General features: G+C 50.3%; 1 protein-coding gene and 1 pseudogene across 1 annotated transcript; both read left to right on the top strand.

Annotated features, from left to right (window-relative positions):
* The first annotated feature begins 13,176 nt into the window (after positions 1-13,176).
* On the top strand, positions 13,177-94,048 carry PAX2 (paired box 2). The gene is made up of 11 exons (XM_055425921.2): positions 13,177-13,375; positions 14,436-14,546; positions 17,984-18,152; positions 18,886-19,083; positions 45,756-45,841; positions 47,341-47,460; positions 71,783-71,958; positions 74,174-74,300; positions 88,762-88,863; positions 91,081-91,167; positions 91,663-94,048. The coding sequence occupies exons 1-11, from the start codon at positions 13,177-13,179 to the stop codon at positions 91,782-91,784; spliced, it is 1,497 nt and encodes a 498-aa protein (XP_055281896.2). The 3' UTR covers positions 91,785-94,048.
* Positions 94,049-111,279: 17,231 nt separating this feature from the next.
* On the top strand, positions 111,280-111,399 carry LOC129556041 (small nucleolar RNA SNORA70; annotated as a pseudogene).
* Positions 111,400-142,787: the final 31,388 nt, after the last annotated feature.

The following is a 142,787-nucleotide window of genomic DNA, read 5'->3' on the forward strand; positions in this document are numbered from 1 at the left end:
CGCCTTATGAAGTTCTAACTGGTTTTGTGTCAGGAAGATCTTTCTCGCTGCTACCCAGCCTGGCGTGACGGATTAAACATCAACTAGTTAAATAAAAATTAATATCAACTGCCTCCTAACTTCTAATGTCATGTTGTTTATAACTAATGAACTGATTAGGGGATAAACACATCACGGAGACATTCGGCTCTCCTGCTTGGGCTCCGCAGCCGCCCTGTGCCCACACCCCAGTATAGCCTCTGGCTGCCAGGCCAGAAAGAAGGCGGGGCTGGAGGGGCTGCCAGCTCCCCGGGGCTTGCTCCTCTGCCTATCTTTCTCTCTTTCTTTCCCTTCCTCTACACATTTCCTTTTCTCAGTCCCTCTTTTCCCCTTCTCTTTTCCTTTCTTCCTCCCTTGCATTCTTCTTTATCCTCTGCTTCTCTGCAAAGAATACTCCATCAGACTGACTCTGGGTTGCGTGTGTCTGTTTGCCTGTCTCTCTCTAATAGTCTGGGCCCCCAACTCCCCTTCTCTGTGGGAGTCCGTACCTCTCTCTTCCCTCTTCTCTACCCTCATTTGGATTCATTCCTCCCCAGCACAAAGTGTAATGATTAAAAGCACCCTTGTGACTGGGCTTCTGCCCCACGACAAAGTAGAAGTCTGCAACCTCGCCCTCAGCACTTTGTGAAATACTGACTCCCCCTCTCCAGTTATTTTTAGGGGAAAGGGCAGGGAGCTAGAATAAGTGAGGTTGTGTTTTCTGTTTCTCCTGTATTCAATCTGGAAGGAGACAGAGAAAATAAAAGTGATTTCTAAAACTTTCACCTTTCTCTTGTCCCAGAAGCAATCAATACAGGTTCAAGTGCTAAGTTTAATTTTCAAAGAAAGAAAAGCTACTCTTGTGTCCTTCCTCCAGGGGCTTCGAGCCCTCTCCACACACATCCACCCCCTTATACCCCTAGCCAGCCCTAGTCTGACAAGAGTGGCCTCCTGCAGGGCTCTTTTCCTAAAGATACTTAAAGCAAATCACAATTGTCATCATGACAACAATAAGGCAGGAAAGCAAGTAATCACAGACCTGGCCCTGGTGATTTTTTTTTCTCTAAGAAGCCACAACGTTTTAACTTGGTTTGCCCTGGACCGCAGGGTCTGACAAGACAATAACAACAGAAAAAGCTTTTAAAACCAATTTAGCACACGTGAAAATGTAATTCTAATGAAGAATCAATAGGCTGGCGGATCATTTTTCCTGGGACTCCTTGGAGAACCTGAGAGAGACTTTCAATCAATGGGGCGGGCAATGAGCAGGAGGTCCCTGAGAGACTGTGTGGGACAGGGGTGAGGCCTGGGAGACAAAGAGAAGGCTGGAGGGAGGCTAAGGTACAGGGCCTGCCCTTTGACTGGCATCACTTTGCGGGTCTCCAGAGTTCCCAAGGCTCCAAAAGTATCAGAGCCAAGAGCTAAGAAAACGCCTTCCTCCTCTTGGTCCCCCTGGTATGCGACAGGCTGCTTAGCACAATGGCTTCAGCTGCCTTCCCCTGGGCCTAGGCCCCAGTCCTGGCACTGCCCCAACCTTGGGCCCTGTGTTCAGGTAACTGTGACAAGCTGGCTCAGGTGCAGGCAGGGACACTAAGCTGTGTGTGTGAGTGTCCCCAGTTCAAAACACCTGATTCCCCACTGGGTACCTCCCTGCTTGTGTGTGTGTGTCTGTGTGTCTCTGTGTGTGTGTAATGCTGGGTCTCAGTTCCTGCTTCTGAAAACACAGGAATAAGAGCAATGAATATGTCTGTGGTCACACTTCACATTCTATCAATCACTTTCACCCAAGTTTCTCAAGAGAAATCTGGGAGAAGGGCAAGGATTATAATCGCTATTTTAGAAGTGGTAACAAAGGCACAAAGAGCCTTGCAGTGGAGGTGTGACTCAGCAGGTCATGGCCCGTGTGAGTGGGTGACAGAGTCTATGTGTGTGAACATCTCACTTGTGTGTAATGGAATAACAGCGTGAGCATGCACTGTGTGGGGGCGGGGGAGGAGAGAGACTAGGGTTTCATTTATACACATTGCTCTCCCATCCCTGTCCTTGGGAAGAGTGTTCTGTGTATAACAAACAGCAAAAACTTTTTTTTTTTTACTTCTAAGTTGCCATACGCTTATATTGGAAAATCATTGTTTGATTTTTTTAAAAAAGAAGAAGAAAAGAAACCCCAGAAAAGTCTGATGTTTTAAATCACACATTGGTGGTAAGATGGTAACTCTGCCATGATTTGCCTGAAAGAGTAGAGATTCATGGTCCCAGAGGATGGTTTTTTTAAAATTTAAGTTGGGGAGGGGAATTTCCTGGTGGTACCGTGGTTAGAACGCCAAGCTTTCATTGTCAAGGGCCCTGGTTCAAACCCTGGTCAAGGAACTAAGATCCCAAAACCTGTGCATGGCAAAAAAAATTTTTTTAAGTTGGGGAGCCATTATATGGGTTTTGCCTCTGGGTGCCTGTGCCTCTCCAGTCCTGAGCTGCACAATCTTTTTGAAGGAACTTCAGCTGAAGTATCTGGGACTCTCGCTAAACAGCATCCACTGCTAAGTAGGCCTTTCGGACCTGGGCCTTGGTCCTTGCTTTGGTGCCTTCTGCCTGGAGCCTGGAGGTGTTTGTGCAGGAGATGGGACCAGCCACAGACCTCTGCCTGCACACTGGGGCTCACCCAGCACTTACCTTGCCTGCTTCTCAGTGTTACTCAGCATGTGTAAGCAGAGGCTGCATGAGAGTGGGAGGCCCAGAGCAAGTGAGTGGGAGTGTGAAATGGGGCAGATGAGAAAAGGGTACCTGGGGGGTAAAAGCAGGAATAGTGGTGCTTGAGAAGTGTGTGAGTGTGTAAGAAGGAGGAGTATAAGAGGGTGTGTGGGGGCAAAATGGTGTAGAAGTTTGAGGGAGAACTTGTGACCAAGGTGAGAGGTGTAAATTCCAGGTTGGGAGAGCCGAGGTGGGACAAAGCTCAAGTGAGGCTTTGATCAGGGAGGGAAAGCATGAGTGTGCTTGGAGAGGTGTGAATCTGAGGGTCCAAGAAACTTGGAGTGAGAAGACCAGAATAATGCGCAAGGGGATGGTTCAGACGGGTGGGCCTCTGAGCACAGCCGGAGCCCTGGAGGGTTCTGGGCTTTCTTCCTTTCCTCTGAGCCTGCCTCATCTCCTGAAGGCAGGGAAGCCAGAACTTTTTTCTTTTATTCTGATTTTTTTTTTCTTTTAAAGGAAGAGTGGAAAGAAAATTTGGAGCAGGAGAGGCTTGTAAGGGATTTAGCGAGCAGTTCCACAATGTGTTGGCGACAGGGAGTGATTATGTCGCCCAAGAAAGTTGGGGTGCGTCTTGTAGAAACCTTGGAAACATGTACTGAGACTAAGGCGTGTGTGGCAGGCGGCGGAGCAAGAGCTGGTAGAGAAAGTGGCAGGGGGCGAGCGCTAAGCGTCGTGGAGAAGGGGAACGCACAAAGTTGGGGAGCGCATGAGAGTGAAGACGCCCCTGCGTGTAAGGCTGGCGGCTGACGGGAGCGAGTGACAGCGAAGAAGAGGGGGGTGGGGTGAGAGGGTGTGCCGGCGTCTAGGCTGGGGATTCGGTCTCTGGGTGCCTGCGGCGGCAGCGCGGCGGCGACTAGCCTGCGGCGGGCTCGGGGCCGGGGTGCGTGTGCGCGCGTGTGCGCGGGACGGAGAGCCTGGGGCTCCTGGGCGCGTGGCTGTGCCTCGGCGCGGCCGGCTGGGTGAGCGCGGGCGCGAGCGGAACGCACAGCCGAGGCGGCGGGCAGCCCAGGTTATCTGAGCCGCTCGGTCTTGGGTGACTGCGCCCAGATCTCAGGGCGGCGGCGGCAAAGGCGAGACGCGCTGTCGGGTCGCAGAGAAGCCGAGAAGCGAGACCCAGGCCCAGACGGCAGCGGCGGGGAGCAGAGCATGGAACAGCGCGCGGGCCGGGCAGGTAAGAGTGAGGAGGACCCTGAGGCGCCACAGGCAAGGGGGTGACTGAAACGCATGGGGGCGGCCAACTGAGGGACTCCACTTCTCTTTATTTCTGGTGCTTGCCGGGCGGCGGCGTGGCTGGGGACTGGGGCCCTGGGGCCTCTTTCCCACCGCTGAGGCCTCCTGCCTTCCGTCCCAGTGTCCTCTAAACCGACGAAAAACTTTCCACCCAGAAAACGTGAGTTTTACAACTTCTCTTGGTCTCTTTGCAGAATCTGGCCTTTGCTCTCTTGCTGTGCGTTTAGGACTTGGTCTTTCCGCTTTGCTTTCCTTCAGTGTAGAAATGTTTTACCGACTTCCCCCAAGTTGGGAGCACTGGGAAGGCCTTCGTTTCTAGTGGGGATGGAGTGTGGGTGCATGTGCTAATGGGTGGGGACAGGCTGTGTGCACAAGTCTCTGTGCACACGTGTGAGGGTCTTGTGTATTTTAGTATGAGCGGGAGTGTAAGCATTGGTGTAGACAATGTGTGTGGAGAGAAGGTTGCTCCCAAAATAAACAACTCCAGGGAGGCCTGGGACAAGAAGAGGGATGGCAGGCCCCAGGGGACCCGAGAAGGGAGGAGGATATGCAGCTGCTTACCCAAAGGGCTAAGGCAGTGGAAGGCTGTTCTCGCTCCCTCTTTTCCCTCCTCCAAGCCGGCAAACTCCACTCTGTCTGCCCACCAGGTTTCCGATGTAGCACAGGGGTGGGCAGCCAGGGACCCAAGTTTAGTTTCAGATTGTCAGGGAGGGAGAGGACTGGATCAGGTTTCCAAGAGTTTTTCAAATAATACCACAGAGGTCAAGGACTAACTCCAGACCTTTTTGCCTCACTCCTCTCCTTCTCCAAATCACCTTCTTCCTCTCCCTCCTCCCCACATCTACCAGCTCAGGCTCTAGTTCTTTCAACTGATTATCCACCCTCAGCACTGCCCTTCCTGTAGCTTCTTGGCCTACTCCCTCGGCTACCTCCATTCCCTCTTGGGGGCCTTGTCCTCACTGGGGGAACTTGGGCCCCCAGGAGTGTCAACTGGGGCTTCTTGGGCTTTTAGGGATCTGGGCCACCCCTCCGCACCAGAGGTTTAAGTAGGGAGATCAATAGCAAACAGTTGTAATGATCTAATTAATTATGGCAAAATTAAAAGCGAGTACAAAATCAATCTCTGATGGTGTTGAAGATGGAATTCAATTGAGAGCCCATCTGTGCACCCCCTCGACCGTATAAATATGCAGCCCAAGGACAGACCTAATGGCTGGGCCTTCCTGGGAACCTCTCTCTCCCTTTCTTCCCCTCCTGCACAGAGCTTCTCTCTCCCTCTGTTTGAATCTATTTATTTTGCCTCCTACCGCCTCCTGCCCCCACCCCTCCTTCCTACCCGGTCCTGTCTGCTCAGGCTCACGACACTCCCACTTTGCCATTTTCCCTCGTGGAAGGCGGCTCTCATTGCCTCGCAGGCCTGGGGTGTGTGGACCTGGCTCCCAGTCCCTGCAAGTCTCCCGGAAGACACAGCCCAACCCAATCCCCAGAGCCTCGGGAAGGAGAAGGCAGGGCGGTGGGGGCATCCTTGGGCATCTCTCCGGGCCCTCAAGTTTCCTGGCGTTGGGGATACTCCACAAGAGGCGAGGGCGCTTACCCAGGGCCGCCTGCGCCTACCTGCATCTGCCCGACGATCCGCTCTCCCGGCGCGGTCGGCCCGGCGGCCGGGGAAGACCAGCTGCGCACAGCACTCCAATTTTCCCTTCCCTCCTTTCCCCGCTTTGGCCGATGCGGGGATCACATTCCCGTCAGCCCAGCCGGGCCTTGGGGAAGGGTAGGGAGGAGTTGCGGAACAGGGCAGGAGGCAGGGCTGGGTCTGAACAAGGAAATGTTTCCCTTCCAAGGCGCCTTCACTCTTTTTTTTACTGCCCCCCTCCGGTCCCTTGGCCCTCCCCTCTTTTTTGAACACTTCTGGCCGAGGCACAGCACAGACCAGGACTCTGCGTCCCCTAGAGGACCCCGGGTCCCCTTTTAGACCCATATGGCTGGTACAAAACGACGCGCAGGAGCGAGCGTGCCTGGCGGACGCCCTGGCGCAACCGCCGCAGACGGGTTTGCGAAGAATGCGGGTTTCATTTAGTATCGCTGAGCCTGTCCGGAAACAGCGAAGACCACCAGGATAAAGCGAGGGAAGGGGTAACTGGAAAGAATCGGCTGTCAGGTCAATTGTGGTTTTTGGCCATCGACGCCTCTACTCTCAGAACCATAAAAATAAGCCCTTTATTTAATGACCTTCCTTTTACTCCACTGGCCTGACCCAGCAGGTTCTCTGCCTCCCTGTCGCTGGTCCCTTACCTCTCCCTCCTGCGGCTCTGGGCCCACGCTGAGTTCTCAGGGGTCTTTATGCCCCCCGAGACCCCTCCTACTCCCTAATCCTGCAGCCGGGCCCTCGGGGCCTGGGGGAGACACAGCCTGACGCCTCCCGCCCTCTTTTGCCAGGCCTCCTCACCCCGTTATTAATTGCTGTGTTGACCTGCAGGATTGATTGGCGGCCCCGCTGGAAGAGGCTGCGGAGGCCTTGGCCTCAGTGCAGCCTCGGCTGAGGGCAGAGAGGGGCGGGGGAGGTGCTGGGTATGGGTCCTGAGCGCCTATCTCAGCCCCGCCTGGGACACAGTTGTTTGCCTAGACACTCCACTCGCCTCACAGATCTTTCACACCCTCACAACATTCACAGGATCCCTTCACCAAGAGGCGTTCAGCCCTCAAGGAGACACATCAGAAATTCTCCATAGAATTGAAAGAGGCTTCCTCCCTCCATTAGTTTCTTCTCTAGTTCGTTATCCGCAGGTCTTAGACTTCCCGACCAGCCTGTTCAGAGATAGCCGGAGTGAACTACTGAGACCTGGGCTTTTTTTCTGTCCGAGATTTACTTTGCATCTCCCCCCATCCTCCCCGCCCCTCCTCCCAGGAACAGTTGCAGAAAGTTGAACAATCCTGGATGCAGGTAACCCTTAAAGTCTCAGACCAAAGCACTTTCTCTAGAAAGAGTCCGTGCCCCGACTCCAGAGGGATTCGGTTAAGCCCTTTTGTTTCAAGTTCGGTGGATGGACCGCTCTGGACCTCGCAGGATAGAGGGAGGAGGCTTGTGGCAGCCAGGGGTCGGGGTCTGACCCAAAGGCGAAGGGCCTCCCCTCTCCACCCCTCCCCCCTCCCCTAAACCTTGTCGCGCGCGCGCACACGCGCGTACACACACACACAAACACACGACCCCACAGACACAGAAACACCCCGCTGCCCGATTCCAGGCCACAGGCCCTCCGGCTTGGAAGCCAAGCGATAGTGAGCCCTCGGGACGTCCCAGCTCCAGGCTGGGGTGGGCAGAGGCGACAGGGGCAGACGACCCTCGGCCGGTCCCCAGAGAGACCCCTTTTCCTTGGTACTCTCCGTGTCTCATCAGCCCTTCTCTCCCCACCGTGGTACCCTCTCCCCTCCGCTCCGGTCCTTTGTCTCCGGCCACTTAGCGGCGCCGAGCAGCCTGGCCCCTGCCTGGGCGGCCCTGCCCCTGGCTTCCCTGCTTGGCTGGCGGGGCTCCCCCTGCCTTCCTTACCCGCTCTCGGCTCTGGCGCGTTCTCCGCCTGCTCCTCACGTCCGCACAGCTGCTGCAAGAGGAGGCAGGGAGGGCGGGCGCGCCGCGGACGGATCCGAGAGAGTGGATTTGGTGCTTGCTGCAACTCGGGGAAAACTCAGCCCGCCCCTCTTCAACTATTCCTCAGCGCCTCGGAGCCGCGCGCCCTCGCCCGCGTTTGGCCCCTTCCTTTCCTTGTACGTTGGCGGTGGCTATTTCACTTCCCTGGTCTGCCCAGCATCTGAAGTTGCGTTCCCCCTGCCCTGCACTCCGTTGCCTTTTGGCTTCCGGCATGCTACCTTCTGTCCCCTTCCTCCGCAGCCCCCTTCTTGGCGGTGGCGGTGGAGGGTGTCGCTGGGGACGTCCGAGGTCCGCCGGCACAATCGCCCTTCACCAGCCAGGTCAGGCTCAGGGCCTGGCTGAGAAGAGGGTTAATCATTACTCGCCACAGACCCTCAGCCTCACTGGGACTCTCTCCCCCTGGGGGAGGAAGTGAAAAGGGCAGATGGCCAGGTGGGCACCTCGGCTTGGCCCCAACTAGCCTCCTCGGCCCTTCCAGAGACACGTGCCTTCTCTGGTCCCTCAGCACCTTTCACATCCCTTTCTTTTCCTCCTTTCTCCCTTCTTCCACTCCTCCCCTTGGTCAGGCCTCTCCCCACCAGCTTATCTCTGCTCTGGCTTTGGCAGGTTAACTGCAGGTCCTGAGAGGAAAAACTTTCTTTGTTTGGAACCGAACTGGATGGGATTTCCTTACCCAAGTCTCCACCAGCAAGCCACTTCCTCCCAACCATTTTGCCCAAAGGGGACCACACCCGAGGCCACACTTAACTTGGGCTGTTGGCGGGGTGGGGGGTGGGGGTGGTATTTAAACTGATCCTCTAGCAGTTGCAGTGGGGAGAGGGGCGCAGGAAGAAGTGGGAATGGAAGAAAGGCAGGGGAAAAAAAGTAGAGTGATGAACATGGACAAGGGAGCATTGCGACAGTGGAAAGAAAAAAGTCTGAAAGGGAGGAACACAGAAAGGAAAGCAAGGAGGAATCCTCTTTACCTTTATAGGGTAGAAGTTGGATGAGAAACATCACCCCCTGCCCTACCTGAGTGCCTAAATCCCTCTCTTCCCTCTTTGTGAAAGGTTAAGTGTTCAGAAAGTTAGGCACTTATTCCTCATTCTACTGTAGACATGCTTGGTTTTTAAAATGCTTTCCTATTGGCTAGCTCCATGGAGAAGCAAGACAGGTGGAATTATCCCTATTTTACAGGCAAGAAAACTGAGGCTCAGAGAGGCAAAGGGACTGTGCACCTGGAAGCTATTGCTCTTCCCTGGGTGAGTGGCCCTTTAGCTGTGCAGAGGTCTAGAAGCAGAGGGGGAGGGCAGGCTGTGTCCTGGAGTACTAGAGCCTTGCTGGGCCTCTTGTGCCCCCCTCACCGCCTTCTAGCTTGTTCTCTGTTGGACAGAGAATTCATTACCTTACCTCCTACCCTATAGCCTTGCTGGCCCAGTTTCTCCTGGCTTGACAGTTTTTGTGTGTATGTTTTTTCCAGCTCCCCAGTCTGGTGGCCCACTGGCGGCAGCCACCTGGCAGGCCCGTGCCGCTAAGAGGCTGCTTTGGTGGCCAAGTGGCTTGCATTGTCGTTTCTCGTCAAAGGGACTGTGAAGGGCCGGCAGGTCGCTAGGACCTCTTGTGAGGCAAAGCAGGGTTAAAGGAGGAGGGGCCGGGGAGGATAAAGGCGCAGCACGTGCGCCCGGCCTCCTCAGGACCAACAGACAGAGCGGGCGGGGCCCGCCGGGAGTCAGGCCCCCCGGGCTTCACGCAGGGAGCCCAAATATTGGGAACAAAAGCGGGGAAAGAAGAGTGAGCGCAGGAGGGAGGGAGGGAGCAAGGGAGGGAGCGAGGAAGCAGAAATTAGGGGGTCTTAGATGAAAAAAAAAAGAAAGTAGCTTTAGGGGGAATGTGCCGTGGAGTGTGAAATTGCAGCCCATGGTGCTCCATATTGTACCAGAAGCTCTTCCAAAAAAAAAAAAAAACCATCCTCCAACGTGACCAGAGGGCTAGGAGGGGGGAGGGGCGGGGAGAGAAGCGGGAGGAGGAGGAGAAAGGGTCGGGCCAGAGCCGGTCAGGGCGAGCTGGAGTGGGGCCCGAGTGCGTGAGCCCGCCGCCTGCGATCTGGTCCCAGAGAGGAAGCGCCCCAGGGGCACCCCGGGACCCTGGGGGCCTGTGGGCCTTGGCTGTCCAAGACTTAGGTTGTCAGTCGAACTTTTTTTTTCTTTTCTAGTAATTTTTTTTTCTGGTGGTGGTGACTTCCAAAACTAGGGATAATTCTGAAAAGGAGCTTGGCTGTGGAGCTGATGCTCTGCTCCACCCTCCTCTCTTGCCTCCTCTGTTTTCGCTTTTCTTCCCTTTGGACTCTTTTTTCCCCCCTTGGTTCTAAACAGCTTTCCCCGCCTTGAACTTTAATGCATTTAATTTGGTCCTCACTGTGGGGAGCATTTCCTAGGGAGATACATTTAATTTCGGAATTTCTAATCCCCTCACTCAGAGCCCCAGCCCCGGCTCCCCTTGCCGCTCCCTGGGAGGTGGAAGGAGTGGAAGGAGGAAGGCTGGCCGAGGTGTCCAGGAGGGGCATGACTGAGATGCTCCCTGGGCCCCCACCAACCCCTCCCCTCAGAGGCCCAGGCACCTTCCCCAGCTGCTCCAGGTCAGGCATCCGGGCCCTGAATCAGGGCCCTGCCTGCAGAGGGTAGGCAGCCAAGCCTCAGCCTTTCTTCGCCAGGGCAGAAAGCACTGGGCCAGACTAGGGAATTCAGTCCAAGAAATTACATGGGAAACGTGAAAAGGAGCCGAAGGATCGTGTAGGGAGAGGGTGCAATTAGGGGTAGCGGACAGGGTTTTGAGCACTTCAGTTCAAGCACAGTCTGCCCAGAAATACATCTGGGAGCGCTGGATGCTAGTTGCGCTTGGCTTGGGACACATTTGCGTGTATATACTGTGGGGGAGGAGAGAGAAGCTCAATGGAGACCGTAGCCTCGCCGACACCTACACCCGGCAGAACAGGCAGGAGACAGCCAGAGAGCCAGGCGGCCAGTGCTCATCATCGAGGAAGGAGGCAAGGGCGGGGGCGCCAGGCGCCGGGCGAGCCTGGCAGGGAAGGGAGCAGAGAAGGTGAAGGAGCGGAGATCCACAAGGAAGATTTATTGGGCAGATCAGATGCACAGAGGCGGCTAATGAAGCAAATCCCGAGATGGGTATCAGAGCAACTCCCCAAAAGTTTATTTGCCTTTAAATTTCCGCAGGGAGGCGGGCGCCTTGTTTGAAGTGTAAATGCCCCTAGGATGGGGGGTGGAAGGGCCGCTTTGAAAACACCAGAGAGAAAAGGTTCATTTAGAGGCAGACGGGAAAAGCAACCAACCCTGACAGGTCGGAGCCCGGGTTGTGTTTGGGGTTGGGTTGTTTTCTTTCTTTTCCTCTTCTTTCCTCTTTCCTTTTTTTCCTTTCTGGCTTTTTTTCCCCCCCTCCTCTACTAAGACTATAGAAGAAGAAAGGGAAGAACAGGAAAGAGAACATCAGAGGGGGAGACCAGAGCCTCTGGAAAGAAATCTGTGCCAGCCCTTCAGCCTGGAGCCCTGGGAGAAGGCCGGGGCTTGACTAAAAGGGTTTCTAATCATCATAGAATATTGCTCTTTGATTTTCTAGGCCCTTGAATGGGCTGGAGCCAAAGAGGAAGCTGCCAGGGGCTGGCTTGGTGGGAGGGTGGATGTCCAGCTGGCATAGTGCAAGGAAAAGTGTCTCAGGAGCAGGGCGAGTGGGGTTCTGGAGTCTTAGAGTCTACCTGGGAACTGGACTGTCATGGAAGGGTCTTCACTTCTCACGGGGTACATGTCAAGTATAGGTGTGTGAGTGCAACTTCCAGCACACTTTGTGCACTGTCTTCTTCTTTATGAGAGAAGAAAATCCCTCTTCCTTGGTATGTAAAAAAAGCCTGTTATCTGCACCCAGACTTCTTCATAGTCTGTGTAACTTAAGGATATGTCTGGTTGATTGTCGAAAAATCTGAGTCTCTGTGCATAGAGGGGTGCTGTCCACTGTCCAGTTTTTCCAAGAGTTCAGACTCCCTAAGACAACTTCCTAGACCAACATAAGGAGACCTGGGGCAAAGGGCTCCTTTAGTATTGAGCTCCTTCTCAGTAAAGAAGACCCTTCCTCCATGTGGGGGCCCCCTCATCTCAATTGTGACTTAATTACCTCCCTGAAAGACGCCCGAGGCTGTACCAGCTAATATCACCCGAGAGTCCCTTGCTCCCAGGCCCGAGAGCCATTCCCTTCAGGCTGCCAGGAACGGTTTTCCTTTCTCGCTCCCCACACCAAGATAGTGCGTGTTCGTGGGGCTGTGAGGCCAAAGGAAACCCAGGAGCGCCATCTGCAGGTCTCGAGAGGAAGAGGCTGACCTTCCGGGCTGGACCCTGCGTCTTTCATCTCCCGCTCGAGGGAGCCAGCTGGGCCGCCCAAGGGAAGTGGGGCTGAGGGCTGGGAAGGAGGGGGCAGGTGGGGAGGGGACTTTTCCTTCCAGAAGTTACTCCGCAAGTGGATTAAACGAACTGGGCTCCGGAGGATCCAGGAAGGAGAGGAAATGCCAGGGTCCCGGCAGATCCGACCTCCTAAAGAGTGGGGAGCTTGAAACCCTGTCGGTCTGAACCTGGCCCGAACCGGCCCGAGGATGAAGGGAGCTCTGAAAACCCCCGTGCAAGAGGCCCTATAGGAGTTTCCTCCTACCTGAGTCGGAGCGGGGGATGAGGTGGGGCCGCTGCGTTCGGCCCCCAACCTAGCTGCAGCTTAGGTTCCGGACAGAGGGACAGCGGCGCGAGCCCGTGGCTCTTCTGCAGGCGCCAGGGTCAGCAGGCAGGGGCCAGAGTTGCCTCGAGTACCGGCTGCAAGAGCGCATCGCGGGCTTCCCAGAGACGCCCTTTCGCAGACCCAGGAAGGTGGGGGGTGCGGAGGGAGCGAAGGAGGGAGAGAGTTAAAACATCAGCTGAAGTGCCAAGATGATTTATGAGAGGAGGGAAAATATTTCATAAAGATCTCCCGGATATTCTGTAGTTAACCAGTTAGGAGACAAAGGGCTTCTCCTGCCTGGTGCGTGCGAGAGCCAACCTGAGCGAGCGAGCGAGGGAGCGAGTGCGGACGAGGGCTGCGGCGGCTGGGCCGGTATTGCCGGCAGGAGCAGGGCCGGGTCGAGCGCGCAGCGCCTCCTGCGCTGGCTCTGGATCCGCCGAGCTGGCAGCGGGCGGCGCTCAGCCTCGTTCACAGACTCTTCTCCCCAGCCGGGGAGAGCAAAGCGATCCTCGATCTCCCGCCTCCTCTGCCGCCAGCAACCGGTCGTTCTGCACTGTTTCCCCAAGCCCCCTCCCCGGCCACCCGAGGGTCCAGGAGCCAAGTCCCCGGGTTCTCGCACCATCCGTTGGGTCCCACTGAGGCAGGTGGGTCCCCGCTGGAGGTCTCCAGCTCGATTCTACACCGAGCATTCTGGACTGTCCAGACCCCTTTAGGCAAGGGGACGAGGGAAGCCTTGCACGCAACCGCGCGTGGGACGGGAGAGGAAAAATTGCCGGACACTTTGCCCCGGAATGAGAATTGGGGGTGTGTGGGTGGGGTGGTACCTCAGGAGGGACAGGCGAAAGGGAAGGACCAGAGAGAGGAAGGAAGAACCAGGAGGAACGGAAGGGAACTCAGCTGAGAGTAGCGGGGGGAACAGGACTAGGGATGCGGACCGAGCTGGGGGCTCCGTGGCTCATGCGGGCACTGGCCGGTGGATGGCAGGGCTGGGTGAGTTGGGACTTCGAGCCGGATTCGGAGCGTGGCGCGCTCTGCGGTCCTCTGTCGTTGCCTGAATATTCATTAGACTGGCCGTTCTTTATCCTTATCTAACGTTTATCTTATCGGCGAGTTTCGTTTCTCAGTGTAGTTTTAATCCCAGGCTCCCCTTCCCCCTCCCCCTCGCCCACTCCCCTCCCTCCCTCTTCCTTCGCCCGCTGCTCGCTCCCTCCCTCCTGTTTCCCCCCCTCCCCTGCCCTCCCCTCGCCGGCACCGGAGTGACAGGCGCGGGGCCCTCCTCGCCGAAGCTCCGGGCTCCGGCGCTGGCGAATCACAGAGTGGTGGAATCTATTGCCTTTGTCTGACAAGTCATCCATCTCCCAGCGCGGGGAGGGGGAGGGGGTCTGGAGGGGGCTTTGCAGCTTTTAGAGAGAGACACACCGGGAGCCCAGGCTCCAGTCTGCGGCCGAGTCTTCTCGCAAACGCAACCCACCTGGGGCCAGTCCGGTGCTGCCGGCGTCGTTCGGCTCCCTCCCTCCTCCCTCCCTCCCGGCCCTTCGGCCGCGGCGGCGCGCGCCAGCCTTTTCCGGGGGCGGGGGCCCGGCTCGCGCTCTCCCCTCCCGAAGGCGCTGGCTCGGACATCCCGAGGATTGCTACTTCTTTGCCAACTTCTTCAACTCACCGGCACTTGGAGCGGCCCGGCTCCCCGCCCGGCGCCCTCGGGCCGCCCCTACTCCTCGCCCACTCCCGACTGCCGCCTCTGGATGACCGGGTTCCAGGGGAGCTGAGCGAGCCGTCTCCCCGCCCAGCCTCAGCCCTGGCCGCAGCTGCCGCGCGCGCCATGCGCCCCCAGGTCCCCCCGGTCCTGCCTGCCGCCCCGGGGCCGTTCTGCTGACCGCCCAGCCGCGCGCCCCGACGGTGGGAAGTTGCGGCCGCTGCGGTTGCGAGCTCCGATCGGCCCGGGAGGAGTCCCCGCGGGGAGCGCAGCGCAGCGCCCCCCGCTCTCGAGCGCCGGGTCGCAGCCAGGCGCCCACTCACCCTCTCCCCCCCGTCCCTCCCTTTTCTCCTCAAGTCCTGAAGTTGAGTTTGAGAGGCGACACGGCGGCGGCGGCCGCGCTGCTCCCGCTCCTCTGCCTCCCCATGGATATGCACTGCAAAGCAGACCCCTTCTCCGCGATGCACCGTGAGTACCGGCGCCCGGCTCCTGTCCCAGTTTGGGGTTCCCCGTCCCACCCTACCCTGTCCTGTCTGTCCTGAGGCGGCTCTGGCCCCTTATGCTCAGGTCCCATCTTGGAGGCCACCCTGGCTTCTCCTGGTCCCCCCTTTTCGTTCTTCCTCTTTCTCCCATTTCTTGGTATAGCTAAAGACCCTTCTCTTCCTTCTGCTTTATGTCACTCATACTTCTCCTACTACCTGCCTTCCTACCTCCCGGGTGCCCATCCTTTCTTCCTTCCTTCCACCTGCTTCTTCTTAAATAGTGGATCCACAGCCCGTGACCCTGGCTCCAGCCACCGTTCCCCTGGCCACCCTCTTGCCTGGGGCTGGAAGACTAATGGGCAGGCAGTTTTTAGGGTTTTGTGTTATGTTTATTTTCTCTCTGTTTGCCTCCCCACCCTTCCTCCTCTCATCTGTACCTTTCTGGAACTTAGAGTGTGGTTGTCCAGGAGAAGACTCCGCACAGGCAGCCTCAGTGTCAGGACAGTCAAGCAGTAGAGCGTGGGGGTGGGGTGCCCCCTTCTGACCCTCAGCTCCCAGCTTCTCCTGGCCCTACCAGCCCAGGCAAGGCTTCATGTGGGCTGGTTTGAAATACTTTCCTCTTCTTTCTTGCCTTCCATCCTACTTCCCCTCTGGTGTCCTGGAGTTGGGAGTCAGATTGACCGGACGTGGTGTTCATCTTTCTCTGCCTTTCCTGGGGAGATGCTCTAAAAACAAAGAGGGGTTCTAAGGAGAAATCGAAGTCAGCGAGATATCACATAGAAAAGCCTTCCAGGCGGTCCCAAAGCTTTGCTCTGCTTCTAGTTCTAGAGGCTCCTTGCCAGTCTCCCACTCCCTGGTAAGGATGATCCAGGCAGTAACCTGGCCAGGGGATCAGAAAAGAGGGAGAAAAGGTGGTGGGAAGAACAAAAGGAAGGCAAATGCCAAAGCTGGGGAGAAAGGAGAGAGAAACCAAAACCAGGGCTAAGAAAGAAGAGCAAGAAAACAGGGGGGAAAAATGTTACAGGAAAAAAGAGAAGGGGAGAAAATAAATTTAAAATAGGAAAGGAGGACTATTTAAATTAAATTTGAATTTATCTAATTCTTGTCCTATGTCTTTAGCTTGGAAAACAATTCAGAGATTTTTTTTGTAGGCTTTTTCCCCCCAAAGGTAAATAGATTCTAAATAGAAAACTTCTCTGTAGATTAATAATCAAGGATGATTTGTAACTTTTCACAAGGAAACTTTTTAGCGCCGGCTTGGATCTGTGCTTTGGATAAGAGAGACCAGGAGAGAGGGAGAACTGCATTTTTCTCTAAGCATTTATTTAGCATATATATATATGTATATGCTTTAGAAAGTACTCCTGGGATAAAATATATTTCCCTAAATAATTTCCAAGCATACACAGGAAATCCGAGCCAGAGACCTCCGGCTACCGCCGGTTTGTGCGAGCCGAGCCTGAAATCCTGTCTCCTTTTCGGAGGGAGTGGAATCGGGTACCACACCGTCTTCGCCCAGCCAGCCGGCCTCCTAGCCCCGCTGCCTCTGCTCTTTCTCTCCTCTCTCGCCGATTCCGCTGGGGATCTGCGGAGTCCTGGCCGCTCACTGGGTACCAGTTTGAAGCCCAAAAGGGAGTAAGGCGAGTCGAAGGTGGTCGAAGGACGGCCGAGACCGCGGCGCGGGCTAGCCGGCCAGCAGCGGCAGCAGCCGGAGTCAGCGCCGGCGGCGGCGGTGGTGGCGCAGTCTAGGCCCGACTCAGCACCGGCCTTCGGCCCCAGCCCTGGACTCCCGCCGTACCCCCTTTCTTTCCCCACCCCTTAGATTGGGGTCGAGGGGCCGGGCCCGGAGCCCGGGGAGGCTGAATTATTCATCTTTAATCTGCCCGCAGCTGCCGCCTTTTCATAACGGTAACGCGAGTTCTCCCGGGGCCTAAATTATTGATGGTCGGCTTTGGAGGGAGGGGAGGGGTGAGGAGTGGGGCTAGAGGTAGGGAACCTAGCATGGGTGAGGGGTAGGATAAGAGGCTTCGGCCTCCCCGAGCCTGGAGATCGGAGGCCTCTCCCCAGAGGTTTAGCCGGCCCCTATTCTCGGTCCCCCCAGAAGGGGACCGGAGATCAGCGAGCCGGGTGCAGGTGTCCCCGCTTTCTCCGAAAGTCGCCAGAGGCTGGCAGGACAGGGCTGCAGGCTGTTGGTCCGGTCAGGTCGGACTCTGCCGCTAGAACTCTGTGCTTGGATTGCTCAGTAACTGCGACTGCGTGTTGATGGCTCTGGGTGCAGGATTTCTAGACTGCTGTGAGTCAGGGAGAATGGGGCGCCAGGCAGCGCCTTCCGGCCTGGCATCCGGCAACCACTATGGCTCCGAGGTTGGGCGCCTGCAGCAAGAGTCAGGTTGGAGACCCAGCACCCTCCTCTTGCCCAGGAGAGCAAACGCCCTTGCTGTCCCCTTTCCTGAGTGGCAGCAGAGGTCTAAAAGGTCAGAGGGATGCGAGCTGGCTGAGGCTAGTTGTACAGGGTGCCCTGTGAACCTTGAGCCCACCTAGGCGACCTGCACCATGCGTCCTGGGCGAGGCGGTGGGTCCCCAGCCTGGCGCAGCGCGGCAGGCGGATGAACCCAAGCAGTCTGCATTCTGTGGTTGCTAGCGGGCACCTCACCGCTCTCCACTGCCTCCCTGTCTCGGAGCGCAGCAGACTCTGGGCCCCTGCCTCTTCAGCCTAGGCCCTTCCCTCCTTCAGTTGGCTTTCTTTGAACTTTAAACACTAGTCAGGGGGGGAAATATGGCTCCCCAAATACCTAAAGATGGAAAACATGAAAGAAAAACTCTCCGTCCAAAAAAGAAAATCACAACAAAAACACGGGGAAAGATGTAGGAAGACTCCAATTCCAAATAAATACAAGGAAAGAGGTAGGGAGCAGAGGGGAGAATGTCAGGGACTTAGCTCCTCTCCTACCCAACACCCTGGAATCATCCACTTCCAAGCACGCTCAGACAACTCCCTCTCGCCTGCGGCTCAGGCGGGATTCCGCACCGTCCTCCGCCCCGGCCCTCTCTTGCCTACATTCTTTCCTGCCTGCATTAATTCCCACTTGGCTGCTTTTCTCCCCTTCTTCTCCCTTTCCCCCCTTTCGCCCCGCTGCCCATCCCTTCCTCACTTTCTCCCTGGCGTCGTACCGGTTTTCGAGTCGCGTGTCCTTTCCAAGCCGTACGCCCAGCCTCTGCACTTCCGCGTCTCTACAGCCCCGCGGCTCCCTGTCCCTAATCCCCTGCGCTGCGGTCGGCGTCCGACTTTCGCCCGCGAGCCCAGGAATATGCCCTTCCGCCCTTCCTGCTCCCTTCGCACATCCTGGGCCGCTCGCGGACCCTGACTAATGGCCGGTCCCTGCTGTGTGTGGGGTGTTGTGTCTTTTTCTTGTCTCTCCCCAGCAGGGCACGGGGGTGTGAACCAGCTCGGGGGGGTGTTTGTGAACGGCAGGCCCCTGCCCGACGTGGTGAGGCAGCGCATCGTGGAGCTGGCCCACCAGGGCGTGCGGCCCTGCGACATCTCCCGGCAGCTGCGGGTCAGCCACGGCTGTGTCAGCAAAATCCTGGGCAGGTGAGGGTCGCGGAGCCGCCCCTGGGAGATGCCCCGGTCTGCTTCGGGGTCTGGATAGCCCTAGGTCTCCAGCCGAGGGCTTGGCTAAAAGTGCAGGTCGCTAGCGGGCTTGGGAGATCCCTGACTGGGGCTATCTGGAGAGCGGCTCCTTTTGGCAAGGGCACGCAGGTGGTGACTGCGGCCCCAGAAGCTCCGGTCCAGCACGCTTGTCAGGCTCCAGCGTCCTCCCTGGGAGAGAGCTGGATTCCTGTCTTCAGAAATGGAAGGACAGCTCTTCTCTTTGGAAGGGAAGGTTGGAGAAATAGAGTGAAGGTAAAGATAGGTGCTCGGAGAAAAGAAGAATCAGCTTGAGAGGTGCAAGGTTAGTCCTGGTTCCCATAGGGGCCCTGTGCTCAGTGGGACTGGGCGGGAGGCCTCCAAGTGCTGTTCCTCCTGCTCTTCTCAAATGAAAGGCCAGGCTTCCACTCCCCAGTCGCCTATTTCAGCTGCTGTGCGTGCAGCCTTTGGTACGACCACCTTCCAGGGAGAGAGCGTCCTTGTTGTCCCTGCCCTCATCCTCTGATGTATCCCTGCCTTAGCCGAGTGGCTCTGGAAGCCCGCTCAGACACACTGGGTCTTTTCCCTCCGCACCACCGCCTCCGGCGGTAGAGTGGCTCAGCGTCTCCAGAGCCTGCAGCCCCCACCCTCTGCCACCGCCTGCTTCTCACTGACCCTGCTGGCTTTCCCCACGCAGATACTACGAGACCGGCAGCATCAAACCCGGAGTGATCGGCGGCTCCAAGCCAAAAGTGGCAACACCCAAAGTTGTGGACAAGATTGCTGAATACAAGCGACAGAACCCAACTATGTTTGCCTGGGAGATCCGGGACCGGCTTCTGGCGGAGGGCATCTGTGACAACGACACAGTGCCCAGCGTCTCTTCCATCAACAGGTGAGTAAGCCATGCTGGGCTGCAGGGTGGGGCTCCAGCTCCCAGCTCCGGCGCACCAGTTTCTCCCAGCTCCGGCTCCATTCTTTCTCCAGCCTCTGCCTGCCCTTGCTCCTAGACCCCCAGGTCCTTTGGGCAGGGAGAGGGGACCTGGGAGGCAGAGAGACAGACAGACAGACAGGGCTGTCTCCAGCTCAGGACTGGGTATTCCCTGCCAGGCTTCTCCCGCCGGCGTCCTGGAAATGAATCCAAGTGTTTGTGGTAATTAAGACTCCAAGATTACGCGCCTCGGTATCTAGAGACAATCACAGCCCACAGCCGAAGCCTTTAAAATGACCAGTGTCCTATTCATCGCCTCTAAACAGACTTTCCTTTCTAAAGGCATGCTCCCTTCCCCAAGGGCAGCCACCTGTCCTGGCTCCCCGCCTCCCCTCCCCCCACATCATCTCTGCTGACTCCTATAAAGGTGGCCTTCCTGGGAGCCCAGGCCTTGCTAGCCAGCTCCACACAAATTTCTGGCCTACTAGCACCAGTATCCAGACCTGTAGAGCAAACACCAATGACCAGCCAGCCGCTGGCAGGGAGCAGAGAAGCTAGACAAGGAGTGGGATTCCAAGTCAGGAGGGAGAACTCTGGACCCTGAGGCCTGTGTCCAGGCCTGAGGCTGCACTGATGACAAGTTCAGGCACAGGGTGACAACTCAGGCTGGAGTCAGCTCAACATACAGTAGCACAAGGTAGTCTCCCAATCTTCTAGCTACTGCAGTGTGCTTTCCAGGATACGTGCACCCTCCGCATATGTACCACCCCACCCAGGCCAGGGCATACATGTGGCAGGTATAGCACATAACAGGAGCACTTGGAGATGGGGACCCAGGATGGCTTTCCCACCACAGAACTGCGCAACCTGACATCAGCAGAGACCCTGTGCAAATTCCAGACAGCCTTGGCCAGCTTTTCAACCCCTGCCCCTTGCATTTTAAGGCAAATCCCCAAATGAGAAGAAGGCTGAGGGTTTCATACCTGTGTTTTCCTTTACACTGTTCATAGGGTCATTATCAGAGCAACTAATAATTCAGCTGGTGCCTTTTTCTGAAACTGGCATCACGTATCAAGGTTCTTTTTTTTTTTAATATTTTGCAAATGATGTGGAATTATCCCAAATCATTCTGAAAACAGCAGGTAAAATTAGCTGGTAGAATGTACCTTGGCTAAAGAAGATTCCCTCTGCCACACTCGTGCTGTAACGTACTGCGAGGCGACCCCAGAAATTATCCCACTGTGTGCCATCTGTATTAAAATGGTTATTCAGTTATGAACAGGGTAACATAATACTCATCAGCTAATTATACACCCTCCGAAAACCCTCCAGCTCCCGGGGCCTGGCTCAGCTAGGTACTGAGAGCATAGCGGTTTGACATTCAGACACCTTCCAAAGGAACTGGAGAAAGACTGGGCCCCCCTCCCCAACCGACACACACACCTGCATTGGGAGAGGAATGAGTCTTTTGCATTTAAAAGCCAGTGGAGGAGGCTGGGGAAGCTCTGGACCTGGGGCAGAAGTGGGAAGGGTACAAAGCAATGTCTCTTCTCAACCTCTAGGCTGGTTGCTGGTCTGGGGAGTGGGTTTGAACTGGGGTCTTGGGAGGAGAGAAGCCCTGCTGAGGAGCAGTGTTGCAGGGACTGGCTGCTGGTGTTCTGGAGCAATTTTTTGTGATAGTATTTGCAAGCCTTTGGAGGAGCCCAAGATATGTTTGGTTAAAGCAATACACTTTGCTTTTGGGGCATGAAAGATTGGGGCAGTCCATGCAGGTGTGGTGGCAGCACCCCTTGCCTAGCACCCCTTCTTCCCCCCTCTCCCTACTATATACCCCTCACTGGCTGAGATGTTTTGGGAAGCTGGCTTATGCAAAAGTTTGGGAATGCTCTCATCCTGAAAAGCCACGGAGAGAAGGGGACGGATGACCCCAGGACCAAGCTCCAGAGGCCTTGAGGTGAACTCACCAGAACTAGGAGAAAGTAGAAGAATGAGCTGCTAGTGGGATGAGAGTGGGAGAACGACCTCGGTTTAACAGCTCTGACAGCAGCAGAATTTGCTCAACACAGAGCGCGATCACCCGAGGGATACAGAGGCTACCTTTGGGTGTGTAACAATAGCCATCTGTGGGCAGGTGTTGCTGGAGATGGCAAGGGAGTGGGAAGAGAACGGGGAAGCCGCTGGCAGCATGGGCAGCCAGCCCTGGGTCTGCAGCGAGGCTTCCTGGCTGGCTTTGTCAACAAGGCTTGGTCAGAGTTTTCTTGATTTTGCTTTGTGATTTATATGTGGGAAAGAATTCTGGGGGCTTCCTGGTATGCTGCTGAATCGGGGCTGGGGGGATGCATCTGGGCCCAATGCCCTTAGCATTATGCCTCCAGATGCTTTGATCTGAAGGGGAAGGTTTATCTGAGATGCATTGCTTCACCCTAAAGGCTGCTAAAAGTGGGATTTCTGCTGGTACTGCTGATGCCAGGAACTTTGTGAATTCTCACGCTCTGTAGGAAGAACCTGGAGATGTTCTTCTGTGTAGAAAGTATGGTGTGTTGGGGACTGGGTGGTTCTCGAGTTTAGACCTTTACTGTGGGTGAGGTGCCACTTGTGTTGGGCACTTTATAATACTCACAATCAAAGATGTGTCTGTACTGGCTGTTGGCAAGAAAGAAAGTCCACACGTGCTTATCCACCTGAGCCAAATCGCAAGGGTTTTCATCTTCTCCTCCCTCAAACAGATGCTGTTGGTGCACTTGAAATATGCTATTATGGTTATATACTAAATTGCTTTTTCTGCTTTAAAAATAGTTTTGGCTTTTTCTGATCCTGTCATGATAAACGCTTGGACATCCAACCCCCCTTCTCCATTGGCAAATCCTCATAGCAGTACCTCTCTGAGCCAATGGAGTAGGTAAGGGAGGCCTCCCAATCTCACCCTCACTCCCAGAAACCGTCATCAAAAATCCGGAGACTGGACTGGATTGTTTAGCATGTGGAATTTATCTGAATGGCTCTCAATTTAGGGTTACTGGTCATCGAGTGTGGAGTTGCAGCTCTTCAGCTTGTGCTTAAACACTGCTGCTGCTGTATGTGTGTGTGTGGGGGGGAGTGTTTATAAACAGGTTACTTGAGACTGAAAGCTCATGTGGGAAATGGCCCAGAGTGGGGAGAAGATGGAGGGGGTCCCATCCTGCTAACAGTTACCTACCTAGTTAGGTCATTGAGCAATTGGCTAGGCAGGAAGGATTTTCCTGATTATGTGCCAATGTCTTCAGGTTTGGCCGTTGCTCTGGGAAGGGAATATAGTTCCTCTGAAGGCACAGACACAGACTCCAGCAAGAGTCAAGTGTTCCTGAAGATCCCTTGAGGGTACTGTCTTGGACTGAGCTGACAAGGAAGCCATCGATCTTTTAGCTTTCTTAGCCAGCGCTATACTATGTGTGACCAGGGCACTCCCAGCTCCTAGATCTTTCAAGTGGACCCTCCCAGAGTCAATTTCCCACCAATCACCTGCTACCCACACCCTTCCTTCACCTGTTTGGCTTATAAGTGAGCATATGTACTCTCCTAGCGGGGGCAACCCTGGCTTCAAGAAGGCACCAGCCCCAGGGCTGTTAAACGGTTCCATCTCGTGTCATCTGCAGGTCTTTGTCAGAATCTGGCACTGGGGTGACAGGTGGTCTAGCTGTTCATTCAGAGGTCTTTCCAAGGAAGCTGGGAGCCACTCATCCCAGCCAAGGGAATGCCGAAGACACGTTCGGGGCTGGGGTCTGTGTCTCTTTCTGAGACTCAGGTTCTAGAACATCGTATATTTGACTCTTGGACAAACCTGGTTTGGCACAAAGTTGGACCAGAGAGGCTGCATTGCCCACCACATTTCTGTACCTTTGCACTTGTTTGGTGGTCAGGGCTGTTGGTCTCGTGGCCAAGAGCCAAGGCAAGTAGGTAGGTTAAGAAGAAGACTTCTCCCCACAGAGGAATGGGAAAAATAAGGATAAAGGACTTGCTTTGTGTGCCCCTCGGTCTTCTGAATCAGGCCACCTCTAGTGGACAGATGTGCCAGTTTCTGTCAGAAGACCATTGCCCACCTGTCCTTCCCCAGAGAATGTCTCCTGCTTCTAATGAGGCTTCCCCTCATTAGAATAATGCATGAAATAGTCACGACTGCTGGAATTCTTATTTCTTTAAATGAGCTGGAGTTGTCCCTCTGAAAAGCCATCTTTGTTCACTTAGTTATTTTAGATGTCTTGGCCAGCAGTTGTATTGGTCTAACTGTTTCCCTGTGGGCAGGCTTCGAGTGGGAGGTCAGGCCACAAGATGGCTTTCAGGTGAGAGTGATGGCTGGCTGCCCTGAGTTCTTACCTCCACTGGCAACTCTAGGAAAGAGAGAGACAGGAGGGGTTGTCCGTAACAAAAGCTCCAGGTACATTTTGGAGGGTGATTTGAAGAAGAAACTAGAGGGGGGAACCCTAAATAAATAAAATGTGTCCCAACTATCCTGAGAACTCAATAAAACAATCACATCAAATATGAAGAGGCATAAATCTTGTGTCTGCACAGGTAACCTACTCAATTGCTTTTATTATCGCTCAGGCTGCCTCCATTTATTACCGTCCACAGTCTGGGCAAAGGAGCTTGCGTGGAGGGTGGTCTCCAGTGCAATCCTACACCCCGAGAGGCAACAATCAGCCCATACAGCCAGGGATTTCGATGGGAGCTCGGAAGGGCCCATCTGTCTGCATGAAAACCAATCAATAACTCTGTAACCAGAGCCCTTGTCACAGGGAAATGGACAACACAACAGTTCAATACAGGGGCCATGGGGGGAATTAACCAAGTGGAGATGGACCAGACAGGAGGAGCCCCTGGAGAAGGGAGACAGGGTGCCTTGTGAAGGGAATATTCGGGAGGGAGTGAGATGGAGCAATGGCTTTGTGTGCATATTGGAGGGAATTATTGTGCAAAGTAGACCCAGGGGACTGGAGGCACCACTGGAAGCTGGGGTGCTAGGGAACAGTTGGGAAGTGGGCTTGTTCCAGTATGTGGGACACTGTGGTTGTATATGTGATGGTGTGTTTGTGGACGAGAACGTTATGCTTGCATAGAAAGAATAGCGATAGTAACTGGTGTGGAAGATGAACCAACCTCCCCACTCCCCACCCTCCCCATCCTGCACTCTCTCCCTCTGAGTCCACAAAGGAGTGCCTTAAACCAGGAGCTTCATTTTCTGTCCCCGGCTCCCTAGATCTCCAATTCCAGCTGCTCTGAAACTTCACCTCTTAAAGTTCAGGTCCATTCTTAGCCCTTCCTTGTTGCTACCTGGAGTTGGAGTTCTTCTTTTAAGAGGAAACTGTATACTGGAAAGAATTCCTTTCTCACTTCCTGTTCGTAAGAATGTAGTATAGGGTGTGAACCCAGCCTGCCACTTCCCTGAATCCCTGTTGTTTCACCTCACCCGTCACTCCCTCCACCGGCCCTCCCCTAGGTCAGGTTCTCCAAGGGGGAGTTTCTTGCACTCATGCTGGGGAAACAGGTACAGGTACAGCCATGTCCAGCACCACTCATGCAGCCATGTGGGTGAGCCTGAGAAGAGAGAAGGGCCTTTGAAAGATCTGAGGGGTGTGGGACAGTGTCTCACCACCAGTGCCCAGTATCAGGTAAAATATTGAATGGGTTTAAAATTAAATCACTGTGGGCTTATCTGTCTACCACTGAACTACTGGGTTGAAATGTGTTTCTCCCGTTGAACAGGTTGTGGAAATGTTTTTCTCCCTGTTGCTTCAGTGCTCTGAGGGTGCAGCTTGAATACAGTCGTGAGGGTTTATGGGCAACAGAGGTTGATATCTTCAGGGTGTGTGGATTTGTGTGTGTGCCTACTTGTGTCTGTTCCTTGGTAAATGGGCTCTGAGGTCAAGAGCAGAAAACAGAGGAAGGCCCACACAATGTGGCCTGTAGTCGCAGACAGACTGGACACCGTGTCCCTGGGACCATCAGGCCAGTTGTTGATGTGGTCATTGGGTCACTGGGCAACAGTAATAGGGCCGAGTTGAGGATTCCTCATTCCATAATTTGGAAAACTGGGGCCAAGTTTTTCTTGAATTTTTATTTGTACTGTAGCACGCTATGTAGCCCTCAATACAAGGGCCTTTGCTCCATGATGCTCCTTTATGATAGAGAGCTGTGTGATCCACTGTCCATCTCCACTTTGACACTTGAGTCCCAGCCCTGTCGGCAGAACTAGTTAAGGACCAACTGCAAAAGCAGCTAAGAAGACGCCCTTCCTGGTGCGCCCCCTTCCTGCAGGGTTACGGTGCAGTGGCCCATCAGGGCCCACCATGCCCCCAGCAGGAAGCATGGCAGCAGCACTGGGACACGGTCATGGGCATAGCTTCCAAGTGCCAGGCCTCAGTTCCAGCCTCCAAACCCTGCCCCAGGAATCCAGGTGCCAGGGAAATAAGGAAGAAGCTGGGGCAGGGCGGGGCGGGGGAGGGCAGAAACATAGAGCTGGGAACCAGAAAGGGCTTGGACACCAAACCCCGCGGGGCAGGACGGCAGAGGCAGATGCTTGGGGTCTGGGTGCAGGGGAGCTATGGAGGGTGTGGGAAACCAGAGGAGGATGTCCTGGGACAGGAGAAGAAGAAGCAAGGTCCTGTGTAGGCCTGGGAGCTCTCTGCTAGGAGGAGAAGGCACGTAGGAGGGAGATGGGCGAGGCTGTGGAGCCAGGCTTCTCTGTGGCTCATCCTCAACAACCACAAAAAGAACTGGACTTTTGTGGGTTTTGAGTGATAATATGATAACAGTTTTTCATGAGAGAGAAACACAATTATTGGCATTCCAAAGAGGCTGGGGTCTACTGTGGGGCTATGTGGGAAGGAAAGCAGTGCCCTGAAGTCCAGACTGGTGAGAAACACGTTAGTGGAGCTGCCGTATGGCTGCAGAGGTCATGAGGACAGGTGCCTCCAGGACCCCACGGGGAAGGTCAGTGGGAGAGCCGAGGAGGCTGGGACAGAGGTGGTGATAGCCACAGAATCAGGAGCTGGATTGCACAGGCCCAGCTTAGAGGCGCTGAGATTTCACTTTTAAAAACTCTGTGTTGGTCAAATAAAATGCATCTCCGGGCCTGATTCAGTTCATGGGCCACTGGTCTGCAGCCCCTGGTCTGCGTAACTGGACATAACTTAACTCTTAGCTTCAGACCAGAGCTGTCATCTCAGGGTGGGTATCGGGGATGTGACATTTCCGGAGCCCCTGAGGAAGGGAACGAGTTCTAAGTCCCCATAGCTAGAGGAGGGGAGGGAGTGATGCACGTGGAAAGGGAAGGACAAAACTAAGAATGCGGAGGAAGAGTGAGGAAGGAGGTGATGAGGCTGAGAGGTGAAAGGCAGAGGCCTGGGACCTGGCTTTGCTGGGATGGGCTTGCCTGGAAACCGAACGTGTGAGAAGGTTGCAGGGAGCCAGAGTTCTGGGCGGCTGGTAGAGCAGGCTGCTGGGGAAGCCTCCAGGAGAGGCTCGGAAGGTTGTTAAGGAGAAAAGAGGAGGCCAGCCTGGGATGAGAAAGGTGGCGGAGCAAAGGATGTGGTGTGGGAGCTAGAGTCTTAAGACCTGGATCCCACGGTTGCCTGTACCAGGGAGCACACTGCAAGGCAGGCGTGCAGCGGCTGCGCGCTGCTGCAGTGCGGTCACTCCAGCCTGGTCCCTGGCAGAAGGGAGAGTGGGAGGGAGGCCAAGAGGAAGGAAGGGAGGGCCGGCTTCCTGGGTGTTCCAGGTTAGAGTCCCCTCCACCTGGGAGCCCTGGCCACTTGGCTCTGGACTCCTCCTCTGCCTGCTTTCAGCCCGTCACGAACTCCCCTGCAGTGAACCCCTCCCAAAGCCATCCAGGAACAGAGGAAGCCAAAGGACGAGCTGGGCGGTTCTTGGCAGCAGGAGGAGAAAGGGCTGTGAGACAAGCAGCAGGCTGCAAGGGGAGCTGTGCCCACTGTAGGCATAGTCAGTTGGCGAAATGGAGAGAAGGACTCGGGAGATTGGAGGAGAGCAGAAGGGAGAGCAGCAGGGGCCCCTGAGCGTGAACACATGGGAGCGAGCACTGGGGCAGCTGCCCCCGGGCCTCATGCTCCCTCATGGCCCCAGGGTCTCTGTTGGGTTGGTGAAGGAAGCCTAGGGTGACCAGGAGCCTGTGGGCAGCCCCCAGCCTGACAGGCCCCAGAGATGGTTAGGGAAGAGGCCCTCATTCTCCCCTGTATCCTGTGACCTTTCATTCCTAATTCTAGAGGACAAGATAGTGCCCGACTAGCATGTGGTAGCACAGAGTCGGGCACGACCGAAGCGACTTAGCAGCAGCAGCAGCAGCTGAGAGGTACTGAGAGGGGCTGGTGTGTCTGTGTTGGGGGTCTCCGTGTGGCTCTGTTTTGGAAAGAGCGGGTGGGCTTGTGGCATCTGGCCAAGTCTTGCATTCATGCCCTAGGAAGCTGTCTCAAAGATCCTGGCATCACCAGGAGCTCTTCAAAGGCTTTAGTTCCCCATCTTGTCCAGTGGGCAATGGCACACTGTTTTGCCTTTCAGAGGGTTTCCAGCTGAAGGCATTTTTGGGTTCCAAGACAAAAGTCTCCACCTTCACCAGGATGGCCCGCCTGTTTGGGATGTTTTCTGAAAATCATGGGGTTGATGAGATGGTCGGCATCGCAGTGGGTGGATGAGGGGGCCCTATCGGGTGCACGGAGGATCCCAACACAGTTTAGTCTGTGTGCAGGCACGTGTGCACTTGCTCTGCTAGAGGTGAGGGTGTGGAGCCGTGTGCGATGCGGGACTGGTGTGTGTGTGTGTGTGTGTGTGTGTGTGAGACACGCTACTGGGAATACTAGCAGCAGCTACTTGGTTGGTGTCTGCTGAGGTCCTCACAGGGAGTGTATATTTAGATAGGGACAAAGGTCAAGCTATTTATCTCCTTTTATCATCTGTGGAGTGGGTACATCCCCTCCCTCCCCGCATCCCTCATCCTCTCCTTTCTCTCTCTCTTCCTCAACATTACTCAGGTTAGCTGGTTTGAGTTAGGCAGCGAATCTCAGTAGACTCTAAGGGAAGAGTCAAGAGAATTTGATAAGATCAGGAAGGCCATCCTTCCTCTAGGGACCAAAAGAGGTTTCGTGTTCCCCACACTCTGCTCTGCCTCTCTTGAGGAGCTGACACACCAGGATAGTCGCCTTCCTGCAGACTGTGATTGGAAGAGCCAGAGAAAAGGAGATATCCCTGGGCTTGAGACTAGGGCTGCCCTTCCTGCTCACCGTGGGCCTGGGTAGGAAAGTCTAAGAGAGCCCGGATGAGGGAGAAAAGGGGCAGAAGAGAGATGGCTGAGACGGAGAGAAGTGAGAGCCAGAGCCTGGTTTTTGACTGAGTATGTGTGTTGGGAAGGGAGTGGGGGGAGTGTCTTTTTTTGGGGGTTGGGGGGGTGGGTAGAGACTCAGATCTTTTAGCCAGTCTGCTGGGCTGATCACTCAACTCACTGCAGAGGGTACAGCCCTCCTAGAAATTGTGTTCACGCTCATTCTCCTGCCCTCTGCCCCCCAAGTCCAGCACACGTATGCCTCTTTCCCTACCCTCATCTCCCTTTAACTTGGCTTTGAAGACACAGTAATTCCTGACCCCAGGGAGACAGCTTGGAGGGCAGTGCAGATTCCTCAAGAGATGGCTTCCCAGGTTGGATACAAAAAAAAGTTGAGAGAAATTCATTTCATGGCCAGTGGCTGCTTAAAAAAGGCGATTCCAGCATACGAATGTGATAAATGTTAACTGAGCATTAATCGCATTAAAGAGGGCCCTATAAACTTTTCATTTCTAATTAAATTCGTCCAGTGATGCTGCCCAAGCGAGTACTCTGGGCCTTTGTTTATGTGGAAAATTAAAATGCAAATACAATGGAATTTATTTCCAGGAGTGGAGTGATGGGCTGGTCCCTCTGGCTACTCGTCTCCTGGCCTGTCAAGCCAGGTTGCTGCTCCTTTGGAGGTTCTGTCACCCTTGGGACACATTCTGGTGTGAAGGGAGAGGCCAGAGTTCAAGGTCAAATAGAATTAGCAGTAGAGGGAAAGGTGTGGAAAGAATTGAAAAGGAGAAAAAGACAATAGATAGCCCAGAAATAGAGAGAGAGGCATTGTCCCCATTTCCCACCTTCCCCCTCCAACACCCACCTCTAGGAGGAGGGACCCCAGATGTTGCTTGTGAGTAATGTCCTGACAAGCCTCCCCTGCAGTTCAGGGAAGAAGGGCGGATATGGGAAGGAGAGTTTGGAGAAGCAGCCTTGCCAGCAGATGTGGGCTTGCTCCTCAAAGAACCAAGTGGTCATCAGCAGACAAGGGTCCAGGGCTTGGATTTCTCTCCAGCAGTTTGAGGGCTGGCTGCTGTCCACATAATGGTTCCACTGGGTTCTTCCTGCCAGTGCCAAGCGGCATTGACACAGGGCAGTGGAGCATAGAGGCTCTAACCGAGGACGCTGTGCACGCACGCCCGCACACATGCAGCCTTCTCGAACGTAGGGAGAGCTGATCACTCATGAGAATAAACAAATGTCCCTTGCAGGGAGTCCTTTAGTGCCCTGATCCCTCTGATAAAAGTGGTAACTCTAAATGCTATTCAATGGAACGACCTAAAGTTTCTATTTACCAAAACATAAATTAAGTCAAATAGAGAGAAAACCTGGGCAAGAAACATCATTTGGGTTTATCAGTAGAGACACTGAAAGATTGCTGTGCTGCACTATGGCTAAGGAAGTTGTAAATAGCATTAAAAAGTAGAGAGGGAAAGAAAATGGAGGTAAGAGAGATGATAAAAGGCAGAGCGCTAAATCACGAATGGGGACATGGACAAAGGCACAAACCAGATTTACGACAAACTTTGTGTAAGTCGATGGCTTGGACTGACAGTGCATAGACATACTATGTACACAGGCATGAGGTGTCTGGAGAGTGACTGAGGCTGGGTTGGTATGAAGGTGGATTGACCACAACATGAGCTCTCTGTGCGGATGCTGGGGCTGGTCCATCAGCCCTGCCGCATGGCAATCTGGTGCGGTAGGGTTCGGTAGACAGTCGAGGATACCGTCTTACGAGGTTTTTGAAGGTCTCTGAGCACACAAGTCTCTGGTGAGCTGGATCCACATTCTAATGGATCTCCAGGGCAGCAACCTATTCCCGGAACGGAGTCTGCTTGACTAGTTTCGTCGAATGGCTGCTACTCCGGTCCTCTTTAGTCTGTTTTAGTCTGGATTATTCTTTCCCTCTTTGTGTTCCCTTATGTCTCTTAGAAATGCATGAGCACTGGCTGACAAACAGGTTCATGACTGTGGCAACTCCCAAACATCTGGAGGAAAACTCAAACCTTCAGCCAATCATCTATAAACGTTATCAATATGATGCCAAATATCTGGGGATTTAGAGATGTTGGCATGATTGATTGAATTTCTTAGTTTTATCCAGACACAGCACCAACACCCATTTTCATTTCACTGGTGTTTCATTGCATTGGGAGGGAAATATTCTAGGAAACAAAATGTTACAGTTAGAAAGCATCTTTGATGTATTTGGGTCTCATGTCTGGCTTGAAGGGAGTCTGGATTTGGCTTGAAAGTCAAGTGGAGAGCTGGTGGTCAGGAACATTTAATATCTGAGCAAGCATGGCTGCTGGACACTTTCCCCAGAAAATTGCTTGGGAGGGCAAATTACTTTGTCCCAAATAAAGCTTAAGCTATCGATAGGCCTGGCTTCATAAGGGAACCCACTGCACCATCTTAGGGGCATATCGAGGTTCTTAAGATATGATCGAGCCTTCATTTGATCTTTCATTCATCCATTCCGAAAGTCTTTGCTAAACAAAGACTTACGTGCCAGACATAAACATGTGCGGTACAGAAACCACCAGAAAGTGGGCTCTGGGAAGTGATTGCCAGAGTTTGAATCTAGCTTCCCTTGTTGTTACGTTGTTCAGTTGCTAAGTCTTATCCAACTCTTTGCAACCCCATGGACTCTAGTGTGCCAGGCTTCCTGTCTTTCACTATCTCCCAGAGTTTGCTCAGACTCATGTCCATTGTGTTGATGATCTAGCTTCCCTACTCCTTGGCTCTAAGGTTGTGGGAATGTCCTCTCTGGACCTCAGTTTCCTTACTCTGATCTAGTATGGAAGGTAATCATGTAGCTATAGCTCTGTCATAGGTTCTTGTGAAGGTTGAATGCGTTATTCCACATAAACCTGCTTGGAATTGCACCTGGCAGATACCAAGTACTCAATAAACGTTAGTTATTATTACAGCAATAGTAATCATCAAGTTATGTGTCTGTCAGTGTACATGAGTTCTGGCTTGTGCATGCATAAACACTGAAATCTTTGAAATAAAAAAGCTTGAGGAGCCAAAAGGATATTCCGTGAACAGAATTGTGTATCATGAATGCCAGTGAGAATTATGGTTCACTGCAAGCCCAGCTGGATTTAAGAAGGGGACCTGCTCTGTGTACTTCCAGAAGAATAGAAACCCTTATGGCTGTTATCTGACCATTGAACAGAATTAGTCAGATAATTTCCCCCTTCATCCACTTAGTTTGAGAGCCCAGCCTGTCTGTGTGTGTGTGCGCGCATGTGTGCTCAATGACTGCTCCTTCTCTGGAACGAGCCTACGACTGCTTGAGGAGTTGAAGGTTGGCATTTTCTGGGCTTCATGGCATTTTCATGGGTTGTGGTGCTTTGCATTTTGTAGTTTTTTTAAAAGACGAAATAGTTATGGGGGGAAAATCTTTATTTGATGGGTTTGAAGGTTTCCTCTGATTCTTAAATGTCATAGAGGGGAGAGGCTGCTGCTGCTGCTAAGTCACTTCAGTCGTGTCCGACTCTGTGTGACCCCATAGACGGAAGCCCACCAGGTTCCCCCATCCCTGGGATTCTCCAGGCAAGAACACTGGAGTGGGTTGCCATTTCCTTCTCCAGTGTGTGAAAGTGAAAAGTGAAAGTGAAATCGCTCAGTCGTGTCCGACCTTTAGCGACCCCACGGACTGCAGCCTACCAGGCTCCTCCATCCATGGGATTTTCTAGACTAGAGTACTGGAGTGGCTTGCCATTGCCTTCAGAGGGGAGAGAACAGGGAGATAAATAGAAGGAGGAGGAGAAAAGAGGAGAGAAAATGAAGATAAGGTAAAGAATGAAGAAAGTGGAGAGGAAGAACTGAGCAAACATCTGACAAATTGAAACCAAATCTATCTCCTGCGGCCCTGCATACCTGGATATTCCAGGGAAGCATGGGAGGTTGATAATTATTGCAGTTATTACACCACTAAGGGGTAAAAGAATTTTTAAAAATCAGGAGAAAAAATTCACTTTGGGCTTAAAGTCCTCAGTGAAATGGCTCTGAGTAACTGGGCTCTATGACTTCTCCTACTTAATCTGTGCCCACGAGGAAAAATGAAAACTGACATTTCCTAAACTCATGATATAGTTTGGCTTGCTATCTTTATGGGAAAGCCTGTGGAATAAGTCTGAGTCCCCAAGTTCTCCCTGCCCCTCGGGCCTAGCTAGGTAAACAAGTCCAGCTCAGTGGACTTCTGTAAAATCCATACCAAATGCATTAATATTCACTCCTCTGATTCTTTTCTTGTCTCTTCCTTAGTTCCCAATTTGATGCTTAGTTTCCATTATTCATCACTGACACCTATTAGCTGTTAGTCCTGATCTTTAAAATTAGAAAGTAAATATCTTTAATGAGTTACTAATATTTTGACATGTAAATATTTTTCATCTTGAAAGAGCTCAATCATCCTTAAATTTCTTTTTTACAATTGCAAATGTATAAGGGCTACCATCTTTCTTTCTGCCTATTCATCACCTGGGTACAGCCCTCAGTATGGAGATGGGGAGTGGTGAACTCTTATCAACCCCTAACCGCTGCCACTCTCCGCAAGGACAGAAAGCCAAGTGCTTTCACACTGCAATTTTTGCACATACACACACACACCCCCCTTGACTTATCTTGGATTTTATTCACATTAACATATGTGGTTATACACATGATTAGGACAATATGTTCTCAGTAATAATAGTTAACAAGTGCTTACTACAGTAGGAACAGTTATAAGCATGTTGCATATATTAATTGATTTAAACCTCATAAATAACCCCATAGGGGCTTTCCTCGTGGCTCAGACTATAAAGAATCCGCCTGCAATGCAGGAGACCTCGGTTCAATCCCTGGGTTGGGAAGATCCCCTGGAGAAGGGAAGGACAACCCACTGCAGTATTCTTGCCTGGAGAATCCCATGAACAGAGGAGCCTGGTGGGCTACAGTCCATGAAGTTGCAAATAGTTGGACACAGCTGAGCAACTAATACTTTCACTTTCAAACAACCCCATAGGGCTTTATAGGATTGTCTATAGATAATGTAACTGGAGTCCAGAGAAGCTGAGTAACTAATTCAGGTCACATGCTAAGTACCACAACTAGGATTTGAACTCCTACAATACTGGCTCTAAAACCTATGTGCTTTTCCACTACCCCATACTTCGTATCAGCTTTGGATCAAAGGAAGTACAGGCATTTCTTGGGTAGCTGTGTAATTTTGCAGTCTCATACCCAGGGATGTATTTTTACTTCCACTTACAAGCTCAGAACAAAGACTCTGCACCTAATAGAAAGTCATGCCTAGTATGAATTTCTGTACTCCTCCCTGGTGTGTGTGTGTCCCTGTAAATATAAGCCACAGCTGAGCCACATCATCTGGGGATGCTGGGAAGGAAGAAGATGCTGATGGCCAGAGTCACAGAGTGCAGTGGACCGGGGATTCTCTGAACTAGAGTTCGTGTTGTTATTCCCATCGGGATTGGGGAGTTTAGTCCCATCCATCCTCCTCTAGTTCCACTAGGGATCTAGATTTTAGACAGGCATAGTGTTTGGCCCTGGGGTTTAACTCTCCAAATTAGACAGATATAGGGAGGATGGCACCAGAACCTGTGTCACCGTGGTAAGATCAGATCTGTTTCATTGAGCAGAGGCAGCATGCTTCCTAGAATAATAGAACTGTAGAAATGGTCATCAAGAAGAGACTTGTCCTGCATCTCTAGAATCCTCCTTCTGGAAAGGAGCAGGGCAAATGACCAAGCGAGAGTGAACTAAAAAAGCTAAAGGATAGGTCTTCTTACCCGCAGCTCCACCAAGAAAGTAATTACCGAATCATACTCCACCACCCAGATCCAACATTGTTACTCAACCCACATCACTAAGGAGACACCCATTAACCTAAGCTCTGAGACATACATTATGAAAGAGAAAGATGCTGATACGATCAACGAATGCAATAATTCAAAGCAGAAAGACAGACATTGCCACCAAACAATAATCAAATTCCTCCAACTCAGTGTTACACAAAGTGCAGTCACCTTAATACAATACCGCAAAACATCAAGTAACAAACCTTAAGCCAACTGCCAGAATGTGTCACCAATTCATGGTAACACACACAATTCAAGCACTCCATCCCACTGGCACGCCCATGCACAAAGGCTGCAATCATGTAGCCACCTGAGTGATAGTAAACACTGGTCGGGCACACACGGAGATGGAGCCAGCAGTGCAACACCCAGCCCTCCTGCACACCCAGCAGAGATCATTGCCACCGCCTCCCCAGACCCAGTGCTCTCTGGTCCACAGCACAGTGCAGCCTGCCAGACAGCAGCTGCACCCTCCCATCTCTCCAGCAGGTGGATGTGTCCAGACCATCACCTCCAATAAAGCCTCTGGGCTCTCGTTGCTAGTAAGAGAGTAAACTGTCCCCTGAGCCTGCTTCCCGAGACAGGACAAATCAGCGGTCTGCTGGTTGGGGTTTAATAAGAGTTGGCCATTACTGAAAATGACAGAGCTCCAGGGATGGAGGGCAAGTGGGGTGGCCTGGGAGGGGGCTCTCCAGGCTGGGTGCGGGAATTCCCCTTCCTCCACCAAGCCCTGCCTCCTGTGGCCATTCCAGAACCGAAGCCCTCTTGCTGGGTGTTCACTGAGTATCGATTCAGTCTGCAAGCAATTTTAATATTTCTTCAGGGACTTTCCAGCAACAGCACAAGTCATTAATTCACCCTCCCAAATTGCTTATTCAATAGCAGGAACATGGCTCCTGAATAAAGTCCCAGAATTTATGTGACTTGCACGAGTCAGGAGGTCAAACAACTGTTATGGAGCGAAGTTAAAAATCCAAATAAAATATTGACACTTTTTTGGGGAGGGGGAAGGGGGAGTAAAGGTATTTAAAATAGGTTTTTGCTGTAATGCCCCCAGGATAAAGAATGGAAGGAGACTGAAGACAAGTTGGAGTTTATAAAATCAATGGAATTTATTGCACATCTACTTGGCATTTAATAATTCTCTCATTTCCCCAGTCCCCCACCCCCACCCCATCCTGGCCATAGACAGAAAGATACACAGGTATACAAATGCACATTTATGCACATCAGTATCGGTGCACAGACCAATATAAAAACACAGTTGTGACGTGAGCATCTGAAACACCTTGGGAAGAGAACAGTGATGTGTGTGGAGTCATGTATGACTGTGGCTTACAGATTTGACAGAAAGGCATAACTGGGCAGAATTCATGAGGGGAGTTTTGATAAATATATCCAGTATTATAAATCCTGGATCAATGCATTAGAGCAGACATGAATATAAAGATACAATAATCATAGAAATAGTTTCTAGAAACTGACAAACACATTTGTATTCAGCATCGCCATGGAATTGTGTACATGATTGGTAAAGTAGACAGATAAGATAGATAGATATGAAGAATTTAGAATATCTATCCCTCCAACCTACCATTGTATTCATGTATAAAATACAGTGAAACCATAACCTCTTAACCTGAAATTGAGGCTAACACAGACAGGATGCTTATGAAATACCACCGTGGCACATGCACAGGAGAGGGTAGGTATGTTTAGAGTTACAGCTACCTTTGGTCTCTGTTTATTGTCTACCCATGCATTTGCACAATTGTCCAGATCATGGATTTGAAAAGACTGAAGGAAAAAAATTTGCTTATGCCCAAATAGCTAATAAAAAGAAATATTAATAATAGAAATTTCCAGAAAAGGTGATATGGTTCAGCCTGTAGACACTGGAGTCACAGACCCAAAGTCTGGCTCCAGTGCTATTAAGCACATGACCTTGGGCAAGGTGCTTAGCCTCTCTGTTGTCTCCTTAAGAAAATAGAAAACATCCCCATCTGATAGAGTTATAGTTAGGATTTGGATAAGAAAATGCATTTGTTATAATGCCTGTCATAGAATGAGTATGAAATAAATGATACTTATTGCTTTTACTATTTTTATATGCAACTCTTCTATCCAGGCCCAGTTTCTCGTAGATTTTACCATCTGTTCTTGATCTGACTGACTTATTCTACCTAGTGTTTAGCAACATGGGTTTTGGAGTCAGGCTCCCAAGTTCAAATATCCTGACTCTGGTCCTTAACAGCTGTGTGACCTTTGGCAAGTTACACAGCCTCTCTGAGCCTCAACTTCCATTTCTGCGGAACAGGATAAGAGTCTTCATAAGCAGTTGTGAAAAACAAAGAATCCATTTACTTAGCAGAGTGCCTTGGCACATAGCGAACATATATTAGTTCAATATGTCCCTTAAGATATGTTTGTTATTTTTAATAGTAATAACATTCACTTGCTATTCAACAAGTAGTTTTTAAGTACTTATACCATGCCAAGCACTGTTGCTAAGTGCGGGAAATACAATGGTGAGAAAAATAGGCGTCACATGTGACCTTACAGAGCTCAGAGTCCAGAGGAGGACTCACTGTGGATTGAGTAAGCAAAAAAACAGGTTTCAGCTCTGTGCTGGCCCCTACGTGAAAGAGGGGATCAGAGAGAAATAGGTTGGAAAACCAGAGCAGAGCCAGATTGGGAAACATTCTGAAGTCCAGGCTGAGGAATTTTAAATTTATCCTGTAGGTAATAGGAAGCAATCGTTGGGTTTAGCCTCATCACATTCTTTCAGGAGCAGGCACAGAGAGACCAATGTATTGTTTTTGAATATGGAGTAAGAAGGTGAGCAGTGGGAGGGGCCAGAGGCAGGCCAGGCAGCCGCTAGCAGGTCCCACCTTGGCTGCTGCTGCTGAAGACCTCTCCTCTCCAGGCTCCCTTCTGCTTGCCTATGGAAGGCTGGGAAGGATGGATAGGGACGTCTTGTCCCTGCAATGAGTCTACAGGGACCCCTTTCACCATCACATTAGGCAGTCTTGTAGCCGCTGGACTGTGTGGTGGACAGCTGGTAGACCCGAACTCTAGCCCAGGGCAGCCCTGACAGATGAGGGCATGGCTGGTGGTGAGAGGAGCTAGTCTGGTCACGCTCTGAGCTTGGCATGCACTGCAGACTGGTTTCCAAATGGTTAGTTAATCACATTGCCCCTTAATTTTTAAACCTATGCATATCTTGAAGTTAAATCAATCCATATGCTTACCATTCATCATATAAACCATCACTATTGTCCCCTTGGGCCAGCCCCATGGCCCATCTAGCCTGGTAAATTGTATCTGGCCTGGGCTCCCAGGGACACATGGTAGAAGGATTATCATCCTCGGTGCCAGTCTTAGGAAGCTAAACTGATACAGAAAGTATGCCTGGCATCTAAACAACCCACTGGGAACCCATCAGCCTGGGAAGGTACCAAAAACTATTTTGAAATTATATTTATTTGTGGCTTATTGTTTGTTTCCACAGAGGAACTGATAGCCTCTTGAGTTTTGTTTACCCTGTCAGATGGAGTCAGGATTAGCTGATGAGGGAGACGTGCATTGATAGAATATGAGTAAGAAACCTTCAACTCACTAAGATGTTCTCTCAGCTCTTTCAAGAATGGTTTCCTTACCCCTTGGCTTAAGCTAGGTTCCTCAAATATCAGAGAGTTTAAAAGTAATCTAGAGAATTTGCTTAAATACAGATTCCTGAGCCCACTCCCATCAGAAATTCTAAATGCATAAGGTTTGAAGGAGGTTCCAGGGATGTGCATGCTAACGTTAGAATCCCCAAGGGATTCTAATGCCAGTGACTCAAAGACGGTAGTTTGGGAACAACTTTCTGTAAGCATTTAGGTAGGACTGTCATCTCTTGGAGCTCAGTTACGACCTCTGAGAAGTAGCAAAAGAGTCAGAAACTCTTGACACATTTAGGGGAAACCTGTGTATTCTAATTATAACCTGCTGCAGCCAGAATGGAAGGGGCTGCCCTTAGGTTCCACTCATCAAGGGGCCATTCTCATGCACAGAACCCTGCCTGCCATATGGTCAGTTGTCCAAACTGAAACCCAAGGGGCATGTGAGTGCGTGTGGGCAAACAACTCTAAACTCTGCACCAAATGTAGAGGTGAGCCTAGGAAAAGAGAGTTCATGTGAAGGACTTCCGGGCTACCCATGGGGAGGGCTGGGTGGCTACTGTCTGCTTTTGGTGCCTGTGGGGAGGAGGGGTTGAATTTCAGTTCTTCAGTTCCTGGGATGTACAGAGCGGAGAATGTCAGTTCCTTAGAGTTCTCAGGAGTGGGGAGAGGTAGGAGCTAGTCTGGGGAAGGGCAAAATTTTTCTGAATAATCTATGAGATCTCAGTTGAGGTTCCTCCGTGAAAAGTCTCCAGCTGTTTTTGTAGCTCTAATTTGCCTCAGGGCAGAGCCAGGGACTCCTGCCTGCTGATGGCAGCTCTCAAAGGCCTGAGTTAAAGCAATTACCTGCATTCGTTGTGCAAAATACCCTTTTGCTGAAGCAAATATTTTGTCCTCTTGAATGATCCAGCCTGTAATACCCAGGCAGGTCAAAGTCACTGGCAGAGGTCCCTCCCACCATCATTTTCTTAATAATCAGTGGGGCCAGCTAGTCTGAAACATTCTCTACCTTGGAGTTCCTTTGATTTACTCAATCAGGAAAGACTGTCCCCATACCAGAGGTGAAACATTTTCTGCCAACCTCTAGAAATAGGCCACTGAAACTGATTTATATATGTACACAACACATGTATGTTAATACTTGACTTCTTGCCACAAAGACTCTTCCAGCAAATCAGCGCTATGACCAGGCCTTGGGCCAATCTGTGGTTCTACTAAGAAGTACTTCCAAAGTGGAGAAAGCAGTCTGTTCTAGGTGGCTGGGCAGGATTTTGTGGGGACATGCTTGGAGGTCCCATGTGTGTATCATGCTGTCAGCAGCTGGTTCCAGCCAGCGTTATACTCCCATTTTATAGAAAGGAGTGCTGAATCCCAGGGAGTCCCTTATCCTTTGTTTCTCACAACACAAGAGAACAAGAGAAGAGAACCACAGAATCCTGGAGTTTGGATTCTGGGCTTTGGGGTATCTCTTTTCTGGAGGCAGTATGGTTTCATGGATAAGGGTAGGGGCTTTGGGGTTAGTCTGCCGGAATTAAAACCCCAGATTTTCCATTTCTTAAATAGGTAACTTTAGGCAAGTTATAATATGCCTTATATGCAAAATGTGTTGTTGTGAGGATTAAATGAACTGTTTGTTTTAAGCACTTAGAACATTGGTTTTTGTTGTTTAGTCGCTCATTCGTGTCCGACTCTTTGTGACCACATGGACCGTAGCCTTCTAGCTTTCTCTGTCCATGGGATTTTCCAGGGAAGAATACTGGAGTGGGTCACCATTTCCTTATCCAGCGGAACTTCCCGACCCAGGGATTGAACCCACATCTCCTGCATTGGCAGGCAGGTTCTTTACCACTGAGCCACCTGGGTTTAGCTCATAGTAAATACTCAGTAAACAATAGGTTTTTATTACTGGCATCTCTGCTAAGGAAGCACTGCTCCCAGAAATCCTGAGCAGCCCAGCCCTGGAAATGCTGCCACCTGACTTCCTCCAAGGTGAGCTGTCTGAGGTCACCTCAATGCTAATAGGGCCTCTTCTTGTCTCCACCTCAGGGGGAGTTTTTGCACACCATTTATTATCATATAATATAATGCAATATAATATCATACATAACATAACATAATATGATGGGTAGGTTAACTTGGAAACCCTGAGGCGGACCGTGGATGGATGGATAGATGAATAGATACATTTGTACTAAGTATACATACATTATATCATTCTATTGATTTGTAAAAAGTTCCCGGTCTGCCTGGCTGTAATGAGATTTTTGAACTTTGCGTGGCGATCAATGAGAGGAATATTATTGGCCTGGAGAATTGATATACCTGCTCTCAGTGGCTTGTTCTGCTCCCAGGCTGCCCCGGCCCCCCAGGTGTACGATTCCAGCAGACACTTAACCTTTTTTACAGTGTCATCAGGCTAAAAGGAATCTAATAGTGACACAGGACTTGTGCTCAGCACTCTGCCACTATTGCTTTCCTGTCACAAATAATTTATAGCCTTCCATTTCCATCCCTGAGCCTGCACCCCAGCCCTGCCTCCCACATTCCCCCAGCTCCCAGGAATCAATAAGCTCACACAGACACAGTGGGACTTCAGGGTGCAAAGAGACGGACGGACAGACATAGGGAAGGGAGACAGAGAAGGGGCAGAGATAGACAGGAAGGGGAGAGAGAGAATGAAATGCAGAGGAAGGAGGAGGAAGACGAGGAAGAAAATCAGAACAGGAGTGAAGAATCCCCCCAGCGCTTTCTTAGAGTTGAGAGTGTCTTTCTTTGTTCATGAGTTTAACAAACTGTTAATGGGAGTCTCATTACCTGATTTCATGCTAACTCACAGAGGAGTTGAGATTGGGTTTTTTTATTTGGTTTGTTTTGGTTTTAAATTTGTTTATTTATTTAGGCTGTAACAGCAGGGTATGCAGGATCTTATTTCCCTGACCAGGGACTGAACCTGTGCTCCCAGCAGTGGAAGCAGAGTCCTAATCACTGGACCACCAGGGAAGTCCCCCTTCATGGGACTCTTTGGATCTCCAGCATGGCTGGGGGTGGAGACCTCCTGGGAATTTAACCAAAGAGGGAGTGACTTCACCTGCCTTGTCCTCCTTTACCCCAAAGCTCTACCACAACACCCTGGCACCTTTGGGTCCTGAGGGAACTGCTGCTCCTACTGTCTATGGATCCTTCCCAGTGGTGCCAGACAGGGCCCCCAGTCTGTCTTCCCAAGCGTCTCTGATGCATCTCTTGTCGGGTCAGGCTTGACACCTGCTGCTCCTGTTTCCTGTCTTCTCAGTGCACCTCCCAGGGTCCTGGAAGCAGCTGCGTTGACCAGGCTGGGGCAGATGGGCCTGAGTGGCCTCCTTGCCTGCACCTGGTTTAGCCCCTCCATAGAGAGCAGCACAGCCTGGGGGTCACCCACAGGAATAATAGTAGTAGTCACAGTTATAGTTAGCATTTACTGAGCCAAGCATCATACTAATCATTTTACATGAATTATCCTATTTAACCCCCACACCAGTCCTATGAGGTAGATAGTATTGTCTTTCTTTACAGATGAGAGAATGAGAACCACCAGGGATTCATTCCACGGACAATAAGTAACAGAACTAGGACTCAGTCTCAGGCAGACGGAGCCCACCCTCTCCTCCCCTTTGCTCTGCTCACAGCCTCATGAGTGTGAGATGCTGAGTACTTGCAGGCCCTGTGCTGAGCCAAGGCAAAGTTCAGGAGGTTCCCTGGAAGGTGGGGGAGAAAGAGCATCCCTGTGAAGGAAAGCGTGCCTGGTGGAGAAGTGGAGAGCAGGTACCCTGGCAGGGCAGGCTTTCTCTGCAAACAGGAAATGGCACCTCCCTGCCCCCGGTCAATGTGCTCAGAGCTCCTGACTATATCCTCCAAGGATGCGTGTGTGGGAACTTGACTTTCCAGGCCAACTTTGCCTGGATGGGGGCTACAGATGTGTTTGGCTGTCTTATGGGGCCAAGAATGAAAAAGAATTGAAGGAACAGGAGGAGAAACGGGGAAATAGTAGTGTCAGGCAGTCACGCAAAGCAACCTCTGTATCCATTTAACCCTTAGGGATATTCCCATGAGTCACTGGGTTGTGTGTGGGATGCAGGAGGGCGATGGATGGCCATCAGGTTTCACAGTCCTGGTTCTTAAATTCTGAGATCTAGCTTTGGGGACTGGTGAGTGTCCACCGCCTGGGGGGCATGGATGGACACCAAGAGCATTGGTAAGTCACCGCAGGCATCCTGCCCAGCTGCTCTCCTGTGCACCAGCAAGCCGCTGTCAGGAAGTAGTGATTTTCCATCACTTGCTGCCTCAGCTAAATCTGCAGCAGCGCCCCAGGGGTCAGAGGCTCTGGGTAACAAAGACAGCAGCTGCATGAGGCCACCCAGTTGTCTGTCTCACCCAGCCTCAGTCTGGGAGCTCCCTCTGTCCAGAGCTCATCAGCCCTCAAATCAGAGCCACTCACCGGCCCCCTGAGACCCCAGAAACTTTTTGCTGCAGTGAATTAGGAGCAGCTGCTCTGAGTTGCTCAGCCTCTAGACTTCTCCTGTAGACCAGACTACACTGCCCTTAGCGACTGCCAGGTCTTTCCCTTCGTGATCATGCTCCAAACCCAGAAACTCTGGGCCACATCACCACATGCCATTTCTCGCTGCCTCCTCCCTGTGGCCGCCATTCTGTTCTCTCCTTCTTCTGCCTTGTCTGGCGGTCATCCACATTCTCTCCGGCAACTTCAGCCTCTCCTTCTTCATCAGTTCTTTCTCCTTGGCCTACAAACATGTCCAGGTCCTTCCTGCCCTGAACAGGCTTCCCTCCACTCACTTGCCTTCTTCAGTTTCCACACATCTCTCTCCTTTTCTACAAACTTCTGAAGTAATGATCTATTTCACTGCCTTCCTCTCCTCCTGTTCACTCCCTAACCTCTTTCTGTCTGGCTTCTGCCTCAGTTGCTTTGTTGAGGCCACTCTCACAAGGTCATTAGTGGTCACCCCAAATCCCCAAATCTGTGCCTCTTCTTATTTCCAGTTCCCTTCAAACTTTATGTCACCATGGATGGTGTCATCATGGAAGCTGTGGGTTATGTTCTCTTTCTGGAAATGTTCTTCTCTGTTGACTTGGCTAACACTACCTGATCCTGGTTCTGCCATTTCCTGTACGACCAATTCTGAGCGCTGTGCAAGGTCAGGTTCTTTTCCCTAGCCTCTGTTAGGAGATGTCCTCCAGGATCTCCTCTTAGGCCTCTTATCCCAACCAACACACCCTTCTTTGACAGTCTCCTAAATCTGTATCTGCTGTGCTGTCTGGTGAACAGTCTTCCACCTGAGCACTCATCTGCCTCCTCAAATGATGCATGTCAAGGACCAGCCAGTCACCATGCTGTGTTCCTCTTCCTGAGAGCTGGACAAACCACCAGCCTTCCAGTCACACACCGCTGTGGTTTTAGAGCTGCAGACTAGTGGAGTCATGGTTGACTCCAGTTAGTTGCCAAATCCTGGCCCTTCTGCCTTCACTGTGTCTTGAAAATTCTTTCTTCTCTCTGTCTCTTGTTTTTTGGAGGGGGTGGCACCCTGAGTGGATTGTGGGATCTTAGTTCCTCAACCAGGGATTGAACCCAGGCCCTCAGCAGTGGAAGCACCGAGTCCTAACCACTGGACAATCAGGGAAAATTCCCTTTTCCCCTCCTTTCCTTCTCTTTTGTGAGACCAGCCCCTTACAGCCTTGTGCCTGTCTGTTGCTTTACCGCCATTGGTTTGTACCCGTCTCCTTTAGTTTAGAAATCACTCATGGCTTAAGACTCTGTAAACCTGGTTCCTATATACTGGGGGAAGTCTGACAATGTAATGAAAAGGACACATTTTAGAGACTGAATTCCACCTCTGCCCTAGCTGACAGTGTAATCTTCAGTAAGCTCCTTAACCTCTTTGAGTTTTGACAGTCTGCAAAATGAGGATAATAGCATTGCTTTGAAGATTGTCATGAGAATTAAAAATTTTATAGGTACAGTAATAAAGGCACATAGTAGACACTCAGTAAGTAGAAAAATCACTAGTGTCATCATTCCTTCCAACTTTTCAACCCTACTTCTTCCTCTTAGTCCCTTCCATCCCTCCAGTGTTCCTGGACAGGCATTACCCCCTCACCCCATGCTCCATCCCTTGCTTTTCTTTCACCCCCCTCCAGCATCTGCTTACAACATCCTCTTTCCTGCTTCTTTGTTCATGTTAAGAGCATGCTATTTTTTACTGGGTAAAGAGACCTTAGAGAGCCTGTCATCTATCCTCTTTACAACTGAAAAAACCGAGGCCTGGAAGGAGAATGATGAGGCCAAGGCTATGTGGCCAATTAATGGCAGAATTAAGACTTTAGACCTGAGGCCCAGTGACTTTTCCACTATCCTCTGTGCCTTTGGCTCGTGTGTGTGTGTGTATGTGTGTGTGTGTGTGTGTGTGTGTTTGTGTGTGTGTGTGTATTCAGCCTTACACTGCTTGGAGACTCTACATCAAATTCCAAATTCCACCTCCTCAATAACTTTTTTCCCATCCCCCTTCCTCTGCTCCACGCAAGGCAGGTGACTCCTGTCCTGCATCTTCCTGGTACTTACTGCCTGCTCCTTCCCTCGGGGTAACTTAGGTTTCTCAGGGTGTGACCTCCCGACCCAATTTCATTCCCAGTCCTGGGAGGCAGAGACCTTATCTTGGCCACCTGCGAGTGTTCCAGTCCATGCACAGCTTGTGACTCACCTGGATGGTTGAGATGAACTTGGCTCACACACCTCTCTGCGGGGAGGGGGCCTTGCCTTCAGAAAAGTGGCTTCCAAGGGCACCTGATGGACCAGTGGGTAGAGGGAAATGTTCCTCGAGGCTGGCCCTAGGGTTGGTCTCTTGCATTCCTGAGCCCTGGGCCCTTGGATCACTGACAGTCCTCAGCCCTGCAATGTTTGATCCAGAGCCCTCACCCCTACCCTTACCTGGAGTGCATGGGGAAGGTGCCAGTCTCTTCACCAAGTCTGGTAAAGAAGCTGAGATTCAAGTAAGGCCTCTGGGAAGGAGGCCAGTGTGCCAGCAAGCTGGGCAGCCAACAGGGCTTTGCAGGGTGTGAGAGCACTAAGTGGTTCAAGGAGTTGCTCAGGCCTGACAGAGGGACTGTGTGCTGTGTTGGAATCCTGGAGACAAAAGTGTTACTGTGACCCAGCCCTTCCCTGATGCCCTCTTTAGCTCAGGAAATGGGGAGATCTCCCTCCCTCCCTGGCTCTGGAGGACTGTGAAATAATCTCCAGAAGGGAAGGGTGGACAGCGAGTCACCAGGGCAGCCCCAACTCCCAGAAAAGGGAAGGATGCTGTGGTCTGCTCTCTCCACTACCCTGATCCTTGCTGCTGCTGCTGCTAAGTCGCTTCAGTCGTGTCCGACTCTGTGCGACCCCATCGACAGCAGCCCACCAGGCTCCCCGGTCCCTGGGATTCTCCAGGCAAGAATACTGGAGTTGCTACCAGAAGTCAAACGACAATTTGGTTGATACACGGCAGGACAGAATGCAGACTGCCTCGGCCCAGGGATGCACTGAACTTGGATCTGCAGAACCAACAGGAGGGCAAGCTCCTGCCTTGCAGCAGTCAGGGAGGGCAGGGGTGCAGAGAGCAGCTGAGGGAGGAGGGAGCTTGGGGGAGCCGCCTCCGTAGGGCTTGGCTGGAGGTGGCCAGGGCATCAGAGGGCATATGACGTGTGATTCTGTTGGTGATGCTGTTGCAGGATCATCCGGACCAAAGTTCAGCAGCCTTTCCACCCAACACCAGATGGAGCCGGGACCGGAGTGACTGCCCCTGGCCACACCATTGGTAAGAGAACTTAGGGAAGCGGGGATGCTGGGCCCCCTGAGAGCTGGGCAGTGCAGCTCCAGCCCTGGGGAATGCACACTGTCTGAGGTCCAAGGCCTGAGTTCTACCTGGGTTCCTAGAGGTGCAGGATCTGCCTGAGAGACCAGCTCACAAGGACCGTGCTCTGCCTCCTGCCCGCATTGCCTTGCCTTTATCAGTCTGTGCGTCTGTCTCTCTCCGTCCTTTTCCTCTAGCTTTCCTTCTCCTTCCCATCCTCCTCCTGCTCCATCTCTTGTTCTCTGTTTTTCTCTCTTGCAAATCTACTTACTTACTCCATTTTTGTTTTGTTAATTTTTAAGATTCTCCTCCTCTCTTCTCTCCTCCTCTGCCTTCTCTCCTCTTCCTTCCCCTTCTGCCTTTCCCTCTCCTCTCCTCCCTGTCCGGGTGGCCCTGGACCTCTTCCCCTGTCTGTCTCCCTCCCTCCTTATGGCCTGTCTCCTCTCAGTTCATCTCTCTTGATGTCTTTGTCTCTCTCTCTCTCATCTGCCGTAACTCTCTGCCCTCTCCAGCCCCCTCATTTATTGACCCTCCTCACAGCCTTGCAGAGACGTGACCAGTCCCACCAGATCACCTGCCAGCACCCCCTCCCTCCCTCCCACACATTGTCTTCCCTTTGACCCAAGGGCGCTCAGTGTTGCCGAAGCCATAGGTGAGATCTTGAAGGACTGGGATGTGGTTAAACTTCTCCTGCTGTCCCTCTTGGCAGCTGTGTCCTCTCTCTGGACCAGCAGAAAGTAGAAAGGGCTGGTCCCAGCCCTCTGGGAATTGGCAGGAGCCCTGTTTGCTATGCCTGGGTTACAGCGTGTGCCGGAGGGGAGGGTTGGATCGAGCTGTACCTAAGTTGATCACTGCCGAGGGAATGTGTTCACTACTCTGTGCCCTGAAGGGGAAATTAGGAACTTCTCAGGTGATTTCAAGACCAGAAGCACCAGGTGGGAGTGAAGAGCTTCATACCCCTGGGGAATATCAGGCCCATCCATGTGTCTCTAAGAGAATCAGAGAGATCTTAGAAAGCCACAGACTCTAAATCAGGATTGGGAAAGACTCTGCCCAGGAGACTAGAAACAACGGGTTGAGACTTGTTTAAATGGATTTGCCCAGCCCCAGGGATCCGGGGATGAGCTGTGCTCTATCAGGACCCCTGAACCACTTTCTAGGTTGAGTTCACTTTGCTGTTTCCATCCGTCCTCAAGAGTGGGTTCAACCTATAGTGAGTGACTGAAATCTCCAGGTCTGCAGAGAAGGCCTGGGTTGACTGGTCCCCTCTAAGTCCAGGGTGGACAGCAGTGAAAAGCCTGAATTGTAGGCAGCAACTCGTTCCCCCTTAAATCTCAGAGAAAGGAGACTAAGGGCTCCCCACCCTCCTCATTCCCTCTGCCTCTCTCTGCCCCCAGCCTTGGGGCTTTGGCCTGCGATCACAACCACTATCCTGATGGCATTTCCTCCTTCCTCCCATCCAGTTCCCAGTACGGCCTCCCCTCCTGTTTCCAGCGCCTCCAATGATCCAGTGGGATCCTACTCCATCAATGGGATCCTGGGGATCCCTCGCTCCAATGGCGAGAAGAGGAAACGTGATGAAGGTAGGGAGGAGGGAAGAGGCTTGGCTTCCCCTGTGCATGCTTTGTCCTTGGACTCAGAGCTCCGGTTTCGGCCCAGCTTCGCAGCTGCTTTGCTGTGAGATCACTTTTAGTAGCAAAGCCCAGGTCCCTCCACTACCCTGCTGGCTCCTGGAGAGAGGGAGGCAGGCTGCTGTTGGGGCCGTCAGCTTCACCATCTGCTCAGCAGCCCCAACTGCTTCACCTTCCACTGGGATTCACCCCAAACATCCCTGTGGGATGCCAGGAGGAAAAGCAGGAACCATGGACCATGGGAAGGTTTTAGAGGTTAGGGGACAGCTGGTTTCTGACCTGGGGATGAAAAGCTAAGCTGACTTGTCCTCCCCTGATCTCAACCCATCAGGAAACGGGGGAGTGATGTCACGTGCAGCTGACCCTACTGCCCTTTCTCTGTAACACGTTGACCCTGTGCCCATTCAAACCACTAGGGGAGCTGGGCATGGGCCCTCTCTGCTCTTTGCTATGGGAGAAGACACCGCCAAGGCTCCTCTCTGGCCCTTCCCCTCATTTCCTGTAATTCCTTGGGGGCAGCTAGCTGTTGGGCAGGGAGTTATAGAGTGAGAGGGATGAAGAGGAGGAGAAGCAGGGAAAGAAATCCAGAGGAGAGAGTGGTGGCGATGAGCTTGGGAGAAGGTGTTTTTCAAATGTTGTGACATTAAGGGTCCCTTGGTGACCATCTGGTTCTCTTTTGATGCATGAGGCCAGGGCGCAGGGCTGGCAGGCCCAGACAAAAGGGAGCACCAGTGTCTGGAGCCTGCTTCCTGCCCTGATCTTACCGTCCCTGCTGGGGAGGCAGTAACTTCCTGGTCTAGAGAGGGTGTACTTTTAAGGGTATCTCCCATGAAATAGAACCCTCTAAATATGAACATAGTGGGGGATCATATATCCCATTCATCCAGACAGTCCCAATTTACGCCTTTGTCTCTGCATCTTGGCCAGTCAGCATCTCCTTTTTCTCTCAAAAATATCCTATTTGGACAATAAATCTTGTGGTCATCCCAAGCACAGACAAGCCCTTGACTGGGACAGCTCTAGAGGGTCAGGAACAGAGAAAAGAGACAAAGCTGAGATTCCCTAGGCCCAGGTTGAGTGAGAAGAGAGTGTGAGAGCCCCGGACTCCAGCAGAAAGGGACAGCATGTAGGAGAGGCCTGGGTCTGGCAAGACAGTGATGACCCGGGTCTGGCCTCCTTCCAGAAGCCCTAATGGCCTCGTTTCACAGGAAAACAGCTTGTCTGGCTCTATTTCTCCTTCTTCCAAAATATCCAAACACATTTGGCTGCCACGGCCTTTGCCACTCACTAAATTTCATTGTGGTTGTTTTGGCAATAGCCACTGATGGGCAGGGGGCGGCTGTGTGAAAGGGCCTGCGTCTCAGTTCTCCCTGAGGGTTCCCCATATTCAGGCCTTCGCCAAGCTCCCCAGAACCCTGAGTAATCTGGAAGATTCTGCCTCAGACCCTAAGGATTTCTCCTTTAAACCCCTAGCTCTTGTGAGACAACCAGGGGGCTGGGGGAGGCCACAGGACCCTCTTTGGACTCCTCCCCACTGGTCTGAAGTTGGGGTCAAGCATGTCCACTGCTTCCTGGACTCCTGTGGGTCAAGGAAGGAGGCTGGAGATAGAGAAGCACTGGCCTGAGGCTGTGGCCACTGCAGGTCGGCAGAACAGAGTGCTCTCCTCTCTGAGCAATTGATCACATTCATTGTTTCAAGTCAATTCAATTCAGTGAACCTTTTCTGGGCATCACTCATAAGAAAGGCTTGGTGCTCTAGGTTCCCAGAGCAGAACAAGATGTGATTCTTGTCCTTAAGGAGCTTATAGTCTAGTGGGGCGTATAAAACACATGAGCCCAGAGAGCAGAAAGGTCCATCAGATATCTGTGTTGTGATGGCTGTCTGGGCTGCAGGCTATAGGAACTCAGAGAGAGGAAGGAGTGAACCCCTAGGAAGGGCTGCTCTCTGAGGAGGGGCCTAAGGGATGGACAAGGAGCTCGGTTCAAAGACAATGGTAGTTGAAATTCTATGGGACAGACTGAACCTTGTGGTCAAAGGTACTGTGCGGAAAAAACAGGGGTGTTTTGGCTCGGGTGAAAGGGCCTGAGGGGAAGTTGTGGAGGTAGGGCTAAGTGGATGGGTTGGGGGTTTAGGAGAGCAGGCCAAGATGGGACTTTTGCCTGCAGATATGAGAAGCCACCAAAAGTGTCTGATCAAAGGGCACAAGAGCAGGGCTGGGTTTGGGGAGGCACTTCTCCAGCATGGTGGTAGTGATGGCAGCAGGGAGACACTTCAGGAAGCAGTTGAATTCTAGGTGAGAGGTAATGGCAGTCTCTAAATTTACTCTTACTGCATAAATACTTACCCCGAGGCCTAGCTCAGTGGCAAGAAGGATCAGAGACCCTGCTTCTCTTTTGGGGAGGTGGGGAGGTTTTTTGCCTCGACTCACCCTTCCTTCTGACCAACCCCAGGCCAGATGGAGCTGTCCTTTCCCTCATGGAGGCCAGAACCTATGAGGAAAGTCAGTTCTCCCTTACCACCCTGTGCCAAAACACACACACACACACACACACTCACACACCACACCACACACACACCACACCACACATGATCCATGCACTTGATCCATTGGACCAGGTGGGAAGGGAGAGGACAGGAAAGGCAGACCCTCCACAGCCACCCCCTCCCCCAACTCCAGGCACCTCCAAGCAGCCAGGCCCAGTTTGCATTAGGGAGCAGCTCAGATGATTAAGAACAGGGGAGATAATTAAGTGTCAAGATGATGTAGCCCAACTCTGCAGTCAGGCCAAGGTAGCACAGCGGCTGGCAGGCCGGGCGCAGGAGGCAGCCTCAGGCATGGGCCGCACAGACACCCAGGTGTGTCCTTCAGCTCCCGGGCCGCCGGCACTGCAGGGGAAAAAGAGCGCTGACCCAGGGACCTGAGGGGGGCTGGGATGGGAACAAGGGTGCACATCAAGGCACTAGACCTTGAGGGAGTGGAGGGGCAGGTCTCCTACCGGAGGGCCCTGTGCCCCTGCCAGGCCAGCTTGATTTTGGCCCCACACATCAGGGGCATCTCCCTGGCAGTGTCAAAGCCCAGGGGCCAACTGTGAGCATCTCTGTCCTCAAGGAAGCCACTCCTGCTCCTGCCTATGGGTACAGTGCAGCCTATTCTTTAGCTCTAACAATGTTACGGTGGTGGGCATTAGCGAGGACAATCGCTGCGGCGTATGCTGGCATTATTGGAGACAATCTCAGCAGTAGTTATTGGTGTTCACAGTGATAATACCCAGAGCATTATTGGCATTGGCATTCAGAATATGGACAGCGTTATTAGTATTTGCAGCAATCAGATCTGTGGGGACATTAGTAAAGGACTGAGCAGCTGTGACTCTGGGGAAAAAGGAAACCAACAGTGACTGTGAACCTGCTTGAGATGCTCTCATGCCCTGGCCTTTGGAAGGATGGAAAAATCTCCAGACTTTTCCTTTGAGAAAGGTGCTAGTCAAGAAGCTTTGACCCTCCCCCTTCCCCCAAGAGTCCAGAAGATCCTGGAATGAGACAGGTAGACAGACCAGGGATAGATGGGGAAGTTATGTCATAAAGCACCTGGCAGACAGGCCGTCCATCAGTCTGAGAAGGTAGGTTGCCATTCATTACCCTCCTGAAATCTGTCCCTCTTCTTGGCTCTAATTATGGGTGGGTATGTTAGAGTCCTTTTTAGGGACACTACATCACTGAACGTTGCATGAGCTGGCTGATGTGACTGCAGGATAGGGACTCTTGTATTTTTTCAGGACCAAAGTCCTTTGCCTTCACCCAGTTGCTTTTGGCCATGGTTTAAAGCGTGGCCGTCCATCAGTGGTGTTGAAGCCCAGAACAATTACATAACTTGTCCAAAAATCCAAATGAAGTCATATGGTGTGAATCTTTAGATCTGTGCAAGGGGAGGTGTGTTGGTATCATCCTTTGATGCGTGGGATTGCAGGGGGCTGTGATTCTGCCTTCCATTAATTAGGTGCACAATGAATTGTGCAGTTGAGTGGTGCCAAAGCAGTGCAGTTGTAAGTTTGTAGGCAGGGCAGGTTGCATGGCTGCAAACAGCCAAGCCCTGTCACTGCCTTTGATCGCTCCCTTCTGCTTTGGCTAAAGCTGTAACTGTGAGAAGTGATTTCCTTAGTTTCCCTCCTTGAAGTCCCTCGTGTGTTGCTGGGGTTTGACTTGGAGCCGATGAGGGGATTATGATGTAGGAAGGAGCAGCTCCTGCCCCATCTAGGATCCCAGGCTTTAAGCAAGAGAAGGCTGCAAAGGCCCCCACGTAGAAGCAGGATTCGGTGGAGAGGCCAGAAGGCAGTCCCGGGCTGGGCTGGGCTGGGCTGGGCAATGTGACTCAGTGGGGAAGGGCTCTGGAGGGAGGCGCAGCTGGGTTTGCATTGTAGTGCCTTGGGCAAGCCTCTTAACCTTCATCAGCTCAGTCTTCTCCTCTATAAAATGGAGATAGTAACAGCACTGACTTCACAGGGACCATGGAGAGGACTACACGAGATCACGGACGTGGAGCTGAGCCAACTCCATCTTCGAAGATGGCTCACTGTGTGCTAGGGAGGAAGGCGTCCTTGGCAGTTTATGTTTCAAGGGGAAATGAAGTTGTGTCAGAAGGAAACTTTGTAGGTAGCAGCACCCTCATCTTGGTGCGGTTCCTTTTAAACAGAGCAGCCGAGGGAAGCTGATGCTGGATAAGCCAACCTGGATGGGACCAGGGCAGCCAAGGAAAGATGTCAGCCTCCCTGTGTAACCGGGAGGACCTCTGTCCATCTCTGTTTTCACATTTGCTCTGTGGCCTTCTGCTTGGGCCATGTGTCATCTCTTATGAGCCTCCAAAGGTGTTTCAGATGTGTGTAAATAAACCCAGGACCTCCTCTTCTCCAACGTGGAGTCTTCCCTCTCTCCATCCATTGCTGTGTATTTCTGCCCCCACATGCACATTTATTTATTTACCTTGGGAAATGTGTGCTTGATTTGTGGACACATAGGTGCTTTCTCGCATGGTTTATGCAAATATGGGTATTGTGTGTTTTCTACCTTTCTGATACCTCTAGGTGAAAGGGGACATGGAATGCCATGCATTGGGCAGGCACACAGTTTTCTGGGTAGTGCGTACAGGCAGAGAGATGATCAAATGTGAGCAGGTACACAATTGTGTCCCTGTCACCTGCGCCAGGGGGTGGGGAGAGTCCTGAGCCAGGCCTGGGTGTGCTCAGGCTGCCTGGTTTTGAGACACAGATGTGCATGTAGAGTTTTGCCCAAAGGCCCATGTCAGCATTACCCTGTTGGCAAAAGGATGGTCTGTCCTGGTCCTGCCTCCAGGAGGGCCCGGGCCCCACCACAAGGGAGACTGCGGCTGGGGACCCTCACAGAGGAGCCTGGTCTCCCAGTCTCTGGATTTACCTCTGGTCTTCGACCTGCCTGCCTTTCTCGATCTCTCAGTGTCTGTCTGTCTCTTATTTGCTCTAGTCGAGGTATACACTGATCCTGCCCACATTAGAGGAGGTGGAGGTTTGCATCTGGTCTGGACTTTAAGAGGTATGGGGGCCAGAGGGAACCTGGTGCGGGGGCCAGGGGAGAGAGCTGGGGAGGCGGTTAGAGACTCTTCAGTGAGTGGGTTCCTAAGGGTCAGAGGGCAGGCCAGGAGGAGGTAGCCCAGGCTTCCACTGGAAACCAAAGGCTAACAGAGTCTCTGGGCCTGGCTCACTTCCTCCTTGGGCCCTGCTGGATTGGGGGTCTGAGGCCCTGGTGGCCTGGAGGGTCAGGCCCTCAGTGGATGGGGGCACTTTTTCCAGCCCTTGGAAAAACAAAGAGCAGATCAGGTAGTAAAACAAAAGCAAAGGAGACCTGGAAGCACCTGACAGCCCTAATTCATCACGGCCCAAGTTTTTTCCTGTGTTCCCATTATATTTGTTTGTAAAAGTGGAAATCAATTTTGAAGGTAATTTTCTGGAAAGAATGGAAGGGAGGTGGGAGGGCCGGATAAGGCAGAGATGGTAAAAGGAAAAATTTAGGCCAGGCACAGCCCAGGGGCAGCTCTTGGCAAGGTGAAAGAAAATTGCATATTCAATCTCCATCCATGAATCTCCCTCACTGCTGCCCGCCTCCTGCTTGAAAACAATGAAGGCTTTTTCCCAACGCTGGGCAGGGCCTCGGTATCAGCCTCACTTTAACTTCAGGGTCATTAATTCCCTGATTATTGAAGGAGAAGAGAGGGTTGCAGCATCGTCAGTTCCAAAGGCACACCCCCCCATGTGATCAGGGCCTGGGTGGGGTGGGGTTGGGGGGGTAAGCCAGGGTGAGGTGAGGTGTTGTTTCAGAAGAACACAGGGGTGGGAGGGAGGAAGTGGGGAACCAACTGGACTGGGGGGGCAGGAAGCCAGGAGGAGGGGAGAAGAAGGCATTCATTACTGCATACCTCTGTTGTGTTGTTATTGCAAATTAAAAGTAGCATGTTCCACTCCGCAGCTATCTTTGGGGAGGGAGGGGCACTGAGGGAGGTGGGGGATCTTATCATTGCTTCTTCAGCAGACCAGCCATGGTGTCACTGTGTGAGGTGACATTTGAATTTACAATTCCGCTGAGAAAAGCCATTAATTCACAAATTAACATTTCTCCCTCTCCCTCTCTCTTTAACACTCTCTCCCTCTCTCACATGGATGTGCAAGCAATTGAAAAGACAAAGGAAATAGCCTTAAGGAAGAGACTTTACTGCTAGTCTGTCTGTGCTGAGATTGCTCCCCCTGCTTCCAGATAGATAAACCAATTACCTGAGCCGCTCTGCTCCTGGCCGCCCGCGATCACCTCCTTTTGTAGGCTGCCTCCATGGCTGGATTACCCTCGGTGTATCTCATTAATGTAAACCAGGCATGCCCTGGTCACCCGGCTCCCTTCCCCGCTGTCTTTCTGGAGGGGCAGTGGGAGGAGTGCTGGTGTCAGTAAAGGCAGGCAAGGAGGACCCCAGGAGAGAGGAGAGACTGCCCCTGGCCAGCTGCCAGGCTCTGGTTCTTTGGGTGTCCATGGCCTGGACCTGCAGTCCTGTTGAGGGGGTCAGCAGGTGAGTTCTCCGTGGCAGGTTTGCATGGGTGGACATTCAGAGGCAGAGGCAGGAGCCAATTCTCTGGGGCCCACAGGGCCGGTTCTCTCTGACCTTTTGGTCCAGAGGCTGGGGGCTGGCGAAAGCAGAGAGGGATCTGAGCGTTCCCTTCATGAAAAGATCTTAGGGATGTTTTGCTGAGTCCGCAGAGTGGGAGGGCCCAGAAGGCAAGGTGAGGTTGCACTATGTTGGGTAAACAAAAGGAGGTTGCACTGATTCCTTGACCTAAACTCGGTACTTGGGCACAGTTATGTCTTTTTGCCACGAAACCCTTAAAATCACAGCCAAACCCAGCCATCCAGCTCCTTCTTAGAGAAGACCCACCCGGGAGCATGGACCCAGGGGTTCTGGGCTCTCAGACCTCTGAAGTGAGCTTACATCATGGGCTGGGCGTGGCGGAGCCTTTTTTGTTTTTCCTGTCCTCCAGGCCCCGACCAGGCACTGCAGGAAGACAGTAGATTGGCAGAGGGAAGTCAAGCAGAGCTTGAGTTTCTGTAAGGAAAATGCTTCCGTGGATCATTGCTGGAATGATAGGATTTCACACACACTGCCTACTACCTAGCACAGGTCACAGACTCTGACCCCCCAGGAGCCAGGTCCTCTGAAAGTTCAGAAACCAGATCTCCATAGAGGGACTCATCCGTCCAGACAGGTACCTGACCTTACCTTGCGTGAACAAAGCTCAGCCTATGTTCATTTTCCAACAAATATTCAAAACCTGGCTGCTGTCCATCCAGCCCAAGATCGAATTAAGGTTCAAAGGTCAGCATTCACTAAGACACACACGCCCCCCAAAAAATCCACTTCTGAACACACATTCATTGTTATGATTATATCTTCCTAGTAACCTGGGAAATTAGACTGTTCATACCTGAGGGGGGAATTTTTCTATCTTAGTTGGATCGCATATTTTAGCTAAACTCTCAGGGTAATGTTGGCTACAAGCCTGTTGAACGCCAACCAGGTCATTATACAGAGGTAGGTTTAAAGGTTTTTATTAAGACCTTTGCCTTGGGCCCTGTGTACACCTAACGTACCTTTTTCAGTAGGTAGGAACCAGGGTTTAGCCATGACTGTGTGTAGCTGACGTGGGTGCATGAATTTGTACATAAATACCTGCGATTATACCAGCGAATGCAGCTGAGTCACTAACCACCTTAGTTTCCCAGCCAGTTCACGCTGCTGTGGGTGAAGAGTTACATTTGGTTGTTTGAGGAAGTATGTTAAGGTTTAGCACAAAACATGTATTTTTTTTTTTTTTGGTAAAGTGCCAAAAAAGTCAGAATGGATGGGTCGACCCCACTCCCCAGGAGAGAATGCACAGACTCTCATTGGAGGGGCTGGGTGCGACGCTCCACCACTGGAAACTGGGGTGGCAGGAGCGCAGTACAGCCGCTGGGCAGAGGCCTCGGGTCCTCCCACCCCCACGTCTGTGTATGCACACCCACCTTGTCAGAATGTCCTCACCCCCTTGTCTTCACTTGGCGACTCCCTTCAAGCCCTGCAGGTCGGCATTGTCCTCATTCCCCCATGGGCAGGGGCACCAAGCAAGAATTCCGCTGCCTCAGCTCTGCCCTTCTCCCTCAGGCGGGGCCATGGAGGGAAGAGCTGGGTGCTGAGGCTGCTCCTCAGGCCCTTCCTCAGGAAGGCTCACCTCCTCCAGGCACCATTTCCTCTGCAGGCCCATGGGCAGATGAGAAGGGCAAGGTCCTAGAGGATCCCTCAGAAAAAGGGTCAGGGAGAAGGCAGCCTGGGAGACCCAGCCCTGCTGCCTGCAAGAGGAATGGGTCCCAGTAAACGCCCAGCCATGGGTGTCTGCACCAGAGGGGCGCTGGTGCCCAGGGAAGCCTCCCCCTCATCTCCACCCTGCCATCACTTGCCTTCCTTAGGGCCCTGGTGGCCAGTAGGGGTCTCCAGGACCCTCCCCATTCTGCCAGGAGGGTTGGGGGAGGGCTGAGAGACTGATCACGAGCCTCAGAGCAGAGTTGCTGCAGAGCCAGTAATTCAAACCATCCTGACCCTTCGGTGAACCCAAACCTGCTGACCTTGACAGCCCCAGACAAGGGAGGCCTCACAGACCTCAACCTGTGTGGAAGCCTCGCCTTCTCTCCCTCCCTTCCTTGGAGCCCAGGGCCCAGACTTCAGGTGGCTCCTCATTTGGCCATCCCAGCGAAATGTCAGCATCCCTCCCTCCCCTGGGGTGCCCGCCCGCTTGCCTCAAAGCACCCTTTGTGCTCATCTCCACTGGAGACAGGCGTGTGGGCATCTCACAGGGTCTCTCTGGGGCTAGGCTGAGGCTTTCTCCTTCAGACAGAACTTTTATACCATGCGTGCCTGTCCTCCTCCTGCCCAGACTTCAGCTTTTTCAGGAGCACTAGCCATACTGTGTGTGTGTGTGTGTGTGTGTGTGTGGTCCGGGTGCACATAGGGGCAGAGATAAAATGTGATCGAGACAGAGCAGACAAGGGGAGGAAAGAAAAGCTGGAGGAAAGTAGCCCCAGGAACCTGCATTAAAGTAAATGCAGTTTATGAAGTTTATGCTTTCCTCCTGGGGAGAGCTGGAGTCTGTCCAACAGCCTCTCCAAGCCTGCCAGACAGCTCCCGAAGCAGAAAGTGCAGGCTGGAGTGCAAGCAAGCCAGTGACAGAGGGCAAGATGCACGGACTCTCTTTCTTCCTCTCTCTCTCTGACTCTCACAGATCCCTCTCAGCCCCAGCAGACGGCAGAGCCTGCGATGAGGGATGTAGATAAGTGTTTGGTGGGAGGGTCCCCAGGAGCTTCCCTGCCGTCTTACTTCCCCACCCCCATCTCCATCACTTGTGCAGTGTGGACCACTGGGGCAACCAGCTTATGGAAGCAGCTCTGGGAGAGGGGCAGTGTGGGTGATATTGAGGTCCTGGGAAGAAAAGGGACCAAAAAGTGGTCTCCCAGAAACCTGCCTGTATTTCTGATCCTGGTGATCCATTTTTCTTTGGCAACTTGGTCTAGACTAATGCAGTACCTCGCAGCTACTGAAGACAGCTCTGAAGGAGAAACTTAAGAATCTCTTAAGGAGAAACCATCAGAGACAGGATTTTTTCTGGGAATTCAAAGGAAATAAATGGTTGACCAGGTAGGCTATGGGAGTGCTCAGAGGGACTTACAAGCAAGGTGGCGTCACTTTCTAGACTCTTCATCATGCGCACAAGCACGTGGGTTCATGTGTGTGTTCACTAATAATGTGTAAGTAGGCCAGAATCCTTAACTTTAGAAGAAAGGGGAGTGCGAGGAAAAATGACTGGAAAGGGAAATATATAGCAAAGGCCTTAGCTCTGGCTGGGAAGAGGTGGAGGGGACAGAGGGCAACCTCCAGTCTCTTGTCCCTGTGCTTCCTTGACATGCCGGGGCTGAGAATGGGCAAGGGGAGAAGCCTACCCCCTACACACAGCTCTTCCTGGGAGCTCCATGTCCTTACTCAAGTTCTTCCAGGAGCTGGGACAGAGAAAGACAACAGAGACGGAGTCATCTGAAGGCAGGAAGTCAAGGAGGAAGGGATACAAAGGAAGGGGAAGGGTGGCTAGAAATCGCTGATTGAGGAGGGTGGCTTTTGCCCTTTCTCTCCTCTTTTCTCCCCTTCTCCCTTCCTTCCCATCCTCATCCCTCCCCTCTTGCCTCCACACATCTTTATTGGTTCCGGTAATAGCGTTGATTTGCATGTCAGGCAAAGCCTTGCTACACACACAAAAAGAAAACCCCAGCCGTGGCGGTGTGGCAGTGTCAGCTCTCGTTGTTGTTCGACAGTGTAAAATTAAATTAATAAAGCCCCCAACACAGGAAAACATAACAGGAAATTAATGGCCTTTACTGTCGCTCTGATGCAGTCATTTGCAACCCTGCTTTCCGCACCAAAGACTTCATAAATGCAAGCAGTTTCTCTAAACAAGCATACTTAGAGCGGCCTGGTATGTAATTTTTCGCCTTGCTTGTGTCCTTTGAGCTAACAAAGCCCCCTTCCCTTCTGGCTCCAGAGACGATTCTAACTGAGTCTGGCCTGAGAGCTCGAACAGGACCAAAGGAAGCCTCAGGTCCCACCCAGACAGAACCCCAGCCAGCCCTGCTTCCCCGCCAGTGGCCAGTGAGCCCAGAGCCCCAGCCTCTGCCCGCCGGCCAGCAGGAAGGCACAGTGCATACTCTTGGCCAGGAAAGTTGATCTCTGGGGAATTCACCCAAGTCCACCCAAAACTCACCCCTCCTCTCCCTCTCTGCAGCTGTTCTCTCTCCCACTACCTGTTTACTCCCCTTCCCCCACCTGTCCCTGCTCACCCTCCTGCTTCTTCATTGGAGGTCACATACACCATGCTGGCAGTGTGTTGGCAGTGGGAGCCTGTGCACTTCTTTTCTGCAAACTGGGGGCTAACTTATTCAAAACAGGGAAAGTAACTGTACAGGTATCATTCTCTGAGGTTCTAGGTCTCCTCTGTATATTCCCCTTCTCCCTAAATGATCATTCAGTCCATCCCTCTGTCCTCAGGCATATTTCCCATAAACAGTTTCAGAGAACTGAAAGTCTGTGGGATACTGAGAAAGCTTTCAGTGACCTCTTTGGGGATCTCTGTGGGCGGAAGTTCCCACTGTGTTGGGATGTATAAGAGAAGCAAATAACCAAGATGTGTACCTCACAGCACTCACAGTCTTTGGAGAGGCAAGGTTTGCCTAGATCAGACGATAAGCTGTTAATTCAATTCTGAGCCACGCGGCTGAGCGTTCAGTAGGAATCCAGGCAAGTGGCTAGAAGAGCAGGCAGGAAATGGAACTTGAAGCTAGAAATGGCTGAAATATGGAGAGGCTGTCCCTAGGGCTCTCTCCCCCATGGAGGGAGGCCAGTGGCTGGGCTGAGAGTGGTGACAGGGAGGAGTCAGTTTCCTAAAGGTCGTCTGGTCTTATCTGCCATGCACATAAAACTCCGCAACAGCAGTTCTTCCTGACAGGTCACGGCCCCTGCCTGGACACAGGACCCAGATGGACAGTTGTCACTGGTAGCAACACAGCCTTTGTACTGAGTCAGTGTGGTGGTAAGGGGAGAGCATGGGACTTGGGATCTCGATGTCTGGATGCGGGCTTCATCTTTGCTCCTTACTTGCTCTGGGACCTTTGGCTGATTATATATTCTCTCTGCATCTGTTTCCTCATCTTTAAAACAGATAAGAACACTTACCACACAGAATGGAGGCCAAGATCTCCATGCGACAGTCCTTCTCTCTCCCCCTCCTCCCTCCTTTCCATTCATTCCATCTGCTTTAACGAGCATCTGAAAAGACACTGGGCTGAGCCCTGGGTGGATTTCAGTTTCTCACATGGTGTAGTCCCTGCGCTTAAGGGAGGTCTTTCACCATCCTGGTTACCCATCTCTGAATTCATTCTTGACTGTTAAAGTCCCTCTTAAATGAACACTGAACTCTAGAGACAGTCTAGCCAAAGCCAAGTACAGTAGAACCCTTGCCATTGTCCATCTGGAGAGTCTACATCCATAATGTAGCCTAAGATTACATTCGATTTTTTAGCAGCCGTGTCAGACTGAAGCTCATATTGAGTTTGTGGTCAACTAAAACCTCGAGATCTTTTTCACATCAATTGCTATCAAGCCAGGTCTACCCCATTCTGGACTTGTGTAATTGATTTTTTAAAAACCTAAACATAGGGCATTCCATTTATCCCTGTTGAATTTCATCTTGTTGGTTTGGGCTCTTAATTTCACCTGAATAAGATCTTAAGGATGTCTTCTATGTCATCATCCAAGTAGCTTTTTTTAAAAAGTTATCTTCCTTTAAAATAAAGGAGAGCCACAAGGCACACCAGTAAAGCTGTCCCTCCTGGCAGCTTTAGGAACTATTGAGCCCAACAACCATCAGCCATTTTTTGCTGTTCTTCATCTTGTTCATAAAGTTAGATTCTCTGTGAAATGTTAACATTTGCTATATCTGCAGTGTTTTCTCAATCAGTTAAAAAAATCCAATATAAGTTGATGAGCAGATTGAATGTCTGCTGTGGATAAAGCATAACAGGACTGACTTGACAAAGGTAAACAGGAAGGATGCTGTCCTTGACCTCAAGAACCTTCTAGTCTAGTAGGGAGATAGATAGATAGATGGATAGTGCACACCATTATACAAGCAGATTGTGATAGATCTGTGATCAAAGTATAAAGTGCTAATGATAAATGTCAAGAAAGAGGGGGTCAGTTGCTTCCCACCGGCGCAATGGAGGAAGTCTTGGTGGGGCTGGCATTTGACCTAAATAATGATAACTAGTTAGGGTGCTACAACCTACTGTTGGTGAAGGCATGCAGTCTCCATGGCATCACTCTTTTCTAATGCCCACAATTAACTGCACGATATGCTGTGTGTGCTGTGCTAAGTCGCTTCAGTCCTGTCTGACTCTGTGAGACCCTGTGGACCATAGCCCACCAGGCTCCTCTGTCCATGGGATTCTCCAGGCAAGAATACTGGGAGTGGGTTGCCATGCCCTCCTCCAGGGAACTTCCCAACCCAGGGATTGAACCCGTGACTCTTTCGTCTCGTGCATTGGTAGGAAGGTTATTTACCACTAGTGCCACCTGGGAAGCCCCTGCATGATAATTTCTTCTAAAGATTTCCAGACCCTAATAGTAAATGTATTAGAGTGTTGGTTGCATAAGCTTACCTGTCCCCCTTTTTCACTTGGCATTGCCTTGCCCTTTCATTGTGACTGCTCAAGGATTATCAACAAAAAATTTAGGATCCTGTCCACCTTATCCCACTACCCTGCCCTACCTGAGGTCCTGATATTTGAGTTATTTGAGCCTGGGAGAGGTAACTCAGTTGAAATGGTTAAGGTTACCCACCTGGCCCCCGCCTGACTGGGCGTCTCCTACTGGTCTCATTTTGAGGATTCTTTTCTTTGATGGAGAAGACAAAATCAAGCCAGGGATTGAGAAGTTCTGCCTTCTCTTTCATTTCTCTCAGTATTACCTCCTTTCCTAAGCACTGAGCCTAAGCCTGCCTTCCTTTTTGTTCTTTCTCCAAACATGGTTGCCAAGGCCCTTTTTGTTGTTTCAGTTTGTTCTGAGCTTTTGTCTTCCTGACAGGCTCCTGCTACTCTCAAATCTATTCCTGGTTATGGTCCCCTCCTCCCTCCTGTCCTTTATAGGAAGAAAAAAAATAACTTTTCTGATACTAAGTGTAATATGTGCTCATTATAAAAATATTCAGAAGATACAGTAATTGTTTTAAAAAAATTACCCATAATTGCGTCACCAAGAGATCACAACTGTTAGAATTTTGGCATATTCTTTACAGTCTTTTTGTCTCCTGTGTGTATATAATTCTTTATATTATGTATAGTTATATATATTACATATATATGTATAATTTTTATCAAAATTGGAATGATACTGTATATATAGCTTGCATCTCACTTTTTTCACATTATATAGGACCATTTTCACATATCATTAAATATTCTTTGAAAACATGTTTTTTTTAATGGTTGCATAATCTTCCACTGTTCTGTATACATGTCCTTTTAAAATCTAGGGTCATCATATTTTAAAACTTATTCATGTGCAGCAACAATGATTTCCCTTAAATGCCCTCTCTTTCCACCCCTCCCCCATTCCCACTCTCTTTACTTTGTCAGGTTGATTATTTGAGCTTGTAGCAGTGGAATTTCATTTTTAGAGCATCCTGTCCTCATGGAATTATATTCCCCTCTAGAATCTCTTGCTGTGGGCTCACACAGCCATTCTTTCCCTCAACGCATAGCAGTTTGCTTTCCTCAAGTCAGATTCTGCCCAAGTCCTCTTCTTTTGCTACTGTCAACTCTAGACATGGTTGCTTTCTTCCCAGATCCCTAGTGCTTCCCTTTTATCAGTTTCCTCTTTCTTGATCACAATTAAGCAGCCTGGAATACTGGAAAAGGGCATAAGGCTGAGAGCTTTAGTTCCTATCCTAAGGATAACCAGCTGTGTGACATGGGAAAATTACTCAACCTTTCTGAGCCTCTTTTTTTTCTTTTTTTAAATCTATAAGAAGTCATCAGATTAAATTATCTCCATGATACTTTCTAGCTATAAAATGTGATAACTCTCAATTCAGAGCAGCAAAGTCCTATGCTGCTGCTTTTTCCTTCTAAACGTAAATGGTAAGGCAAGTAAAGACTGAATCAGTCTTTGCTTTGGGAATTCTGTACTACAAAGCAGCCAACATTCTTTTATCAGCTACTATGTGTCAGGCTCTGGGCTAGATATACAAAAATGAGAAAGATGGGACCCTGGCTTTAAAATAGTCACAGTTTAGTGAAGAAAACAAACATTAAAAAAAAAAAAAAAACTTCAGTACATATGGATTCTAAATTTGACTCTGACACTTAGTGTCCGGAACGAGTGCTTTAGAGCAAGTTACCTAACCTCACTAGCTCTCAGCTTCTCCAGGTTATAAGCTCAACTACCAGAGGTATGTCGCCTGGGTTGCCTCTGCCTCCTCCTTCACTAGTTAGCTGTGTAACCTTAGGAAAGTTCCTGAACCTCTGCACTTCCATTTCCTTACCTACAAAATGGAGATAATAATAGAAGCTTCCTGCTTAAGTTCTGGTGAAAATGAAATGAGTTAATATATGTAAACTTCTTAGATGAGTGCCCAATATATAGTAAGCACTTAATGTTAGCTGCTGTTATTGTAAAGATTAAATCATTGGATTATGTTAGGCTTAGTGTCTGGTACCATAATAGGAATTGGATCGATTTTAGTTATTATTATTTCTACAATAGAGGTTTGGATAGATGTTTGTTGGAACACAGAGAACAGAGAAGTGAATCCTGCTGAGGTAGGAGTTGGCAACCCTCTGGTGTTCATCTGAGGAAACAGTCTAGAAAAGCTTGAGAGACTTGGCCAAGGACATATAGCAGGTGAGGGACAAAACTAGAATTTCAGCCCAGGAGATGTTACTCCTAGTCCAGTATTATGTTAGGACCACAAACGTAGTTTGTGTCCCCAGAGACACGTGGGTGTCAGTTGGCACAGTAAGACTGAGGTCAGGCAGGCAGGTAGCCACCCCCTGTCTTCCACCCTAACCTGAACACATGGAGTGTTGAAAAGCAGAGCTTGGTCACAACTAGCAGGTTTTCCAGGGCTGGAAGGCTGGGCAGAATCTGGTGTTGCTCAGAGCCAAAGATTCAGGCCAGGTTTCCAAGGGCTTCTTTATGCTCTCCTCTTGAACTTGGCTTGGGGTGCCTGGCCAGGGCAGTCCCACGGATTGTCTAGTATTCACATAAGGACTAGAGGCCATGGTTCCGGAATGTCATCCCACCTCCCTGGACAGTGTTTATTTACATCACCGCCTTCTCCCCCGGCCCTTGCAGCCCCTTCCCAGCATGTGGCGCCCCGCTCTCCTGCTTTCTCCTTCCTTTCTGGTCTCCTGCCCTTCTCTCCTCACCCCCTCATCCCCTTCCTTTTCCTTCCTCCTTCCCACTCGCCTCTCCATTCTCTGAATCCTTGCTCTGCTCCCAGTCTGGAGAGCAGCCTGGTTCCTCAGCATCTCTGACTTCTCTCCCAGCCTTCCATCAGAGAGGAGGCCAGGGTGGCAGCCCAGACCTCTGGTTCTGGCCGCCGTGGGGGTGGGGCCGGGGCTGCACAGGCGGGCTGCCCAGAATGACAAGCGGGGATATTGATCGCGTTCTGAACTCAGCCCAGCCAATAGAAGGTAATTAATGACTCCATTTGCCTCAGTACCGAGGAGAACAATTGAGTTTGAAACTGCAACAACTGGCGGCTGGGGAGACTGGGGGTGGCCTGGGGGTGAACCCCGCAGAGAAAGAAGGTGGTGTGAGAGGAGCGAAGGCAGAGGGAGGGGGGTCGAGGCCCCCAATCAGATGGGCTGCAGCAAAGAGCCCCCACCTGGACCCAGTACCCCCGATCGCTGCTGCTCCCCAAAGCCCCTGGAGGCCCAGGTCCGCCACTTGGTGTCCCCACTCCCTCCACACTTTGCTCTTTTCTTCCTGTATCACTTTTCCGGGTCGTTTTTAGCCTACAGGTGAAGTAAGGCTTACCTTCCCTGAGCTTGCTTCTTGTTAGCTGTGTGATCACGCACATGTTTTTTACTCTCCTTCAGCTTATTTCTCCGTTTGTAACATTGGACTAATGGTATGTCTTCTGCAAGTGTTCTGTGGGGGATTAGGGATAATGCGTGGAAAGCACCTGGAGCCTGCCTCATACAGAGTTAGTGCTCAGCAAGTGGCTGCGATGATGATCTTTGACAAGGAAAGCAAATCTGATAGAGTGGAGAGAGCCTTAGAGTCAGACGTTCCTGAGTTCAAATCCAGTCTTTGGCTATTTTCTAGTTGGGAGATGTTGAACAAATAATTTTTGCCTCTCATCTGAAAAAATGAGAATAGTGATAGTAAATAACTCATAAAATTGAATGGATTAATGAGTGTATATGGAAGCCCTGATGTTGTCAGTTTTCCTATAGATGGGTAGACGTGTATTTGGGTTAATTTGAAATTAATATAGTTCTTTGCTATACTTTAAAAGAGTTCCTCTCAAATGCCTGATTCCTACTTCCTGGGGTTCAGTGGACAGCCCCTGTTCATTCCACATTGACTTTGATGAACCTTCGTGCTTTCTGACCAAGGAAATGGCATAATTTTATTCTATTACCATCACCCCCACACACATTGGGAATTCAGGTATAGTTTCAACACAAAAGAAAGACAGAATTCTTGTGTCTTGTCCCTTGTCTCGAGCCCTCATCCCTAATATGTGATGATCAGTGCCTTCCCTCCTCCCTAAGATTCTGAGACCTCACTGGCCAGCCCTATTCATGGTTGGCCAGCCAGAGGGATCTGGCCTGGGATCAGAGAGGCGGGAGGTAGAGCTGTGCTCCCAGGCAGTCCAGGAATGAATGGGGAGTGACAAGGCTAAGTGAATGAGGAGATAACACCTTTTTGTTGAGGAGTAAAAGTCATTTTTATTAATGATTCTCGAAGTGGTATGTGCTTCTTGTACAAAGCCTGGATCATATGGAAAAACTTAGATGAGAAGGAAAGCATTTGCTCATGATCAGGGAGTAATCACTCTTAGCCTGTGGGTGGCTCTCCTGGTCAAGGTGATCTTTGGTTTTACAATTCTCTTCTTTTGCATGGAGTTCAGGGCCCCACTGCTGGAGCCCTGCTTGTGGGCTGAGCTGGCAGATACTGCTACTCGTTGCTGCTCAGGCCACAACTGTCCACAGGGACTTTCTGTGTGCCAGGCTCCCTGGTAGAGTCTGGTAGATATGCCCTTGATCTAGCCATTTACCCTCGTTTAACCTGCACTTCAGTTACTTTGAACCTTAGTTTCCTCACCAGTAAAAAGTGAAAGTTGCTCAGTCGTGTCCAACTCTTTGTGACCCCATGGACCCCATGGAGTAGTCCACCAGGCTCCTCCTTCCATGGAATTCTCCAGGCAAGAATGCTGGAGTGGATAGATGTTCCCTTCTCCAGAGGATCTTCCAAACCCAGGTCTCCCACGTTGCAGGCGGATTCTCTACCATCTGAGCCACCAGTATAAAGGGGATTATAATCCCCAGCTATCTTAGAGAGAAGTTAGGAAGCCCAAATAACATAAGGTCTACAAAAGCTTTCTGCTAACTGCTAGGCAAATATGAAGCAGTCAGAGAAGACAATACAAGCCTTTGTTCCCTTTGAAAGAATAATCTACGTCAAAGTTTTAACTCAGCAGTTTGTTTAATTAATTTATTTATACGCTGCCTCATTCTGGAAAGGACTTACAGGAGCTCACTCTCCTTCAGATATGCTATGGCTCATGCCAGAGTGGACAAGGCACCTGGAATGGGCTCCAGTTCTGAGAGTCCTGCTGCCTAGTAGTGTGACCTTGGACTGGTCACCTCCCCTCCCCCACCTTACCGCCCACCCTGCTGGTTTTTATTACCTTAAAATGAGGAGTTTGGACCAAGTATCCCCTCATCATTCTTCGTACAGTCTGGGCTCAGCAGCTCATAGGTGTAGGGAGGGTGCAAATCAGGAAAGGGTGGGATGCTGGGAGGGACACAGCGTCCTGGATGGGGTCAGGGGCCCCTCAGCTGGGTCCCCTGGGTTTGGAACCCGGGCAGCAGAATGAAATGATGTGGAGGGCTGGTTCTGGGTTCAAACAGACCTGAATTCAAATCCCAGCTTTATCAGCTGCATGGCCTTGGATAAGCCACTTAACCTCTCTGCCTCGGTTTCCTCTTTTAAAAATGTTTTTATTTTTGGTTGTGCTGGGTCTTCGTTGCTGCTGCTTGCAGGCTTTCTCTGATTGTGGTGTGTGGGCTTCTCATTGAGGTGGCTTCTCTTGTTGCTGAGCACCGACTCTAGAGTGCAGGCTCGGTAGTTGTGGCTCATAGGCTTAGTCTCCCTGTGGCAAGTGGCATCTTCCTGGACCAGGAATCGAACTTGTGTCCTCTGCATTGGCAGATGGATTCTTAACCACTGGACTACCAGAGAAGTCCCATCTTTATCTTTAAAAGAGGTATCACAGCATTTACCTTGCAGGTTATTGGGAGGAGGGTTAAATGGAACAAGCTCTCAGTGCTGTGAGCTGCTAATGGATGGTGGCTGAGCAGGGACGGCAGAACAGGGCTGAACCCTCCACATACTAAGATCAACAAGTGCGGGGTGTCCCCTCGGGGGAGTGGGCAAGGTTACTAAACGTTCGGCAACCACATTTTCCAACCTCAATCTGAAAGTGGGGCCTGAGAGTGGGAAGGGATATTGGAAATCAGAATTGCTCCAGAAAGCCCAGGACATGTGGCATCATACTCCCGCCCTCCTCTTGGAGCCCTGACAAGGCTTGGGCTGGTTTTCCCATCAAGATGAAGGCTGAGGGCCCACTGTGTCATTTAGGGAAGGACTTCCTTGGAACCAGAAATGAGCAGGTAGACCCACTTTATCCCATACCTTGTGACCAGAGCCGTGGTGTGGGGAGTCCAGCGTAAGGGCCGTCTCTGGGCCCTGTTCTCAAGAAGCCTCTGCCAGCTGCCTTAGATGGCACCTGCAGCTCCAAGGTCAAGTTTCACTCTTAACTGGGGACATGCTGTGCTCTGTTTCTTGGACGGAAGTACTGTAGGTGGGCAGGAAGGTGTTGGTGTGAGTGGGAAGGGCCTCCATGGACCAGAGGTGATGCTATTGGAAGTTAACAAGCAGTGAAGTGAGTGAAGAATGTGTGTGAGTCTATGCAGGGGCCTGTTGTGGGCTTCCCACATCCTCTGACACCTGGGGCTGCGTGGGACTTGCCTGACAAGTGACTGGATGTCCTGGGATGCCAAGTCAGCCAGGTGGCTGGTCCAGAGACCTTCTGCCAGGGATCTGGCTTTGAATGCTACCCAGGAGAGCCTCATTCATTCATTGAGTACCAACTCTGCGCCCAGCGCCGTGCCTGGCACTGAAGCTATAGAGATGCACTAATCATGGTTCCTGCCCATGGGGAGCTCCCAGCCTGGCTTCGTGGCGAGGTGGATGCTCTCTAATTACTTTCCTTCTTGCTCACTCTTCAGTCCAGATCAAGACTTGCTTCTGCCTCTTCCTCCATGTTCGCCCCAGAGAGCTCTCCAGTGCCTGGGCCCAGCCGTGTCTCCTAGCCCAGCCCCACCCCTCCCCCAATGCCACCTCTGAGACTCCACCCTTGGGAAGGCCCACCCGGGCCCTCTTTCTCCGTGTCCTGAGGATGCACCCTGATGGTGGGAGGCGCTGGCAACAACTTTGTGTTCTCTTCCTTTTCAATTCTCTTCTTCCATGGTCTCTATCCATCCTCTACTCTCTTCTTCTTTCTTCCTCTGCCCTCTACCCTCCAGCCCCACACCCACCCAGGTCCTGGCCTGTGCTCCTCATCTGGATCCCCAGGCTTCCAGGAAAGCAGAGCCAGCCGGGCTCATTCCTATGGCAAGTGGGCAGATGCCCTCAGCACAGCCTGTGCTTCTCTAGGCATCTGCTGCAGGAAGCTTCTTCCCTTTCTTCCTCTCTTTCTTTCTGCCCTGATTCTCTGCCTCTGGCTTTCCTCCTTCACTGAGCTTCCTCCTCCTTGGACCTCTGAGTCCAGGCCTCCTTGCCTGCCTCCCTTCCCCACCCTTCCTCCTGCCTTCGCTCCAGCCTCCCTTCTCTAGCCGAGGGAAGGGTACCACCCTGGTCTCTGGGGAGAGCCTGTGAGAGCCTGTGGGCCCACTGGCTGATCCGGGTGGCACTGCCTCCCTGTCCCCCACCAGTAATGCCGCTGTCCTCTCCCTGCCCCTGCAACTCTCCACCCTGTTCCCCACAACTTTCTTTGTGCTCCTCCGCCATTCATCACGACTGCTGCCTTTCCCACTTCCTATCACCTTCCCTCTCCTTTGGGGGGTTTCCTCAAGCCTTTGTCAGCCTTATGCCTCCATCACCCTGGTTTGCTTTTCTGCCCTTCTGGCACCTTCTGTCTCTTCCCTACCCCACCCCCTTTCCCTCCCCCCTTCTCCCCGTTCCCAGTCTCCCCGCCACCTCTTCCAGGAGCAGCCTTCCTTTCACCTTTCTTTCCTCCCTCCCCTTTCCGTGGCTGCCTCTGTAACCTGTCTTATCACCAGGGCCTCAGTATACGAAAAAAAATAAATAAATAAAAAGGTCAGTGAGTGGAGGGAGCAGCAATAACCCCTAAAACAGTACTATCAGTGGAACATGATTGATCAATTGAATTCCATAGCGGCTGAAAAATGTGGGATTAAGTAGTGTATTATACGCACAATGAGTTGAGGCATGATGTTCATTTCAAGTTCATTTCGCCGGCCTCTGCCACCAGATCAGGCAATCAATAGGGGCAGCAGATATCATATATCACCTCTCTGCGGGCTGGGGAGAGAGCGCCATAATCTCTCGCAAATTTAGAGTGACAGATTTGTCAAGATCTGAAGGGCCCCTGAATAAATGAAGGAAAAGAGACTCCTCCAGCCAGTGACCTAAGGACAAAGCTTCAGTTCAGCCCCTACACACACACACACACACACACACACACATGGGCTGAGCCAAGCCACACACAGGCATATACACAAGTCTACACAGAGGCATAGTATGAGTCTCACTGCACATAGCACACACCTGTGCACGTAACATGTGATGCTGTGTTCACAGACAAATGCACTTGACTCCCCAGGACCCATTGGTGACACTGGAGTAACCACACACAAAGACACTCACTGTCTCCCTCTGCCCTGATGGAAAGGCTTCCCCAAAAGGCAGGACTCCAGCAACAGAGGATTAGACACAATGAAACATGCAAATATTAATAGCTCCAAGGGATGGCCTTAGGATGATGGCATGTCCTTGAAAGAGAAGCAGGCGCAGGAGAAACAGGGATGTGGGCTCACGCTCCCTGTGCAGTCACACCCGTACACACTCCTTTTCAGAAAGGTTCTTGTGCTGTCACTTAAACATACCCAGACACTTATCTGGATGTGTATATGTGCACAAATGCATGCATACACACAGAAGATACACAAAGGGGGAAAATAAATACGTCACCACCTAACTCAGACAGAGAGAAGCACACACTCCCTCTCAGACAGAAAATCATTCCAGAGGCTTACACAGAAAAAACACAACAACAAGTTTTTTGGCCTTAGGAGCATAGGGAACATAGAAATATCATTCATGCTGTCCCTGTGTCTGTCTGTCCACCTCAGACATCATCCTGGTCTCCATTTCTCTCTCTTTCACACACACACACACACACACACACACACACAACACACAACACACTTTCTTTGCTTTCCCACCCCCTCCAGGATGGAGTGAAGACAGGAAGTCCCATTAGGAAAGCAGATCCCCTTGCTCCATCTGGGAAACCAGCAAGAGACGATGGCTGCAGGTTGAGGTTAATCAATATGTAATATTTTCTATGGTCTCCTGAATGATATTGTATGGTGTTACTGTATATAATGCAATATTGATTATATCATATCATATAATCACCTATAAACTGATATATATAACAATCCCAGAGGAACACCCTGGGTTCTCCAGCATGACTGGCCCCAGGCCCAAGACTCCCCAGCTGGTTTCGGGCTGAGGGAAGCAAAGGAGTGGCCAAGCAGTGACTGCAAGGACCCAGCTTTGGGCCCGGGGAGTGGCAGAGCAGGGGTTCGGGGAATGTGGGCAGAGCAGGTGCTTGGCCCACTGTGCACTCTGAAGACCCCCGCGGGTCAGATGGAGAGGGCAAGGCCAGGGAGGCAGGGGTAGCCGAGTGGTGGGAGGCCCAGGGAAGGCAGCACACAGATGGGACCACCTGCAGCCCCAGGGAGTGGGCGCAGGTCCTGGTCTGTGCAGGTCTGTGGCACTGTCCTGGTATTTCAGACCTGGGGTGGGTCTCAGCTCCCTGTGGAGATGGCAGGAGGACCCAAGTGGCCAAGGAGCAGGCCTCTGGTGGAGTTTAGCCAGAGTTCAGGTCAAGGACAGAAGCTGAGAGGGGGTTGCCTCAGAGCACAGCAGCATCTGCGAGGACCCTGGCTTCAGTCCCTGCCCGAGTCACATTTCCTGGCTCCCGTGTCACCTGCCTTCCTCCTGCTCTGGTCTCAGGCCTGGCCCAACATAAGGAGAGCGCCTCTGCTGGGCCCTGGGTCCCTCCTCCCTCGGTGGTGAAGTTAATTACTTCACCCAGTCTCCGTGTTACACTCAGCCTCAGAGATTTGATGATTTTCCACCCTTGGAGTCAGTGGAACTGAAATTCATCTCAGAGCCAAGTTCAATTCTCCACAGGCTCAGTAATGCTGGCCTGAGACACCCAGCTCCTCCCCCCAGGCTGACCCGGGGCTGAGGGACAGGAGGGGTTCAGGGGAGGCATGTCCTGAGGAGACGGTGCCCAAGAGCCCCTCTGGCTCCCCAACCTCCACCTAGTCCTTCCCACCCCCACCCCCTGCTGTGACAACTTCCCTTTGTCTTCCCAGGTCGTTGAGGGGTGCTGGCTCCCTCAGTCAGGACTCTGACGCATGGCCAGCCCCTGGGTCAGCCCCTCAAAACTGGGCGTAGGTTTCCTAGAAGGGGTCCAGAGCCCCGGGGACCCAGCCAAGTGCCCACCCCCTTTGCCCACTGCTTTGCTCTGTGCCTCTGCTCACCTGCGCTCATGCCCTGAGTGTCCCTGTGTCCTCCAGATGTGTCCGAGGGCTCGGTCCCCAATGGAGACTCCCAGAGTGGCGTGGACAGTTTGCGGAAGCACTTGCGGGCCGACACCTTTACCCAGCAGCAGCTGGAAGCTTTGGATCGGGTCTTTGAGCGTCCTTCCTACCCTGACGTCTTCCAGGCATCAGAGCACATCAAATCAGAGCAGGTGAGGAAGGAGCTCTCTGCTTGGAGAAGGGAGAGGGGCTGGGCAGAGCAAGGCTTCTGGAGGACACACATACAGGTTAGCCAGTTGCACACCCAGCATCACATGTGCTGCCTGAAGGTGTGCTGTGTGTGTGCGCCCTGTAAGCACCCTCACAGGAGGACATTACGACAAAGCTGAGAAAATCATCATGGTATGTGGCAGTTAGAAATGGTGAGTTCCGGGTGCAAGTATGGCCGTAGACGAGTCTTACCCCCTTTCAGTTTCAGCCTCATCCTCAGTTTCTGTCTAGAGAATGAAGGGCTTGAACAGAAGACCTGACAGGTCACTTCCAGCCCTGCCATCCTGTGCTCCTGGCATTGGGTACTCAGGAACACCCCTTGCCTAAATGCCCCCAGAATCCTACAGAAAGTCTAAGGAAGCCTGGATGCTCTTCTTGCCCCAGGAGGTGTCAGGAAGAGAGCCCAGTGCCTGCCTCCTGCTCCCTCACCCGGCTATCCATCGTGACCCCAGGCAGGCTGACAGCCCACCCCTCAGACCCAGTACTTCCCACAGATGCAGAACAACCCAGAACACCCCAGCACAATACACAGAACACATCTCCTAACTCCTGACATTCACACGTGTGCATGTGTTCACAGACGATCCACCACCCACCTGCTCCCTCCCCACCCCTTCTCCCCACAGCCCATCAGCCAGACCACCAACTCAGCACCCCTCCATGCCCACCTTCACCCAGAAGACAGGATAGCCCCCCGGCCCCCGCCGCATGTGCATGCTCCGGCATGGGAGCACACACACATTCTCCCCACACTACCACCCAGGCCAGGCCCGCAGTGAGCACAACACAGCCTGCCGTGTTTGCACACTCAGCACACACCTGCACGCAATGCACAAGCACGGCCGCACAGGCTCTGCACAGCACAGTTCTACTCGGGACTCCAACAGCTCTCAGCCATTCGCCTTTCTCCCCGCCCGTCCTTTTATCCCATAAGCTGTTTGTCTTCATAAAACAAAAATCAAAAGTCTTTTTAAGGTGCCCTGAGCTATAAACCAACAAAGGAGGAGCTGGCCGAGGCGGGCGGCTTGGTGCACCCTCCCCGAGTCCCCGGCTGTATTACAATGAATAACCTTTATTTACTTTCATTAGACTATTAAACACCAGCACAGTCATTTTTCCCCCTGAAACTCGGAGCAGGGCCCATAAAGCAAATCCGAAGCCTAATTGAGTTCATTTTAATTTCTCTCCGATCACAGCGAATTACTCTGGTGATAAATCAGGGGGCAGCTTCACCCCCAGTAGAAGGCCTAATTTGCAGCTAATTACAAAACTGATTTCTACAGGAAGATCAATACGAGAAGGAATTGGAAATGACGAGGCAATCCTGTCCAGCCAAGGAGGGGAGGGGTCCTCTGGGGGGGGCCAGGAAGTGGAAGAGAAAAAAACAGACCCGAAAGCGCAGAAAATCAGTTTTAATTTAACGTAATATTAATCAGAGCAACTTTTCCTGCTTTGTGCGGGCTCCTGGTCGGCCCAGCTCTGGGGTCTGGCTTGGCGGTGGCTGCAATAAAAAGGCAATTACCGGAGTGTTTCAGGCAGGACACCCTTTCAGAGTCAATGACTGGCCCCCTCCCACCCTTCTGTTAGCCATGTGGACTCTCCCCCTCCCCAATTTCATACCCCAGTGCACAGGCAGAGAGCGAGGGGCCCGTGAGGCTGTCTTTGTTTGTTTTTTAAAAAGGGGCGCCAGCACCCGATCAGTGGCCCAGCAGTGCCAGGCTGGAGGCCCCACTAGGCCCTTCCCCCCAGCTCCTGCCTCTGCCATCGCATCAGGGTTCATCTCTCCTCCCTGAGACTCCCTACCCCGGGGCACCTGAAAACTCCCTTGGCCTCTTCCCAGGGGGTTTCCCATGGCTACCCCTTGCCCTTGGGGGCTTCTTAAGCAGGAGAGGCTACAGAGAGGTCGAGGGTGTGTGGATACCCACCAAGAATGGACGGGCTCCCCCTCAACTTCCCAGAGTCAGGTCTGCCTCCCCCCACACACAACTCTGCATCATCCCTTGAGCCCACCCCTCCCACCCTCCCCGCCCTCTGCCTGGCCAGCTCCTTCCACCCCATCTGGGAGGGCTCCCCGTCCCTCCTCCCCATCTGCACACCGAGGCCTCTCTCCGCATGTGTGCGTCAATAGCGAGCTGTCTCTTTTCTCTCTCCTCCCAGGGGAATGAGTACTCCCTCCCAGCCCTGACCCCTGGGCTTGATGAAGTCAAGTCGAGTCTATCTGCATCCACCAACCCCGAGCTGGGCAGCAACGTGTCAGGCTCACAGACATACCCTGTTGTGACCGGTAAGGGGGCTTCCAGGAGGGTGGGGAAACTGCTTTCAGTGGAGGCGCCTCAGCCTATGCCATCTGGGGCCTAGTGTGACAAGTGGGCTCCCTGCCATGATCTCTGTAGAAAGAGCGAGTCTCCAAAAGTCAGGGCACTTCCTCAACAGATGTGTACGGATGTGGGAGAAAGCACCATGGGCAGGGTCTCTGTGTGCTGCAGCCTGGAAAGGTCAAAGCCAGGAGGGGTTAGAGCTGGTTCTTTCTGCCCATCCTTTTGCCTCTTTCTGTGCCTTTTTTTCTTGCCTCTACCAAGGTGGTGAGAATTATGAGCCTCTCGCTAGGATGTACATGGGAGAAGGAGAGTAAATAAGCCAGGCCAGCAAGAATGGAGCCTGAGTGCCCATTCAATGTTGAGCCTCCACACTCCCGTGTCCCCCAGTCCCCTGGAGGACCTGTGTCCCTCTCCTCTGGGTGGCCCGGGAGTGCCAAAACTGTGGCTTTAGGCTTCAGGGCATGGTATCCGGTTCTGTGGTAATAGATAAGCTCAATTATTTCAGCCCTTCTCCAGCTTCTCAGAGACATCACTGAAACCAAGGCTTGATTTCAAGGCCAGACAGGGTCCCGACCCTCGATGCAGAGGGCGGGGCACCTAATCCAGGTGGACGAAGGGCAGCAGAGGCAGCTAGAGGGGAAGAAGGCCGAGGTGCGGCGCAGTGGAGGGTCCAGCTGATGACACTCCTGGCCTCTGAGCTGCGGGCTGGCACTGCAGAAAAGGGTTTCCGGGCCAGGAAAGTGCCCAAGTGGGAGAGACACACATCGAGGTGTTATTAAAATTCACCTAATTATTCTGGAGACAGTAAAGCCAATGTGCCGTTTGTTCCTTGGGAGAATGATTGAGAAGGGTCTCGGTGGGGATTGGGAGATGCTGAGGCATTACCTGCCGAGCAAGGCAAGCGGAGGTGGCCTGGGGACCTGGCAGCCCACCTGCAAGCAGCCAGCAGCAGAGACAGGGAGCAGGCTTGGCCCCACTGGAGGACAGGTTCCAACTTGGAGCTGTTTTGAACATGGCTCAGGGCTACAAGCGGCCACCATCCTCCACCTGGGGAGTTTGGGAGAGCCCTGTTGTTTGCTTTTCCATATTCTCCCTAAAGGATGTTCTAGTCCCACTGTTTCTGGCCTGGACAGAGTTGAGCTTTTAGGCTAGGCAGACAGTGTTTGAGTTCTGGACAAGCTTTTGGGAGTGACAACCAAAAGCTCGGTCAGGACACAGCACAGGACCCACTGGCCCTCAGCAGGAGACAGTCCATCGCCCAGTACAGAAGCTCCCTGAGCTGTGGGCATTCCAACCCAAGGAAGAGCGATGGCCTAGGATGGGTCACGTTTCTTCTGATCTGCTGAGAGTTTCAGTCGTCACTTCCCAAAGGTGGCCCACCCCAAGGCAGCAGCAAATCAGAGCCCAGGAGACTTCTCTACCCCCAGCTATGCTTCCCTGGGCCCAGGGCCACCATCCAGAAGGTAGAGGCTTCCTGGAATGGAGAGAAGTATCTCTGGGGCAGGGTTCTTACAGCAGGAGAACTCAGGCTGGTGCAGAAAAGTGCCTCCACCTTGAGCATCCCCCCACCCGCCTCCCCCCCATGGCCCTGGAACGGTCCCAGCTCAGCCTGGGAACATCTCCGGCTGATCCATCTGGATCCAAGTGTGAGAAAAGTTCATTTCAGACCCAGCTTGACATTCCCAGGTGGCAAGTTAGCACTAACATCTCAATCTGTATGCGACATTTCAATCAAGCGAGGAGTAACAAAAGCAGAACCATTAACATTCGGAGCTGTTCACCAGTGGTAATGACGGGGAAACTCGCTCAGAAACTGGAAATTACCAAAAAGAGAGAAGTGGTGGAGATGTGGGGGAGGGGCGTTGGGAGGGAGTAAAGGGGCAGGGAATGATTTTTCTACACTTAGGCCAAGATCCAGGGTTTGGATTAATGGTGCCATTACCCAAGAAAGGGCTACAGATTATACTCATTCTTAAAATGTTTTGCTGGCAATTAAACGTCTGCAGTTATTGATCTTTGTTGATTTTATGTCCTCCTAATTTGCATAATCTATTAAAGATGAATGATTCATGATGTGTTTATTATGGGGACAAACAGAATTTGCTGGAGGTACTGTCAAGGTGAGAAACAGGGCAGTGCCCAGAGGTTTCCTGGACCATCTCAGGAGTTGGGTCCAGCAAGTTGGCCTTCAGGCCAGGAGTTTGTGGGTAGCAGTGAGCAGTGATGTAAAGAGAGCAGACATCAGAGAGGTGGATTTTGGGTGAGTTTTTCTAGAAAGATGTTGGTATCTAGAACTGGTTTCCAAGCACAGCTCGGATACAGGAATGGCTTTTGGTGTATTTGAAAAAATCCCCCTCTACGATTCTTTATGATTTTATTTGGTTGGAGAGTATGAAGGGCTTTGGTGGGGGAGGAAAGGGCTGGAGATTTCCAGCAGGTGATTCTGGCCAGGTGTGTGCTCCAGGTGAGAGAGGGCATCCTGTGGCCACAGTCTGGCTTGAATGTGCTCAGGTGTTTGAGGAGCCCTCTTCACCTCCCATATCCTAAACTAAACCCCCAGCTCATCTTCCTCCCAGGGGACAGGCTGCTGAGGCTGTAAACCTCTGCAAGTGAGTCCTAAGGAAACAGCTCAGGAAGCCCTAGCCCAACCCGACGAGCCGACCTTATTGATATTCCTGCCACCTCCTGGCACCAGAGGCTGATTTCAAACTTCACCAGCCACTTGATGCAGCTGTTCCACAAGGTCAGGACTGAGAAGAGAGAGGAACCTGGACTATTGTTTGGAGGGGAGAGTGGAGTCCAGTGGGCCAGGACACAGCTAATCACATTGCAAGCAAGGGTGGCTGCTGGAGGCTGGGGCTTGGCCCGAATGCCTCCCCTCCCTACCTTCCATCATGGAACCAGAGAGGGAGACGGATTTTTCTGGGTAGTGTTTGCAAGTTCTGCCGAGATTTTAATTTCACTGCATCACAACTCAGCAAGCTGCCAAGTCAAGCTGGTTATTTAAATTTATCACCCACTTTCCCTTCCGCCGCTGGGCCACTCCAGCTCAGCAGCATCTCTTCTCTCCAGCCCACTGCTCTAGGCTGCTGGTCTGGAACAGAGCCGAGTCTCTCCTAAGTGATAAGGAAAAGGGGGCCAACTGGATGAGAGAGTGGGTGGGGGGCACTCTAGCCCCAGGCTCCCTCAGGTTGCCTGGCTGTGGCAACCTTCTCCCTTCTTACCCTTTCAAAGGACCTCAGAGCGGGGCTGCCATCAACCCCTCAGTGGTCCCAGGGGCCTTGGAGTCAGGGCCTTTTCAGTGAGGACTCTGGTTCTGACTGTGTGCTGATGCCTCTAAGTCTCCCATCACTGGTAGAAAAGAGCCTCTCTTTCCCATGACCTCCTCACTGTGACTCCTCTTGTCGTGTGCCTGGCCAGGTCTGCAGCTGCAGAAGAGTGTGAAGGGACCTTGGCAGTGATGTTGATCTGCGAGAGTAAGATGAATACTAGTTTCAGGATTCCCAAAGTCACTTGGAGATGCTTCTGAGCATTTAGAGAGTCCCTTTGCCTGGTGAAGATCCACCCTGATAATGAGAGCAGGTTCCCTGCCCGGGAGCCCCAGTGGAGCAAGGTGGTGTGGGAGGAAGTCAGGGCTTGTACAGCGGTTCTCCATGTTCAGTCTAGAACCCGAGGGATATACTGGGCCCCAGAGCTGCTGCACTGAGTGAGTGGGCTTCACAGCCTCTGGTGAGGCTCACTGCTGAGCACTCGGGAGTTTTATGCAAGTGAAGTTCTCCCCACCCTCTTTTAAGTCCCAGGCGGTAACAGATGAATGAGATCGATGTCCAGAAAGGGAAGATTCTATGTGCTTCTGCTGCAGCATCATTAGCCAGCAGGCTAAACTCACCAAAACACAGCTGGATAAATAACAATGAGAATTGCTAATACACAACCAAACCTCACCCTCTGGTATCAGAAACAGAGGGAGATTCAAACCCAGAGCAATGTGTGAGAGGCCACACTGGAGGCAGACCCTAACTGGGGGAGGCTGGGGTTATAACACACCAGACAGAAAACATGATCTTGGGCCCCAGAGAAGCAGCAACTAGAACTGAGTATTCCCCTGAATAAAGTCAGGAACAAAGCAGGACAACACTGTCTATGAAAGGGAAACCACAAAATCATCCCCAGGGTCCACGGAAACAAGTGAGGGCAAAATAATGTCTCTATGAGAAGTGGAGACCCCAAGCCTAACCCTGAGTCCAAATTTACACCATGGGGATGTGGCAGGAACTCCCAGCTAAGAACTTACATACAAATTTGTCCAGAATAGTAACCCACTCAGAAACCCCAGCAGGACAAGGGCAAATCTTCTTTGCAGAGACATTGTACAATCCAGAGGACATGGGACTCCCACAGAAACAAGTCCACCACTATAGATGAGCTCACTATAACAAATGATAGACCTCATGTAAATACAGACTAACGAAGGAGAATTAGTATAAGTAATAAGCAGAACAATTAATACCCCCCCAAGAATTAGAGATAATAACAACCCAAAACAATCCAGAACAATCCAAAAGCAACTATATAGTAAGCGTGTTTAAAATTCTAAAAATTATTTCTAAAAGTAAGGATGGGTGTGCTTAGTCACTTAGTTGTGTCCAACTCTTGCGACCCCATGGACTGCAGCCTGCCAGGCTCCTCTGTCCATGGGGATTCTCCAGGCAAGAATACTGGAGTGGGTTGCCATTTATTCCTCCATCTAAAAGTATGTTTTGTGTTAATCAGAAATCTTGACCCCACATCCCCTTCTTCACCACTGCTCAGCAACTAGTCAGGTAATAGTGATCTTAAAAGGGCAAAGAAGACACCTAGATCGTGTTGTCTGGGGACTTGGAGGCATGGAAATAGAGGACCCCCAGGCAGCCCTGAAAGTAGAGCCTCTCGCCTTCTTATCCAAGCTCCCATACTGCTAAGTCTCAGCAGAGAATCTTCCGTTTCGGAAAAATGTCTGAACATTAGACAACTGTAGCAGGGACGGTCCATTCCTCCCTAATGGGGAAATTTCTAAAAAGCCTTGTTAGTTTCCCCATCCTGGTGGGGATAAGCTGGTTTTATTCAAGAGCTCAGGGAAATTTCTCTGGATGCCTAGAGACTGCAGCTCTGCAGGAACCTGTAGCTGAGATTTGGAAATACCACCCACGGCAGGGGAGGGAGCAGAAGATGGGGTTCTTCTGGAAGCTGGTAAATTTGAGCAGAGGTGGAGGAAACCAGTAAGGCAAAGTTCAAAGAAAATCAGGGGCTGGCCCATGGGGCCTAGAAAAAGTTGTGTGGGCTCAGCTTCTGAGAAAAGGTTGCAGACTATTAGAAGTTCAGCCTCCTTACCCACAGCTGGGATGGTGAGCGAAAGTGGCCTTTTAGCAGATTGAGGTGTGGACCCTGGGAAACCGTCCTCTTGCTCCAGGAGTCCTGAGGACCTCTAGGAAATGCCTCTTTCCTGTAGTTAACAACCCCCTTCCAATGCGACTGCATTTCCCTCCATAAAACAAACAGCTTAGCCCTTGGCCAGCCCCTTGGGGGAGGAGAGGGCAATAAAGGCTGAGAAATGTTTCTGAAGGAGGCTGGGAGTCTCCTAGCCTTGTCTGTCAGCTCAAAGCCCCTGATTAGCTAGAGGAATTTAGGGCACAGACATCAGAGTTTCTCTCCAACCTTGAAAGGAGAGTGCTAGGGCAACTTCAGACACATAGCAAGTCATAGAGCCTGTTGCTATGGTGGCTGGATGAAGCCAAGAGGGCTTCTCCTCAACTGAGACGGCCCACTTATAAGAGGCTAGCCTCCTCCGAACATCCGAGGCCTCCAGACACATCCCCAAGGACCACCAGCCCCCAGACATCAACTCTGATTTAATTATGGGGGCATTTCCATAGCAATGAGACATTGACAGATAATGTGGATGCTGTGGGTCTGCAGCCTAGGGAGTCATTGGATCGGGGCTCCTTCCCTTCCTCCTTCATCCAGTCCACCTCTGGAAGGAAAAGATATTTCAAATAAAAGTCATTAATTTACTCTAGGACTGGGAGAGTCAGATCAAATTTGAACACAATAAAAGCTGTACCACCCTAATCTCCAGGCCTAATTCTACACCCATGACTGTGCTCACCAGCTATCCCAGCAGTGATGGGCTGCCCTCCCCAGCAGGGTGCCTTGGACAGAAGCACCCGGGGCTGCTAATGGAGCCAGTGAGGGAAGGAGAGCCATGGGGAAGAGGAAGAAGTTATAAAGGGCTCTCCGGCATCTCAGCAAAGATGTAATCCTATAGGCTTCTAAGCTGAGCTCAAATTTGGCCCATTACCTTGGGCTTCTCCTCTTGACTCCTCCCTTCATCTCCTCCTTCCATCCATGAGACCCAAAGGCTGAGCATGCCAAATGGACTGTATTTGGCCCTCCACATCATGGTCTCACTGATTTATTTAGAGATTAAGGAGAGAGGACAGTTTGAATTTAAATCAAAATATTTTTGAGGGATCAATGATCTTTATTTCAAATGCACATAGTAGCCAACTACAAAAAAAAAAGTGTTGCCGAGTAGAAAACTTCCCCGGGAACTTCCCCGGTGGTCCGGTGGTTTAAGACCCCATGCGTGCTTCTAGTGCAGGGGGCGAGGGTTTGATCTCAGGAGACTAGGATCCTCCTCTATGCTGCGTGACCTAGCCAAAAAAAGAGAGAGAGAGAACGCTGGGCACTGTTTTCATGGTTAGCTGGGTTCTAGGGAAACTTTCATCTGCTGTAGATATTTAGAGATGCTCGAAGTGTCCCAAAGAAGAGTTCTCCAAAGGTAGGGGGAGGGATCCCCCAGCACTCAACCTATTTATTCTATTATTCGGTACTAAGAAGAAAAGGTTGGCTAAATAAAAGTGAAGTCAGCCAACCCAACCTTTCCTGAAGGACCAGAAACCCTAAATAGTTGTGTCCCAGTGAATGTTATAGGAATGTATTGGGACCAAGGACTCAGAAATATCCCTGGTGGTCTCAGAGTCACCTAAGTAAAAGGCCGTTTTCCCTATAGAGCCAGTCACCTCAACAAGGTGACAGGAAGACCCCCACCCCAAGGTAATCAGAATCCTTCCTTCCGAGGTTCTGAGCTGTAGCCTCCGGACAAACAAACCAGCACTTTTTCAGCCCTGAGCTTTGGGAGGCAAGCCCTGCCACCGTTGTTACTTCAGAGAGGGCTTTGCACACCTTCAGATTGAAATCCTCCCCTCTCCCCGGTTTGCGGAGTGGGGAGGGGGAACGGCTGGGGAAGGAGGAAATCCTGCAGGAGGCTCAGAGAGCAGCCTAATGCTCTGGCAGCTTAAGTGGCCGTTTTCCTTGGGATTAGGGTCTCACTTACACAGAGTGCCTGAAAAACGCTGCGCTTTCGGAAGGATTAGAGCTGACAATGCAGTGCTCTCAGAGAACAAAATAAAGCCAGAGAGGAACTGGGAGACCTGGAGCATCGAGAGACTGTGCAAACAGGCTTAACCTCTGCCCACCCAGCATGAGGGGCTGGGAGCCCATCAGTGAGCCCAGGCCCAGCCTCCAGAGTGCCAGCACCTAAAGACTCCATTCTTCATTTGCAACTTGCTAGTGGAGCCAGAGAAGGTGGTAGCCTGGGGAAGTGAAAGAGGAGAGCACAGGGAAGTTGTCCCCTCTCTCTGAGCCTCACTTTCCTCCTCTGTAAAATGAGGGACTTAGACGAGAGGATAGTCAAGTTCCCTTTCAGTCCTTTGAGAATGCGATTCTTGCCAGCATTCCCTGTCCTTCTCCCAGGATGCTAAGGCTGCAGCTCCATCCATGGTCCAGCTGAGTTATAGGAGCACCTCCTGTGGGACCCTGGGCCAGCAGGCTAGCGTGGCCCAGTCAGGGACTGTGTGCTGGGAGAAGGGCAGGAACAGCACAACTGACTGTGTCCAGCAGGTCAGCTGTCAAGGTGCAGGCTTCACTCTGCCCACATAGCTGTGAGTGGCATCCTTGCCCAGGACACCCCAGGGAACAGAGGTCCAGCTGTGGGTGGGAAGCCAGATTGGCTGGGAGAGCAGCCGCCCTGAGCTGCAGAAATAGCCCCCTCTGCTGGAGCCCAGGGCAGGCCGACCTCCGGATGAGGAGCTATAGGGCCAAGACAGAGCCTGGGGCTGAGGGCCCTCACACAGGCACCTCTGACCCCCAGGAGAAACCTTCCGGAGAATCTGCAAACCTGGGAAATCAAGAACAAAACGAAATAGGTAGAAATATCTTCCCCTCTCCTATTAAAACATCTTTTACAGATTTAAAGTTGTTACTTTGGTGTGTTCTATATAACTGGGATTGGTCCTAAAGTGATCATAACTGATGTAGTAAATGTAAATATACAGTTTATTTAGACAGTAATTACAAATTTAATAACTGTGTATTCTTGAAAGTATTATGAACGCTTGTGTCAAATGCAGGCACAGACTGCTAACCTTGAAGCAATCTAATGTCTTCATTTTCACTACCGTATGAGAAGCAGACAAAACTTGAGGTTAGGATAGTAAAACAAGAGTTATGTTTTCTCCCCTTAGGGTCCTCCATAGTGTCAAGTGGATAGCAAAAGTGCTCATTTTCAGAGAAAGATGCTGAGGGAAGGCATCTCTAAGCTCATTGAATATAACTTTTACTGTATAAATCTGTGTCTAATAAGTCTTGTTGTCTTGCCAGCACTGAATGAAAGCATCTGTGCTGCTTTGGTGGCTTCCTTTTTATTATTTCCTTGGTCTTCTGGATGCTGACATTTGTCTTTCTTGAGATAAGCCTTCCTGTTTCTTCACATGTTATTCTACTGTTCTTTGTATGATCTGGTTTATTGGTACAATTCAAATAGTTTCAAACAAACCAGTGTCTTTCTTACTAATCAGTGTCTTTGGTCTTTTTTTTATAAACACTGACTACTAATCTTTGAGTCATGAATACTTTTGAGAACATGATAAAAGGTCATCTAAGTGTGGCATTAGTAACTATGACATCTTATATATAGCTTTATATGGACTCCCTAAAGTGCATCAGTGATACCCTACAGGATTGGTGATCCTCAGTTTAAAACACTTGCTGTGGAAAATGGAAGAACTTGAAATATGCAAGAAACAAGAAGTGACACAATGTTCTATTATAGGAAGAATTTGCTTAGCATAATCCCAGGTTACTTTCCTGGACCAAATACCTATTTTCTGGGTCTACAGTAGCTGAGAATGTCATTCTAGAACCCATTTCTGAGTATACTGCTTGTTCTGCAGTCCAGATTCTGTCATCTATGAGCTGTGAAATCTTGAACAGAATACTTATCCCCTCTGAGGTTCAGCTTCTCATCTATAAAATGTGGATTAAAAAAAAAAAAAGATCAACATCATAGGTTGATATTGGGATTAAATGAGATAATGTATAGAAAATATTTAGGACAACGCCTAGCATAATTAGTAGGTGCTCAGTGAATGCTATGGCAAGCCACTCCAGTACTCTTGCCTAGAAAACCCCATGGATGGAGCAGCCTGGTGGGCTGCAGTCCCTGAGGTCGCTGGGGGTCGGACACGACTGAGCGGCTTCACTTTCACTTTCACACATTGGAGAAGGAGATGGCAACCCACTCCAGTGTTCTTGCCTGGAGAATCCCAGGGACGGGGAGCCTGGTGGGCTTCCGTCTATGGGGTCACACAGAGTTGGACACGACTGAAGTGACTTAGCAGCAGCAGCAGCAGTGAATGCTAGCTAGTCTAGGTGCAAGTAGAAATACAGCTCTGCCCTTGGACCTTAAAGCTGACAAAGTAGCATAAATTAACCAGGGACTGAAATTTTCTTAATAAAGTCTCACTTTGCTTTTCTCTGTACTTAAAAGAAGAACTGCACTTAGTTTCTCCCAAACAGTTGATTTGATCTGGCCCATTTGGTAAGGAATGTCTGACAAAAGTGCACTGTCTGATTCAGATGTAGTGATTGCCGTAGAAATTGGCTTTAGAATCTTCAGGGACTTCTGCAGTTGAACTGAGAAGACATCCTCATCAAGTACAGTGCTTCTAACACTTTTGGGTACTTTAGATTCTCAACTACTCCTGTTTCTTGAAGAGCTTCTTTGTTTTTCAGAAAACTCTCAAAGGAGATTAATACCCCACCCCGTGGAGTTTTACTGCAGACTTTCAGTGTCAATATTTTGTTCTTTGTGTCCTGTTTTTCTTGCCTCATCCTAATAACAGTGGTGACAATATGAGATTCTGCTTGTCAGAGGACTTCTTTTTCCTTTTCTTTGGTGCATTTGGGGAGGATCTGGCTTCATGTTATCATTGAAAGGTAGTATGGTACAGACAGAGCATCACACTTTGTCATTTACCAGCTCTGCAGCAATAGGAAAGTCACAGTGCTTCTCTGTGCCCCTGTTTTCTTAACTTTAGAACAAGGAAGTGAGACCCAACATCTCAAAGGCTCTTCCATCTTTAAAACTTTGTCATCATAGGAAACAATTATCCAAAGAGAAATGCCCATCCTCTTATAATATGTGGGGTTTTATTCATGTGTGATGCTTGGTACTGCTTTCATGTTCCTGGCATCATCAGTGAGCAAAGCAAATGCTTGACTGCTTCCTATGTCTGTCAAATAATACATATTTTATAGCCATGTATTCTTCTCTGAAACTGTTTTCTCCTCTTTCTGCACTTTTGCCTGTTTGTTTGAAGAAGGTGGTTATGCTGTCATACAGTTTTAGAGTCCGTCTCCACTCCCGCTTGTCCACTCATCTGTAGTAAAGCAAGACCCAGTCCTCTGTTGATTCTTCCTTGCACAGATTCCATTACCCATTCATAGTCACTCACTGAAAGAGGCTTGCTCACAGAATGCTGCTGGGCAAATGGTATGATGGTCTTAGTAATTTGAAAACTTCCTGCAGTATGTATTTTCCATTATTGACAGTGGTGTTCCAGAAGGATATATGGCTCTGGCAAGAGTTTGGTCAATTTGTTCCTGCTCTTCAGGTGTCACCTGTGTGCTAATGAAGCCATTGAGAGTGCTTTGTATGCAGTGGCTTATACCTTTGTTGGCTCAGGGGTCCTGAACAGGCACTTCTTGGTGGTGATACTGATGTTAAAGAATCCAGGAGAGTAGAAGCACAGCTGTGTGCAGAACACCAGGAAGCTTTCAATGCTTTTTCCTCATCGTGGGTCTCTTATCTCACACTTAGAAAATATTTGAATAGCACATCCCAGATTCAGTTTTGTTTTTTTTTCAATAGAATTTAGAAATGTGTCTCTCAATCAACAGTTCTGTGGCTGGAAGCTGAATCATTTGCAAGAGAAAAATCCAGTGGAAATAAACATTGCATAGAGGTGCCTCCAGGTAGCTGGAAACACCTTTCTGGTTTTCTCACATTTCGTCTTCTCTCCTGAAGCTAGGTAAGGTATTGTGTGACACAACCTTAGAGTACAAGGATTTTGTGTGTAACAAGCTGTGAGAACCATGCAGCTGAAAATCAAAATTCAAATGCATTTAAATTCCTGTTTATTGAGAAGAAGCATCCTTCTTCTCCTGGCTGTTTTGTGGCCATTAGGGTCGCAAGAGCAAGAATTGGTCTTCTATATTCTTGTAATTTAAAACCTCTGAAAGTGAAAGTGAAGTCGTTCAGTCCTCTCTGATTCTTTGCGACCCCATGGACTGTAGCCTACCAGGCTCCTCCGTCCATGGGATTTTCCAGGCAAGAGTACTGGAGTGGGTTGCCATTTCCTTCTCCAGGGGATCTTCCCAACTCAGGGATTGAACCCGGGTCTCCTGCACTGTAGACGTTTTTACCGTCTGAGCCACCAAAGCCTCTACATCCTCCCTAACTCTCCTCTATCTTGGGACTTTTTGGCCACAAAATGCCATATCACTAATCTCCCTAGGAATTGATAGATGTTGCTGACTTGTCCACTTCTGGTCCTCTCCACTGAGAGATAGTCAAGAGGGTCATACATTTAGTTGACAATAGAAGTCAATGAAAGAAAACCACAACAAAGCAAACGTAGATTCTTCTGTCTCTCTGGGAGTCCAGAGTGATCTGTTTGACAGTTCTACTCTTCAGTTTTGAAATGTAAGAGATTAGCTATGTTAGATAGGTAGAAAGACTGTCATTCCATGGCATGATAAAGCTGACTCACAACATATGAGTCCCTCATTTTCATCATCCTATATAAATTTTTCATCATCTTATAAAAATTCATAATCCATCATTCAAACTATTTGTACAGAAAAAGCAGATTTAAAATTTACATTTTGCTCAGCTTTTCTTCTCCAAAGGACACCAACGTATATGAAACAGAAAACAATATAACCCATCTGGAATTAAGTCCATTAATTAAGTCTATTAAATCCAATAGACTGACAGAATTAATCAGTAAATTTTTATTGAGCATCTACCATATTTTCAACTGTAAGATAGAGCAGAAGACAGGGCCTGCCCTTGGTTTCATTATGATCTATTTGAGGAAGCAAACAATAGGGCTGATGCTTCCTGAACTATAGTGACTGGTAAACCATGGAGGACAGAAACTATAGAAAAGTTTAGGAGAGAGAAACTTCTCTGATAGGTAGAACAGTAGGGATTTTAAGGCTTGAGCTGGAAGGTGAGGGAAATGATAGTAAGAAGAAAATAACATGGCAAAAGCAGAGATTTCACAGCACCAAAGCCAGTGACAGCAGTCAAACTAAACCAGGAGGGGTGAGAATCAGTGTTGAGAAACCTGACTGGGAAGAATATCAGAGAGGCTTTGAAAGCCTGGTAGACTTTAGACTGCCAGAGAGACACTCAAACTACAGACTACAGAGAATCTGCAGTGGTTTTGCTAGGGAAGTGATGTGATGAAAGCAATGTTTCATGAGAGCTAACCACGCAGCCACACGTGGGATAGACTGAAGAAGGATGTGGAGGCAGGGAACACAAATGGAGGAAATGGAAGCAGGATGGATGTAGTAGACATTGCTAAGGAAAACTGACGGCACTTAGTAATTGACTTCATATGGTGAGGCGGGTGGGAGCTATGTCAAGAACAAATCCAGAGGTTTTGGTCTGATGGTCTTCAAGTGGGTCAGTAGGACTGACTGTGGGGAAGATGATCACTTTTATTCCTGTCAGGTTTGAGGTGACAGTGGGACAGCTGATGGAAAGGTTCACAGGCAGCTGGGATTGCAAAGGCCTGAGCTATGTCTTTGTCTATTTAGGAAAGGATGAATCACTCGATGTGTTAAGGTAACAGTGAGGAAACTCACACATTTCAGGGAAGTTGGGGGTGAGGTCAACTTTAAGGGGAGAGTGTCAAGGAGAGAGAGAGAGAAGCACTTTGGAATAGCCATCAGGAGGATGAGGTCTAGCGCCATTGATGAGAAGAAAGTGGGCCAGAGATGCATAGTTCTGTGACTTCTTCCAGCCATACCGCTTCCCAGGGTTGGACAGAGGCACTGGAGTGGGAGAGTGGCACTGGCTGAAGAGGAGACTAAGGGGAATATGGAGAGGAGAGATGGGACCTGGGACCCAGGAGAGGATGAATGAGACTCTCGGGCGTGAAAGTATGGGAGAGGGCAAATTATTGTTAGAGACTGGAGCATGCTAAATTGCAAAGGAGGCAGTGACCGCTTCATGGCAATGGAGGGGGTCTGCAAGGAAGGAAAGCCATTCAGGGACAGCTGTGTTCCAGAGATATCTGTGGACCATGGGTATCTCCCTCAGACTGGCATGCTTCACCTTCACTCCAGGACAGTAGGAAAGCCCTTCCTCCCACTCTCCAGACTCAGCAACAGACACCTCCAGGGACAGAAGTCCAGCAGCTAGTGGGCAGAGCAGACTTTGCTCATTGAAACTTGGTCTAATCCACTTGTACTGCTGGCTCAAAGCTCCTGATTTGCTTCGGAGATGGTTTTCTCTCTCTTAAATGTCATAAACACTAACAGGAAAATAGCCCACCAGCCAGCTCCTGCTCTTCACACCCGCCAGGCCCAACACCTGCAGCTTCACTTGGAGAGGACAGGGAATAGCCATGCGCATCAGAGAGGGAAGAGCTGAGCAAGATGATAGAGGTCGTTTTTTTCTACTGGAGAGATACAACTGAGTATCTCACTGGGAAGGAAGAGTAAAGCCAGGTCATCTCCCTCCCTTCTCCATCTGGGTTTGGGCTAGAAAGAGACACAAGCAAAGGCAAACACACACACATGCACAGAGACACACAAAGAGCTACACTGAGCAGAGGTGTATACAGACAGTTGATCATGGGACATTGAGGTGACAAGCTAGATACACGTAAGGGCTCACCTGGACCTTCTCATTCAGCTCTGCTCCCACGTGTCTGCACTCAATACTTTCTTTTCCAGAGTACCCTGGTGTGAGCAGAGGCAGGCCCCTCTCTTCCAGGCCTCACCCCTTCCCCCTTTGTGTTTTTCCAGGTCGTGACATGGCGAGCACCACTCTGCCTGGTTACCCCCCTCACGTGCCCCCCACTGGCCAGGGAAGCTACCCCACCTCCACCCTGGCAGGAATGGTGCCTGGTATGTGACCCAGCTGCAGCTGCCTAATTTAGGTGGGGGTAGCTAAACTGTGGGTGAACTGCTGCATGGTCTGTAGTCTGAGACTGGGGGTGGGGGGAGACCCAATATCTCCTCTCCCACAAACTACTGCTGTTCTATCCCTCTGTCTCTCTAGAGGCCGCAGTGGGGGTCTCTCACCCTCCCTCTTGAGCACCCCACAGAGGGAGCCTGCAGAAGGACCCCCTGTGTGCACTCTCCTGTATGTCCTGGCCCCTCTGCAGTGCCCACCCGCCCCAGCCTGTGCCCTGGGAGCACTCGGCCTCAGCTCCACCCTCAGTGCCCTAGCCTACCCCCAGCCAGCTGACACTGCTCGGAAGAGCCTACCCTGGTTTCCATGGAAACCTGGAGCCAAGAACCATTTCCAGGGGCATGTCAGTCACTCAGACAAAGCCACCCTGGTCCACACCAACCCAATGGGAAGACCAGGAGCCGACCCCACCCCAGGGAGAGAAGGGTATCAGTCCCTAAGGAAAGAGGAACAGAAAACAGGCTGTGGCAGGAACCAGAGAGGCTGGCTTCAGAAAGACACCTAGAGCACGCCCACATCTCAGAGGAGCCCTGGGGCCTTCACTGCTCCTGGGGCTCTGACCTGTCCCCCTTTGAGAGGAGCTGGGTTTGGGCTGTGAGGATCAGAGAGAAAGCGGCCATATGTAGGATCTGGTAACTATACCTGAAGGCTGTGCTCTCCCCAACCCCTCACCCCAGATTGGGAGCTGGGCTTGAAGCCAGAGAGTTGAAGTTCCTATTCACATCCACACCAAAAAACTCTTGTCTTAAAGAGGATTAGAGTCACTGGGCCTGCATCCTGTCCTGCTGGGTACCCTCTGTGTGCCCGTTCCCTGAAGCTCAGCGCTCATGGAAGGGGGGAGGGATAGAATAGGGTGACTGGCCCCATTCCTGGATGGGCCATTCAGGGACAGCCCTTGGTCAGCAGAGCTAGGGGAGGGGGATGGCAGAGTGGGAGATTGCTGCCTGGTGTTGCAGAACAGGGGGCTGAGGAACTGGGTAAAGAGAATTGAGGGTGTGAGTAGGGGGATTCCTGCCCAGATTTAGAGTAGGGGGAACAGGAGTGTTGGGTGCAAGGAGATTCTTCTGGGAAGATCCCAGGTGAGAGCAGGTGGAGACTGGAGAAGGTCTCAGAAAGATGGGGGTGCGGGGGGGGTTTAGTCTGCAAGGAGATGGGGTGAGGGGAACCGCAGAGAGCTCATGGTGGCAAGGGGGGAGTCGTTAAACAGAATCTAGTGCTGATGAGGAAATTACACTTGTTTCATTAGCGATGGGGAAGGAGATAGCTCAGTTCCTCTTGGTCACAGTTGAGCTCAGAAGCTCATTATCCTGCTGCACGCATGCTTTCCCTCCTCGTCAATAAACAGGCTTTCCAGTGGCTGCATCCCCCACCCCCACCCCAGCTCCCTCTCCGAGAGGGGCCCCTTCTCCTCTACTTAACCCGCGGTTAGGGATCACTGTAAACAGTCTGGGGTCATCACACAGGAGAAAGGGCGAGGGGGAAACCCGGGGGCCTGGCCTTTCTCGCGCGGAGGGAGGGAAGCAGCTTCCGACGGCTCCCAGCCCACGGGGCCCTACGTTCACCGCTTGCGAACCCGCGGGCAGTCCACCTGCCTCCTCCCGCCGCCTCCTTCCCCTGCTGCGTGGCCCACGTATCAAATCTCTAGAGGGAAAGGTGGGAGAGGAGTGTTTCCCAGCAGAGCCCCCACCCCCTCGCATTGGCACCGTGCTGAGATTCCTTTCCCAGGACTTTCTGGGACAAAGTGTCCCCAGGGCCTGTCTTCGCCAACCTCCCCCGCTTTCACCCTGTGGGGCTGTGGCTCCTAGAACCAGAGTCTCCACTAAAAAGGCTTTGGTCCCCAACGCAGGGCGTAAGTGCCCCTGGACTCAGAACAAGCCCTTCCTGGGTGACTCGGAGCGCTTCCGCGGGAGCGCCCCGAAACTACCTCCGCGGCGCTGTGGGAGGCGCGTCGGTGCTTCTGCACACACACACACACCCCGCCACCACCACCACGGGCTCTCCCCCTGAGGACCAGGTGGATTGTTCTGTCTCCGCCCGGCCGCCTGGCGAAGCATCTGCACCTCGGACCCGGGGGATGGCCCCTGGCCGGGCACGTCAGGTCCGTCCTGGCCTTGCGCGTGTCTGATCCCCACTCCCCCGCCCTCCCGCAGGGAGCGAGTTCTCCGGCAACCCGTACAGCCACCCCCAGTACACGGCCTACAACGAGGCTTGGAGATTCAGCAACCCCGCCTTACTAAGTGAGTACCGCCACCTGGCTGGCCGGCGGCTCAGCGCGTTGGTCCGCCAGCCCGCCAGCTCGGCCGTGCGGCTTCCGGACGCGGGTTCGACAGCCCGCCACCGGACATTTGGGTGCCCAGCCGGGCAGGCTCGTTAGCGCAGCTCTGAGGCCCCGGGATCCCTAGAGGAAGCCCGCGCCTCCCGCCCCTCCCTCCGCTCCGCTCTGTTCCCGGCGGCTGCAAGGCTCTGCGCCGCCCCACCCCGGGACCCCTTCGAGGTCCGCAGTCGGGCGGCGGCGGTCACCGATCGGGTCCCTCTCCCACCCGGTGAATGCAGTTCTCCTGGGGGCAACCGGCCCCGCAGCTCAGCCAAGGCCTCCCTGCACGGATCCTGCTAGACCCCAGCACGAGGAGGTCTCTGCTTTGCTTTTCTTTCCTTTTTTGTTCTCCTGTTTGTCCTCTCACCCAGCCCATTCTTCTCCTGTGTTAACTTCCAGGTTCCCCTTATTATTATAGTGCCGCCCCCCGGGGCTCCGCCCCTGCCGCTGCTGCCGCTGCCTATGACCGCCACTAGTTACCGCGGGGACCACATCAAGCTTCAGGCCGACAGCTTCGGCCTCCACATCGTCCCTGTCTGACCGCCCACCCCGGAGGGAGGGAGGATCGACGCAACCCGAAGCCTCCCGGTCACCGCCCCAGACCCAACCCCCCGTCCCAGGACCCCTCCAGCCCTTCACTTCACCCCGTCCAAGGCGGGACAAGACGAGTGAAGCCGCGGGCGGGACCCTCAGGCCCGGGCCCGCCGCCCCCAACCCCGCCCGCCGCCCCTCCCCGCCTGCTGGACAGCGCCGCGTCGCGAGGAGGGCCCGACCCAGTTCGTTCCCGCCTCGCCCGAGCTGGCCCCGGAGCCCACCAGCCGCACCGCCGGACTCTGGCCGGGCCCGCCGCTGCGCGCGGGGGACACGCTTCTGTGACACACAATCAGCGCGGACTGCAGCCTGGCCCAGCCCCGGAGCAGCCCGCCTCGGACGCTCCGGCGAGCGCCGGGAGGCTTCGTTGGAGGGACTGGGCAAAGGAAATGAAGAACAAAACGATTTTCTGAAAAAGGAGGAAGAGCCTCCTGCCGAGACCTCGGGGAAAATGTCCGAATCCCGGCTTCAACCAGATAGCCCCCACCTTCTGAGTGTGCCCTGCCCAGAAGGTGGAATGGGATGGGGGCGTGGGCGCCGGGCTTCAGGGATGCGCTTTGGGGATCGTCAGGCGTTTCCAAGGTTGGGACCCAAGGCACACAGGCCCCAGCAGCCCGCACCCACCGAGTCCGACCCTTGGCTCTTCCCAACTCCACCTGAACTGCCCGGTTCGCAAGGGCCCAGACAGCTCCAACTAGTGACCAGACTCTCAGCCCCCGCCTTGCCCCTACCTCGGCATCTCTTCCATCTACCCACTTCGCAGCTCACCCTCCTACCCGTCCTTTTCCGATCCCACGTCGCTCTGCATCTCTCCTCCCTAACTCGCCGCCCTCACCTGAGGCTGTCCCAGTGCCTGCCTCAGGACCAGTTTCTGCAGGCCGCGGCACTGGTCCCCCCCAGGCAGTTACCCGATGACCCCCGCCCCCCGCCCCGACACAGACTCAGTCTGCCGGTGGTAGGAGCAGGGTGTGAGCTGGCGTCTTAGCTGCGCGGAGTGGAAGGTGGGGGGCTGCCCACTCCACCCACCTCCATCCTCTTCCTCTGGCAGAAACTGAACAGAACCGCAAAAAAGTCGTCTACATTTATTTAATATGATGGTCTTTGCAAAAAGGAAAACAAAAACACCCAACAGGCTGCTGCTTTGTAGAAAGACGGTGTGTGTCTTGTGAAGGCGAACCCACGTGTATATAACTCCGCCCCTCCCGCCCCGCCCCTCCCGGTAGAGTCCCAGGTGCCCGCCCGCCTTGCCTGTAGATAACGCCCCGCTGTCTGTGCTGTGAGAGTCGCCGCTCGCTGGGGGGGAGGGGGGAACACAGCTACACGCCCACTAAAGCACAGCACGTCCTGGGGGAGGGGGGGCTTCTTTTTTTTATGTTACAAAAAATGACGAAAGAAAAGAAATCTCTATGCAAAATGACGAACATGGTCCTGTGGACTCCTCTCGCCTCTGTTTTGTTGGCTGTTTCTCTGTAAGTCCGTGTTTTCGCTCTCTCCTCATCTCTCCTCTGCATCGCTCCCCTCTCCAGCCCTCTGCTTCTCTCCGCCTCTGTCTCTCTCAGTCTTCGTCTCTCCGTCTCTGGCCTTCCCTCGGCCCCTCTCCCCAGCCCTGCCCCAGCTGCCTTGCCCCCCGAGGCGAGATCAGAGGCGGCAGCTCCAGCCCCTAGGTTCGCCCCTCGCGCCGTGCCCCGTGGGCTCTGGGCCGCCGGCGGCCGGGCCGCCCCGCCCCGTAGTTGCTCTCTCGGTAGCGGCGAAGCGCCCTGCATGTCTCCTCACCCGTGGATCGTGACGACTCGAAATAACAGAAACAAAGTCAATAAAAATGAAAAATAAATAAAAATCCTTGAACAAATCCGTAAAGGCTTGGAGTCCTCGCCCAGATCTCTCTCTCCTTCGAGCCTTTTTATTTGAAAAGGAAAACGAGAAAAGAGAATAGTTAAGGGAACTGCCGGTGCCCAGCCAGGCTCCAGTGGCCCAAGCGGGGCGGCGAGGGAGCCGAGGTTCAAACGCCGAGGCCCGGCCCATTCCAGTCCCTGTAGGGCTGGCGCGACAGGGGCCCAAACCCAGGACCCAGCCGAACCCTCGAAAGATTCCCGGATGGCTCTGGTCTCCTTGGCCACCTTCAGCGCGTCGGTTCGTTTTGATTCTTTTTCTTTTCTTTTCTGTGCACATGACAAATAAATAATAATAATAAATAATTAATAAATAATAATAAAATTTTGTATGTCACTCCCAATGGCTCCAAGTTTGTCTCTACCTGTCTCTGGAACAGGCTTTCCCTCACACTAGTCGATCTCAAATAAACCCTCAACAGTCCTCTCAGCTGCATTCCCTTTGCGACCCCTCTCCCACCCCTTTGCCCAGACCTATCGGCGGCGCATCAGAAGCCATCCTCCCCCGCCCCCATCCCCACCCCCAGCCGACCCCCACCCCGCCCTTGGAGCAAGGAGTTTTCGCTCTGCAAAACTTCAGAATGTGATTCAGAGTGATTTGGTGGCTCTACCACTCACACCCAAACTTAGGGTGCAGTCTCTCAGAACTCGCCGTCGGAGACCCTGTCTGAGTGGTAGGGAGATTGTTTGCTGTCCTGTCTCCCTCCACCTCTCCTCCGCGCAGCCGCAGTTTTTATCCCTAGTCCTCCCAGAGACCACAAACGCTTGCCACTGGTTTTCTCGCTGCGCATTTATTTCTTGGCCAGGACAGGATCCAGTCCCACAGAGACCCGGAGGAGCCTGCTGGCTCAAGCGACTTCGCGCGCCCCCTGGATCTTGCGGAGTCCCCGCCTGGGCGAGCAGCCGCTAGGATCGGAGCGGTCTGGGTGTATCTTGAGGGCGCATATTATGCAGACGGTCGCCGGCTCCCATTTCTGTTGTTCTGCGTAGGTCTACATGTGTGAGTCTAGGGTGTAGGGAAGTGGGAGAACTGTTCGTTTTTTCAAACACTCTGACTGTTCTTGTGCCCAGGTGTCCAGTGAAGGCTGACTGTGTCTGTCCCTATGTCTCTCTGTCCTGTTTAGGGGAGGGATGGAGTGATTGTCCAGCCTACTTCTGTTATACTTGGAAGGGGTCTGCCCTCCATCCCTTCAGCAACCTCCCGCGCCAGTCCTCCCACAAAGGCCACGGCCTCCACCTGGTCTCAGCCCTAGGATACTTTCCTTCTCTACCCCAGGGAAACCTTCCCAGCTCAACTTCCATCTCTGCCTCCTCCTGCTTGAAATATTTGGAAGTTCTGAGCTGCCAGAGGTGGCTGGGCAGCTGCAAGCAGGACCTGGAGGCAAACTAAGGAGTGACCTTTCCCATTGGCTAGGGACACTGTCTCCTAGACCCATACCTCCGATCAGGATTCCAACAGGCCTGTCTTTCCCCAGGCCTGTTTTCCCAGCCTACTCACATCATGATGCTGCAGGGCACCCAAAAAATCAACCAGCCCCTAAGCAGTCAAGTTCATCCACTTCCTTCTGCCTCACCACTTGTGTCTCCTCCCTAATAAATAAATGACAGCCCCACCTTCAACTTGCCCCTACTGCTCCTTTTAATCACCAGTCTCTTAGAAGAATGGTCTTTAAACCCCTTTGATCATACATCCTAGCAGTAAAAAGAATTCTGAATTTGTACTCCTAATATATTTGTGCATACGTGCTCAGTCGCTTCAGCAGTGTCTGTTTATGAATCTGTGGACTGTAGGCAAGGCTCCTCTGTCCATGGGATTCTCCAGGCAAGAATACTGGAGTGGGTTGCCATGCCCTCCTCCAGGGGATCTTCCTGACCCAGGGATTGAACCAGTGTCTCTTATGTCTCCTGCATTGGCAGGTGGGTTCTTTACCGCTAGTGACACCTGGGAAGCCCATAAGTATATTTACTTACTCACAAATTCCATAAAAAACCTCAACTAACATATTAAGAATCTTATAAGACATAAAATAGAAAAAGGATGAGACTGGAATACATAGAAATTCCAATGTTCTCTTCTCATGCCTAAATGGATTATTTTGCACCCCCTGGAAAATGTCCTGCTCAGTTCATCAGATTGGGAGCCAGTGCCTCTCACCTGGGTCCCACCAGAACTTCTTACCTTCTATTCTCTTTCTGGTCTCCTTCATACCAAATTGGATTCTGTCACTGTCACTGTGTCAACAGTGACCACCTCTACCCAAAAAAACATTTATTCTGTGTCCCTCCTGGGGAATATTCCCTGTTAGAATCAGCCTGAGGGGCCCAAAACATGCTCTACAATCTTTGAGCAGTTGCCTGTTCTAAATGCAGTCCCAAACACAAACAGGGTCTGTTCCCCAGCTCTGTTGTTCCTCAGAACTCACCTAATTCTGATTCTTCTAGCCCTGTTCCCACCCTACTCCCACAGAGTTCCTAGCTGAGGTTCACCAAATATGACAGTTAGAAACTGTCCTGGGTCAAGGAAACAATAGTAGCAAAGACATGGAGGCATGCAAATATACCAGATGAAATGGACTGGGGTATCAGCTGCCTGGGGAAAGATAGAAGGTGTTGGGAGAGGAGGCAAGAGATGAAACTTAAAAGTGATTGTAAGTCAGGACACTGATGCTGCTGCTAAGTCGCTTCAGTCGTGTCCGACTCTGTGCAACCCCATAGACAGCAGCCCACTAGGCTCCTCTGTCCCTGGTTCTCCAGGCAAGAACACTGGAGTGGGTTGCCATTTCCTTCTCCAATGCATGACAGTGAAAAGAGAAAGTGAAGTCGCTCAGTTGTGCCCAACTCTTTGAGACCCCATGGACTGCAGCCTACCAGGCTTCTCTGTCCATGGGATTTTCCAGGTAAGAGTACTGGAGTGGGTTGCCATTGCCTTCTCCCTAGAAATGTCCAAATGGTATCCATCACTCATGGCTTCTGTAAGGAAGCTGTCCCACTAACAGCCCATCCTGACCATGTTTCCACCAACAACTGTACTAGAATTGGACTCATACACAAAACTGAACTGGGCTGATCAATCCACTCTCTCAGGACACAAAACTAGGAGGAACAGAGCGAATAAGGCCATTTGACCTTGAAAGTCAAAGCCCAGTGGAGACTGGGGGATTCCGCAGTCCTTTTTTTATTTATTTATTTTTGGCTGTGCTGGGTCTTCAGTGCTGCATGGGCTCTTCTCTAGTTGCGAAGAGCATGGACTACTTTCCAGTTGTGGTGCACAAGCTTCTCATTAAAGTGGCTTTTCCTTTTTTTTTTTAATATTTCTTATTTATTTATTTATTGGAGGCAAATTACTTTACATTAATATATTGGTTGATTTTGCCATACATTGACACGAATCCGCCCCGGGTGTACATGTGTTCCCCTTCTTGAACCCCCCTCCCACCTCCCTCTTCCCCATATCCTCCCTCCAGGTCGTCCCCGTGCACCAGCCCCAAGCATCCTGTATCATGCGTCGAACCTGGACTGGTGATTCATTTCACATATGATAATATACATGCTACAATGCCATTCTCCCAAATCATCCCACCTTCGCCCTCTCCCACAGAGTCCCAAAGACTGTTCTATACACCTGTGTCTCTTTTGCTGTCTCATATACAGGGTTAAAGTTACCATCTTTCTAAATTCCATATATATGCGTTAGTATACTGTATTGATGTTTTTCTTTCTGGCTTACTTCACTCTGTATGCTGCTGCTCCTGCTGCTGAGTTACTTCAGTCATGTCCAACTCTGTGCGACCCCACAGACGGCAGCCCACCAGGCTCCCCTGTCCCCGGGATTCTCCAGGCAAGAACACTGGAGTGGGCCGCCATTTCCTTCTCCAATGTGTGAAAGTGAAAAGTGAAAGTGAAGTCACTCGGTCATGTATGACTCGTAGCGACCCCACGGACTGCAGCCTACCAGGCTCCTCCGTCCATGGGATTTTCTAGGCAAGAGTACTGGAGTGGCTTGCCATTGCCTTCTCCGTAAAGTGGCTTTTCCAGTTGTGGAGCATGGGCTCCAGGGCTCATGGGTTTCAGCTGTTGTGTCACGTGGGCTCAATAGTTGCAGTTCTGGAGCTCTAGAGCCCAGGGTCAATAGTTATGGTCCACAGGTTTAGTTGCTCCTCGGCACGTGGGATCTTCCCCAACCAGGGATTGAACCCATGCCTCCCACATTGGCAGGCAGATTCTTTTACCACTAGCCATCAGGGAAACCCTCTCTAGTCCTCTTCATCTCAGTCAAGGACAACTCCACTCTACCAGTCACTCAAGCCAAAACCTCAAACTAGAATTTGGGGTTTTCAGTCTTCCCTGACTGCTCCTGTCTCTCCCATCCCCTATCTGACCCACCAGCAAAATCAGACAGCTATACCTTTAAAATAGATCCAGGGACTTCCCTGGCAGTCCAGTGGTTAAAACTACCCACTTCCACTGCAGGGAGCTCAGGTTTGATCCCTGGTCAGAGTACTAAGATTACATGCAGCACAGTGCAGCCAAAGGGGGGAAAAAAACGGTTAACAGAATTTGACCATTTCTGATGATCTGCACTGTACCATTCCAGTCTAAGCCAGTATGACCCTTCACCTTGAATTGCAAAAAAAATTGTTTCCATCTTCACCTCACTCACCCCAGTTTACTCTCCCATCAGCAGAGTGATCCCCCAAAGTGTAGAGCAGAGATGCTCCTTCTCTGCTCAGAGCCCCCCAGTGATTCCCCTCTCCCTCTGAGCCAAACTCAGAATCTTAAATCTGATCCATAAGGCCCTACATGTTCTGGCTGTCCACGCTGTACCCCCCACCCCCACCCCCAGCTCACTGTGCTCTGCGCTTGCTGGCCTCTGTGCTGTGCTTCATTTACATCAAGCATGAGCCTTCTCAAGACATCAAGACATTTGCTATCAATGTGCCCCAAGCAGTCCCATGACTAGCTCCCCACTTCTTTAAGGTCTCTGCACCCCCCATTCCATTTGAAACTGTCCCTCCCCCATCCTGTGTAGTTCTTATGGGACTGTCAGTCAAAATACCCCATGAGCTCCTGACCATAGATGTGGGCCTGAGACCTATGTCTGTCCACTGGGGACCCCCATGTCCCTGTTCAAAGCGCGTCAAGGTAGGAAAAGTCCTCTCAGAAGTCTTGTTATTGGGGCTGGAAGAGAGAGGGTCCCTTCTTTCTTTGTGCTGTGAGCTGCAATGAGGGCTTTGGATCTCGAGGGACAGTTCCCCACCATGTGGAGAGTCCCTGCCTGAGAGCGCAGTGCAGACACACTCAGAGTCAGGCTGGGACACTCAGAGCTGAGAGGCAGACTGAAAGAGAGCTGTGCTGGTGTCATTCAAGCCTCTGGAGCCAGCTAGGCCTAAAGCAAGGCCACTTGGTACTTCCAGGGTCCTAAGCCAGCACCTTCTCTGTTTTATCACTTAAGCAAATGTGTTGAGTGTCTGCCAATTGTAACCCAAAAGCTCTGAGTTAAATAGTTCTGGGGGGCACTAATGTCCTGTTAAGAACCTTGGACCTTTTTGCTGTAGGCATTGAGAGTCATGGAAAGTTTTTGATCAAGAGAGAGTGGTGTAATAGACCTGCATTTTTAGAGGCGCTCTCTGTCCATAACATGAGGAGTGGGATATAAAGAGAGACAGTGGGCACAGGGAGGCCTGTACGAACCCACCACAGTGGTCCAGGCAGGAGATGATGAGGCCACACTAAGGATTAGCCCCACGAGGACACCAACATGGAGACGTACAAGATTAGAGTTTTAAGTAAAAGAAGAAAAGTGCTGAATAATGGACACACTGTGTAATAAAGAAGGAAAATAAGGATTTTATCACATTTTCTTATATATATGAAAACACTGGAAAGATAAATAGTAATCTAATAAAAATGGTTGTCTCTGAGCAGGGAACAGTATGGATGGGTGACTAGGTAAGGGTAAGATTTCTGTGAGTATGATTTTCTAAATGTAATTTTGAGTTTCAAAAAATTAAATTAAAACAAAAGTAAGGAGACTACCATATCCTTGACACATATAAGCATAATTGTTCAATGAATAAACTAGACTTTGCTTTTTTGTTGTTGTTGTGTGATTGAGGGAAAGGCCATTGGATTTGGTGAATAGGGGCCACCTGGTGACCAGAAAGCTAGTGCTTTCTGAAGGTGGAGGGAGGGTTGCTGGGGGAGGGGTAGCTAAGAACTGAGGAAGCAGATGGAGGCAAAGGGTAAACAATTCTTTTGAAAAGTTTGGAAGGGAAGGGGGCACAAGAAGGGCCAAGAGATGCTGCAGTGAGTGAGCTCAAGGGAGAGTCCTTTCAAGCTAAGGGCTATGTGATCCGGCCTGGGGGCCGAGGCAGAGGGTGGAGTCTGAGTGGGGAAGGAGGTTCTATTGAAAGATGGACTGAGGGGCTTATGGAAACAGGCCTGAAAGAATGGGGTGCAGATTGAGGAGTGGGGATGAATCAGAGAATTCTGCTGGGAAAAAGTTGATCATGAGGGGATAGGGCTGAGAAGCTGCTCAGAGAGCTTGCAAGAGACACAGTTGCTATCTGCTGAGAGTGAAGGGAGTAGGACTGGGTCCCTCCTTGTGGAGGGTAGGGAGCTTTGGAAGAATCATTCTGGGAGATTAAGAAGGTGGTCTGTGAGAGCCTGAGCACGTCTCCTGCCTGCAGCAGGAGAGCATGCATGGGTGGTAGATCATTGCCTCGATCCAGGGCTTCCCTTGCCCTTGTTGGCTCCATCTGTCAGAACCCAGGGTTCAGGGCCCCCAGATTACACTGCTCTCCCCTGCCGCATCTGACCCACATCCTCCTCAGTGTGGCCTCCCTACTTAATTGAACCCCAGCAGCACCTTAGTATGTTCCCATGGCCTGATCTTTGTGACTGTCCATCGCCAAGTGCCCAGGCTCAGCCTCAATTTCCTGGTTGAAGAGGCCTGTAGAAGAGCCACCCCTTCCTTAAGGAATCCTCAGACCGGAAATGCAGCCTCTAGGCAGAACGAAAAGCATGTGAGTACAGAGGCATCTCCAAGCTGAGAGCAGCAGGAACCCAGAAGTTGGCTCCCGTGATCACCGTGTGACCTTCAGTAAGCCCCTCGGGTCTCTGTCCTTGCCTCCTGTGTAAAACCAGACTCTAGGACTCCTTCCCACTTTGACATTCTAAGCTTCTGCAGTTATATGTGGTAGGTAGCCTTCAATTTCTACGGTCAGGAGGAGTTCAAGAAAGCTCTATGGAAGAAGATTGGATACATTCAGATGGGGAAGGGGATGGGGGACTTTTTAAGTTAGGAAAGGAGGTATGGATTTATTTATTTGTTGTCATCTCTCCCACCTGGGAGTCTTTACTGCCTTTCCCTCTCTCTCTTCCTAGTGTCTGCCAGAGATCTCTAGGAGAATGGTGGAGACCACTGAGGGTGCAGGATAAGGTACATGGGAGGGAGACAAAGAAAGAAGCTACTGGGGGCCAACTACATGTCCTGCCTCCCCACAACAACCCCCCAGCCCAGATCATCCCAATACTCTAATTAGCCAGTCCCTTAGGCCCCTGTTAGCCAGGCCGGCTGAGCGCCCAACTCCCTGGGGACCAGCCCCCTTACCCCCCCAGACTAATCAGTCCCTTTGCTCCTTGAGTGCATGAGCATGCACGCACACGCGCACACACACACACACTCCCTTATTCTATCCCAGAGACCCAACACCATTCTAACCTTCAGAGGATTAATGTAATGGTGCTGAATTCCCTCAATGAAGACACTCCATTTGAGATGACTGAAGGGTAGGGGAGAAGTCAGATAAAGTTTGGAGGGTCCTCTCCAATTTAGGGTTTTCTCTCAAACTTGTGGGATCAAGGATGATTTGCTACATGATTAGCAAAGCATGTAGCAGCCATGATTGGGGGTGCTCTATGGCACCCAAAACCCTGGGGCTGGCGCCTCTCAGGTCCCTATCTACGGTCAATACTTACCCCAACCCAGACCCCCTCCTCCCCTTCATCTCAGCCACCCCATCATCTCCCCACCACCCTACCCCCCGACACCCGCACTGTCAGCCCAAACACATGATAAATTGCCCTGTCAACAGAATTCATTCAGGGACCAATTAATTCCACAGAAATGAACCAGGAGCCATCAGTTGCTGAAAAACTCAGAGTGCAGGGAGCGGAGGGAGGGGGTGTGGGCGGGGGGTGGGCGGCAGAGGAGGGGACGGGGAGGCTGGGGAAGTTAGTCTGACAGAAATTGGTCATTTAATGCTTAAGTGCACGCTAGACAGCCCTGTCATCGCCCGCGGCCCCCGTGCGGGATTAATTATCGGTGGAGGAGAGGGCAGCCCGGCCCAGCCCAGCCGTCTGTCACCAACCAAGGCTGGAGTCACCCAGGACTTGGCCACCCTAAGTCCACTTCCAAGTCTCCAGGCCGCCTGCCCCCTCAACCTCCAGGAGTCCCCAGATCCCAACCCTAGGCCCAACCTCATATCCTGGACCACATTTAGTCAAGTCCTTACCATCAGCTATCTAAACCAGGAAGGCGTCTCTGGCCCCTTGACTGGGTTAGGCCCCATATGTGCCCCCATCATTACCCTCAACCATCTTGAGTGACTCTCTGTGCAGAGTCCAAGGCATGACTGTCCCAACCATTGATCCTAATCTGAGGAAATGGCACCATCTTCCACTCAACGGCTTATGTCAGTTCCCTACCAGTTCTCCTTGACTCCTCCCTCTCCCTCATCCACTCAAGCAATCAGAATCCAAGTCCTGTCAGTTCCGCCTCCTGGAAACAGCAAATCTGGGCCACCTGCTTCTATCTCTCCATCACCAAGATCAGCAAATCTGCCTGCTCTCTCTTGCTTGTAGCTAATGTTATCTTTAAAGATGCAAATAATATTCTGGTGTACTCCCCCACCATCACACACATACACACTGACTTTCAGTTTAACACTCTTTGGTGGACCACCATAGGCCTTCAGGGGGTGAAGTCCAAACTCTTGACTCACAAGCCACAAAGCCCCAACCTCTGCCACCTGCCCAGCCTCGCCTCCAGCACACTTCCCCCCTGCTTTCTCTACTCCAGCCCCAATGACCTTCCCTTCCTGCCTTTGCAGACACTGTTCTTCTTGCAGCCTGAAAAGTTCTTTCTACTCTGCAGCCCCCACCACTTGACTGACTCCTATTCATCCCTGAGATTTCAGATTAAATGTCACTCCCTCCAGGAAGCTTTCCCTGAACCCGTGATTAGATTTCACAACTCCCAAACTTACCCATCCATCAACATGTCACCCTACTTGTGCACTGTCTCTCTTTCCACCAAATGTTAAGTTTCATGAGAATGGACTCCATGTCTTTATCCTTTGAGCTTGGCACTTAATGGAAACCAGAAAATACTTGTTGAATAAATAAGTGAAAGAATAAAAGCCTAATCTTGTCTTGACCCTATGCCTGGCCTGACTCTGGGGCCATGTTCCCCAGAGCCAGACCTCTCTGGGGAGCCCAAGATATTTAGGGTGGCTGAAAAGATAAGAAACCCTCAGAGAACACTCAGTCAACCTGTGAGCCCATCAGACTGACTTAATTCAGTTGTGCTGGGTGGGTTCCAAGGAGGCTGCAGATAGTTGGAGGTTAGAATGGTAGAGACAATGGCCAGGACTAGCTAAAAGAGCAAAACCCAGGATCTGATGAAGCATGCTCTGTGCAGCAACATGGGTGCATGTGAAACACAGGACTGATCTGAGGAGAAGGAAAAATTGTCGGCAAAGTGATGTCTCTGCTTTTTAATATGTTACCTAGATTTGTCACAGTTTTCCTTCCAAGGAGCAAGCATCTTTTAATTTCATGACTGCAGTCACCATTCACAGTGATTTTGGAGCCCAAGAAAATAAAATCTGTCACCGTTTCCAATTTTTCCCCATTTACCATGAAGTGATGGGACCAGATGCCATGATTTTAGCTTTTTGAATGTTGAGTTTTAAGCCAGCTTTTTCACTCTCTTTCACCCTCATCAAGAGGCTCTTTAATTCCTCTTCACTTTCTGCCATTAGCATGGTATTATCTGCATGCCTGAGTTTGTTGGTATTTCTCCTGGCAATCTTGATGCCAGCTTGTGATTCATCCAGTCCAACATTTCGTATGATGTACTCTGCATAGAAGTTAAGTAAGCAGGGTGACAATATATAGCCTTGACATACTCCTTTCCCAACTTTAAACCAGCCCATTGTTCTGTGTCTGTTTCTAACTGTTGCTTCTTGTCCTGTATATAGGTTTCTCAGGAGACAGGTAAGGTGGTCTGGTATTCCCATCTCTTGAAGAATTTTCCACGGTTTATTGTGATCCACACTGTCAAAGGCTTTAGCATAGGCAGTGAAGCAGAAAAAGCCTCTTGCTTTTTCTATGATCCAACAGATGTTGGCAATTTGATCTCTGGTTCTGTTAGGGGAAGCACACTGATTGAAACCACCCACCCTGGCCAGGCACCATAGTAACCATTTGCATGAGTTATTTTATGACAGGAGGTCCTGGTGAGGAACACAGAACTAATAAGCCTCCACCAACCGGAAGAGTTCAGGAAAGGTCAAAAGGAGACACCACATATCCGACTACCTCCCAGAATCCTTCTCTCTGGCATCCATCTGGGCTGAACAAGGTGTGCACCACCAGGAAGGACTCTGAGTCAGAATGATTGGCTAAGGACAACCTGGAAACTAATCCCATCACCATAAAACTCAAGACTGCAAGCCAAGAGACAGAGCTGTTCTCCTGGATTCCCTTACCCTATTGCTCTCCACCTGGGTGCTCTTTCCCAATAAAATCTCTTGCTTTGTCAGCACATGTGTCTCCTCAGACAATTCATTTCTGAGTGTTAGACAAGAGCCCAGTTTCGGGCCCTGGAAAGGGTTCCCCTTCCTGCAATGGTTCCTATGCCTTTTCTGAATCCAGCTTGTACATCTGGAAGTTCTCATTGCACATACTGCTGAAGCCTAACTTGAAGGATTTTGAGCATTACCTTGCTAGCGTGTGAAATGAGCACAATGGTACAGTAGTTTGAACATTCTTTGGCATTGCTTTTCTTTGGAATTGTGATGAAGACTGACCCATTCCAGTTCTGTGGCCACTGCTGAGTTTTCCAAATTTGTTGACATATTGAATGCAGCATTTTAACAGCATCATCTTTTAGGATTTGAAATAGCTCAGTTGGAATTCCATCACTTCCACTAGCTTTGCTCACAATGGCTCCTAAGGCCCACTTGACTTCACACTTCAGGATGTCTGGTTCTAGGTGTGTGATCTCACCATCATGGTTATCTGGGTCATTAAGACCTGTTTGTATAGTTCTTCTATGTGTTCTTGTGGTCCTAATATAATATAATGTGGTAAATATGTGTCACCAGGTAGAAGTGATTCAGTAGGGCTGTAATGGCATAATCCAAAACAGGATAACCATACAACAATTTACTAATATCAACCAGGAAATGATGGGTGAACTTACTGGTGAACAATCTGCAGTTATATTGTGATACTGTGGCAAGAATGGGGTAGAGCTGGAATTCAAACCCAGGTCCATCTCCCTTTTAAAGTACATCCATGCCCTTGACATTGCGTTATCTGCTTTAAGAAGTTCGGCCCTCTAGGTAAGAAGCAAAACAGGGAACAAGTTGAATCACAACATAAATATGTAACATATTCCTAGACATAAATTTTATTAAAAGGTCAATTTTAAGGTGGATAAAATGTGTATAATAGGCAAATATTTATATAAGAAAGGAGGAATATGAATGCATATTTTATGAATGTATAATTTTACAAAATGGAAAGATAAAAAGGTTTTTTTAAACATTGATCTATAGAAGAAAGGGGGAAACAAAATGGAGAAGATAGGGTAAAAGGTTGCCATCACTGATATCTTATATTGTAGATATGACTTTAGAACCATGTAAATATTTTATATAATGTCACAACAAAATTAAATCAATAAGCAATCCCCCCAAAAGCAAAAGCCAAATAAAACAAATGAATTTAACTCTCTATTGAGTTGGTATCATAACCACATAGAGAGAAATTATTCCAAGTAATTTGAAACCTAGTAGTTGACCAAATATACATTCTCTAGTGGGGCACACACTGATTAAGCAAATAAGCAATGATATTTGTATGCTTGGAGTTTTTTTTTTTTTTTTGGTGTGGGAGAAACAAACAAACCAAATGGAAGATCAATTAAGTAAAATCCCTATAGTCCTGGATTTAATTGGATGTATTAATAGTAACTTGATGCATTTCATCTTCTAAAAAATGCAGTTCCTGGCTCTGTGCACTGAAAAGGACAAGAAACTAACCAACTCGATAGCTGTAAGCACCTCTAGTTCCTAGACTCTGGTCTTTAAATACCACTTTGCACTAAAAGCAACCAGGACTCTTCGGGGAAATGGAAGATGTCATATTTGAAACATTAATACACAAGATGATCAAGGAAATCTTGTCATAACAGAAAGCAAGAAAGCTATCAAAGATTACTAGGATCATGTCAAAAGGACTTAGTACCCATTAGAGGCTCCCATTGACCAATAATGAGATAATCGAGCATCAGTGAGAATAATACCTGCAACTGACTGAAATTCATCAAACGTATTTGAACCCATGAGTTCATAATTATACTTAAAAGAAAAACCCTTATGATCTTCTTTAGAGGAGGGAGGGAACTAACTCATTATTTGGGAAAATGATAAATAAAAGGAATCAAGCATTTCTACTACTTTTCTTATAAGAACTATACTTCAGGAAATCAATAGTGGAAGAAGGGAAGTTTCTCTTTATAGACGTCTTCCAACTAATAAATGAAGAAGGAATGGATAGACTTAAGAGTATCACCAATTTGCAACCCCAGTGGAATAACAGATTTAAGCAATGATTATTAATGGCTGTTAATTTCATAAAAAGAGAAACAACAGAATACTATGTGCCTCTTAATGAAAATACAAAGAAACAAAAAAATCTTTAAACGTAGTATTTAAAAAAAAAATCAAACCTGAATCTGACTAAGCCTTTAGCTGTAACTACCATTTTACAGAAAACACTATAAACAAAGAAACCACAAGGGACTTCCCTGGTGGTCCAGTGGTTAAAAATCTACCTGCCAATTCAGCAGACATGAGTTCGAAACCTGATCACGAAGGATTCCACGTGCTGTGTGCACCACAACTACTGAGCCTGCATGCTCTAGAACCCATGCTGCACAATAAAAGAAGCCACCACAAATGAGAAACCAGTGTACCACAGCTCGAGCGTAGCCCCTGCTCATTGCAACTAGAGAAAGCCCGTGCACAGCAACAAAGACCCAGGACAGCCAAAAATAAGCAAATAAAGAAATCGCAAGGATGCAATCTGATCCATACTCTTCTTCTTCTCTTTTTCTCTTTTTTAATATTTATTTATTTGGTTGTCCTGGGTCTTAGTAGCAGCTCGCGGGATCGTCAGTTGCAGCCTTCAAACTCTTAGTTGTGGTATGAGATCTAGTGCCCTGACCAGGGATCGAACCCAGGCTCCCTGCATTCAAAGCATGGCGTCTTAAGACCAGGGATCGAACCCAGGCCCCTGCATTCAAAGCATGGCGTCTTAAGACCAGGGATCGAACCCAGGCCCCTGCATTCAATGCACGGCATCTTAGCCACGGGACCATTAGGGAAGTCCCATGATCTAGGTTCTTCTTTGCATAGTTTCCACAGACTGTGAGAAACTTTAGTGCAAATAATGTCTTCTTCAGTGAAGAAATTGCAAGGGGGGAAAAGAGTAGACTAAAAGAGACTTAAGAAACATATTCACTAGTTGCAATATACTTGAATCCTGCAAGTAGTTAAAAGAGGAGGAGGATTAGGAAGAGGAAAAGTTATGAGGTAATCAGGAAAAAGTAAATATGACACAAATTACACATTCAGATGTGCTAGTGATATGATGGTCATTTTAAGAAGTCATTTTATTTTAGAAATATAAATTTATATACAGATTATATGATACGGTGTCTGGGATTTGCTATAAAACAAGTCTGGGGGTTGGAGAGGTGGAGAACTATATAAAACAAGACTGGCTATAAATTGATAATTGTTAGTTGTGCTTGTTATACTAGTCTCTCTATTTCTATATATGTTTAAAATAATAAAATTTTAAACCACTTTTATATTAAAATAAACTAGTTAAATTTGGGGATCACTGTCTCCCCTCTTTTGACTTTTCAGAAATTCAGTTGCTTAGCTGTCCAAGACGGAGATTCTGAAGAAAATAACCAGTCCAAAATAAAATACCTCTAGATTCTGGCAATTGGAGTCTTCCACAAAACATCTGGGTCCCCACATTATCACTTTTAAGTGGTATCTATTAATCAACAGATATCAAACATGCACACAGAGTTTTCAATCTTTTATTGCCTTACTTTTGTGTTGACGGACTGGAAAGGATACTAATGATTTAAAATAAGTTTCTAACTTGAAATAAAGGCCAGAATTAACTATCACAAAGAAAATGTGAAAGAATCAAAGTCAATTCAAGGAAAAGAATAAAACTAAAAACAACCTCCCCCCAAAAAACTATCTATAATTAATAGTCTGAGATGTAAAGAAACTGACCTCTGTGAAATAAAAATTGTGTATTTTTAAGGTACATTCAGAGAGTAATAATAATTTGCAAACTTCTAGATATTAATACATATGTATATGTGCATATATGAATAGGTATATATTCATAAACATAACAAAAGTAAAAATATTTAATAGAAGATTTTCAAGGTAAAGTTAAGAAAATATCCAGAAGGTAGAATGAATAGCCTCAGAGATAAAATTAGAAAAGAAAAAAATAAGAAAAATAAAGGACGAGTACAGAAAGTATAAACATCTAATGGGAGTCTCAGAAAAAAATAGGACAAAGAAAATGAAAATTAAAAGATTCATTAAGGTTAAAAGGTTAAAATTATTTTTAAAATGATTCCAAAAATTTTCCCAAGTTGAAGGGCATGAAATTTCTAGATTGAAAAGGACAATCAAATACCCAGCACAAAGGATTTACAAAGTCCCACATCAAAGCACATAATAATAAAGTTTTAGAACACCAAAAGATAAAAAGAAGCTTCCAGAATGAAAGAAAGAGGAGAAATACAGCAATTTGAAAATAATAATGGCAACAAATTTCTCAACAGCAACAGTGGAACTATTAGATAAAGGAACAATACCCTCAAAATTCTTAGGAAAAAAGGATTTCAAATTTATAATTCTATATTCAAACAAAATATCACTTAAGTGTGAGAATAAAATATTTTTCACAATTCCAAAGCTTCCAAAAATCCCCATGCTTTATTTCCTTAAAAATTACTAGATGACTAGGGAATTCCCTGGCAGTCCAGTGGTTAGGACTCTGCGCTTTCACTGCCATGGGCCTGGATTCCATTCCTGGTCAGGGAACGAAGATCCTCCAAGCCACGCAGTGCAGCCAAAAAAAAAGAAGACCAAACTAAGAAAAAGGAATATTTGCAACTCAGTAAGCAAAAGGTCTAACACAGAAGAAAAATGAGGGGAATCATCAAAATGATGGAGAAGGAAAAATCCAAAATGACGGATGTGCCGCACTTCCATGGAATAATCAGTACAAACAGGAACTAGAACAGGTATACCACATAAAGCTGTGTAAATTGACCAAAGATGTCTCGTGTGGGGACCATAAGTGAGAACCAAAATCCATTTAGTGCTCTGCTTCCCAAGTCACATTTCTGATGAAGAGGTGCATCAAACCTTGAGGAAGAAACCCTTACTAATCAGTCTTCCCAAAGAGAGCACTATTCTGTAATTTGTCAACTCAAGCTCTTTTTTTACAATCCTTCAGGCCAGAGGGGTTCCTTATAAAAAAATTTGCTCAAGGGAATTTCCTGGTGGTCCAGTGGTTAGGACCCTGTTTTTTCACCATCAAGGGTGTGGGTTCAATCTCTGGTCATGGAATTAAGATCCCATAAGCTGCATGACATGGACAAAAATTAATTAATTAACTAATTAAAAATTTACTCAGAAGGGACATCTATGTTAGTGATGGCACTAAATAGGAAAATTATAGGTCCGAAAAGGATACCACCAATAAAAGTATGGTAACAATAGATTACAAAATATGCTTGACAATAATAAAATATTTCATATTTCTGTTGAGAATTTGGAAATGATTAGAAATAAGTAACTAGAAAATTTAGCAAACCACTGGTGGCAGGGGAGGACCTGAAGCAATTATTAACTCCAAGAAAAACAAAAAGATATGCAAGAAATAAAATGTGATGAAAGTCACATGAGTCAGCTGTTAAAAAAAAGAAAAGAAATATTTACACTTTTATACATAAACACAAAATATTGACTTCACTCTGAATTGTGATAAAGTATATTGAAAGAATGAACATAGATAAAATGATAGATGATGGTATCAGTTCAGTTCAGTTCATTTCAGTCGCTCAGTCGTGTCTGACTCTTTGCGACCCCATGAACCGCAGCATGCCAGGCCTCCCTGTCCATCACCAACTCCTGGAGTTTACCCAAACTCATGTCCATTGAGTCGGTGATGTCATCCAGCCATCTCATCCTCTGTCATCCCCTTCTCCTCCTGCCCGTAATCCCTCCCAGCACCAGGGTCTTTTCTAATGAGTCAACTCTTCGCATGAAGTGGCATAACTATTGGAGTTTCAGCTTCAGCATCAGTCCTTCCAATGAACACCCAGGACTGATCTCCTTTAGGATGGACTGGTTGGATCTCCTTGCAGTCCAAGGGACTCTCAAGAGTCTTCGCCAAAACCACAGTTCAAAAGCATCAATTTTTAGGCGCTCAGCTTTCTTCACAATCCAACTCTCACATTCATACATGACCACTGGAAAAACCATAGCCTTGATTAGATGGACCTTTGTTGGCAAAGTAATGTCTCTGCTTTTTAGGTTGGTCATAACTTTCCTTCAAGAGCCCAATTCTCATCTTCCATAATAGATAGCCAATAAAAGTATCTAAAAAATGAAAAGTCAAAAAAGCAAAATAAACATGATATTTCAATAGAAATAGAGAAGCAAATATCAGAAGATGTCACTGAACAATTTTAAAATGGTAGTCTATGAGGACCTAGTAGGGAATAGCTATCACCTGGTATTAGTTTAATTTTGAGTTACCTAATTATCTTTAATGAAAATTTCGGAGATATATGAAAATAGAATAGTCAGTGAATTCCCATATTCTAATCACTCAGTTAGCCAATATCAAGATGTTGCCACACCTGTATCATGTAAGCATAAAGTTTACATTTTTTTAATTAAAAAATGTTAACAAATTAATAATATGGCTACCTCTGAGACACAGAAAAAACAAATGTAAACAGTTACATTTTAAATTTTATCTTACAAATTCATACATTCACTATTCATTTGATCCTCAGAACAGTGTGAGGTAGATACTAGTATCACTCCAATTTGACAGAAAAGAGTTGGCTATCATTTGAAGTTTTTTCAATGAGAAAGTATTCCTTTTTAAACAATAATTTTTTAAAATAGGCCATAGATTTGCAGCCACTTAAGCCGACTGTAAGCTTTTCCCCATCAGAGTGTAGTGTGCAATGCCTGCAAACAGTATATGCAGCCTGTTGTCTGTGTGGGTTGCTCAAAGGGACCCTGGAGACAGCCCTTTCCAGGACCTTCATGCTGGCATGCTGTCCCCAATCTAGGTTCCAGACAGGTAGGCGCAGTGCCTTTGAAAGAAGGGCACAGTGGCCAGGGTCCACATTAGCCAAATCATAATGTCTATCTGCACCAAGCTGCAGAACAAAGAGCGTGTGACTGAGGCCCTCCTCGGGGCCAGGTTCAAGCTCCCTGGCCATCAGAAGATCCACATCTCCAAGAAGTGAGGATTTACTAAGTTTGTGCGTGTGTTCTTAGTTGCTCAATCATGTCTGACTCTTTGCGATTCCATGGACTGTAGCCCACCAGGCTTCTCAGTCCATGGGGATTGCCATGCCCTCCTCCAGTGGATCTTCCCAGGTATCGAACCCAGGTCTTCAGCATTGCAGGTGGATTCTTTACCATCTGAGCCACCAGGGATGCCCAAGAATACTGGAATGGGTAGCCTATCCCTTCTCCAGGGAAAAGGCTGTACCTTTTTAGACTAACTTTTAAAAATACAGTATGATTTATTTGAATTTTCGTATTTTATCTTCCCAACCGAAGAATCGAACTACGGTCTCCTGCATTGCAGGAGGATTCTTTACCAGCTGAGTTACTAAGTTTAATGCAGATGACTTTGAAAAGATAGTGGCAGAAGAGCAGCTCTCCCCAGATGACTGTGGGGTCAAATATATCCCTAATTGTGGCCCCCTGGACAAATGGTGGGTCCCGCACTCATGAGAGCCATGGTACTGTCCCCTCTTTACTCAAACCCACCAGTAAATCCTACTTTCCTGTCAAAAAAAAAAAAGAAAAGTAGGCCACAGAAATCTATTCCCCTTCTCATATGATAGCCATTTGGCTACTAGCATTCTTTTTTTTTTTCTTTTCTTTTTTAGTTTAAAAAGTCCCAGTTCTTCCAATGATGCTTCAAAGGTAGAATTATTACACATTGCAATTGTTAATAACACTTTCTTTTACTGTCAAATGTACCGTAGTTTAGGTAATATTTTATGGCCATTATTCTAATAGGATTTGGTATTTAGGTTCTTTCCAGTGTGGGTTGCCCTACCCTGGACATCACTCTGAAGAAGTGTCTTCAGTCTTGAACCTAGCAAAATACGGAACCTTAGTGGGACCATTAATCTTTCCTGTTCCAAGCTTTCTGCATCTAAGGCAGGTAGGGAGCCTAGGAGTCATTATACTTCTGGATCATACAATTGATCCACGATGAATTAGCTGTCACATAAATTCAGTCTTTTTCAAGTGAATCATCCCTAAAATAGGACTCCCAGGCCTATGTTTGCACCTCTGATCTTTGTAACCTGCCTGTAGGACTCCACATCCACTCTCCTCCAAGTGTCATTTGTTCATGTAGGATCATTGTTCCAGCCTGTCATGATCATTCTAATTGCAATTCTGTCATCCAGCTTATTAGTGATCCTTGTCCTCTTTGTGTCATCTGGAAGTGTGATGAGCTGGACACCTACATCTTCATTTGAGCCACTGATAGAAACATCACATGACCAGGTTCAAAAACCTCCAACTAGAAAGACATACCATCATCACACTTCTTTGGGTACAGTGAGTCACCATTTATGAATGCTCCAAGCAGGGTCACCATCAGCCCACATTTCTTCATTGCATCCACAAAGATAATAGCACAAACTGCTTCATCCGCTATTGAAATCAAAGAACAGTATCTTCAGGATTCCCCTAACCTCCTTGTTCAGTGTCCTTATCAACAAAAGTGTCCTTATCTACTCTTTGGCAAGTATTCCTAAAGAACTCATGTTGGCTTCTGCCAAAAGGTAGACATGTTTTCCTTGTTAGGCATTGCCAGACCCCATATATAATAATCATTTCTAGAATTTTGCCAGGAGTCAATCTCAATCTTCACAGTCTTTAATTTTCAAAGCTATTGTTTACTCCTTGCTAAGTATTATGGTAGTCCTTGTCCATCTACATGCTGTAGCACCCCTCTGACCTGCCAGGATCCCACGAAGGTCACCAAATGCAGATTCCTAATTGCATGTGATTTTGACACTTGTCTGGACCTAGATCTTTTTAACCATAATTTTTCCTGCTATTTCCGATTTAAAGTCATTCTCCTCAACACTCCGGAAAGAAGGAAAAAGGATAGATAGCAGCTCTCTTCTCTGTCTTCGGATAACATCAACAACCCAAAGGTTGTTCTGGGTATTAAACACATTTTAAATCTTTATTTACTGATTTATTCATTCGTTAATTCATTCACCCATCCACTGATTCATTTATGTTCAATCACACAAGTATTACATACTTATTAAAATGCAAATAGTACAGATAAAGCCAAACCTAATTCTAGTCCATTCTTTTTTTATATTCATTCTGTTTATTTCTCATTTTTATTTTATCTTTGGAAAGTCGTTTTATTTTAAATAAAGAAGTGTGTACATGTCAATCCCAAACTCCCATTCTATCCCTCCCCTCCCCTTCCCCCCGCAAGTAACCACAAGTTCATTCTATAAGTCTTTGAGTCTGTTTTGAAAATAAGTTCATTTTCGTCATTTTTTTAGATTCTGCATATAAGCAATATCACATGATATTTGTCTTTCTCTGACTAACTTACTTCAATTAGTATGATAAACTCTAGGCCCATCCATGTTGCTGCAAATGGCATTATTTCATACTTTTTAATGGCTGAGGAATATTCCATTGTATATACGTACCAAATCTTCTTTATCCATTAATCTTCTGGTGGACATTTAGGTTGCTTTCATGTCTTGGCTGTTGTAAACAGTTCTGCAGTGAATACTGGGGTGCATATATCCTTTCAAACCATGTTTTTCTCTGAATATATGGCAAAAGTGGGCTTACTTAATAATATGGTAGTTCTATTTTTAGTTTTTTTTAAGAAATCTCCATACTGTTCTCTACAATGGCTATATCAATTTCATTCCTACCAGCAGTGTAGGAGGGTTCCTTTCTCTCCACACCCTCTCCAGCATTCACTGTTTGCAGATTTTTTGATGATGGTCATTCTGACTTGTGTAAGGTGATATCTCATTGTTTTTGATTTGCATTTCTCTAATAATTAGTGATGTTGATCATCTTTCCGTGTGCCTCTTGGCCATCTGTATGTCTTCTTTGGAGAAATGTCTCTATAGATCTCTGCCCATTCTTTACTGTTACTAGATCGGTGTATGTTCTTCCATGCACTTACACACACATGTACATATAGAACATGTACTTTGGATTTTTTGTTTAACTATGTTAGCATATCCTGTAGAAAATGTTCCCTTATTAATATTTTCCTGGCAAAACATCTTTAGGCTTTTAGTACCCCAACCGTAGAGAACCCATGTATATCAATCGCAGTAATGTTTGTCAGTTTTTGTTTACAGAGGGAAAATATATACGTATTTGCATCCCCAAAGCTCAATATAGCATTCTAAACATATTGATGGATGGGAAAAATCCCAAGTTACATTTCAAATAGAGCTGATAGGGTATCAGAATCATGTACAAACGTTTTGAAAAGTGTCAACAAATGGGATGTGAGTCTGGAGTGTGGCTGAGGCTAAGAAGACTTATTGTTAACAAAGCAACCATTCATTACAGCTGTATTCTTGTTTGGTAATCATGAAGCAATATACTGAGCTTTTTACATCCTAATGTAATAATTTGTTAATTCTGTATGGGCATTTACTGGGATCTAGTTACATTTCTTAGGAAATTTGTTGAAAGATTCAAGTTGACACACAACCTGTTTCCATTTTTCCCATTTAAAATAATGGAAAACAGGCTCCAAGTTAGTATTTTCACACAGAATGTTTCATCGGAATGAGTGGATTTCTGATTTAAGAGGGAAAATGCCCATTCATGAACAAAAGGATAAACAAAACGTGGTATATAATGTGGTTTATCCATACAATGGAATATATCACTTGGTCATAGAATGGAATGAAGTTCTGATATAGGCTATAACATGGATGAATCTCAAAAGCATCACACTATCACCTGTCTTCCGCCCCCACTATCTTAGGCTAATGGTTTCAACCTAGGTCTTTTTCTTAATTTTTATTTTATATTGTAGTATAGTTGATTTACAAAGCCATGGTCATTATGTGCTCCCATTGCAAACCCCACTGGTCTCTCTGACATCCCTGCAGCAGGTCATACTGCTGCCCACTCCCACCTGCTTGGACCACTCTTCTCCCTCAGCTTCCTGATGACACACTCCTGATTTTTTTCCAGCCTTTCTGATGGGGATTCTCAGCCTTAATCACTGGCTGCTCAAACTTTACCTGCCCCTCATAGGATGGTGCTTCCAGGTCCCACCCTTAGCCCTCAACCCGACCCCTCCTCAGTCACCATGACCCTTTCCACAGCTTCAGAGGTCACACAGACACACTGACAACTCCTAACCTGTTATCTTCAGCTCTGCTCACTGTCTGCCAGTTTCTTATGTCCATCAGCCTAACAGACACCTCCACCTGGAAGTTCCTCTGCAACCCCAAGTCAATGTGTTTAAAACTAAATAGTGCAACATGTTCCCCATAAGCACACACACATTTGTGGGTGGTAGGATTAAATGTTATATTTTGGACATCTGAATTTTCTAGTTTTTCTTCAATTAACAGCCATAGCTCATATAATGGGTTATGGATGTTAAAGCAAGATAATTCCAGAAAAACATCTACTTCCGCTTCATCGAGTATGCTAAAACCTTTGACTGTGTGGATCACAGCAAACTGTGGAAAATTCTTAAGGAGATGGGAACACAAGACCACCTTACCTGCCTCCTGAGAAATCCATATGCAGGTCAAGAAGCAAGTTAGAACTGGACATGGAACACCACACTGGTTCCAAATTGGGAAAGGAGTACGTCAAGGCTGTATACTGTCACCTTGCTTATTTAACTTATATGCAGAGTAAATCATGTGAAATGCCAGGATGGATGAAGCACAAGCTGGAATCAAGATTGCTGGGAGAAATATCAATAACCTCAGTAATGCAGATGACACCACCCTTATGGCAGAAACGAAAGAAGAACTAAAGAGCCTCTTGATGAAAATGAAAGAGGAGAGTGAAAAAGTTGGCTTAAGACTCAACATTCAAAAAACTAAGATCATGGCATCCAGTCCCATCACTTCATGGCAAATTGATGGGGAAGCAATGGAAACAGTGACAGACTTTATTTTCTTGAGCTCCAAAATCACTGCGGATAGCGACTACAGCCAAGAAATTAAAAGACAATTGCTCCTTGGAAGAAAAGTTATGACAAACCTAGACAGCGTATTAAAAAACAGAGACATGACTTTGCTGACAAAGGTCTGTATAGTCAAAGCTATGGTTTTTCCAGTAGTCATGTATGGATGTGAGAGTTGGGCCATAAAGAAAGCTGAGCACCGAAGAATTGATGCTTTTGAACTGTGGTGTTGGAGAAGACTCTTGAGAGTCCCTTGGACAGCAAGAAGATCAAACCAGACAATTCTAAAGGAAATCAATCCTGAATATTCATTGGCAGGACCGATGCTGAAGTTGAAACTCCAATACTTTGGCCACCTGATGCGAAGAACTGACTCATTGGAAAAAAATATCCTGATGCTGGGAAAGATCGAAGGCAGGAGGAGAAGAGAACAACAGAGGGTGAGATGGTTGGATGGCACCACTGACTAGATGGACATGAGTTTGAGCAAGCTTCAGGAGCTGGTGATAGACAGGGAAGCCTGGCATGCTGCAGTCCGTGGAGTCACAAAGAGTCAGACACAACTGAGCGACTGAACTGAACTGAATCCATATAATGAGGGGAAACAGCTTTTTTTTCTAAAGTTTCAAAGTTGACTACCCAGACTAAAGTTGAATTGCCGGGTAACTGCAGAAAATACTAATTTTGGAGCACAAATAACATTCCTCCCACTCTTTCTCCTCTCTTTCTCCCTGAGAGTTTCAGTTTCCATTATAACGAAGGAGGAGGAGAGGGGAGAGGTGTTGGGGCTCCTGTTCACTGGCACAGAGCCGAGCCTCAGCCGGGGACTAGGGGCTTTGTCATTGCGTTTACTCCTCACAATAACTGAGGGGACAGATATTATTAGGCTCATTTTACAGATGAAAAATGGAGGCTCTAAAATGGTAAGCAAGCACCTTCCATTATTCAGCTAATGAACCAAAAAAATTCAAAGCCAAATCTACCCAACCTCAAAGCATGCTCACTTGCACTCTTTCCCCACCTTCCACACACACACTCTCTCTCTTTAGAAGTACCCCAGAGTTCTTGCTTAAAATTTTCCACCAAATATCCTTCTCCTCTCTACCCTTTCACATCAAAGGTTTAGTGGCAGAGGCCGGAAGGTGGGTGTCTGAGTACACACTGTGTGTGTGTGTGTGTGTGTGCTCAGTGGCTCAATTGTGTCTGAATCTTTGCCACCCCATGGACTGTAGCCTGCCAGGCTCTCCTGTACATGGGATTTCTTAGGCAAGAATACTGGAGTGGGCTGCTATTTCCTCCTCCAGGGGAGCTTCCTGACCTAGGGATCCAACCCGCGTCTCCTGCATTGGCAGGTTGATTCCTTACCACTGAGTCACCTGGGAAGCCCCATACACATATTATGTTCCTAACATTTTGCACAACTGCACCATAATTGTCCTACCCTAATACCAGTACCACCCTCATTTCTGTCAGAGGAGTCATTTATGTCGTTTAGTCTCTCAATGACTCTATAGTAAGCACCCTCTAAGTCTCAGAAAGAGAGCCAGACACTGGAGATTCCATGACGAACAGGGAAATTGTGGTTTTCATCTTTATGGGGTTTGCGCTCTGGCTGGAAAATGCATCACTCACAGTACATGGGCACTAAACAGAGAGCATCTGTGCACAGAAAAACCAGGGTAGGTTCACCAAGAACCAGTAGTCAAAATGGAGAAAGGAAAGGAAAAAGTAGATGGGTGTAAGGGTGAAAATTTGCCTGAGCTTGCTCCCATGACTCCATTATTGGCCCTCCTATTCTCTGTTTTTGTTAATGACCTCCAAGCTCATCAGATTATCAGAAGATATAAAATTTGTTAAATGTCAGAGAAAAAAATTAGGGTCTCAGAGACAGCTTGGAATAATGGATCAAAATTAACATAATGTAATTTAAGGGATAAATACAAAATCTGGATTTGTGTCACAAATCGATCACCCCAGTACACCGAGACAGTCAGAGTTTGTCAGCGGTTCATGTGAGAACAGGGCTTCCCAGGTGGCACAGTGGTAAAGAACCTGCCTGCCAAGCAGGAGATTCAGATTTGATCTCTGGGTCAAGAAGTTCCCCCGGGAAAGGAAATGGCAACTCACTCCAGAATTCTTGCCTAGGAAATCCCACAGGCAGAGGATCCTAGTGGACTACAATTCCCTGGGGTCACAAAAGGGTCAGACATGACTTAGCGAATAAACAACATGTGAGAATAACCAGGGAGTTGTTGTTGATGAGCTTAATGTGAGTTCTCAAAGCCACTACTAAATTCAAGGAAACTACTAAAAAGCTAGGAAATAGGTGTAGGAGCCCCAACGGGGTCCAGCAGAGGAAGGGAAGCCTCCCACTGTCTCAGGGCTCCTCTGAGAGGGCCCTCCACCCACTGGGAGTCCCAGGCAGACTACAGGTGTCAGTAAAGAGAGGCTGCATCCCTGCATGACCACACATCAGGGCTAATCCCCTGCTCCAGCCCCTCATTTACAGAGTTGCCAACTGAGGCCAGAGGGGGAAAGGGCCCAGTGTGGTCAGCAAGTTTGCAGTAGAACCAGTACAACCCCTGAACTGTCTTGAATGAATGAATGAAGTACACGGATGGATAAGGATAAAGTACATGGAGAGGCAGCATAAAAGATCAGGAACATCCGTTTCATCTTTTTTGAGGCATCAGGGAGGAGTTTAATCAGAGACTTCCCTGGTGGTCCAGTAGTTAGGAATCCACCTGCCAGTGCAGGGAATATGGGTTCAATCCCTGGTCCAGAGGAAGATCCCATAGTCTGCAGAGCAACTAAGCCCATGCACGGCAACTACTGAGCCCGTGCTCTAGAGTACCTAGGCTGCAACTATTGAGCCCAAGTGCTGTAACTACTGAAGTCCGTGTGCCCTAGAGCCTGGCTCCACAACAAAAGAGGCCATTGCAATGAAAAGCCCATGAACTGCAACTACAGAGTAGCCCCCTCTCTGTCAAACTAGAGAAAGCCCACTTGCAGCAACAAAAGCCCAGCGCAGCTAAAAATAAAATAAAAGGAGTTAATCAAGGTGATAAGGCTTCCCACTGACTTACCCACAGATTCTTCGTGCTGAATACATGAGTGCACATATGTGTGCCCACACCATGCCCCCATACTCTGTTTGACTTCCCACAATGCTTTCTTCCCTGCCCTAGGCCAGTGCTGGAGACAAGGGGAAAGGCACTGCTAGCCCTTGCCCAGCTCCCTGGCTTTCTTTCCTCTTCCCAAGGCCCCTCCTTCAGGAAGTCCTCCTGAGTTGGGGAAGCAGTAGTGTTGGCCTCCCGCCCAGGCAGAGAGCCCTGCCAGGTGTAGCAGCCCCTGCTCCAGGCAGTTCTCCTAAACTATCCTATGGAGGCAGGTGCCTAGAGAAAGCCCCCAGCTTATACCTTTGCACCCTCTGTCTCCCCATACACTTCTGTGCCTCAGGTCCCTCATCTCTCACCCTCTCCAGGAAGCCATCCTCAGACCCGTGTCTTCCTGAGACCCCAGACCCCCAGTTCCCTCTGCTTCCAACTGTCCCCTCCCCCGAGATCCTCTGTCATTATCTCTGGAAAGTGAGGCTTGTGCATCATCATTAATGGGCTAAACAGCAGGGTCAGCGAGGCAGGTAGCAGTAAACGCAGCAATTACGGCCTCGCCTCCATCCGAGCGCCTTCGCTCCCAATCCATCTCCCCTCATCACCAGGCGGTGCTGAGCCGGCCCTGCCTTCATTACATTAATCAGGTTAATTCCAAGTTAGAGCCCACATTCTAATCAAAAGGCAGTCAACAGAGGTGGGGTGCCAGGGGAAGAGGGAAGAGCCGTCCTCCCAAGGAATCGGGGTTGACAGGAGGCCCAGGCCTGAACACCTGACAGCCTGCCTCCAGGGCCCCATCCCTTCCAGAGGCTGCTCCCATTCTCAGTCTGGGCCTTGCTCCTGAGACCTCTTTTGCATCTTGGATTCAAGCCAGGGCTGAGACTCTGGATATATAGTCAGAGGCTAGGAAGAGTCTTTTCCTTATCTTTCTAAACAGGCCGACGAAGCCTTCATGGACTGTTGGCAAGGTCCACTGACAACTCTAGGAGTGCACTGTATTCATACCGCAGTCTAGGTGAATGACGTCCTTCGAGTTGTGCAATGTACAACCTCTACAACAGTACAGAGCAGCCCAGCAGGCCACCTCCTGAGAAAGGGACTAGGGAAGGTGGGGGACAGGGAAGGATTGAGAGTAGAGGCCACAGAGCTAACACTGGAAATCAAACAGTTCATTAAGGGGAAACGGAGATCGGCCTTCCCTGGCAACTCAGTGGTAAAGAATCCACCTGCCAACGCAGAAGATAAGGGTTCAATCCCTGATCCAGGAAGATCCCACATGCCGAGGAGCAACTAAGCCTGTGTGCCACAACTGCTGAGTCTGTGCTCTAGAGCCTGGGACTCGCAACTACCAAGGCCCATGCCCTAGAGCCCATGCTCAGCAATAAGAGAAGCCACCTCAAAAAGAAGCCCATGGACTGCAACTAGAGAGTTGCCTCTGCTTGCCGTAACAAAGAGAAAAGCCCAAGTAACAATGAAGACCCATCACAGCCAAATATAAATAAATAAAAATTATTAAAATAAAAGAAGAGGAAACGAAAATCAATAGACCTCTATCATCTGCAACAACACCATCAACTCCAACTCACTGGCATTTTCCCAAGGTTCTGTCCTCATCCTCTGCTAGGTAACTTCATCTGCTTTCTCAGCTTCAAATGGCACTGCACTGGTGGAGAGTACTTACCCTCACTCTTTCCCACCCTGGCTTCATATTCCATAGGTGTAGCTCCACATGAAAGTCCCTCCAGCTACACAAAGCATGGTTAAAATAGCTCAGAAGCTTTTCACCCAGATTTACTTCTCTTCCCTTTCTCAGTGAATTCCTCCCTATCTGGCCCAAGCTAGAAATCTTGGAATCATTTGAGAGTCCTCCTTCTTGGACCCTTTATTAGTTTTCTGTTGTAGCTTTAACAAATTACCACAAGGTCAGCCTCAAACAATAATATCTGTGAGGTATGGAGGTCAGAAGTCTAAAAGGGGTCTCGCTGCATTTAAATCAAGATGTTGACAAGGCTGCATTCCTTCTTGAAGGTTGTAGGGGAGAATCTGTTTCCTTGACTTTTCCAACTTCTGGAGGCTGCGTACATTCCTTGGCTAATAGCCCCTTTCTCCATCTTCAAAACCAGTAACATAGCTACTCTCTGATTTTCCTGCTTTCCTTTCACTTTCAAAGGCCTTTGTGAGTACACTGCGCCACTTAGATAATCTAAAATAATCTCTTGGACCTGATTATCAGCTTTAATTCCATCTGCAACCTTACTTCTCCCTGCCATGTAACACAACATATTCACCAGTTCTTAGGATTAGGATATGGATATTGAGGGGCCCTTATTCTACCTACCACAAACCCCAAATGCCCTATCTTCAAATCCCATTAATTTTATGCCTCTAAGGTGATCCTTCCATCAGTTCCTACCTACACTCTTCATCTCGAATTGTCTGAATATGACAGTCATCTCACTGGTATCTCTATCTCTCACCTCTCTCTTTAATCCATCTTCCAAGTGACTGTCAGAATATAGCAGATGCTTTTATTGCCTTGAGCAACTCCTCTCTTCAGCCCACTTCTGATTTCAGTGCAGCTTGCCTAAGAAAGGGAACATAATGGCCCAGAGGGCAACCTTCAACCAATTAGTCAGTAAATAAACACTCAGCTTCCTATCCTTTAGAGGGACAATTCTGACATACATTCTACATGATTACTGAAGGGGCCAAGGACTGGGCCCCAGTTGCCCACAATGGCCACCAGCTTTCTTCTGTTTCACCCTCCCCATTCCTCCACTACTACTCCCTGGGATCATCTCCCAAATAAAGTCTTTGTCTCGAGCTCTGATTTGGAGGGGAAATCTCTAGATATAGAATGATATATATCAAATGAACATTTGATAAAGTCATCTACCTCTGGATATAGAATGATATTTATCAAATGAACACTTGATAAAGTCATCTGCCTCTAGATATAGAATGATATTTATCAAATGAACATTTGATTAAGTCATCTGCCTTACTCAAAACCGTCAAAAACTCCTGCCCTCAGATTAAAGTACTAACCTATAAGCTGCTATTCACAACCCTATATACTCCAACTCACTTCTCTAATCTCATTGTCTTCTATATCCATCCATTCATCCTATATGTCAGCCATACCAGGTTCCATCATGAACTCTCACACCCCCAAGCTTTCATTCATGCTGAGAGCTCTGAGTCCTAAATCCTGCCCCCTGGAAACCTCCACATGGATGTCTCATAGCAAAGCTCAAATTCAATGTTTCCAAAACCAAACTCAACCTCTCAATGTTCTCCTCTTTTCTAACTTTCTCTCCGTTTTGTATGACTCTTCATCCTCATTCCCTGATTCTATTTCTTCCTCCATCTCATTCACATGAGTGATTTCCAGGATTTCGCCCTTTACCCTCTTCATCTCCACACTTTCCCTGGCTAGTCCCATCAATTCCTCTGGCATTATTTTCTACCCACACATGCTGATGGTTCTTTTCTTTTTGTCTCCAGGCTCATATCCAGCTGCCTGCTGTATACCTCAACCTGGATATTCACTTTCATCTCAAACCGTACATATTCAAGACCTTATCTCCCAACTTGATCTTGCTCTATTATCTCCCCTTATGCAATCACCTACTACTATGATGCCTATAAACTTTCAATACTTTCTGCCCAATCCCTTTCCCTAAATTCTGCCCATTCCATCTAATCTGTTCTTTCTTCCACCTTCCCTCCGACCCTCACAATCTCGCCCCTGGATCTTGCAATGGTTGTTACTAGCTTCCTGACTTCTGGCTCTTGCTTTTGTTAATCCATCCTCTGTCAAAGCCTTTCTGATACACATATCTGGCAGGGTTACTTCCCACTCAGTACCCTATAGGAAAAGTTCTCTTAGTCTGACCCAAAATCCTTCTTGCTCTGGGGTCTGCCCTCCTGGGAAGCCCACCTTCCCTTACACGCCATATACTGTTCCCTCTGGTTGAATGCTCTTCTTACACCACAACTCCATCAATCCCTCCTCCTCTTGGAAACTTCCTTAAGTCACCTCTTCCGGGAGGCCTTCCAGAACAATGCTCCCAGAGCAAGCCATGCAGCGCAATACTATGACATTTATTTACTCATCCGTCTCCTCTGTTGGACTATGAATCCTTGAGGGCAGGGACCCTATCTTCATCATCTTTGCCCACAGCACTGCATCTGGCTCTAAGCAGGGATTCACTGAGTGCTTGCTGAAGAAATGAACTAATAGGTGTGCACTTTACAAACAGCGAAATTCTTACCTACGAGTGACACACAGGGAGTCACCATTCGCGGCTACACAGCAGACACAATCATCCACATGCACACTGTTGTTCTTCATGTACGAGGAGTCTTCAATAGTCTGTCACATACCTCTGCTGTCACTTACCTACAGCCAAGTACCAACATTCACCCGCATTCCTACCTCCACGTCAACCAAGTTACTCAGAGTCACAAACACTCCCACACGGTCATGCGCACACAAGCACACAGCCACACACACACAGCCACATACACAATTCTAAACACCTCGAGGGCACACTTCATCTCCAATTGTGAGCAAATGCTGTTGGTTTTCATTAATCTGCAGACTCTGTGTTCGCCGGTCTCTCTGGCTCCCCCTCTCCCTCTTCCCCACTCTCTCTTTCTGCTCGGAGGCAGGTGAGCGCATCAATTTTCTCCTCGTCTGTGGCAGTTAAATTAAATGGAATCGGCCTGATTGCTGAAAATCAAAGGGAAGGCTGATAAAGCAATTAAATCCCTCTAATTCCTCGTCCTGAAAGGTGCAGCGGCTCTGAAGCTAATTAACTTCATAATGAAAATCCTTCTTCACCCTTTTAGGCTCTTCTCCCCGGGTCTCCTCTCCTCTTCTTCTCTCCCCTTCTGGGGAGAAGCTGGTTGCCGAGGAAGAGCTGGATCAGCAGCATTAAAAGTCAGAACTCTGAAGAGGTCTCCGGGGGGCTCATTCCTGTGCTCCCAAATCCATCTCCCTTAACACCCAGCCCCCTTTCTCCCACACCCAGCTGCCTACTCGCCACTCACCACCGCTTTACTATCATCCCTCCAGACCCCAAACAGCACTGCACTAACACCACCCCACCCTCCAGCACCTAGCCCCACCTTCAACACAGCCCTACCTCAACAACCACCCTTTCTCTTGCACCCACCCATTCCACCTCTAACAGCCAGCCCCTCCTTCAATATTCAGTCCTACCCCCACCAGCCTGACCCATAAGCCCAAGCCCACCTCCCCACCCATCCTACTCAACACCCAGCCCCACCTCCAACCCCAGCCCTATCTCAACATCAGCCCACCTTCAATATGCACAGCCTATAATTTTGAGCACCTGCACTAGTCACTGGGACTATAAACATGAACAAAAAACAAGCCTTACCCTAAAGTATCTCCTTACATAGAGTTAGAGACAGATAAGCAAATAGACAAATCACTACAGAGCTAATAAGCTCTTCATAAAGAGAAGCTCATGACAGGGACCCTTAGAGGGCTCTGACAGAGAGAAAGCCCTCAGTTGGGAGACACTTGAGCTGGGTAACTAAGACTTAGCTGAACTGGCTGGATGAAAGAGGGAGATGGTGTCAGAGAAAGAGCATGTTCGAGGCTTGGAGGTGGGGGAGAGCAAGGGCTGACCAGAGGCTGGGAGTTAGTTTGGGAAGATAGCCATTGGAACTTCTGGAGGTTGGGCTGGAGTTGAGTCGGGGAAACTGGGCAGAGGCCAGATCAAGAAGGGGTTTGGAGTCTCATTGTCTTTCAAACAAAGTCAGGAGCTGAAAGAGGATTGACATGTCAGCTAGAACTGGAGTCTATTGGGCTTATCTTCCATGACCTGACATGTGGGAGCAGGGCAGACACAGGGAACCTGGCTGCTTCACACACATGTGTGTCCATGAGCTCACTGGCATTGAGCAGGCCGGGAGAGTTGGGGACCACAGGCGACATCCAAGCAAAGCTTATCTAAGAGGAAAATGGAACAAGTGTACTGGTTGAACTTCCAGGATTTGAGGGAGACAGAGACCCTGGTTCCGTGGCCACTGCTCTTCCAACCCTACGATGCTGGCTCTTTCCTCTCTTTTCCTCTGGGAAGTTCATCCACGCTCATGGCTACAGTGACCACCTCTCCAACGATGGCTGTGAGCCCCACCAGGGAGGAGCACAGCCTGCCTCATTCACCACCACATCCCCAGCCCAATCTATACAATCACACTCAGTAAATTACTTGATTAATACGTAGAAGTGAATAGTGACTTCCAAATTTATACCCCCAAGCTCTAGACCTTTGTATTCCACTGTCAACTGAACATTTCTATCTGGTTATTTCCATCTCACACTCAGCCCTCCCCCCACTCCCACCCTGATCCTGCTCCTCTTCGGAGTTTCCCTTCCTAATGAATGGCACCACCAGCCACACTAGTGACGAAGCCAAGGGCCTGGGCTTCATTCTTGGCTCCTCCCTGTCTCTCACCCCCTACCCCCACATTGAACCAGTCTCCTGTCCTATTCATTCTGCCTTCCCAGTGTAATAACCCAGTCATGACTTCTCATTGTCTCTCTTGCACTGATTTCCTAATTGATCTCCCTGCTTCAAGCCTCAACCACCTCAATCCATCCTCCAGAATAACTGTCCTAACGTGGAAAATAGGATGGCACCAGTCACCTGCTCCCTGCTCTCCAGGGTGGCCCCTCTATCGAACAAGGGCCAGGCCTCTCAGCCAGCCTGCAGAACCCTTCCTCCCACAGCTATCAAACTTCATGAATTTATGCCAGGGTGCCTGGACTCATGCCCCACCCCTGCCTGGAATGCCCTTCTCCAACACCACCCCCAGTTTCCCCATCACCACTCACCGTTCACTTGGTAAAACTCATTTGTTGCGTAAGACTCTCCACAATTTTCTTCAGAGGCTCTATTTTGTTTTTGTTTTCCTTTGAACTTTCTTGTGCTCTCTCAGCATTCTGCATTGAGCAAGATTATTTTTGTAAAGTGAAAATGTTTTGAGTGCAGCTAAGAGTCCCCTTCTCTATGATTCTCCCCAGGCTTCCACACCCTACCCATAGAATTTTCAGCCTTCTTTGGCCCTCACTGGGCCCTCTCTCCCACTCCCTGGAACACCAGAATCTTGATCTGTTTGTCTTGAATCTTGATCTCCCTTAAGGCCTCCCTCCCTCAAGGGTCTGTCGCTTAGGTTGGCTGGCAGCTTAGCAGATCATATGTGCCCTCTGATTGTTGAATGAAAGAATGACCAAACGGCCTGAGGAGGAGGTGAGGGTTTCGTCCAACAGCATTCTGTGGGAAGTAAGAGTGTTGGAGGCACTTAATCTCAGAGACAGGAAGACAGTAAGCTTGCCCCCACTGGCCGTAGGGCCCTGTCACAGACCTAAGTACCTGCCACTACTACCAGCCAGGACCCCTGTCTCCTTGCTCTGAAGGGTACGGTGGTAACAGAATTTCCCAAATAGAGAGGACATTCCTGGGGACCTTGACCTCATCTCCGGCCCAGCCTGATCACCACCTTTAGAAACCCCCAAAGGCAGTAGCCAGAGGCACAAGGAGAGGAAAGCAGTGGGCACAGAGGAGCAGGATGTGGAAGAAAGGCAGACATGGGAAAAGTGGTCGAGGGAGGGTGGTCCTTATGAAGGCACAAAGAGGGGAAGCGACACAGAGGGACTGCCGTAGAGACACAGGACGGGCAGAGGGGGAGCAAGACCCCAAGTGCAGCCCAGGAGCCTCTGGGCTCACATCGACAAGGCTGAAGTTGGGGAACAGGGTTCCAGGGATAGGGGAGAAGACAGCAGGCTCCCAACTCCCCTGCAGATGCCCCCTTATCTTAAGCAGACTCCCCACCCCCATTCCTGAGCCAACAGGCAGGAGGGCGGCACACAGCAGGGGGCAGATGAGGCTGCAACGTGAGTGATGGGCGCGGATTTGGACCCAGATTCGAGGTACTTGGGGGGCCTGGCACAGTTCCGAGACCGGGAGGGGGTGGACTGGGCGAATGTGGGGCTGACCAGCCATCAGTCTGGGGAAGTGCCTAGTTCTCTCCTCTGAGTGCTAGCTGTAGTCCAGGTGACTGAGGACTCGAGAGGGGCACTCCCTGCAGGTGCCTGACTTCTGTGTGCAGACAGTGCAAGGTGGGTCCCCTGAAGGGGCAGTCACAGTGGAGCAGGGAGTAGGAATAGCGACACACACACATGCACTCACACTCCCACCATTCCCTAGCCCAGCATTCTCACTCAGAGCCAAGCACTGCAAGGTGTCTGGATGGACAAAGTCAGCAACACTGTTTGAGTGCCTATTACATGCCACAGCCCCTCTGAACCATTCACACAGTCACACCCCACACAACCCTCAACCCCACAGATCAAAGCCACATCCACACTCATCCCCCTACCGTCACCTGCCATTCCTCCCACACACTCTCAAGCACTCACGCGTCCACAGGTCACAAGCTCCAGACTGACCTAAAGTGTCATACTCCCACTCACTGTCACAGACCCTATCACAGAAGGCCACCAACATTCATTCCACCCCTCCCAGTGGCTCCAAGAGCAAATCAGGCAATCCACACAGACATAAGTCATCACACAAGGGCCCATCGCCCAGGCCCCTCACTCATACCCATAAGTGGGTGGGCAAACATGCATGCACATATATGCACACACGCAGATTATTCAGTTTGGCAAAAGCAATGGAAATATCCCCGGAGATTGGGAGCTGGATGTCTGGGTCTCAGTTTTGAAAAGAAAAGACAATCACAGGCTCCCAGGCTCACGGAGGCAGATCTGTGGTCATCACCCTAGAGAGTCCAGTGAGGTCACTCATGGGGCCTGGATCCCTTGCGGCCAGTCCCATCCATCCCCGCTGACTCAGGGCTGACCCACCCTGTCTCCAGACAGCCTCCCCTGCCCAGCCAGGGTCCGGCCCTCTCCAGTCCCTACAGTCAACCCCTCCCTGGCCCCCCTCCTGTCAGCTCATTCTCTTTCCATCTGCATCCCTTCTCCTCCCCCCTTCTCACCCCCCCATCCCCACCACCCCCAGCCTCGGTGATAAAAGAGCCAGATTGGAGCGGGTGCCACGCAGCTTCATTCCCCACCATATGGGCCCAAAAGCCAAATCGTCAGCTAAGCGATTAAATCAAGTATGTCGAACAAAATGTTATGAACTGACATTATGGGTATATAATTTTATGCCATTTGTTGCCATCTGTTTATCTAAACAGCCCCCGTTCCACACAGACATACAGACTCACACCTTCCCTCCTACCTCCTCCACCCGTCAGGACTTCCCCCCACCAATCTGAGCCAAGGGTCAGGGACAAGAAGACATGTGCCCGGAAATTGGAAAGCTGGGGACTCTGGGGTTCTTGCGGAAGGGAGAGTAAGGGTTAGGACCACCCACACACTGGCCTGGGAAGGGGCAAGTCCCTTGGGAAGCAAGAGGTGAGGCAGTCAGGAGTCCTGGGCATAAAGAGTGTGGCTGGGTCCCTGGTACAGGAACCATGGACCAGGGCCAGGGGAGCCTCATTGGCAAGCCTCCAGTCTGGCACGTGGCACATGTGAGCACGCGTGTGAGCAGGGGTGGGCACGAGAGCAGCAGCTGTGCACATCAGCGGCTGGGGGAGCTTCCTCTCCCTCTGCCCCCTTCTTTCCTGGGGCCTGAGGCTCTCAGAGCCTTGCAGAGAGAGCTGCCTCCTCTTGGGACCAAAGTCACAGACCAGGGGTCCAGAGGCTTAGATGAGTTACTCATGTCTCCTTCTTAGCAGGAGGCCACGGGGCAGGTGTCCCATCCAGTCCAGAGGCTGCGGAGCCTCCCTCCCCATACCCCTCCAGCCACAAACAGCTTCAGAGTCTGGGTGATGGTTTAGTCGCTAAGTCGTGTTCAACTCTTGTGACCCATGGACTATAGCCTGCCAGGCTGGGATGGCCCCTTAATACCAGGCCTGTGGCCTCTGGGAGGAACCCTCCTACCCTCTTCTGCCTTCCTGTGTCCTGACCCCTGTCTATGGCCCTCCCTTATCCAGCACTTCTGCTCACCTCTGACTCCGCGTTCTGTTTCTCTCTCAACTTCTGTGTTAGTTTTTGTCTCTCTCATCTCTCAGTCCCTTCTGTCTGCCTCTGACTCTGTTTTGGCCTCTGACCCTCCTGGAAGCACAGGTTTGAGCCTCAGTGCTGTCCAGCCAGATGGGTGGTGGCTCCACAGAGGGGTACAGGCCAGAAGGAGGGTGAGAAGCTGGACAGAGACAAAGCAGAACAAAACATGAGACCCGAGGAACTCCCACGGTGGACAGTTGGGTGATCCTGGGGCATTGAAAGCCTCGTGGCAGTTCAGGGAACTGGAAAGAGGGTGGCCTGAAGGGTATAAAGTGTGAGGAAGGAGAGGGAAGCCTCGTGTCCCCTTGGAGGCTGACCTGGTGAAAGAAGGGAGGACCCACTGAAACCTTTGTGGGACAGAGGGTGGGAACCTCTCCCAGGGATTAGTCAAACACTATCTTAAACCCACGCTCACATGCACATGGAGGCAGGTCCCATCCATGGCAGCTCACAGACGCACATGGCCACACACACACAAACCAGGTCACAAAGACACTTCCTATACACACATCTCAAGGTCATTCTCACACAGGCCCTCGAAACCAGGATCAGGGTTGCCACTAAAGTAACTCCGTGGCCACTGAGTCCTAAGCCAGGCATTCCAAAGCCTGGCGTCTTTCAGCAGGTGGGGACACGAGGGGTACCCCGGGCCTGGGCTCGCCATCCACTGCATCCACGCTGCATCCTGAAGCCTCCTGGAGCTCTCCCGGTCCCTGACCCTCTTGCAGGAGGAGAAAAGCCCAGGTGAGCAACAGAAACCCAAGCCCCAGAGCAAGAAAACAGCCAAAAAGACTGAGAAGATTGAGCCTGAGACAGAGACTGAGAGATAAGAAGACGAGGTCACAGAAAGAGGCAGAGACTCTGGTCAAAGAACAGAGAGAGAAAGACAAAGAGAAGAGCGAGCCCTGAAGACCCACCCAGAGAGCGCGGGACAGCCGGGAGAGCGAGGGGACGCTGCGGGCGGGCGGCGGGAGGGGGCGCCCCGGACGCGGAGAGCCGCCGCGGCGCGGGCGGCGGCGGCTGAGGATGGAAAAGCTCATTTTGCTGGTAATTTACTCTCCTGCTTTTGGGCCGCTCCGCCTGCCGCTGCCGCCCGCCCGGGCTGCCTGTTCCAATATTAGATATAAACAAGTAAACTGTGTAATGGATCACATTAAGCAGGCCTTGCGTCTTGAGGCAGGATTTAATTTGCATGGCAGATTAGCTTGTCTTCCCAGCAAGGCACCCCGGGGCACCCCGAGCTGTAATAGGATCCCGCCTCTTAGAGCCCATTAAGGCAATTGAGAGCGCCTCCTAATCCCCCTCCCCACCCAGCACCAGAATCCCCTCCTGCCAGACCCCAGGGACTTGTGTTGGCCGGACCCCCACCTTCCAATTTCCTGCTCCGGCCCCACCACGCCCTTATAGCCGCAACCCCAAATCCCAGGGAGGCCCCCTTTTCCAAGTCTTGCCTTAGCATCCAACCTCAGACTTCCCCTCTGCACATCCCCAACTCTGCTTCAGAGCCCCCCAACGGCCCTGAACCCGCTTTTCCTCATTCCCCCAAAGTCTCCCCAACTCCAGGCCAATGGTCCGACCCCAACTTTCTCTATTCCCCAGCTGACTCCCCCAAGAAGTCCAGCTTCTTGCCTGATATCAGAGATTAGACTCTGTTCCACCCCTTTCTTCAATTTTTCACGTAACAGCTATTCATCAAGCTTCCTATGTCCTTAACGATATTGTTGCCAGTGTGGGAAACAGTGCAGGACCCAGAATCTGTGAAGATCGATGTTCAAGTCATAATTTGGTTCCCCAGTGAGGGTGAGGCAAGTGGTTATAATGGCCCCTATTCGTGGGGCGCTTTAAAGATTCTATGTGTTATGCCCATCAGGTCATTAATCCTCATAGGAGCCATTTTAAATCAGCCTAATATTAAGATGAGGAAACTGAGGCTCAGGAGGAGAAATGATTTGCCCACACAGCTCATACTACCAGTCCCAGGACTCAATACAGGTCTTCCTGACCCCTGGTTCAGCGGCCTTGCTGATCTACCACAGTGCTGGGGTCGGCACTGGGTCAAGAGGGTCAGGATAGTCTCCGGATTAAGGACCACAGCCGGATGTGTATCAGGGTTAGGATAGCCATGAATTTCCATCCTCTGTCCCACCTCTGGATCAAGGCAGGTGAACCCCGTGCCCCAGCGCAGTTTTCCCTCTCATTTAACAGAAGGTGCTCCTGCAGTGGGGTCTTCCCAGGTGGCACTGGTGGTAGAGAACCCACCCACCAGTGCAGGAGGCATAGGAGATATGGATTTGATCCCTGGGTCAGGAAGATCCCCTGGAGGAGGGCATGGCACCCCACTCCAGTATTCTTGCCTGGAGAATCCCAGGGCCAGAGAAGCCTGGCGGGCTACAGTCCATAGGGTTACACAGAGTTAGACACGACTAAGCAACTTAGCACACATACATGCACGATCCTGCAGCAGACCTCCTGGATGCTTGTTAAGAGGACAAAACAACCAAAGGCTAATAGCATGAGAAAGTAGAGAAATTAGGGTTAGACAGAGAGATGGATTTTCAGTCTGTGGCACATTGTTTGGGTTCCCTTAGCATTGGAGAGCCCCTGAGCTGAGTCCTGCCGGGCTGGGGAGGGGGGTATGGAGCCCACTAGCAGGGCGATGGGGCCGAGGTGGGTGGGTATGGGGCCAGGCTGGTGGAGAAGGGTCAGTTCAGCACTGCTAAGCTCACAAAGGGTCCTTGTTGTGGGTAATGGGACTCCCCTGGCAGCTTTATTTGCTGTCAGTGGCTTTTATTAAAGTCTCCAGTTTCAGACCCTCCAACCTCCAGCCATTGTGTGTGCTCCCCCAGGGCCCTGCCCCCAGCCCCTGGCTAGGTTGACTCTGAAAGGCCCCCTTGCCCCATCTCCTGGGCCCCAGGGCCCCTAGCCTCCCGCCTGCACCTCCCAGCGAGAGGGCAGAGAGGCTATGCGCTCAAGGGGGACTGTCTCGGCCTTGGCCCTGGGCACCCAAACAGTCTCTAACCTCCCAGGTGTTGTGACGGTTGCCAGGGGTAGGGCTGTGAGTCAGCCTGGGCAGAATCCATACAGGGTGGCATACACGCGGCACTTATATGTGCACTCGTGTGTGTCCTGGAGGGGTGTGCACCCATCTGTTCCTTCAGCCCGTCTCTGTGCGCACACACAGACGCTCTAGGAATGTGTCCTGTTTAGCGACTGAGATGGGAGGAGGCCACAGTCTGATTTTGTAAGCAGTTAGGGGCACCCAGTGCCCTGATCAGATACCTTGTCACACTCGGGGTTGGGAGGACGGGGTAGTATCTCCCGGCCCAGATTGTCACCTGGGGTATTGCTTCCCCACTCCCTTCTCTCCTCCCATGCAGGGGAGAGTTTGCCAGTGGAAGGAAGGGGGCAGACAGAGCCAGGCTGAGCCTTGACCCTGGATGGGGAAGAGACTCTCAGATGCACTGACATCAGCACGGAGCTGAACCTCACTTCACCCTGATCCAGACTCTTCCTTTGCTCCCCAGAGCTCCAGCTTTGAACTCACAACCCAGAACCCAAGCAGCTGAGGCCTGGTCCTCACATACTTCCTTCCCAGAGAACACATCTGGGGTTGGGGCATGAAAGACCCAGGCCAGTCCCTTCAGGATGACCCCCCTCCCCCAGGCAGAAATCTGGAGTAAAAATGAGCACTGATCTCAGGAAACCCTCTCTGAGCAGGAAGAAGCAGAAGAGGAGTAGAGAAGGAGGCCAGAGGGCCAAGAGGAGGGCCAGAGAAGCCTCAGATCACACACCTGGGCTTCCGTCCCATGCCCCACCCCACCTCTTGTGGAGGAATAGGGAAGAGGTGGTGATTTCTCTCCATTACGCATGAATGCGAGGTTGGCATAGGGCTAAGCCAAGTGACCGTGTCCAGGAGCAAAGGGGCATCATTGGCCATGGGAGTCTGTTTGGATGTGGGTGTGCATGAATGTTGGGTCCAATATTAGGAGTCAGCAAGGATACCAATTTGTGTCTGTGTGTCTTTCCTGGGGGTGCCTACACGGGAGTGGGGTGGGAGCGGTGCCGCTCAGTGGGTTTATGTAAGAAGAAAGCGTCTATGTCTGAAAGTGACTACAAGTACGTGTACAAGTACTTGTTATGGGATGCTTGTCTTGTGTATGTTTGCATGTATAAGAGAGAGGGAGATCCAGGGGTTCACAGCCCTCCCTGGGGTCTTCTGAGCTCCTGGCTGGGCCTGTGCCAGGCCATTTGGGGAGCACCCGTGCTTTATGGTGCGCGGGTGAAAAATGGAAATGCTAATAAGTAGTCGTTAAGTTGTCTTGCAAAAATGTTAAATGATAAATTGGGTAATGTTATTGTTGAAATGAAATATGTAAAATAAATGAGTTATTTATTTCTAATAAATATTTTGTTTACGATATATTTGTAGGGGTGTTAATTATTTTCCCCCTCAATCGGGGCAACGTATAAATTCTAATAAAGTGCAGACCGTGGTGAAGGCAGCAGTGGTGGTGGCAGCTCCTCCGGGCCGGCCAGCTAGAGGACCTCGGCCCGTGATGGATGCTTGAGTCACAAGCGATTGTTCTCGCTGCTATCGCAGGCTCCCCAGTGTGGCCAGTTTTCTTTCTTTAAAAAAAAAAAAGAAAAGGGAGAGTTGAGGAAGAAAACAAATAGGCCAGGGTCTCCATGATGAGATGATTAAACACCCCCAGGCCAGGGCTTGCTCCTTCGCTAGCTGCAAGGCCCTGGGCACACATGTCACTGCTGAAGCCAGCTTCGAGAAGGAGAAATAAATACGAAAGCAAACCAAGGGCGAAGAAATGATCTCCCCCAGACTCATCAGCAGCCCTGAGCACTCACCCCAGGCGAGGAGTCCTCAACCATCCCTACTATCCCCCTCCTGGATGAGGGGGTCCCCAGGGAGGCAGATGCCCCCCATTTCCTATCGTTTCCACCCCTACCACAACAAAACTTCCTCCTTTCCCCTGTCAAGGGAAGGCCCCCTCCCCCCCCCCACCCTGCCTCTTCTCTCTCTGGTGCTTCCCTACCCCTTCCTATGCAGGGACCTCCTGGACTATCAAGGACCTCTCCAGGGGAGCCCCAGCTGAGCCTCCTGGGGATTCCTCAGACCAGAAACTCAGAGAGGCTCTGGCCAGCCCCTGAGGCTTGATGGGAGGAGGGGGGTATGTTCCCCTTCAGAACAGGCTGCCTCCCCCTGGGGCTTTATCTCCCTGTGGATAATAAAACTGCTGAGGCAGGACGGCCTGGTGGGCAGGGACAGGGGGCACAGGGGGCATGGGCATGGGATGCAGGGCGTTCTGTCCCTGCCTCAGGCGCCATCTACCCCTCTCTCTAACCCCCCTCCCCCAGCCCCTGAGCCGAGCTGGGCTCCAAGTACTCACCTCAGGACTCTAGACCAACCTCCAGCCAGGGATCTCAAATGCTTAGCTCACCCTTCCTCAGGGTGGGGGGCGGGGTTCTGCCTTGTGGGGGGTTGCATCTTACAAGGCAGCTGGGATTGCACAAATTCAGGAAGTTCCTGCAAGCCCTTCAAAGTTGAGGTGGGGAGTCATAGCTTGAGGTAAGGCCTTCCAAGTTGCTGTCCCCCAAAATCTGCCCCAAAGGGGTGCCTGTGCCTATTCCAGCTGCTTACCACCGCCCACCACCCCAAGCTAAACCACTGGGAAGTGCCTCTCAAGCACAAGTGTTGTGTGCGTGTGTGTATGTGTGTGTGTGCACGCACATACCAATGTGTGTGCAAGAGCAGCAAGCCAGGCTTGTTGTAGGATGGTGAGGCCTTCAGGATGGGACTAAGAGGAAGGTAAATAATAGGGGAAAACAGAGGGAAGGACGGGAAGTGTGGGATTAGCAGATGTAAACTATTATATATAGGAGGAATAAACAGCAAGGTCCTACTATATAGCACAGGGAACTACCTTCAATATCCTGTGGTAAACCATAATGGAAAAGACTATTTTAAAAAGAATGTCTACATATGGAGGGCTTCCCCTGTGGCTCAGCTGGTAAAGAATCGGCCTGCAATGCGGGAGACCTGGGTTCGATCTCTGGGTATAGCACAGGGTACTATCTTCAATATCCTGTGATAAAACATAAGGGAAAATAATACATTTTTTTCAATGTCTATGTATGTATAACTGAGTCACTTTGCTGTATGGCAGAGATTGGTACAACTGTAAATCAACTACACTTCAATAAAAATAAAATAATAGAAGGAACCAACAGACACACGGGGCATATCTACCACTTGCACGCATGCCCACACTGACCCATATGTAGATCGCGGCCTGGCATTCAAGACTACACACAGCATGTCTAGGTGCAAAGCCCAATCCCACACAATCACAGTCCCGCAAACACACATGCCTCACAACTACACTTGCAGAAGAGTTTGACACATGGCCCTGAACAGACCAAAAGGGACATGAAATCATCACCCATCTGTGGGACTTTGATTAGGTGGAGGGAGGGGGTATCAACTCTGGAGGGAGGGCGCCCCCTGCTGGACATAACAGCTGTAACTACCCCCGGTCAAGCCTTCTAAGCCTGCCCCAACCCTTCCCCTCACCAGTCCCCTAACCAAGACACCCCCAGGGCTCGCACTTGTCCACCACACTCTGGATAAGCCCCCAGCCGAGCTGCATGACTCTGGGTTCTTTTCAAAATGTGTAAAATCTTTGATCATCATTTGTTTAAACTGTATAAATAATCCACACGGTTTTAATAGGATTTTTCTATGAGTCGGCAACAAAGCATGAAATGTGATATTTTCACCATGAGTAGTTGGGAAATTAGTCACCTCTGTCCATGGCTCTCTGCTGGCTGGAGACCCCCATTCTGTCTGCTCCCTCCCTCCCCTCTACTTCACACCATCCTGAGCCCTTCAAATGGTACCCCTGCAGCTCCCACCTTCTGAGAGGTAGTGCGGGGATTCTGTGGCATCGCTCTGAGGCACCCATGCTGGTCATCTCTGGGTCTGAGAGCAAAGACCAGGCTGTCCTGGGTCCCTGTTTCCCAGACTTCTCATCTGAGTCAGGGTGTTTCACTCTCTAAGTCCCACTGAGAAATCCAGTGCAGGTTGGGGTAGTGTTTCAGGACGGGCAGTGCATTTAGGGAATTATCTGGGGCAGCTGGCAGCACGGTGCAGTGAGTTGGGGCCATTTGCCACTTCTTCCAGTCTCCCAAAAGGGTTTCCACACTTTCCAATTCCCTAAGCTGTTACACACTCACAGAGGCATAACCCAGGCACATTCTCCGAGGGCTGAGCCTGTCTCCTGAGGCTGACAATCTGTCCACCCCGTCTGGGAGCAGATGACTCCCCTCTCCGACTCAGAGAGGAGCCACCATCGGTGACAAGGAAAGGGCAGAGACCTGTAGAAGCAGGAGATGGGGTGTCAGAGAGGAGCTTCAGGGTTGGCAACACAGGAACCTGAGTCAAGGAATCAGAGATCAGACCAGGGCTGGGCAGTGATGCAGACGCGGTAGAGAGGATAGAGACTGCCCTGAGTGCAAGAGGGCCTTTCAGTCCCACTTCCCTATGACTCCTAACCCTAGTCCCCGCTACAAGCAGCCCTCCTCTGCCTCCAAGCCCTGTTGGGAGAAGTCAGCAGCCAACACAGTGACAGAGGGCCCACAGAGCAGACAGGCCCTGAGCCACCCAGCCAGGCTTTGGGCCTCCCAGGTCTCAGGCCACAGCTTGGTAGGGCTCAGCCTCGGAGGTGGCACAGCGAGGGGCCGGGGGGTGGGGGTGGGGGGTCTCTCCCGTACTGCACCACAGTCCACGTGCTCCAGGCCCATAGCCCCCTTCCTTTCTGCCCCCTGCCCCTGGCCTGAGATGAATAAAACTCAGAGGGTGGAGGGAGCTATTCATGGAACCAGAGAATGTGTGAGCTGCCCAGCGGCCCCCTCTCATTAGGGGACCCCCGTCAGGTGGCGCTCATTAACTTCAAGTTGTCTCTTGTTTTAAACCTCGGGTGAGGGGGGCGGGGTGGAGGGGCACATTGTCTGGCCGCTGCCCCAGAGAGATTAGGCGCCCAGGGGGAGGGGGCAAGCAAAGGCCCTTTAATTAGTTACTTTCAAAGATTCCCTGTCCCCTTTCTCTCGGTCCTCCTCCTGCCCCCGGCTGGGCCCAGCTTCGAGGGGGGCGGTCTTTTCTGCTCCGCAGAGCCGCCTGGTCACTCAGCTTAAATCCGCAGTCTTTGTTCCAGCCTGGACAATGGGCCTAGCACATCAGCCACGGAGGCCACGGAAGGAGCTGGCCCTTCTTCTATTAGCCTGGAGCCAGCTGAGAGGGGTGCACCCCGGGCATGGGGTATAGCCAGGGGCCTCCGACAAGGGACTGGGCACCACGGGTCCTTTCTAGGCTGAGAGGAAAAGGGGAGACGTGCAAACTTACATTCACCCAAACCTGAAGACCTAGCTCCAGCAGAGGCAAAAAAAAAAGGACAAACCTTGTGTCAGGGTCTCATTGTCCTAGAAAATTTCTAGGAGGGACACCTGGAACCTAGCTCAATGATGGGGGTCCCCTCCCTTCCTGATGGCTGAAAGAACATGGTCTTAGAGGAAGACAGATCTGGGTCCCAATCTTGGCCCTGCTACTTGTTAACAAGTGATAACTCTCAACCGTCACTTTTCCTCATCTTTAAAATGGGGGGAATAATGCCTGCCACTTGGGTGTGAAGATTAAATGATTTACAAGTGAAAAGTGCCCAGCATCATGGCTGGAACACAGTCAGCCCTCAATACGGTTCCTTGTGGGGCTCCCACAACCAGAGCCTGACTGCAGCCTCCACCTCTAGGTTGTAGGCACATGGGCTAAGTGCTGGTATTCACACTTGGGGAAATACTTGGAAACTGGGGAGTACACAAACAGAAATGAGGAGGAAGCAGGATTCCACATTGGGGGTGATGGGTTTGGGGAGGCCTTCATACAGAGAGGGGTAAACTGGAACAGCAGGAGAGAGAGCATGAGACGACCCGGGGGGGGGGTACTTAGCAGATCCTGGGGGGTGGTCGGGTTGAGAGGCTGGGTTACAGGAAGAGGTGGTGATTTGCCTGGGTCAGCAGATTAATGGCACTAACGAAGTTTCCAAGAGCGTAGGGAGTTGGGGGGTCGGGGGCGCCCATGTGGAAAGGCACATGACTGGGGATTGATCAGGCTGAAGATGAAACAGAGAAAGCTTCCCGGGGCAGCAGAGGTAGGAAACGCCAAAACCAATTACTCCCCAAGACCTCCGGCCTCCAGATCTCTCCCCCCGGGGAGGAGGGAAGGGGCTGTGACCTCTCTCTGTGGGTGCGGGCATTCAAGGCACACACACACACACACACACATAGAGGCTGCTCACATGGGTAGGTGTGTGCCCCCGGGAAGGCCCACAGGTGCAAGTGAGTAGATCCAGGATACCATCGCGATTCTCTATTGGTCTGTGAGCTCACATCCCTGGGTGTGGGTCTTCTCACAGATGTCCCTACATCTAACCTAAGTGTCCCCACATGGCAAGAGCATGTGTCACCAGCAAGAGTCAGGGGCCCATGTATGGCAACAGAATTGAGGGGGTGCTGAGGAACCCCTTCATTCCGTTTTGGCCTTAAATGCCACCTCCACAAATTTGCTGATTTAGGCTCAACCCTAGTTGCCAGTAGAGACAACCTTTTAGCTTACCATTTAGGTGACTAATTCCCCATGCAGATCATTGACAACTTAGCCCCTAGTTAGTGGGAACGTACCCCACTTAGGACAAATCCACTTTTTCAGAAATAATCAATTACTCCCCAGGTCCCTTTCAACAGCCCCTGATGTTTGTTGAATGAATAAGTGTGGCAGATCTGGCAGCCCTCGCCAGCTTAAAGAATTCACAAAGGATATCAAAGAACTAGATCAAAGGGCAAGCAAACATCTCTTGTAGGACCTACAGAAGTGCTTAGTTAAAAATCAACAGTTAAGAGGTGATTAGATGTAAGATAAGGGCCCTTCAAACTCCTAACACTAACCCAATAGTTGTCCACTTTGGGACCTTTAAGGGAGATGGAGGTGGGGGAGGGAGAGCAGGAAGCACAGAGGGGACTGGATTTAGCTCTTGCAGTGGATGGACAGCTCCCTTCCGAGCAGTGTGTATTGTGTAGTGTTTGCACTTCCAGATTCAGGACAGAATTTGTGTTTCATGCCATATGTTGAGTATTGTTATTATACTTATTAGCAATTACTTTTTATCATAAAATCACTTTGCCTTTGAATATGTGAGTAAAAAAATCTGACTGTTCTTAGAGTAAGTTTTATCTAATCTATTCCTCCTGGAAATTACTTCCAATTTTATAATACAAGCCAACAGGCAAACAGGATGAGAATCCCTGACATTTTCACACACCTAACCATTAAGGAAGCTGCCACCAACCCACCCACCGCATTCTGGATCCAGATGGTTAGAGGGATAGGAGTCATGCCCCAAGGGTACTGTGCAGAAAGTCTATGCCCTCAGCCCAGGCCCCTCCTCCAACCTCGAACCCAGTGACCACTTCACCTAGGCTACCACTGGGGTGCCTCCCCCTTCTCCATGCCCCCCATCCCCCACTGTGCCCCTGCTGTAATATCTACGAGGGAGACCGGCTCCTCTTGGGGCCTGCAAGCTTTTGTTAGCGTTATGTGAGCCGCTAGTGACAAGGGCCCTGAAACCCAACTCGACCAAACTCATAAAAGGGGTCACTGTCTCTTTAATTAAAGTTCCCTGTTTGGAGGTTAAAGACAAACCCGTTTGATGGTGCAGGTGTGTGTTGGGGGTGGGGGGAGCTGGGTGGAGGGGGCTGGAGGGAAATGGAATTCTATCCTTGGAGGGGAGCAGGGAGGGGCCTCAGGAGGGCCAGACTGGCTGACCATGGAAGGTCTAATGGGGGGGGCCTGGAGATTCCCAGTGCGGTGAGGGTCACAAGAGGAGAAACTAGGCAGGAACGGGAGGCCGGGGGCCAGTGCAGTCAGCTCTGACTGCCCTTCCAGCACGCCCGGCACATACTGCCTGCCCTCAGCTCCCCACCTCCATTATGCCTGCCGACCACTCCCCTTGTCCACTCTCCAATTCTTCCTTTCCACCCCAAAAGTTCTCCGTTAAAAGAGGGCCCAAGGCCTAATCCCATCTCTGTACAGAAGCGACTTCATCACAGTTTAACATAAAAAGATCAGCTGGTATCGACCCGTAATTTGGACCCACGCCATGCTATTGGCAGGAAGACAGAATAAGTTAGGGTGGCCATGTTTCAAAAATTCTCTGTGTGCACTCAATCACGGCCCAGGGAAGGCGGGCGGGTGCGTAATAACCCAGCCGCGCTCTCCATTTCCCCTGTAGATCAATGCTAATACCAGGAGGCCCCGGAAGATGGATGGAACCGACAGGAACCTTGAAATCCCGACACGGGGGCTGCTGCCTCAACCGATAAAGGATTTTGCTGCTGCTGGGGTGGGGACACAGAAATCCTGGGGCCATGGGAGACAGTCGGGTGGGGGGCAAGGAGGTGGAGAAGGGGGGGCAGCCTCTGTTGCACGTGCACACACTCTTGTCCTCACTGACATGCACAGTCGCTCACGCAGCCACTGACGGATGCACACGCCGGAGTCACTGACACACACGCCAGTGGCTGGCACACACCATCACTCACATACTATCCAGCCCACGGCACCAACACCTCCCCAAGAGGCCTTGACTACCAGAGGCCACTCACACAGGTCCGCGCGCGCGCACACGACTCAAACCTACAAACCAGTCAGGGGCTGTGACACAGACCCTCATGTTGACATACTGAGATGCAGACACACCCACCCACTGACATCCACGCGCTGCCACGGTGAAACTCAAGGATACCCGCACCCAACACAAGCACACAGCCCTGCCTCGCCCTTCTTCCTTTCCACTCCATTCCTTCTTCACCCCACCTTCTGAGTCTGCTTAGAACCTTGCTGGCTGAAAGTCAGTTGGGGGAGCTTCCCAGGACCCGTTGGAAGTAAATCAGTAAGACAGAAGACGACCAAACACACAGCCCTGGAGACACACCCAGATGGGAACCACCGCCCCCCACCCCGCACACACCGGGCTGGAAGGCAGGAGACTTGGGTTCCAGGCACAGCCTAGCCAAACTCACTGCATGGTCTTGGGCAAGGGTTTGTTCTCTTTGGATCTCTATTTCCTCATCTATAAAATCAGAGGCTGGACTGGGTGATTTCTAAGATACCTTTCCAGTTCCAAATTTCTGTTTGTGGCAGATACAAATCCTTACGGGGTCACACACATACAAACACCCGCACACAGAGGCAGTCCCCAAGCAAGCACACCCAGGCTTTCAAGCGCCCAGTGGCCTGAAGCCACGCCAGGGAACACACAGGACCACACACCCACAGGCTGCTCCCCCCAACAGGAGTGCCTACAGCAGGGACAGTATGTCCACATCCTCCCCAGAGTGGAGGTCAGGGAACTATAGGACCCACTCTCCTGAATGCAAATAATAGTGGGCAGAGCAGAAAGAGATGGAGCATTGCCATGAGTTTGAGGAAGTATGGAGTGGTAGGGCAAGGGTTGGGACCTACAGAGGGGACAGAGAAAGAAGCACAGGGGTGACTAGCAAGGAACACTGCTACCCTGCAGCACCCCAACATACACATACCCCCTCCAAGCTGTGATACCTGCTATCCTTCCGAGTTCAACCCCAGGACGGGAGCCATTTCCATGGCCTCACACTGACATCTTGTGGCCACCCCTAGGATTGCAGGCACCTCCCGGCCGCACTTGGTCTCCCATGGAGAGAGCTCTCTACCTAATGGGGATCATCCTGAGCAGAAAGAATAGATCTGAACCCTGGGTGCCACCAGGAAATACAGCATGGCTAACAGGTACCTCAAGCCAGGGACAGGCAGAAGAACAGAAAGCTGTCTTGGGAAAAGGCTTCAGGGTCAGCTGGTGACAAAAGGGACTGGAGAAAAATAAATGCTTAA

The sequence above is a fragment of the Moschus berezovskii genome, chromosome 12 (genome assembly GCF_049115385.1).
Source record: "Moschus berezovskii isolate FMDL1 chromosome 12, NW_MosBer_1.0, whole genome shotgun sequence".
Classification (NCBI taxonomy): Eukaryota; Metazoa; Chordata; class Mammalia; order Artiodactyla; family Moschidae; genus Moschus; species Moschus berezovskii.

Coding starts and splice junctions, on each gene's coding strand:
- PAX2 (XM_055425921.2), top strand. CDS start 13,177: ATGAGAATTGGGGGTGTGTGGGTGGGGTGGTACCTCAGGAGGGACAGG. Junction 47,461..71,782: donor GAAGAGGAAACGTGATGAAG/GTAGGGAGGAGG, acceptor TGTGTCCTCCAG/ATGTGTCCGAGGGCTCGGTC. Junction 91,168..91,662: donor CAGCAACCCCGCCTTACTAA/GTGAGTACCGCC, acceptor TTATTATTATAG/TGCCGCCCCCCGGGGCTCCG.